At 47.2% G+C, this 144,179-nt stretch overlaps 1 protein-coding gene across 5 annotated transcripts; it reads right to left on the bottom strand.

Moving 5' to 3' along the window:
• Window positions 1–42,139: 42,139 nt before the first annotated feature.
• Window positions 42,140–118,088, bottom strand: LOC131405640 (core histone macro-H2A.1). Of its 5 annotated transcripts, none has more exons than XM_058540686.1 (9): window positions 117,987–118,088; window positions 107,097–107,301; window positions 84,294–84,400; window positions 83,662–83,859; window positions 69,855–69,962; window positions 60,434–60,524; window positions 55,539–55,628; window positions 52,787–52,961; window positions 42,140–42,904 (listed from the first exon to the last, which is right to left on the bottom strand). In XM_058540686.1, exons 2-9 carry the CDS (start codon window positions 107,266–107,268, stop codon window positions 42,739–42,741), a joined length of 1,107 nt encoding a protein of 368 aa, XP_058396669.1. In that variant the 5' UTR covers window positions 107,269–107,301; window positions 117,987–118,088; the 3' UTR covers window positions 42,140–42,738. The 5 variants fall into 5 exon arrangements, with proteins under 5 accessions (XP_058396669.1, XP_058396657.1, XP_058396660.1 ...); XM_058540674.1 differs by lacking the exon at window positions 60,434–60,524 and adding an exon at window positions 62,243–62,342; XM_058540677.1 differs by having other exon boundaries at window positions 69,855–69,965.
• Between the last annotated feature and the right edge of the window lie 26,091 nt (window positions 118,089–144,179).

Here is a 144,179-nt window from a genome sequence, read left to right on the forward strand (position 1 = left end):
TGCTCTCCACCTAGATGTGGAGTATTAAATGGCACATTCCTCATTGTGTAGGTGCCAGTCAACTTTCCCCAGCATTGGTGATGAGAATTAAAATGAGCCCCAAATAGGCTTGACTTAAAACAAAACTTCTCTGACCATCCCAGTTAGGCACTTACCTCCTGTTTATGTCCAGAAATGGGAGAGCACCAATACTGGACAGACACCCATTGGCAGCATTGCCGGTTGTAACTATTCCAGGCAGATCAGTTATATGTAAGAGATGAGGTTTTACTTAGAAAGATAGGCCTGGAATAAAATCAGAGATCGTTGGGGACAATGAGCTTTTTTTATCTCAAGACTGAAAGGTCATCCTTTGTTCACGCTTGTGGCTACTGTAGTGAAGAATAGATTACCTGCGTTCATTGATTTCTAGGTAATGGCAAAATTACAGTAAGTTAAAATAAGTTGTTGCTGTGTATACAGCAGTTTTTAAAGCACTTTCCTATCCATAGTCTCCTTTAATGCTCACAATATCCCTGGAAGGAGAAGGAGAAGAGAGAGAAGATGGAGAGGGAGAAGGAGCAGGAGGAGAGGAAAGATGGAGATGCTGATGGTGGTGGTGGTGATCCTAACAGCTGTCATTCATGGAGCACACACTATGTCCTAAGCACTTTACACACATTGTCTCATTTAATAGATGAGCAGGATCGAGATTACTATCTTAATTTTACTGCAGAGAAGACTGAGGCCTGGGCAATCAGTGGCTGGGGTAGGTTTAGATCCCAGGCCCAGCCCAGCACTCTCTCCACTGTTCCCTGAGTCTGCCCTGAGGGCAGTCCTATTAGTCTTTTGACTCTAGCCACCTCCCAGAGCACCCCCTCCGGGGACCCGCCAAGCCCTCCTCCCTCCTTCCCACCTCACCTCCCACTGTCTTGGGCACAGGCAGGTTCACAGCATGACCCCTCTGATGCACATGTTTCCTGGGTGGCGAGCTTGCCCCCAGTCCAGGAGCACGGGCTGTGGATTAGTGTTAACACCCAGGGAAGCGTTACGCTGGGCAATTTGACATGGCTGATTCAATCATGGCTGATTCAGCTTAAATGTTTGTTTTATTTCCTAATGTTGTGAATAAAGATGTCCTTGACTCTACTTCTGTCTCCTGTATATGAGGTTCTAGAATGGGGGAGGCTCTGGGGTGGGAGTGAGGAGGATGTGATTAAATTTTTAAAACCTTTTTTTCTTGGTGATGGGCAGACGTTAGGACTTGGCTGATTTCTTTTTGGATGCCATATCAAAAAGCCCCACATCCTTATGAGAGGCCACTCCTCACTGAGCATCCGAAAGGAAGGCCTGGGCGTCCAGGCACCGGTGGGAGCCAAGGCCAGGCTGGCCCCTGACCCACCAGAAAGGAGGGCTGCAGACCATCTGGACACTTGCTTTATCCCTCTTGCCCCAATCCGTCCTTATTCCCATCCCAGATCTCTGCCACCTCTCCCCCGTGGGCTTTCCCATGAGAGCACTGGGATGCGATGTGTGGACACAGACATGGCTCTTTTTTAAAACCGCTTCTTTGGTGTTTCAAGGTTTTGATTGCTCATCTTTGCTTTCCTCAGTGCATGCGCTGCATTAGTCAAAGCAGGCGCTCAAACTGGGAGGCTGTCTCAAGTCCCAGCTTTATTAGTGGGAGATGTTGTCTACTGAGAACGTGCAATTTCAAGGCAGGTGTGAAGGGTTTAGCCTGGCCTCTACCACTTAACTGATCAAGTTAACTTCTCTGAACCCTGGTGCTATGGATTGAATTGTGCTCCCTCCCCCCCAAATGCTGATGCCCTAACCTCTAATCTGATGGAATTTGGAGATGAGGCCTTTGGGAGACAATTAGGTTTAGATGAGGTCATTGTGGGGCCCTCATGATAGTGCCTTATAAGAAGAGACACCAGAGAGCTTCTCTCTCTCTCCTCCTCTCTCTCCCCCTCCCCCTCCCTCCCTTCCCTCCTCCCCCTCCTCCTCCCCCTTTCCCTCTCCCTCTCCCCCTCCCTCTCCCTCTCCTCCTTTCCCTCTCTCTCTCCTCCCCTCCCTCTCCCTCTTCCGCTAACCTCCCATGTGAGGACACAGTGATAAGGTGGCTGGCTGCAAGGCAAGAAGAAAGCTCTCACCAGAACCAAATTATGTCGGCACCCTGATCTTGGACTTTTCAGCCTCTAGAACTGTGAGGAAATAAATTTCTGTTGTTTAAGCACCCCAGTCTATGGTATTTTGTTATGGCAGCCTGAGCAGACTAAGACACTTGGTTTCCTCATCCGTAAAACAGAGGTTAGAATATCTACTTCGTAGACTTTAAAGAATTTGAACTAATTGTATATGTGACTAGTAGCTTGCATATACTAGGCATTTCTTTTCATTAAGATCATCACGATTGTCATCATGATAATTATAAACAACAGCAATTTTAGGGAAAGAGATGTTCCACTGAAGTGAATATCAAGATAATGCGAGTTTATTTTCTTAGGAAACAAACTCTAAAACAAAACACATTTCTAGACCAAGTCATCTATATCACATCTTTTCTGCCTCCTTAAAAAGTATCATGCGGGTCGCCCCAGTGGCACAGCAATTAAGCGCACACGCTCCACTTTGGCAGCCCGGGTTTGCTGGTTTGGATCCCGGACGCGCACCCCCACACCGCTAGTCAAGCCATGCTGTGGCGGCGTTCCATATAAAGTAGAGGAAGATGGGCACAGATGTTAGCCCAGGGCCAATCTTCCTCAGCAAAAAAGAGGAGGATTGGCATCAGATATTAGCTCAGGGCTAGTCTCCCTCACACACACACACACAAAAAGTATCATGAATACTTCATGGTGCATAACATTAGTAAGAGTATGGCTTTATCGAAGTTTTGTTTTGTGTATTTATATATGAAACATAGGAGTGTACTGGAATGTGAGTACTGAAATGTGTGGTAAACTGTATTTCTAATGATATAGGATGTTGAGCGTCTTTTCATCTTGCCATCTGTATATTTTCTTTGGGGTGGTGTCTGTTCAGATCTTTTATCGATTTTCTTTTTTCAAACTGTTCCTCTTTATTTTTATTTTTTTTTGTGAGGAAGATCAGCCCTGACCTAACATCCATGCCAATCCTCCTCTAAATAATTCTTCTTTAATTAATTTTGGGGGGCAGAAAATATTCTTTTTTTTTGCCAGTTTTATTGAGAAATAATTGACATACATCACTGTATGAGTTTAAGGTGTACAGCATGATGGTTTGATTTACATATATTGTGAAATGATTGCCACACTAGGTTTAGTTAACATCTATCATCTCAAATAGATACAATAAATAGAAAAGAGGGGCTGGCCCTGGGGCCTAATGGTTAAATTCAGCGTGCTCTGCTTCAGTGGCCCGGGCGCAGATCTACACCACTCATCAGCAGCCATGCTGTGGCGGCAACCCACATACAAAATAGAGGAAGATTGGCACAGATGTTAGCTCAGGGCAAATCTTCCTCAACAACAAAAAAAGAAAAATTTCTCCTTGTGATGAGAACTCTCAGAATCTATTCTCTTAACAACTTTCCTATATATCATACGGCAGTGTTAGCTGTAGTTATCATGCTGTACATTACATCCCTAGTACTTATTTGTCTTATAACAGGAAGTTTGTACCATTTGACCGTCTTCATCCAATTCCACCTTCCCCTACCCCTGCATCTGGTAACCACAAATCTGATCTCTTTTTCTATGAGTTTGGTTGGGGTTTTTTGTTTGTTTGTGTTTTACATTCCACATATAAATGAGATCATACAGTATTTGTCTTTCTCTGTCTGACTTATTTCACTTAGCATAATGCCCTCAAGGTCCATCCATGTTGTTGCAAATGGTAGGATTTCCTCACTTTTTTATGGCTGAATAATAATCCATTGTATATATATACCACAACTTCTTTATCCATCCTTCCATCAATGGACACTTAGGTTGTTGCCGTGTTTTGGCTACTGCAAATAATGCTGCTGTGAACACGGGGTGCACGTATCTTTTCAAGTTAGTGTTTTCATTTCCTTCGGATATATTCCCAGAAGTGGAATTGCTGGATCATATGGTAGTTCTATTTTTAATTTTTTGAGGAACCTCCATACTATTTTCCATAGTGGCTGTACCAATTTACAATCCCACCAGCAGTGCACAAGGGTTCCCTTTTCTCTGCATCATCACCAGGATTTGTTATCTCTTGTCTTTTTGATGATAGCCATTCTAACAGGTGGGAGGTGATATCTCGTGGTTTTAATTTGCGTTTCCCTAATGACTAGTGATGTTGAGCATCTTTTCATATACCTCTTGGCCATTCGTATATCTTCTTTGGAAAAATGTCTATTCAGATCTTCTGCCCATTTTTTAATTGGATTATTTATTTTTTTGCTATTGAGTTGTGTGAGTTCTTTATATATCTTTGATATTAACTCCATATCAGATAGATGGTTTGCAAATATTATTTCCCATTCTGTAGGTTATCTTTTCACTTTGTTGATGCAGATCTTTTACCCATTGTTTTCTTATTGTTGAGTTTTAAGTTGTTTGTATATTTTGGATACAAATCCTTAATCAGATATGTATTTAGCAAATATTGTCTCCCAGTCTGTGGCTTGTCTTGTTTTTCGGTGAGGAAGATTAGCCCTGAGCTAACATCTGTTGCCAATCCTCCTCTTTTTGCTGAGGAAGATTGGCTCTGGGCTAACATCCGTACCCATCTTCCTCTAATTTATATGTGAGATGCCTGCCACAGCATGGCTTGATAAGCGGTGCGTAGGTCCATGCCCAAGATCTGAACCTGTGAACCCCGGGCTGCCAAAGCAGAGCCTGCAAACGTAACCGCCACGCCACCGGGCTGGCCCCTGTGGCTTGTCTTTTTATTCTCTTAACAGTGTCTTTTGCAGAGCAGAAGTTTTAAATTTTAATCAAGTTCAACTTATCAAATTTTCCTTTCATGAATTGTGCTTCTGGTGATGCATCTAAAAACTTGTCAAACGTGAATGGCCCCATATGTGTCAAAGTAACTGAATTTATTTTCAAAAATCTCCACGTAAAGAAAACCCCAGGCTAGATGGTTTCATTGATGAATTCTCTCAAATGTTTAAAGTATAAATAATAAGAATATTATACTAACTCATTCAGAAAATAGAGGAAAAAGAAATACTTCTCAGTTCGTTTATGAGGACAGCGTTACCCTAATAACAAAACCTGACAAAGACGTAAGAAAACTGTGGATCAATATCTCTCATGAACACAAGAGTAATGAGGCACATTAAGGATACAAAAATCCTTAATATAACTTTATCAAATAAAATCCAGCTATGTAAAAAAGGATAACACATCATGACCAAGTAGTATTTAGTTTAGGAATGCCAAGTTAATATTTGAAAATCAATTAACGTAAGTCACGTTAACAGAATGAAGGAGGAAAACTCTATGATTATCTCAAAGACATAGAGATTTGGCATTTGCCAAAATTCAACACTCATCATCATAGTGAAAACTCTCAGCAAATTAGAGAAGGGACTTCCTCAACCTGATAGAGGACATCTACCAAAAACCTACAGCTTACCTCACACCTAATGGTGAAAACTAAGCACTTTCCTCCTAAGGTTAGAAACAAGATAATGTTGTCCACTCTCATCACTTCTATTCAGCATTGAACTGGAAATCCTAGCCAGTGCCAAAGTGAAGTAAAAGAAGTGAGGCATACAAATGGGGATGGAGAAATTAAGATTATCTTTATTTGTGAATAATATAGTAATAATGAATGAATAATGTAATAATAATTCATGTATGTTGAAAATCCTAAGAAATCTATGAAAAAGCGACCAGAACTAATAAATGAATTTAGCAAATTCAGAGGATACAATGTCATTTTACAAAAATCAATTTTTTCTATAGCAGCAAATAATTAGAAAATAAAATTCAAGAGACATTTTCATTCATAATAGCATAAAAACCATAAAATACATTAAGGGAAAATTTAACAGAATATATATAAGACCTCTACACTGAAAACCACAAAACATTTCTGAGAAAATTTAAAGAGGCTTAAATAAATTGAGAGATATGTCATGTTCATGAATTGGGACACTCCATATAGTGAAGATGTCAATTCTCCCCAAGCGATGCAATCCAAATCTGTCGCAGCACATCTTTTTTGTAGAAATTGACAAGTTGATTCTAAAATTTATATGGAAACACAAAGGTCCTAGAATATGCAAAGCAATCTTGAAGAAGAAAAAGTTGGAGAATTTAAACTACCTGATTTCAAAACTTACTATAAAGTACAGCAATCTCTAGTGTGGTCTTGATGTAAGGACAGACGTACAAATCAAAAGACCAGAGCAGGGAGTCCAGAAACAGACCTACATATATGGTTGATTAATTTTCAACCAATTTCCAAGGTAATTCAGTGGAGAATGGATATTCTCTTCAACAATTGGTGTTGGAACAACTGGATAGCTATATGGAAAACAGAAGGCGCCTTAACCCACTATCTTATACCATACACAAAAATTAACTCAGAACGGATCATGGACTTAAATGTAAAGGCTAAAATTAAAACCTTCTAGAAGGATAGGAGAAAATCTCCCCCACATTGGGATAGGCTAAGATTTCTTTGGATACAAAAAATCACTAATCATAAAAATTTATCAGTTGGGTTCAATAAAAATTAAAACCTCTTACTCATCAAAAGACACAGTTAATAAAATGGAAAGGCAAATAACAGACTGGGAGAAAATATTCACAATCCATATATCTGATGAAGGACTTTTAGCCAAAATATGTGAAGAACTTTACAACTCAATAAGACAAAAAAATCTAGTGTTGGACAGAGATTTTGAATAGACACTTTACACAAGAACATATAGTTCTTAGGTTCTATATGAACGGATGATAAGCACATGACTATACGTTCAGCATATTTATTTAGCGGGGAAATTCAATGAGATAACTCATCCACTAGAATGGCTACATTTTAATGATTGACAATGCCAAGTATAGGCAAAGATGTGGACCGACTAGGATGCTCACATATTGCTCTGTATGGGGATGCAGAAGGATACAGCTACTTTGGAAAAGAGTTGGGCTGTGTTTTTCCAAGTTAAACATATGCTTGCCATGTAGCCCAGCAATTAAATGCCTTGTTATTTACCCAAGAATAATGAAAACATGTGGCCAAAAATGACTTGTCCGTGAACATTGTTAGAAGCATTATTCATAATGGCCAAAAATGGGAAACAATCTAATGACCATCTACTGGTGAATGGGTAAACAAACCGTAATATATCCATACTACAGACTACTACTCGGTAATAAAAAGGAACAAAATATTTATACACCATCAAAATGGATGAATCTCAGAAAACATGAAGCTAAATGAATAGACTTCGCACTGTATGATTCCATTAGCAAGCAGTTCTGGGAAAGAGAAAACTATAGTTACAGAAAGCAGATCAGTGGTGGCTGAGGGGTCAGGGTTCAGGGCATAGGGATGGACTGCACAGGGGCTCAAGGGAACCTTTGGGTGACAGAAATGTTCCATATCTTGATTGTGGTTGTGGTTACATGACTATATACAATTACCAGAGTTAATCAAACTGTATCCTTAACATAGGTGAGTGTTATTGACTGTAATTTATACCTCAATAAATCTGTGAATAAGAAAACGTTTCAAATACATAAAAAAACAAGGCTGACATTTCCAAGTGCTGGTGAAGATGTGGAGTAACTGTAACTCTCATATATTATTGGTTGAAGTGTAAAATTGTACAGCCTCTCTGGGAAACGGGTTGGCAGTTTCTTTTAAAGTTAAATACACACTTTACTATATTCCATTCCTAGGTATTTATTCAAGAGAAATGGAAACATATGTCCGTCAAAAGACTTTTATATAAATATTAGTAGCAGTTGCATTCATAAGAGCCCCAAACTAGAAACAGCCTAAATGCTTACCAGTAAGTGACTAGATAAGCAAATTGTGGTACATTCACACAATGAAATACTACTCAGCATAAAAAACAAGTCTCTGACATACACAATGCCGTGGATGAATCTCAGAAACATTATGCTGAGGGAAAGAAGAGCACATCTTGCCTGATTCCATTTACATGAAGTTTTAAAACAAGACTATGTGATTGAAATCACAGTCATTGTGGGCTGGAGGTGAGGGGAATTGACAGCAAAGGGGTATGAGGTAAGTTTTGGGGGAGACGGAAATATTCTAGATCTCGACTGTGGTGGTGGTTACGTGTATATGTATGTGTATAGACATATATATATGTATATATGTATTTGTCAAAATTCAGCAACATGTACACTCAGAATGGGTGCATTTTACTTTATGTACATTGTACTTCAATAAAGTTGATAAAAAGGTGCCAACCAAGACCTTTGGCTGAAAGGAAGTTTTACCCAGGTTCCTAAAATCAGTGCCTAATTTAGATCTTCTGATTAAGATTCCCCCAGCCTGATTTTAGGCATTCTAGGTTAAAAACAGGAGAAAAAAAATTAAAAACCCTTCCTTTTTTTTAAAAGTGTAGTTGGAAGGTAAAGTTATACTCATTAGGCCTTTCATTACTACCATTTTAACATGAATTTTGTACCTTCCCAGGGGTTCCCTTTAATGTGGTTCCCTGCACCGAGCAATTATTGTGGGTCAGAGAATTGCATTTTTAGTTCTAAGTACTCATCTTGCTTTCTGCAGAGGCAACGTTGTCCTTCTGACTTCTGGAAATGTGACGGGGGCCTGGCTTTTCATGAGGAGCCACTAAGTCCCTCGTTTATCAGTCCATGTCTATTGCACACACAAGCAACTCAAGACCATTTAGATAATTTCCATGCGAAAAAAACCTTGTTGTTTCAATTATCTAGTGAACAGCATTTAAAAAATTATTTTGCTTTATCTAGATAATTGACCCACTGGCCCACTTTGGGGGTGGTGGTGTAGAAGTGCTATATGCGGAAGTGGACACTGTTGTTGAGGGAAGGGGACAAATATTTATGGAATGCCAGTGATGCTCCAGGCACAGGGCTCAGTACTTAATGAGCATCCTCTTATTTGCTTTACCCTCACAACAGGCGTTTCAGGCAGCTCCCATCATCTCCATCTTTCACCTGTGGCTGAGGGTCAGCTCAGGTAAGCAATGCGGCTTTTAAGTTGTGAAATAGAATTCAAACCTGGGATCTTACTCACCCCCAAACCCATGATCTTTCTGCTACTTCTCACTACAGAAAATAAATTATGATCCAAAGATAGCCAAGGAAACAGTCTCGCTTTTATTAGATCTGAAATGCCGTCTTGCCTGCATTTGCCGGCAGTAGTTGCCTGCATGTTCCCACGGCACGTGGGTGGCTGAGGACCACGCCATGGGCAGGCCACCACCACATCCCCATCCAACAGCAGCCAGCAGGACTTGTCTCTGAAGTCCTTGAGAGTCTGGGCTGATCTGGTTCCCCCCTAGTTTTGCAGAAGGTGTGCTTCCCAGCATCTCTGCCCACTTGGAAGATCCTGCAATTTTCTCGTGAAAAGACCAACCAAGAGTTCTCAGGGTTTCGAGAGCTTGTGTTACCCTCTGCTCTACCAAGCACATTTTACACTGGATTGAATTTCTCCTCTTTATGCAGGAACCCAGCCCTGTGCACAGTAATACCACAAGAGTCATGAATATTAAGAACAAATTTTTCTTTCATTTTTCTTCTGCTGTCCCTGCGGTGGTAACAGGCAGCAGAACCAGGCAGGTATGTAATTCTGCACGGGTCACCTTGGTTCCGTGGGCTCCTGTGGGTAGGGTGCGCTGGGCTGGGTGGTGCTTGCATTGCTGAGGCAGAAGAAATGCTTTTGTGCCTCTTTGGAGGCTGGGGGAAGGTTCATGGCCAGGTCATCGCCAGCATTCTTTCCTCGGCCACAGCGGCAGGCAGCGGTGGGCCCCACCGGGAGAAGCCCAGGCGGGCGGGGCTCGGGTCTTGGGAGGCAGAGCTGCAGCTGTTGTGTTTGGTTTCTCTTTGGTCCCAGGGATTTAGATAAAAGGGCTGCTTTTATTGATTGGGGAGATTGGGGCAGGGAGGGGCTCTAGAAGTCAGCCTTTGCCTTTTTGTTTTTCTAAGCAAACATTTATTGAGCATTTACTGTGTGCCAGGCATCTTGCTAAATTCTTTTCATGCATTATCAGGTTGAATCCACGTGACAGCCCTGCTGTTATAGTCTTCATTGACCAAGGAAGAGACTAAACTCAGAAAGGTTAAGTAATCTGCCCAAGGTCACACAGCTTATAAATGGTGAAGAGTGTGGGCCCTGGAGCCCTCTCTCACCTGGACTATTGCAATAGTCCCCTCACTGCTCTCCTCTTTCTGCCCATCCCCCCCAACCACCTGCTACTCAGCCACCAGAGGGGTCTTTCTAGAACTCAAGCCTGCTCTGCAGTCGTCAGTGGCTTCCCTTTTCCCAAGGTGCACAGGTCACACTGTGATCCGAGCTCTACTTATCCTTCCCCCAGGAGTCCCACTGAGCTGGGCCCTTTCCACCCTTGGCTCCCCTCCTTCACACCTTGCCATCCCCCAGAAGACCTGAGCCCAGGCCTCCTGGCTATCTCTCAAAGCAGCTCTCAGAGGCCCCTCCTGTAGGGAGTCCCCCCTTCCCTCCTAATCACAGCTTATCTGCCAGCTCCTTCCGGCCCCTGGCATGCTGGCCTTGGTCAGATGGGGCTACAGGAATAGGGGGTGTACGTTGTTTGTCTTTCCACCCCACTGCCTGCATGGGAACTGGCACATGGTGGGTGTTCTGCTAATGCTTGTTACCCTGACTCACATGGGAAAACCTACCTTTGTCCTTAGTGCCCAAGGTGATTCACAGGCTCAGGACTCTCTCAGACCACTCCCCCAAATGGCATGGGCCTCATCCCTAAGGGAGGGCTGGGCTAAGTGGCCATTCTCTGCCTGGTAATAAAGTCACAGGAAGAAATCGGCCAGTGATTTGAGATGAAGGCACTGCCCTCTGGATGGGTGGGCTGAGGCAGGTGGCAGAAAAAGATGACCAGAGGGGCCACCATCCAGAAGGTAGAATGAGGCCTGGTTCTGGGCTGAGTGTCTGGCTGGCTCTGGACAGACACAGGAGATGCTGTGATATGGGGATGGCCAGGGATGGACATCAGACCCAGAGAGGGGTGCAATGAGAGGGCAGGTGAGGGGGCTGCTGGGAGCACAGGTGTTACCTGGACGACAAGAAGCCAGAGGGGAAGGGATTATCCAATTTGAGATCAAGAGACAGAAGTGCATTGGATGCCATTTGCTGAAATGAATTAGGACTCCAGCTGGGTATTCAAGTTGCAAAAAAAACCCTCAAAGAGGTATTACTGGGGGATCAGTGTTACCCACTCTAGTTAATGAGCTGATGATGCTTCCACAGAACCTTTCCACTGACTCCAAAGGGGAAATAGCCCTGGGCCTCAGTTTCCTCATCTGGGGCATGAGGCCCCAGCACAGCAGCCCTCCTGCCACGCATGTGGAAGTGTCCAGGGGAGAGAGACTCTCCCACCCCTGGGCTGTGGGCAGTGATGAAGGGGCTGCCCGAAATGCATCATTCTTGAATCCTTAGCATCAGCAGTCACTCCGCAAGACACGATAGAACATCGCTACCCTGCCTCGTTGCTGTGAGACAGTAACATTTCATTATAGATTACATCAGTTCTGAGTATTAATGAGAGTTTCTGGGTGGGGGCAAGTCTCTTGCCATGCTTAATGTACGTGTAGGACATGGATTGGTTCATTTCATCCCTAACAACCACGGAGCAGGGCAGGGGTGGGTGTTGATATTCTTATTTGTAAAATGGAGCTGATGCGGCTCAGGGTAGGTGACTATCCCAAGGTCACACAGGTGAGTGGCAGAGGTAGGGTGGAAGTCAGACTTGGCTCACTTGAGTGCTTGTGCCCCGGAGTGCTCTGCTGGCTGGCCTTCTGCAGCAACAGAATAGACTTCACATGTGTGCGGCATGAGACATCGGGCTGTGGCTCGTCCATCCGTCCTCTCTCCCCAGCCCTCCCCAAGCACACAGAAGGCAGAATGTACCAACCACGTTTCTCTGCACCCACCTACTGGTGAGGACCGGCAGACTGTGGCTGGGATGGCTCTTCTGTTCTCGACCTGAGGGCCCTGTGTGTGACTGCCGGCCCTGCCCTCTGCACTTCGCACTCACTCTGGAAGGCTCTTGGTGAAGGCAGCTCGGGGCAGCATTGCTTTGTTTATAGTTAGTTCCCAAGCTTGATGCTTCAGATAAAAACAAAAACAATGACACCTTTGGTGATGACACTGGCAGATGTATGTTGCTGTTCACAGAGCACTTCCATACCCGTGGTTACATTGGAGAGGCCCACAGGCCTGACTTCTTCACTGAAGGACATTGGAAAGTCATCTGGAACAATGACTGGGGCCTGTGGCTTGCTGACCACAGCTGTGTGAGTGCCAAGGGGCAGGACTGGAGAGTGGGTAAGAGCTCGGGCCTCACTGTCAAACAGCCCGGAGCTGGCTTCTGACTCTGCTACCGCCTCCTGTGTGAGCCTGAGCCAGTTGCTGAGGCTCAGTGCCCCTACCTGTGAAATTGGAATGATGATGATGATGATGCTGATGCTGATGCTAATAGACACTCACAATGGGGGGGCACGTGAGCCCCAGCGGGGACCTTGGGTCTTGGACAGCAGCCCCTAAGTGCTGGAGGTGGTTGTGGGTTACTATTATGGCCCTGGTGGAAGTTGGTCCTCCCAGCCCCCTCCTCCATCAGGCTGGGAGGAGGCCAACTGGCCTGCTGACCCCACAGGACAGGTTCCTCCACAAGGCAGGCCCTGTGCCTGCCCAGAGCCCCTTCTGCATGGGAGAGGCATGGAGATCGTGTTAAGGCCCCCGGCGTCCGTCCATTGTTCAATCAATCAGGCTAATCTGCCTGCCCCTCGATAAGGACAGGGATCAAGTTTCAGGGAGATTTTCCCGGGATTACTTCTAGTAGCCGCTCAGTCTAGACAGGCCTCTCAGTTACAGGGGCGCAGACAAAGGCGAGGACTGGGAGTGCCCGGCCACGAGGCGGGCCCAGAGCCCTGCCGGACGGCCTCACCCTCCCTCTAGGCCCGGCTCTCTTCCTGGGGGACCAGGGCAGGGAAGAAGTCAGCTCACTGACGGGGGGGCATGGTCAATCCAAGCAAGGGTCTTGAGCCCCTGTCATGTGCCCAGGAGGGGCACCAAGGCACCATCATAATAGGAGTGGCCAGTGTGTGTAGAGCAGTCTCTCTGCGCCAGGCACTGTGAAGAGCATGGCTCATGCTTTATCTCGTTCAGTTCCTGCAGCGTCTCGTGAGGCGCCTCTCTCGTTGCGCCCATTTTAAAGATGAGGACAGTTAGGCAAAGGAAGCCCCACAGCTAGAAAGCAGTGGAGCTGGAACATGAATCGAGGCCTGTCATTGGGGTTACCCTGGGAACTTGGGGCAGGGATAGGTTGGTGAGAGAAGGGCTGTCCCAGGGCTGAGGAGACAGACAGGCAAGGAAGTCTATCTACATGGCTCACTCTGGGTGTCCAGCCTGGTTTTGCTATTTCCTTGCTCTAGGACCTGGGCAAGTCCCTTTTGGACATGAGTTTGCTCATCTGTAAAATGGGCATGATATCTACTTGGCCATAGGGGCATTGTGTGAGTCACCAGAGAATGTGTGGGAAATGGTTTTGGAAGTTGTAAAGTACATGCCAATGCTAGTCACTGATTCCTAGCATGCTGTCTGCCACAGAGCTGGCCGTGAATAAATGGATGAATGAATGAATGAATCTGAATAACTCTCCTTCTAAGATAGAATGGGTGAGTCTCACTTGTTCCTCTTCTCCACCTCCCTAACTCCCCCCAACCCTGGGAAATGTGGGGAGCAGCCCAGGGCCACAAGGGGCAGGGATCTGCAGGTACGGCCCCTCTCTCCAGTTTTCCTGGAAGATGAGTGGGATATATGTCCTGCCCTCACTGGCATCCTGGGAACATGCAGGCGTGACCCCTCCCACTCAGATATTACTATGTCTAGGTGGGGTGTGCCTGCCCTTCTTGGGCTTTTGTAACAAAGCCTGGGGAGGAGCCTTGAGGTAAACTTTAGTTGTGTGTGTGTGTGTGTGTGTGTGTGTGTGTGTGTGTGTGTGAGAGAGAGAGAGAGAGAGAGAGAGAGAGAGATGAGACAGATAGATAGACAGGCAAGCAGGTATACACGGCTCTTCATTTTCTGACTGCTCTACCTTGGGTTTGAAACAGGCTCTACATGACTTTCTGGCTCTCTACATCTTTCTCCCATGCCCTCCAACAAAGTTAAAGACTTGGGTCAAGAGGACAAGCGTCGCTCATTTAATGGATTAGCTTTTCCTAGAGCAGCAAAACCAAAAATCGAAACAGAATAAAGAATAACAACAATAACAGGAAAACACAAGTTCAGTGACACCCTCAGGCATTGTTCTTCTGTACCAATGGCTTCTACCTCCAAGTGTTCTTTGTATTTAGGGCCTCACATCAGAAATTGACCTTGTCCATGAAACTTGGAGGGCAGAGGCTGCCCAGAGATGGCCTCGGCAGGGCTGCCATGCACAGCCATTCCTCAGTATTGTACAATTTCCAGCCTGCACACTGTGTTCTTGGATTCAAGTCTGTATGATCAAGGGAGCATGGTGAGGTGGGAAGAGGAGGTCTCTATGACGAAAGACACTGAGGAGAGCCATGAGGAGCTCAGAGAGTTTTGAGTCTCAGTGACCTGAATTTGAGCCCTGGATCCACCATCTGCTAGCTGTTTGACTTAGGCAAGTCAGTTAACCTCTCTGAACCTCTGTTTTCTCTTCTGTGAAACGGGGAAATGATAGGTCTTAGGTTGTGAAGCTACTGGAGGATTTGTCTGAGATGGCGAGCATGAAAGGGCTGTGTGAGGAGAAAGACCTTCAGAAGGGTTTGCCTTGGGAGGATGAGTGTGGGAAGCCATTGGCAGGGCTGTGAATCCACTGGCAAGATCTTTGCTGTGGGCTTTGGGGGAGTTTGACTTGCCCTGTGTAATCGGCCTTGGGTGCCTCGACTCATTTCCATTTTCACAAATGCATTAAAAATGCCACTGGGCTCACAACAAACGCCAATTTAACTCTGTAATGGAGTCTTGAATCTCCACCAAGCGATGCATGGCTGCTCCCAGCAAGATGAGCAGAATTATAATGAAATCAGCATGCGTTCATGGACGTTGACTGTGTTATTAGCATCTCTGGATTTCATGAACCCTAATCTTTTCCACGGTCCAGGAGCGAACGATGTCAGTGAAAGAGAGGTGGGAACCATGCCCGTGGCAGGAAACCAGCGACATGCACTGCAGAAAAGGCAATGGCAGCAGCTTGGCCGCCTCCTCCGTGGGGAGACTGGAGGGAATCACGTGACAGATCTGGGCCTCAGTTTCCTTAATCTGTCAAATGTCTACCCACTGGGCTGTTTTAAAGACCATGTGAAAATCTGTCCTGCAAAGAAGTTAAACAGTATAGAATCTTGTACAAATGTGTAGAGTTGTTATTGATGGGAGAACATGGTGGTGTATGGATAATCACTGGAAACAGATGGTTTGTAAAATTTTATAGTTAAATTTTAGGTTTCTGAAATCTGAGTGACTTGGAAAACATGCCAACCAAGACGAGTGTTTACATTTCTAAGAACCCACACTTTGTGTATTTTACAGTTAATCACACATCCTTCTATCTTCTTAAATAGAGCAGAGCAGACAAAATTTAACCTTTTCTTGTTGACCCGACCATTATAAACATTATGAACAATGATAGCTATTAGAGGCCAAGCACTGAATACACACTTTCCCTCCATTATTTTATTTAATCCTCATCACAAACCTAGGTGGCAGATCTTATTATTTATTCTGTTTTAGTGAGGAAACTGAAGCTCAGAGGAGTGAGATATTGTGCCCCAAATCATACAGCCAATAAGAAGTGGGATAGGGGTGGGAGCCCCTGAAATCTATTGTCCTCTAGTATTGCCAATAAGTCAATTAAAAATACTTGACCTTTCCTCCCTTCCTCCCTCTTTCCCTCCTTCCTTCTTCAATAACTCAGTCACGAAGCCATTGGGTATTCGTATGGTGGAGTGAGAAGCTTGGCAAATCATCTCCCCAAATAAAACTGGACAAAATTGTTGAAAACAACCATTTCAGGGCTCTAGAAACTGACCAAAATCATACATTTCTGGTAAGAATGTAAAATGGTACAGCCACTTTAAAAACAGTTTGGCAGTTTCTTAAAAATGTTAAATAGAAACTTTCTATTCAACCCAATATCCACTTTTAAGTATCTGCCTGTATTGGTTTTCTATCATTGCTGTAACAAATTACCACAGACTTAGGGGCTGGAAACAACACAAATGTATTATCTTACAGTTTGGGAGGTTAGAGGTCCGACAAGGTCTCACTGGGCTAAAATCAAGGTGTCAGCAGGGCTGCGTTCCTCTCTGGAGGAGAAGCCGTCCAGCTTCTCTCCTCGGCTCATGGCCTCCTTCCCCCGTCTGCACAGCCAGCAACAGTGGGTTGGGTCCTTCTCGTGTCACATCACTCTGACTTCCTTTTCCACTTTTAAGGATCCTGTGAGTACCCTGGGCCTACCCAGATAATCCAGGATAATCTTGCTTTCTTAATGCCAGTTGATTGGCAACCTTAATTCTGTCTGGAATCTTAATTCCCCTTTGCCATGTAACATAACATATTCACAGGTTCTGGGGATTAGGACATGGACATAATCTGAAATAATCCAGGATAATCTTACTTTCTTAAAGTCAGCTGATTAGTAAGTTGGACATCTTTGGGAGCCATTATTTTGCCTATCACACTACCCAAGATAAATGAAAATATGTGTCCACACAAAGACTTGTACATGAATGTTCATGGCAGCATTATACAGAATAGCCCCAAACTGGTAACAATCCAAATGTCCATCGACTGGCTAATGGATAAAGTATGACCTATCTATAAAATGGAATATGATGCAGCAATAAAAAGGGACTACTGATAAATGTTACATCATGAATGAACTTCAAAAACATTATGCTAAGTGAAATAAGTCAGATGTAAAAGATATATAATTCCCTTTATCTGAAATTTTCAGAAGAGGCAAATTTACAGAGACAGAAAGCAGATCAGTGGTTGCCTGGGGATGGGGAATGGGGACTGGCTGCAAAAGGACACTGGGAAGTTTGTTGGAGTGACGTTAAGTGTTCCAAAACTGAATTGTGGTGATGGCTACATAATTCTATGAATTTGCTAAAAAATCATTGAATTGTATACTTTAGGTGTGTTAATTTTATGGTAAGTAATTTATAATTCACTAAAACTACTTGGGAAAAAAAAAAAAGAAAAGCATTTATGCAGGACCAGCGGGGAGTATGGCCCGGCAGAGATTGAAGGTCGTGTGAGGAAGGTGGCTGAGTGCAGTGGCAGCCTAGTGGATTCAAGAATTTTGTTATACGCAGGGGAATTGAGCAGATAAGTAAATAGACTGAGGATAATGGAGGCTGGTTTTCCCACTATTAGAGGAAGGAGTTACAGATAAGGCAAGGGGAAAGCGAGAATGAACCCAATGTTTTTGGATTGGAATTGGAGGTATCGGTGTAAACTTGTGGTTTTCCATATATATAAATATAGCTAGGTAGTGTGGCCGAGAGGTCTAAGGCGCTGGATCAGTATAGATAAATATAGAAATTAGCATATATGTAAATATATATATATATGCATATGTGTATATCTGCATATACAAAAATTGCTGAGTTCTTTCCACTAGGAGGGCCTAGAAGCAATGACACCTATGTAGCAAGTAGCACACCTAGTTGCTCAGGCAGTGGTTTCTAGTATTATTTTCCACTAATGGGGACCAGGACTCCTTGGAAAAATGCTGATTCCAGGGCTGGCGCAGAAAAGTACACGATGAGCTGGAAACATCTTCTGCCAGAGAGTAAGGAGGTGATCAAAGAATGATGCAGACATGGCAAAAGAACATGGAAGCCAGCTTCTCCCACTGGCACAATCTGGGACATTTGAGCATCAAAATATATAATGATAGTAATGGGTTAAAATCCATTAAACAGCAATCCATGAGTCCACACTGCTATAAATGGATAACCGTGGAAGAAGAGAGAACTCCTCTTCACAGTAGAATGCCAACTGATCAGTGTCGAAGGAGTCGTGGAGTTAGAAAAATCTCCATTCTGCAGTCATTATAATAATAACTAATTCAAGCAAAACTAATTAAAATTGTTTCAAATTAAAAAGTTAAAAAGATATATTTGCATGCGATAGTGTGCCAGGCCTTGTTCTGTGCTATAATTAGGAACCTACTTAGATACATGACACTGTTCGTCCTTGTCCTGAATAGTCACATGCTACTTTTTTGAAAGTTTATTTTCATCTGTTTTTATGGTTCTGCATTCTTTCTCTCAGTGTGTCTTTGCTGTTGGTTAGCAGCTATCACTTTTTGTTGTCACTAGTGTTCCACCTGCAGGTGGTCCTGCCTGATCTTCTCATTGGTGGCTCCTGCCGGTAATTTCCAGTCTGATGTGGCTAGGCTGCCATAGGAACAAGCTTGTTAGGGGCAGCATCACTGGCTCTGAGGGACTCGCTATGTGAGGAAAGGGTAGGGGCTTTCGTGCGTGGAAGTTGTGGCAACTCTTTTGGCTGTTCAAAGACCTTATGGTCTATCTCCTGGCTCCTAAAACATTCTGAAGTAAGATTGCCTGAGGATGGGTATAAGTCGTGGCCACCTTTGGTTTAGGTTTATGTCCAGTTTCTTTTCTTAAAGCAGTTCTTGACAGGCCAGTGTGAGAATGAGCACCCTCTGGTCACCACTGGAGCCCAGAGGTTGCCAAATGTTAATAGATTGGCCAAGGCCATCTGCACAGTGAATTGTCCATTCGCAGCCATTTGTGAGGTGACTCCAGGGGTGCCATCCAGGGAAACACCAGCCAGATGATTCTTTTAATGAAATCATCAAACCTTTGGTTTGATGGAGCCAAGTAATTGCCTCAGTCACCCCTCTAGGCCCAGATCCATCTTCTCAGAGACAAATGCTGTTTCTTCACTTGCCAGTCCACACATTCCAGAAGCCTCTTCATTTGCATGTTGGCTGGGCCATTGTGAACTGTGCAGCTGTGTCTGTCCTTCCCTCTCAGGGCCTGGGAGGGAGGTATTTGTAAGGGCAGATCCTCAAGACAACTGTCGTCTATGGAGACCGCATTGCCAGTGACACCTCCGGGCTTGGAGGCATGGGCAGGACAGATGGCCCTGAGCTCTGGGAAGCTGTCCCAGGAAGTTTGGTTTACCACCCACAAATAGACGTTCATCATCTTGGAGCTGAAAATTAGGTTTCTGAACTCATTTTTATGTGCTGTTTATGTTGGCCACTCTCCCCAGAACAACCTTGGCCAGCCGAGGACTGAGAGAAATCATGCCGTGTCCACTTGGAGAGGGTCATTCCAAAAGGTATGAGTTGGCTGGCCAGGGACTTTTCTGATAGGGTCCGGCATGCCATGCTTGGCAGGGCTTGGTTTTGATTTGGGCTGAGTGCTCTCTTGGGAATGGTAGTAGGGGTTTGCCATGCCAGGAGAGGCCCCAAAAGCCAGCCTGCACCATGTAGAAGGCAGTTTCTTCCACGGTACAGCCCTCATGAGCCAAGGAGGGTCTGCTTATGTGGCTCATGCATCAGAGCCTTCAGGAGCTCTCCTCGATTCTTCTAGGCCCTGTCACACGGATTTGAGAAGCAGCTGCTCTCTGTGTATCCCTGTTTACAAGGCCCAGGCACATTCAGCCCTCTGTGATAGGAAACACAGGCTGGGAGCTGGTGCTCCGGCCTCAAGTCTCAAGTCTGCCAAGAGAAGGAGACAACATATGCAGATATTTCCCCTCTCCTTTTGCAGCCCAGTGTTCTCATCTGTTATTGAGGGGGCCAGATTAGAGGCCCTGTAAGGTTCCTGCCGGATAACATAATACCTGCAAAGCCACCTGCCTGTGCAACTCTCCTTAATAAAGAGTGTAAGTATCTGTCCCCATAGTTAGACCCTAGGCGTGGAGCTCATGCAGGGCAGGCAACTTTTAAGATCTTTTCTTTGTCTTTGGGGTTGTATAGTTTCACTGCAGTGTGTCTAAGTGTGAATTTCTTTTTATCTATCCTACTTGGGATTCATTGGGTTTCCTAAATCTGAGGGTTAACACTTTTTACCAATTCTGGAAAAGCATCTGCCATTATCTCTTTATTTTCTCTCTCCCATTCTATTATCATCAGGAAATCTAATGAGATATATAATAAATAAATGTTCTCAGTGTATCTTCCGTTAAATTTTGCAGAGAAGTACTTAGAAACATTTACTTTTTGCTCACAGATTTGTGGGTTCGCTCTGGTGGCTCCACTCCATGCTGAGGGTTGGATCAGGTCTGATCCATATGGCTCTGATCCCAGGACCCAGGAAGAAGGGGCAGCAATTACCTGGGTGAATTCTTGGGCATGTGAGAGGCCAAAACAAACCACAGGAGCACATTTAACCTCGTCATATACCAGGTCCACTCACATTCTGTTGACCAAAGGAAGTCACGTGGCTAAGCCCCAAATAGTGGGTGGGAAGTCGACTTCACTCACACAGGGGGTTGAGGAAAGATGATTATTTGCTGAACAATAATTCACTCTACTGCAGTCTGTCCTCTTAGTCACAAATATTCATTTTAAGCTTCTAGCAAAATGCACTCCCTCCCTTCCCAAGACAGTCCACAGTCCAAAAATTTCACCCAATCATAGCATCAGGCTCAGAATCTTGTAATCTACATCTGTTCTCTTGACTCAGAGGCCTGTGAACTATAGACACAAGTACTTGTGTCCCCACCCCACAAAAAACCTTTACACTATATGCAGTTGAAGAGGGGGGACAAAGTAACCACATGTATCATTCCCATTTGAAAAGGGGAAGAATGGGAGGCACAAAGCAGTGGCATAGTAGATTCTTCCTTCTGGGAAAATATTGCGAGATCCTCTTATCATGGAGTTAGGCGGTATTCCTGGATTAGGTTACTGTTCTGCTCTCTTGGAGCAGCATCCAGATCCATTGTTCTCCGTGGCTCCTGGTTTCATCCTCTGAGAGTTCCTATCTTTTACATTATCTTCCTTGCCTACCTCCACAGAAAGTGCTAGAAAATATGCCCTCCTTCAAGTGGCTGAGTCACTTTCTCAGCCTGCTCCCTGCCTGTAGAAAGTTGGGGGGCCAAGGGCTTTTTTATAGCAATGCCTTGGGCAATATAGTGCTCTCAAAATCATGTTTAAAAATGTATTTGACTTTATTATATTTATTTATATTTAATATTTTATTATATACCTTTAAAAATGTTTTTGAGTCCTCATTCCATATACTAAAAGCCAGAGCCACAATTCTTTTGAGGCCTGACCCTCCCTCCCTCTACTCTCCCTCTCTCCCTCCATCTCTGCCTCTTCTCTCTCTCTCTCTTCCCTTAATTATAGGTATTTTGAGTTAATCAGGCTTCCATGGGAGGAAAGCTGGATTTTGTCCTTAATCTACCAGTTATGACCTTAATCCAATCAGGTTTCAATACATGCTGTGTGATAGCCTCATCTGTGATTTGATCTCTATTCTGAGACAGTGTCTTAAAGGCTGTGCCCTTGGTTTGGTCTTTGACCTAAGACTGCGTCTTAATGGCCACACCCTCAATTTGGTGAGAAAACAGTTCCATTTTGCAGCTCTGCAAGTCCAGGGACTTCAGGACCCTCTCAATTCTGCTTGCAAACTGGCCAGTTCCTCCCTGAGCTTATTTCTTTCTTGTAGCACCCTCTGAAATGCAGCTAGTAACACCAACTCCCACAAAGAGTCATCTTTTCTGCTGCTCGTTCACTGGAAGCCATAAATACATCAGGTACACTTTCAGCTCTCCAAGTCTCATGGGCAACAGTTTTACCACTACATGACCTGGGTGCCATTTTCCAGCCCCGTTTAGGTTTCCTGACCACCTGCTGCCCAGTCCCAAAGCCAATGCCACATATTTTATTTGTGATAGCACTCTGCTTCTAGGTGCCAATTTCTGTATTAGTTAGTTCTTACAGCAATAATACTTCCTAATAAACTCCAATCGCTTACAACAAAAATACGTTTTACTGCAGGGTCTGCAGGTCTTCTGTTCTGCTCCAGGCTGTGGGTCAGGTTCAAGTCTATTCAACTCATTGTCCATTCTGGGCTCCAGGCTGAAGGGCAACCGCTATCCTGGGCCTGCCCTTCTCGTGGCACAGCACAGAGGGTGGGCACTAGCTTATTTTAAAAAACATTCCTTTCATTTTTGCCCCCATCCCATTCTATCTCTGTGCCAGTTTCTGAATTGTTTCTTTAGATTTTTTCCAGTTAATTAATTCTCCTGTCACCTGTATTTAACTGTTCACTGGCCTTCTAATTTCATTTTTCATTTCTAGAAATTCTAGTTGATTCTTTTTCAAGTATGCCTGGTCAGTTGTGAAATTTTCTTTTTCCATTATGCTTAAGTTTGCAGGTCTTATTTCATATTTCATATCTGCAAATTTAATACCATTGTTTCTCCTGACTCTAACTCATGGTGGCTTCTTTCCTCGGGTACTTGGTAATTTTTCATGGTGAGTTCATATCTAGCTAATTGTAATCTGCAAAATTCCTGAGGCGCCTGGGTTGAGCATGCATGCCTCCAGAGAGATTTTGTGAATGCTTCTTCCAGGTGCCCAGAGATGTCACCTACCTGAAATTACTTTAAATCAACTTATCTGCTTGGAGTTTCCCAGTCTGAGAAGTTCTTGTGAATTCACACCCAAACCCAAGTGAAGGCAGGCTGGGGCTGTGAACTCCCATGGGACACCTCCTGGGTATTTCGCTTTCTGAGCCAAGGCTGGAGACAACAAAGTTTCCTGGTGATCTCTTTTTCCAGTGACTGGATTGGAGGAGATATATCTCTTCCAGAGTCCTGGTCTCGGTTAAGACCTCCTCCTTTTTGTGGGCCAAAGACTTGGCCTGTGTCTGGGATTGGCAGGTGCCCCCGGGGCAGCCCATGGCTTCAGTGCTCACATGGCTGTGGCCTCCTCAGCTAGAGCTTCTGGCACTGTGGATTTCTCACACCTGTTCCCTTGCTCCCTTCCTTCCTTTGCTTAGCCTTTGCATTTAAATTTATGTTTATTGTGTCTCTCCAGCATTTCTGGGTATTTATGGTGGGAGGTGGGAGGGCGCATTGCCAGGAGCAGGAGGTCTCCCTCCACAGTACACTCATCTCATTCCTCCCTGGGCACCAGCCAGCCCTGTTTCTCAAGAGGCCTCAGAGGCACAGCCCTGGACTCAGCCCAGGGGCCATCTAGAGGAAGGAAAAGACCCCACTTCTCTTTATGAGGTTTTTGTCAGAGACAGGACAGGGCATACAGACACAGGGAGGTGGAAGAAGAAGTCATGACCATGCATTTATTGAGCACCTACTGTGTGCAAGGTCCTGTGTCAGTGCTTTGCCTCTCTATTCATATCGTCTTTTAAAATTTTTTTAACTTTATTTTATTATTTTTTATTGCGGTCACGTTGGTTTATAACATTGTATAAATTTCAGGTGTACATCATTATACTTCTATTTCTGCATAGATTACATCATGTTCACCATTCAAATACTAATTACAGTCCATCACCACACATATGTGCCTAATCAGCCCTTTCACCCTCCTCCCTCCCCCCTTCCCCTCTGGTAACTACCAATCCAATCTCTGTCTCTATGTGTTTGTTTGTTGTTGTTATTATCTACTACTTAATGAGTGAGATCATACAGTATTTGACCTTCTCCCTCTGACTTATTTCACTTTGCGTAATACCCTCAGTGTCCATCCATGTTGTCACAAATGGCTGGATTTCATCATTTCTTACGGCTGAGTAGTATTCCATTGTGTATATATACCACATCTTCTTTATCCATTCGTCCCTTGATGGGCACTTAGGTTCCTTCCAAGTCTTGGCTATTGTGAATAACGCTGCAACGAACACAGGGGTGCATGTATCTTTGTGCATTGGTGTTTTCATGTTCTTTGGATAAATACCCAGCAGTGGAATAGCTGGATCGTTTGCTAGTTCTATCCTTAATTTTTTGAGGAATCTCCATACTGTTTTCCATAGTCACTGCCTCAGTTTGCACTCCCACCAGCAGTGTATGGGAGTTCCCTTCGCTCCACATCCTCTCCAACACTTGTTTCCTGTGTTGTTAACTATAGCCATTCTGATGGGCGTTAGGTGATATCTCATTGTAGTTTTGATTTTCATTTCCCTGATAGTTAATGATGTTGAACATCTTTTCACGTGCCTATTGGCCATCTGTATATCTTCTTTGGAGAAATGTCTGTTCAGGTCTTTTGCCCATTTTTTACTTGGGTTGTTAGTTTTTTTGTTGTTGAGATGCATGAGTTCTTTATATATTTTGGAGATTAACCCCTTATCAGATATATGGTTTGCAAATATCTTTTCCCAATTGCTAGGTTCTCTTTTCGTTTTGTTGATGGTTTCCTTTGCTGTGCAGAAGCATTTTAGTTTGATGTAGTCCCATTTGTTTATTTTTTCTATTGTTTCTCTTGCCCAGTCAGACATGGTACTTGAAAATATGTTGCTAAGACCGATGTCAAACAGCATACTGCCTATGTTTTCTTCTAGAAGTTTCATGGTTTCAGGTGTTACATTCAAGTCTTTAATCTATTTTGAGTGAATTTTTGTGTATGGTGTAAGATAATGGTCTACTTTCATTCTTTTGCATGTGGCTGTCCAGTTTTCCCAACACCATTTGTTGAAGGGACTTTCCTTTCTCCATTGCTTGTATGTCCTTGACTCTTTTGTCAAAAATTAGCTGTCCATAGATATGTGGGTTCATTTCTGGGCTCTCGATTCTATGCCATTGATCTGTGTGTCTGTTTTTGTGCCAGTACCATGCTGTTTGGTTACTATAGCTTTGTAGTATATTTTGAAATCAGGGAATGTGATACCTCCAGCTCTGTTCTTTTTTCTCAGGATTCCTTTGGCTATTCGAGGTCTTTTGTTGTTCTATATAAATTTTAGGGTTCTTTGTTCTATTTCTGTGAAAAATGTTGTTGGAACTTTGATAGGGATTGCACTGAATCTATAGATTGCACTGGGAAGTATGGACATCTTAAGTAAAGAAGTGGAAAGATATTCCGTGTTCATATTGTCTTATTTGATCCTCACAGGAACCTTCTGAAAAGCTCAGAAATGGGAAGTGAGGTATCCAAGGTCACACATCTAGTAGGTGGCTGGGTTGAGAAGCCAGGTCCACCCCCTTTTCGCTGTCTTGTGTTTCTTCAGAAAACAAGGCATGGGTGGGCCTGACTGGCTGGGTCAGGCTGTGTGGGAAGCAGCATGACCCTTCACGTAGCACTCTGCACAGCTGTGTCTCTGAGCATGTATGTGCAAGCTGATGGTGGGCATCAACGAGTGGCGGCTTTCCCTCTCTTCCCTTTTCAAGATGGTTGTAGAAATTCAAAAGGACCAGGCAAGTAAACTTTTTAAATAGGGCGTGGGGATGCTGCCCTGTATGTGAGGACAGAGGGCTGCGGTGCGGTTGGCGGGGCTGGTGGGGCCGCCAGGCATTGTCTTCTTTAAAGTCAGCATCTGGAGCCACTGGTGACTCGAGCACGGCTGCTTCAGGTTGAGAGAGAGGTGTGTGTGTGGCCGGGGGCTTGGCTATGAGGCTGTGCTGCAGACCTCTACAGAGGTACTAGTTGCTGTGTTGTTGAGTTGCTCCCAAAATGCTCACCAGCCAGGACTTACCAGGCCCAGGATCCTCGGGTGTGTTTTTTTTTTTTTTAAATCAAGATTCATTCCCAAGGATCACAACAATTTTGTCACACAAGTCTGGACTTAAATCTTCTCCCCAAACCCGGTAGTGTTTGTTTACACCTTTTCCATTGAGAAAGTCACATTTCCTCTCTTCTCCCTGGCACTGCCCCAGCCCCCATGCCGTCTGTTCCTCTGCATCAGGATGTCCCTGTCTCAGAGGTAGGGCTCTAGCAGATGTTAGTGGCAGAGTGGAAGGAAGCTGCTCCTCAGGGAAGACAGGGCCCTGCTCTGGGTTCACCTCCGCTCTCCCAGGCTGGCAGGGGCAGGATCCTCTGCAGGGGCAGGATGCTCTGCTCAGGCAGGGGAGTGGTCTGAGAGGGCTCAGCAGCTGTACGCAGTGCCTTGAGCTGGCTTTAGGTTCACAGAGGCGTCCTGGGCACAGCAGCCTGGAAGCTGGGGCCTCTGGGTGGAGTTCTGTGATGGGAGGGGAAACACCAGGGCGGGATGGGGAGCAGAGTGATTGAGAAAGCAGAGCCTGGAGTCAGACAGACTTGATTCAAGACTTTGCGACCTTGGGCAAGTTCCTTAACTTCTCAATGCCTCAGTTTCCCCAGCTGTGAGAACAAGAGTAATAATAGTACCTACCTCTATGTTGTTGCTGAAGGGCCTTTTGCACAGTGCCTGACACATGGTAAACAATCAGTAACTGCTACCTGTTGTTGTTGTCATCGTTGTTGATGTTGAAGGGACCCTGGAGTCCATGGAGCTGCATTCTGTTGGCTCTGGTCTGAGTGATGAGAGCAAAGCCCAGACAAAAGAGCCCAATAATTCCAAGTGTCAGTGTAGAAACTGAGTTGCCAGTGTTGGCAAGGTGATGGCCCTCCAGCTCTGGGAGGAGGGAGTCTGAAAGGCCAAGTGGGGTGAGCAGGTGGTTGAAGGGGGACGGGGAGGGGGAGGGAGAGGGAGAGGGCCCCTCCCCACATCTTCCTCGAGGAGCCTGGCAAGTGAGGCCCCTGCTCCCAACTCAGCTGGGCTAGTCTGCCCTGCCTCGCTCCGCTGCATCCTCCTGGGAGGCCGGGGAGGCTATGGTTATGCATCCATGCCTAAACATGACTTGGGTTTCCAAGGGCCTTTCCTAAAGGAGGCCTGTGGAGGAGATTGGGTTGCTGGAAATGGGAATCTGGAGAGAAAGCAGGAACTCTAGGACCTCAGAGAGAACTAGGAGAAAGCCACCAAGCCCAATGTTTGGAAAAAGATAGATATTCATTCTCTCGGCTGCACTGTGCCTGTGGCTGTGGCCGTGCTGGGTCCTGTGGGCTCAGCCAGCTGCAGAAGTTGCATCAAAGCTGGGTACATGGGTTCCAGAGCCCTGCTCTCAGCCAGCACACTGTGTACACCCCATGGGAGCTGCCATGTACAGCTGATACAGGGGCCTGCCCAGGGCCTGCTCCCTGGGCCCTCTGTGGCTCTGCATTGCCCATATTTCATGCCCCACCATGAATTGCAGGATCGAGAACTGACTCAAAAACCAAGTGGCCTGAGCCTACATCTGGAGCTTTATTGAGTGGTGTTATGAAAGGTCCGAGTGGGGCACACAGCCTAGTGTGAGAAGATTTGGGTTAAGTCATGGAGGGTCCAGGTCCTGATCACTATGAGGGTGAAGAGCATGCCTGACCCTGGGGCCCACCCAGCCACAGGAGAGGGGCCTTGCCCGCCCTGGGCCAGCAGATGCCCTCCCGGTCACGTTCACGGGTGACGCTGGGAGAAGGAGCACTTTGCAGGGAGAGCAGTGCCTCGTCTATCTAGTTTCCTTCCCTTGGTGACACACAGATCCCGCTAACACTTTCCCAATGGTGACAGTTCATCTTTCTGTTTCTCGTGGTGTTAGGAGCACTTATGCCCCGAGGGTCTATGAGGACCCTGTTGTAGATAGAATACTGCCCCCAAAGATGTCCACGTCCTAATCCCTAGAACCTATGAATATGTTCCCTTATACAGCACAAGGGACTTTGCAGTATGATGAAGTGAAAGATTTTGAGATGGGGAGATTATCCTGGATATCTGGTTGGGCCCAATGTAATCACAAGAGACCTTACAAGTGACAGAGGGAGGCAGGAGCGTCAGAGTCAGAAAAGGAGATGTGACAACATGAGCAGAGGTCAGAGAGAGGCAGAGAGAAGTTAGAAGATGCTCCACGGCTGGCTTGGCAGATGGAGGAAGGGGCATGAGCACAAGCAGGCAGCCTATAGAAGCTGGGAAAGGCAAGGAGACGGATCCTCCCCTCTAGCCTCCAGAAGGAACACCTGGTGACATCTTGATTTTTAGTAGAGTGAGACCCGTTTTGGACTTCTGACCTCCAGAACTGTAAGATAACTTGTGTTGTTTTAAGCCACTAAGTTTGTGGTAATTCATTACGGCAGCAATGGGAGACTAATTCAGACACCAAGACCTGAGGGTAGGCTGAATGAGATAATAAGCACAGGGCCTGTCCTAGAGCCAGCCCAGAGCCCAGAGCCCTACCTCCCTGCCTGTCCCCTGCTGTTGCACCTGAAGCAGGCCCCCTGTCACTCTTCTGTATAGGTTGCATGTCTCTTCCCTTGCCACTAGCTGACACTTTTGCTGATGCGTCTTCCTGAGCCTCCTCCATCCTCTCAGCATTCATTTCCCTCAGAGTTCCATCTAACAGCAGATTAGGAGTAAACAGAAGGGTTATCAGGCCGCCGAGGGACGGTCATGACTCACTGATGTGGAGCGGTGCCCGTTCTTTCCCGTGGAGTCACGGCGGGGAGCTTCGTGACAACAATTTCTCTTCATTCGGCTGCATTTCTTCAGCAACTTCTGGCTCTCTGTCTGTGCTCCACAGAGCAGAAGCTCCCAGAAGGCTGAGTGCAGCCAGCAGATGGGCTCTGAGTGCCGTCAGGGAGCCACAGGAGAATTCACTTCACTTTCGGGTCTGCGTGGAAAGTCGAGAGAGTGGCGAGGTCTGTGAGCTTTGTTCAGAAATTCCTTTGGCTTTGGTGTAGTCAGACAGCAAGCACTAAACCAACCTCCTCACCGCAGCTTAAAGAAGAGACCATGCGATGGGCGACCGGCTTTGTGGAGAGGAACCATGGGCTGTGCTGATGGACAAGGGGAGGGAGCGTGGGGCAGTCAGCTTCGGTGTTTTGCTTTTTTTAAGGCCTTAGAAATCTTCCATGAACAGCCAGCGTTTGCTCAGGGTGCCTCCTCTGAGAACCTGAGTGATCCTTCCATGCCCAGACCTTTTAACAACTTAGAAAAACACATCAGCTCTTCATCCAAAGAGGAATTGAGCGCAATTACCATGGGATTTGGGCATTTCAAGGCTGTTCCAAAGAAGGGTGAGGCAAAGGCAGAAAGTCAGACAGACTGAGACAATGATGCTCACCTTCCCAGCACTGACACAAGACTGGTAACTGGCTGTTGAGCAGGCCTTCTGCACCTGGGCCTCAGTTTCCCCATCTGCTACTCAGATGTGCCCCACGGGTCCATCTACTTCTGACTTGTCCCATTGGTTGATTCCAGGCTTGAACGTCACCCCAGGCCCATGCTTGACATGACTTTACACTGAGGAGTTCTTGATCTATTCAGAAAGAAGAAACTATTTCATGAACCATTCCAAAAAATTCTAGAAAATAAGAATTCCACAAAGGTGGCTGGCAGGCAGTCCTCAGAATTTGTGGAGATATCAGTTTTCCAGATAATTCCAGACCAGGATGTGGCAGAGAGATACCAGCTCTTTGAGGGGGATGCCAGCAGCCTAGACTCCTGCCTGCACTCCCTCCCCCACCCCCAAGTGTGCAGCCAGGGGACTTCTGTCGGCCTGGCCTCCAGGGCTGGGATGTGGCAGGGCCTGGCCTCTCAGGAGCCATGATTAGTTACCTGTCTGTGGAGTAAGGGTTTGATCTTCTGCAGCAGATAATAAACTGGGCCCATGCGCTAGATGGACTCTGAGCACTGAAAACATTGTAATACCACCTCCTCTCTGCCATCGCCAACTCGAACTAAGAAACAGCACTAAGCCATGATGCCGACATTAGAATAATGCCTTTGTAGATTTGCTGATTACAGAATTCTAGGTAAGTTTCTTGACAGCTTTCCTCACTTATTTAGGGGGCAGCTTTGCTCCCCAGCCTGGGGTGTTTGCACTATAGCGTTTATGGTGGTGGCCCTCGGAGTCTGAAAGAACTGGGATTTAAACCCACTTCTGTCTCTCCTGTGTGACCTTAGGTAAGTCATTTAACCTTCTCAATTCCCTTGTTCTTAAGAAGGGGAGAATGGGATCTTCCTCACAGAGTTGTTAGGGCTCTAAGCTACTGTTTATTGAGTACTTGCTGTATGCCGGGCATGCGTACCACGTCATTTAATCTTCACAGCAACCTCATGGTGGGGGTGTGTGTGTTCCTCTTTTATAGATAAGTTACAGACTCAGAGAAGCTAGGTGACTCACCTAATATCATAGCTAGTAAGTGGCACAGCTGGGACTCAAACCCAGAAATTAACCCAAATGTCCACTTTCTTAACCACTGAGATAGGGTCCACCAAGCACCTAGGAGGCCTTGCACACTGTATGGTCTCAATAAAAATGAGTGACAGAGCTGTGTGCAAAGGCTGCAAACCTGGCTCTGAGGAGCGTGTTGGGTCTCAGCCATGAAACCTTGATTCCCATGACCTTGGCCTGATGGCAGGCAGGCAGACGGCATCCTTGGGGATCATTCCAGGGCGAGGCTGGGCAGGAGAAGGTCTTCTGGGATGCCCGAGAAGTCTCTTCCTCTTTCTCCTGGGCAGGCAGGCATCTCTGGAGTTTGAGCCCAGATCCTGGAGGCGGGCACAGGGTTGCTTAGATTTAAGGGGTAAGTTCAAAGCAGAAAGGAAGCTCTCTTAAAAATGAAGGGCAGCATGAGTGTCGGGGCCAAAGGAGGGTGGTTGAGAATTTCTAGTAAAACTTTACAGCTTCCGTGTTTCCCCTCCTCTAAATCTTCCCATGAAAACCGAGTGTCTGGGGGGCCGTCTCGGCTGAGTGAGGGCAGGAGCCACCCAAGAGCCTAGCCAGGGAGGGCTTTCTGGCTTTGATAGTGCCTGTCCATGGCCCTGGTGGACAGCGGCCTGCTAGCTGGGGCCATGCTCCAGGCCCATGGGCGAAGAGAAGTGGCCACAGGTGCCCTCCGGAGGCAGGATGACACTGACGCTGCCCTCCAGACCTGCTGAACCACATCTGGGCAGAGGAAGCTCAGCTGTTGTCCCTTTTATGCGTATTGACTTAGTGGAGTGCAAACACGTTAAAAGTTCACTTTCTCCTTTATAGGAGTCTATAAAAAGGCTCTTAAACTGGAGTCCTAGGGCTTCAGCGAGACGAATGTAGGATCAGGCCTTGGGGAAGGCGTAGTCCATCCCTCTGCCTTCAGCACGGCGCTGTGAGCCCATTTAGGGTTTGCTTCACCTTGAAGCCTGGAAGCCCTGGCTTGGCGGGCACGGCTGCAGCCAACTCCTGCCAGTGGGCAGAGGGACAGGATGCAGGGGCTGCCCTGGGCCTGCAGGCTATTTCTGGTGAGTCCCTGGTGAAGACTGGCTGGCCTGCATGGCCCTCTGGGATGTGAAAGTGAGTGAGTTCCCCTGGCCCAGGAATACTTCCCTGGGCCCATGGAGGTGCCTGAGATCCCAGGGTCTCTAAACAAGCAGGTACCTGTAGGACAGGAAATGTCCCAAGTCCCCAGTATCTGGCTAAGTGACCTCCACAATAATCGTCCCTGGTGACCTGGGTCCTGGGATGGCCTGTGGGGGTGAGGGAGAGGATGGGAGTTCCCGGGAGGAAGCTGTACCTCTGGTGTCCTTGTTTGGCCTTTTGGGACCCAGGGCCCATAGCGTGCCTTGTCCACGCAAAATGTTCCTTTTAAAGAGTGACTTGGCCAGCAAGTGATGAGCCCTGTGGGCAAAACTTGGGAGGCAGTTTGAGGCTTTGGGAAACTGCATTTGCTTCTCAAGCCTCAGCTTCTCCATCTGTCAAGTTGGGGGGCTGTCCCTGCCCTGCCTGCCAGCCTCTCGGGGTTGTCATGAGGATACAGTGAAAGAGAAGGGGTTGGGGATGGCAGGAGAGGTGTTTTGTGGCCCAGAGGGGCCTGATCTGTTGAAGGTGACCTGGCACTGAGTCCAGTGCCTGGCATTCATTGGTTCAATGAATGGCTAATGGATGGAAGAGTGAAGGAAGGTGGTGGGGCTCACTCCAAGGGCTTGGCCATGGTCACTGTGTCCTGCTCTCTGCCTTCGTGTGTGCCGAGGCTATGGCTCTGAGCACAAACATGTGGGCTGCTTCTGCTTGCAGGCACGTACACTGGGAGGTCCACCTGACACCTGGTGTCCCTTTTAGCCCTGCTGGCCAGACCCCTGCAAGGGACCATGTGCTTCCTGAAAGGGCTGGGCAGCACAGCTGAGGCCTCCAACCATCGTCTCCCTCCATGGTGCCTGGCACTGGGTGGGCCCGGTGAACAGGTCCCTGTGGGAACTAGGGGTGGTTGGTGGGGCCACGGCAGCCCCTGTGGCCAGGAATGGTCTTCACAGGCCTATCCAGGGCATGGAATTCCACACAGCAGCCAGGGACTTGAGTGACCCTCTGCCCAGACTCCAATAAGTCTGAGCTTTCCTGAGAGGAGGAAGTGTTCAAAGCTGAGTGAAAGGCAGGAAGGGCACAGATCCCTTTTGGAAAGAATGCTCGTCCCTCCAGGTGTGCATCTAGTCAAAGCACCAGCTTCCCCTTATCTCCAACAAGGAGAAGGATAGGCCTGGTGCTGCACGCGAGCCAGAGGCTGGCTTTGAAGTCAGAGCTGGTTTTGCCACTCAACCTTGCTTGAGTTCCTTAGTCTCCTGGAGTCCACTTTTGTCATGAATAAAATGGAGCTATGTCACTAACTGTAGAGTATTTTGGGGGAGTTAAATGTAGCAATGACTGTGAGGCACCCAGCACAATGCCTAGAACATAGGAATGTTCACTACGTGGATACTGTTTCCACCATCGTGATTCTCGGTCACCATCATTATCACTATTGGTAGCATAGAACCATTTGCTGGTGGAAATGCCCTGGCCATGGTTTTTGCTCTGTACACTAAATTAAATGGTATCAAAAGCTTGGGGTGTTGCTCTGAAGGGCTCCTGGACTGATGTTCTAGAAAAGAGTTACCCAATATTGTAGCCACTAGCCACATGTGGCTACTGAGCACTTAAAATGTGGCTAGTGAAAATGAGGAACTAAATTCTTAATCTTATTTAATTAATTTAAATTTAAATAGCTACATGTGGTTAATGGCTATCATATTGGACAACACAGTTCTAGAAGGTTCCCTTCAAACTGGACGTTGCCCAGCTCCTCTCTGAGCTATGAGAGCACCAGATGGAGAAGGGCTTGTTGATGACTCCAGCACCCTCAGCCACATACAATAAAGGTTGGGTCAGAGTGGCACACGGTGTTGATAACCACCTGGCCAGATTCCCTTGAACTCGGCCCACATGGAGATGAGCTGGCTACTCTCAAACACTGACCGTAGCCAGTTTGGCTGTTAGCTGTGGCAGGTACATGGCTTCTAACCTTTATGGGAATCAGAGCAATAGAAAGAAATAGCTCACGTTTATTGAGCACTTGCCCCTGACACTGTGCTGCCAGGCTCTGTTTTACAGATGAGGAGACCATGTCCTCAAGAGGCGGGGTGACTTGCCCAGCTCTTCATCCCCTACCAGTTCCTCAGGCTACAAAAATAAAGGACCAGCCGGGTTTCCTTCTGACAGAATGCCAGAGTACAGAGGCTTCGGGTCATGGGCTGCAGAGCAGTGCTTTCCCTGCAGGGCAGGGAGTCGCTCCCCATTTTATAGCTGTGGGAATGGAGGCTCGGAGGGGTCAAGGGACCTGCCCCAGATCCCACGGGGAGTTGGTCAGTCCGCCAGGAGGCAGGACGGTGCTCAGAGCCTGTCTGTCTCTGAGGCCACTTCTCCCAGCACCCAAGTCCTCCCTGCCTTGCTTCGACTCCCTGCGGCCACTCTCAGAGCGGACAGGCCACACCCGTGGGGCACATCCACATGAACTGGAGGCTCGGCAGGCCCCAGAGTGGGGTGGTCCTGCCTCAGTGGGGCGGGGTGTACTGGTGGGGACCTGACAGCTGACAGCCTTAATAGGCACATTGTCCCCTTGCTGCCGAGAGCACCGCCCGGCCACTTCCTCACATGCCGAGCGCTGGATGAGCTCATGTCTGAGGCTGCGGGCGCGCGGGGCGGCCGGGCCTGGCTGCAGGGAGGCCCGGCGGCCGGTGAAGCCCGCGCGGGCTGGGGCTGGCGGAGTCGTGAAGCGGAACGTTGTAATGAGCGACGCCGGCTGGATTTATGGGGCCGTGCACGTGCGCCTGGCCTTCCTGCGAGGGCCTCCGCATGGGAACAAAAACAGTCCTGGCCCAAGAACGGCGCGACTGGGTCTTAACAAGAGCCCACTAATTACTGGAAGGCCCCGGCCAGGTCCCCAGGCTGTGGAGGAGGAGAGCTTGGGGTTGGTTCCTGTGTCAGTTTAGGCTTCACTGGATTCCTTGATCTCTACGTGGGAGGCCCAGGAGGAAGCCCAAGGCCTGCCACTTACCAGCTCTGTGGCATAGCATGAGGTGCTGATCCTCTCCTCACTTTTCCTCATCTGTAAAATGGGATAATATACTTTTTGGGAGGCAGCATACCTGAATGAATAAGAGTTGACTTCAGTTCTCCATTCTTGGCTTTGAATCCTGGCTCTGCCAGGTTCCTGCTGTGTGGCCTGGGCAAGGCACTTCACCTCTCTGATCCAAGCTCCCTCACCTAGAAAGTAAGGATAGTAACGTTCACTTTGCGGGGTCTTTAGGAGGATTCAATGAGAGAATGCATGCCGACTCCTTAGCGTACCTGGTACTCACCCCGCTGCCGCCTCTGAGTGCACGGTCACGTCTCTGGCTGTGTCGTTACTGTCGTTCTTCCTCCCAAGCATGGAGGTGGCAGATGGGGTCTCGAAGGCCCTGCGTTGTGATTCTGCCCCTGTGCTATGGAGGTCTGAGCGGCAGAAGGTTGGACACACATCCCATCAGGGGCATGTTGGAGACTCACAAGGGCCACTCTGCCTCTGCTCGTGATCACAGGCCTCTTCCCACTGGTGCAGGAGCCTGATGGGACCAGAACCCAGGCCTGGGACTGAGCTGGCAGCAGGACCTGGTCCTCCTGTCCCAGGGCTAGAGCTGTGAGAAGAAGCTTCCTGGCTCAGGCTTGTGTGATGGGTCACCAGGACATGCTGCTTGTAGCCCACCAAGGACACCTGCCTGTGGCCAGTGCCCTTGCCTGTAAAACGCGTGCACCCAGGCTCACCGACACGCAGACAGGGGCTCTCGGCGGCCATAACTACAGGGCTCTCTTGCAAACATTTTCCACTGTTTTCCTTGTTTATTGATACCACGGATTTAGCGTCTAGCCAGAAAGGTCCCATGTCTACTCCCATTTCAAATCAAGAGCCAGGGAAAGCAGAAGCACCAGATGCCATGAGATCCAGGCTCTGGTTAGCAGTGTGACAAGAGGGTGCTGAGCTGGGGCCTAGTGTCAACATTAGATGTCACTCTGAAGCCACCGTGTGCCCACATGAAGCGAGAGATCCAGCGGGATGTTACCCGCCTGACTTCTACAGGATTGGAGTGTCAGCAAGACCACGTTCTCCCCAGTCTTCCCACTGCCTTCTCGGAGTCAGGCACTCTGCCTAGTGATTGGCCTTTGAGGTCCTGGCAGGCTCGGCTTGACTAGTGATTCACACAACCACGGAGAGAGCCCCATCCTGCCCCCGGGCCCTCTGGGCGAGGCACTGAGGGTGCTGCAGAGTGCAAGGGCCATGGTCCCTGGCCTCGTGGAAGGCAGGGTCTCCTTTGCTTGCTTGCTGCTGTATGCCTAGAGCCTAGCACAGGACCTAGCCCACAGGGCTCGGGGAGTACATATGAATGAATGATGCTCACTTTCTCATGGGGAGGCAGCCACGTCAACACATGACAGCTGTCCAGGAGGCACAGTGCTGTGTGACTGGTGGGTGTGCAGGATGCACCAAGAGAGGGCACCTAGCCCAGACAGGAGGGTCAGGGAAGGCTTCCTGGAGGAGGCAGAAGGGAGGTCTAAGAGCAGAGACCTGGAGGTTGAGCAGGATTACAAATAAAAGCAGCAGTAGCGTGTTCCGGGCTGAGGAACTGGCATATATGCAAAGGCCTGAAAGCGAGACAAGAGTGGCCCAAAGCAGAGTCAGTACAGGTGGAAAGAAGGGCAGAGGAGGGAGGTGAGGCTGGAGAGGATGCCCAGCCTTCCTCGACTTCCAGCCCGCTGCCGACATCAGAAGGCAGCTTCTGGACTTCCGTGGGCCCCATTCCCTTATCCAGTTTATAAGCGGAGACACCCACACCATCATCCCAGGGCATTGTGAGGATTGAGCCAGCAGTGTGCATGCAAGTATCTTGCATGCTGTAGAGGGCTGAGAGGGGGATGATATGGTTTTGGGGTGCTGCCCTCTGAGAAGCCCTGGGGTGACTGGGGACACATGAGGCACAGGAGGGTTCAGGTGAGGGCCCCCTGGGGAGCGAGGTCCCTGGGGTGTCATCTCAATGGAAGTCATCAACATCCTCCCTGTTGTTTGGATTTGCCCATACTTAAATCCTGGAGGGGCTGTCAGTGGCTGTTGACAAGTATATCATGACCACTTTGGCTAAGTGAAAGTTTCTTCAAGTTGGCCTAGCCCTTGCCCAAGGTGGCATTTCCCTACAGAGGGTGTGCCGCAGGGCCAAATGCATTTCTCTCCTGGGGTTCAGAGGCTGCCTCAAGGTGGGAATCCATAGCCGGGACCTACATGGGACCTAATGAGGAGCTGCCGGGGTTCAATTATGTGCCTGACCCTAGCTCTGCGCTGTTTGACTGACAGCTCATTACCCCACTGCCATTTTGGGGCAGTGGAATTTAATCTCCCAGATGGGAAGCAAATCAATTTGCCCATCCGCTGCAGCTGAGCCTTTTTGAACTCTAATTTATTCTCCTAAGCTTAGGAAGCCTTGTTGTTTCAAGGTACAGGAATATCAGGTTTCCCAGTCGGCCTGGGCATGGAGTGCACAGGCGGACACGTTGAGAAGGTCGAGCCTGGGGCCCAACCTGGGCAAGTGGTGGTGGACAGCAGGGGATGTGCCATCAGCCCGGCTCAGAGGAAGCTGGTTTCTTGCCAGAGGCCGGGTTCATGGATGGGAAGGTTGTATGTTGGAATGGGGGGTGGAGTGACATCCCATGTTGTTGGGATCAAGGTCGTCTGCCCCAAGGGCTCAGAGCCAGAAGGGACTCCTGCCAGCAAGGCACATATGATCTCCTTACATGTGTACTAGGACTGGGTTCTTCTGTGCTGTGATGGTGGCTCTGGTTTCCAGGCTTTGGACACAAGATTTGGAGGTGTCATTCTGGGACTCTGAGCTTTGTGTCCTCCATAAAGTGTGGTCATAAACCCACAGCCAAGGCAGTCGCCTTTAACTTGTGACCCTGGGACAGATTTCTGGGCAATCTGAGGCCTCTTCCCCAGTGAGCGCATGGCCTGTGGCATGTGCTCTAGGGCACATTAGTGGCGCCCCCTCCCTGGTGGGTGCCAGGCCCCAGCAGACTCTGGAGGGGAGTCAGGGCGCCCCCTCTGGGCACTCTCCAGGGGCTGTTAGCAGAAGATCCACATTCATAGGGTGAAACAGGCCAAGGAGGGCCTCTCTGAGGAGAAATTTCTGCTGTTTTGTAGGAGACGTTCCAGGCTGATTCTGTTCAATTTGGAAGGATGCTTCTCTGCATGTCCCTCAGTTCTGCACTCTGCTGACACGGAGGGCTCTGAAGTCTCCTTAGGTGTACATGAGTGGGTGTCTGTATGAGCATGGGTGTGCATGCGTGTAGGAAGGGAGTGTGTGTATGCATGAGCATGGGTGTGCATGCATGTAGGAGCGTGTGTGTGTGCAGGAGCATGGGTATGCATGGGTGTGGGAGGGGTGTGTGTGTGTGTATGCATGAGCATGGGTATGCATGGGTGTGGGAGGGGTGTGTGTGTGTGTATGCATGAGCATGGGTGTGCACAGGTGTAGGAGGGGCGTCTGTGAGCATCGATGTGCATGGGTGTGGGGGGGTGTGTGTATGCATGAGCATGGGTGTGTGAAGGGTGTGGGAGGAATGGAGGTCGCTTTGGTGGGAGAAAGGGAGTGAGGAGGAAAGCGCCTTCTATGGAGAGCGTTTCTGAGACACTCTCCTCCGAGTTTGACAAAGCAGCCCCAGCTGGGTTGGTTTTTAGGGTCAGGGAAAGGCCAATCTATTTACACACCTTTGCTGAGGCGCATGGAGGGGCGGTGATGGGGCCGGGATTAATGAGCAGTTTTATTGCCTCGCCTGTCAGGAGGGTCATTTGATATTCTTTTGATATTGGGGGCCCCCAGAAGCAAACACAAGTCTAGGTTATAAATAGAAGAAAAGCCAAAGAAAAGGTGGCCTCGCCCCTTGCCATTGAGCATTTCCCTTTCTTCTCAGCCAGGGGTGGGCCAGGACCCCCCTCCCACCCCTGGTGCCTTCAGGAGATCGCTCGAAGGCAGGCGGCACCAAGGCCAGCTCCCAAGATAACGCTGGCTGGTGGCACCTGGCCGTGAAAATTAAACATCGCAGTCACTAATGAATAAATCGGCCACGCCATCCCCCAGCCACTGCTGCCTCTGATGAGAGCAGGCCCATTCAGGGTGACTGACGATGCAGCCTGAGGGACAAACAAGGAAAGGAGAGGATAGCCTGTCCACCCCCGCCCCCGCCACTGACTGGCCCAGTCCGATCTTCCACCCTCCCAAGAAAGGCTGACTGAAGAACAGAACAGCCCTAGGACCCCAGGATTGGAAGGGGCATGACTGGATGAGAGAGGGAAATCACTGCCCATTTCGGGTTTTTTTTTGTTTTTCTTCTTTGCCTTGGTGTAAGCCAGTTTCTCTGTCGGAGCTGAGGGTAGACACGACTGAACACGGCCACCTGATCCTGAACGAGAGGGAGGAATTCTGCCAGATAAACAAATCCACAGGTGGACGGTCCTGCCTGCTGGGGATGGGGTTGGAGTGGGGTGCACAAGTGGGCTGCAGACCTGGGCCCTCAGCAGAGGGGACACAGGTAGCTACCCCTACTGGGGCTGAGAGGCCTGTGTGCCATCTTGCCATTTATCACCTATCACCTTGCTCTCTTGGCCTAGAAGATTCCAGCCTTTCCTACAAAGTCCAGCTTTAGGTTATCTGCTCCAAGAAACCCTCCCTGAACCAGTGAGCACAACGCTCTCCTCTAAGCTCCTGCCCGTTGAGCAGGCCCTTCTCGGGTCCTCCACTCTGCTGGACAGAGGTCATGTCTCACCTCCCTTTGCAAGAGGCACCCATCTGAGGCCTCATACACAGTAGGTACCCAGTAAATCCTTCTTGGCCACTGGGTTGCTTTAGAAACACATTTCTATTCGCCTACATCCAACAGGTTCTGTTTACACCACCACTGCTGGCCACACAGGACCTGTCAGTGAATAGGCGAGAATGCCTATAACTGGAGCTGACTTTGGGGGTGCATCCCAAAGGAGAGGCCAGCTCCGAGGGTCGGGGAGTGGGGACAGCTGTGGCAACTGGGTTCAAATCCCAGCCCCACCATTGATAGCTGTGTGATCTTAGGGAATACGCTTTACTTCTGTGTTGTAGTTTTCCCATCTGTAAAGCAGAGATAGTATTACCGACCTCCTAGGGTTACCATGAGAAGCAGATGAAGTGACGGATGTAGAGGACCGGTGTGTGTGCATGCATACACACACAGTAGTTACCATTGTCAGTTTAGTCGCAGTTGGAGCCACGGCGCTGTGTTAGATTGCAGATGTCATTTACAGGGGCTCACGGAGGAGTGCTGAGGAATCATCTGGATTTTTCAGGGCAGAGCCCAGCTGTCAGGGGCAAGGATTGCTCCTCAGAAACAAGTGGGGGGAGGGGTGTCGTTGTCTGCCTAGTGCCACGTCAGATGTGTCACATGGCCCCGAGGTCGGGTTTAGGGGGCTCAGGCACAGTGACAATGTGACAGCTCTGCTCCACAGCATTCACCCTAAGTCTGCCTCTGACACAGCTTACAGCAAAGGGGAGGGCTGGGGACAACCATTACTCTCTATAAACCGAGTCTCTCCCCTCACAGAATAATTTCATTTTTGGTAAATTTTACTAACTGCAAACTTGTCTTTTGAATACAGGCATGTGTGCATTTCCAGTGGTTCCTTGCAGTTACACCAATTTTTTTAAAGTAATGAGCTGTTTTCTTTTTCCCCTGTAAACATCAGGCTGACATCAGAGGCCAATTTCTGATCCCAGTTTTAAAAACTAACTGGGTGGTTTAGAGATGATGGGAATCCCAGGCGGCTGGTTGGCTCTCTCTCCCTTGGTTTCATTGAAAAGAATTTCTTCAGTGAGCTCACATCTCAGGGGCACGATGCACTTTGGATTATTGAAAGTTTAGGAACATTTAGGTGATTATGGTGAATAATTCACGCAAATCCTGACAAATGCAATTTATTCTTTTGTGCAAGCACAAGGAAGAGCAGACACCAGCTGGCTTTCCTATTGACTTCCCAATCCTTTTAGCGACATCTAGTGGAGGATCTCTGCTAAATGCAGGATTTGTCCTGTGGTGTTCCAAGTTAAGGAAAAGCAATTCACCAACAAGCCATTTAAACCTCATTTCCACCTGTGTTTCAGTCTCCGCGTTAGAAATACCACCAAGGCCACATGGACTCTCCCTTGTTGCTGATGGGAGTGTGCCATCAGGGGCCCTGTATCACAGTGGTCAGCACCTCTACGTTTGAATCTGATTGTCACTTGTTAGCAGTGTGATAACAAGCAAGTTAGTTAACTTCTCCCAGCCTCAGTCTTCTCAACTGTAAAATGGCTCTAATAACAGGACCTGCCCTCTAGGGTTCTCACAAGGATGAACTGAAATGATGCCCATAAGGGACTCAACAGGGCCTGGCACAAGTCAGTAATCAGTATTACCAGCTAACAAGAGCACTGTTTATTTCTTGCACCCTACACACCGCAGATCCCACCTGCAGAAACAACACTCGGGTGAATGGCTGCACAGTATGGTCTGTCCAAGCAAATAGTGTGCAAATATTATTTATAAAGTGGTATCATTTTAAGATGCATCTCCTTGCAAAGACAATGATCAACTTTCTCTCTCTATTTTTGCCAAACTCTAATCAAAAAGTAGGAATATGTAACCCAGACCCAGTAAAGATCTTGGAAAAAATATAAAAGTCTTAACACCTTACATTTTAGGAGAAACTTGGAAAAATCATCTTTCAAGTTTGACTTATAAGTAGTTGGCCGTTCATTGAAAAGATTGGTTGTGTGATGGCTTAGAACATGTATTTTGATTTCATTAGGCACAGTGTGGAAAGGAAAAATGATCCGGTACATTCATTCATTATGTGCACTGTGCTGTATATTTCCTCCTGGTTAAAGTCGGCTTTAGAAGCAGGCACGTGTCTTTTTAAAGAGATAGAGCAGTCTTCTGTGCATTTTAGGGAAATTCAGATTAAGGTGAAAGAACATTTTGAAGCAAATAGTGTCTGTGTTTTGCTCAGTTTAGGTAACAAGAGTTTAGCTACTCTGGTCCAGCTGGGATCTTTCTAAATAATCCACATCCCTAAACACCTACAGCTGCGAGAAGGCATGTACAAGTTGGAAGCACATCTTGGGGACCTTGGCAGTGGCACCTTGCCCTTGGAAAGCTCCTGTCATCAGCGACCTCATTCTGTAGGAATGACAGGCCCAACACAGCCCTGGCAGAAGGCTTGAGGCTTCTGCAGCTCCATGCGGCAAGTGGCCCAGAGGCACTGGGCCCAGCCATGAGCCAGAGAGAAGGCCAGGAGGGGGCAGATGGCAAGAGAGAGCTGGGCTCAGGGTCTGAAGACCTGGGCTTGAGTATCGGCCCGCCACTTGCCACCCGCATGGCTTTCAGTGTATCTGCTTCCTCTTCCATGAGATGGGGTAACACCCTTGCCCAAGTGTCACAAGGATGAAAGGAGAGACATCACATGAACTCCCTCTACCAGCCACTGGGGCCTGAGGATGCCCCTCCCCCTAGGCTGCAGCGGCCACCTGGGTGCTTCCTGGGAGTGGGCTGCTCCACCCCGGGCCCTCATTCCTGTGACAAGGGCAGCCGATTTAGGGCTCAGGGCAACTTGAAACATGCCAGTCACAACAACATTTTAACATTTTACTAAATCAATTCACACAAATTCCAAATTGCAAATATAATTAAGGACAACAGATTCTGTTCTGCCTTTTAAATCTTTCATTTTCAAATCCATCATTAAGACAAAAAGTAAACAAAAATTAAGTCTGCTGCAAATTCATGATCTTTCTTCTTGAGAAAAAAAAAGGAACATTATAGTAAAAAGAACGCCACTGAGTGTACGATAAAGCACCACAACACACGGTTACAAAATGGGCTTCCTGGATTCTGCCACATGTAGAGGACACTGCTCTCCCCGCTGCTCTGCGTCAAGCGGGATTTCATTAAAATAAAACTATAAAATCTCCTAGGTTACACTAAAGTCAGACACGGTCTGGAACACAGTGCTTAACAACAGTAATGCCAACTATCAGTGCTAACGTAAAAACATTTTAGAAGGTCAAAAACAATTAAACTGGAAACCAAAACCTTATTTTCCCTAGATGAGCAAAATTGAAAATGAAAGGGTTCCCGCCTCCCAAGAGGAGTGAAGGGGATTTTTTTTTTTTTCTTTCTTTCAGCTGGAGGCGGGGGACACGGTGCGGGCTGGTTCTGTAGTTCCTCCGCCTAGTTGGCATCCAGCTTGGCCATTTCCTGCACGTAGATGCCTATACTCTCGCTGTCAAAAAGCACAAAATATACTGTTTTGATGGAAGAGGACATTGTTGACACAAAGTAACTAGAGATGGCCTTCAGAATCAGCTGAGCCGCCGTCTGCTTCGGAAAACCGTTCCTGCAGGAGGGAGAACAGGGCTCAGTGACTAGGGAGGGCACAGCCGCCAGGGCACCTGCACCTCCCACCCACCCCCTCCCTCCAGGAGGCCCTCAAGGCCATTTGTGCCGCAGCTCGCCGCATGTCCGGTCAGTGTACATTAGCGGTGTGAGGCCCTGTGGCTGCTCATACACAAGAGTGAGAAAGCCCAGTGCCCACCAGGCAGGGGAAGGGTGAATGGGCAGAGAACTGTGACCCACAGGAGAATGTTCCATGTGCTCTCAGAGAAAGGAGGCAGGCCAGGAAGTTTCTGAAAGGCAACCAGCAAGCAGACAGGATCTGGGTTTCGAGGCAAGTGGTGTGTGTTAGTCTCCCAAGGGCAGCGTGACCTCCTCTGTTTCTTTTCCCAACATCACTGTGACCAGCACGGGCCTTGGGACACAGCCCTGCTCTCAAAGGCCCCCGTGCGTTGGCTGGAGCTTCTCCAGGAAGGCAGTGGCCTCCGTCCGCTAAGCAGAGGGTTAAGCCCTTCACACAGGCCTTTAGATTTCGTGGGTGCGGGGCCGCTGGCCAGGAATGCAGCCCCCAGCACACATCAGAGTGTACCACACCAAAGGCCAGGACGTTGGGGAGATGTGGGTGCACAGAACAACTCCAGGACAAGTGGGCCCTTCATCTCAAGGGATGGCATCCAAGTCTCCAAGCCAAACTGGTGTGAATTCACACACATTTCCATTTAAAGTAAATGTCACGTGGCAACTTTGGAGGTAGGAGCTCAGAACGTAAGCAAGAATCTGCAATCAGGCTAGAAAGACTGGCACGCCTTGCTCCACGTGTGTCCGAGGCTATTCCTGGGCAGCACTGCAGGTGCAGGACCCAGGTGGCCCAAGACAACAGTGGCAGTAACGGGGCAACTTGCCTAGTCTGGCGGGTGGAGATAATGTGGGCTGTGGAGCCAGTGGCCCTGGATTCAAACCCCTACTGACCCCAGTTTACAGTTAAGGAACTGAGGGTGAGCGTTTGGGGCCAGTTTTCATGGGAATTTCTCGTGCATTGGCAGAGCTACAGTCTTCAATCTGCCCTGAGCCTGTGGACCCGTTGGTATCCAAAGTGCTGGGCCAACCTCCCAGTTTCAGCTGGGACTCTCTTTCAGATGGAGTACTGCCGCCAGGTGAGAGGTTTTCCAATGTGTAAGGTGTGGGATTTCTTAGAACACTCCTAGTCGCACTCACTAAGTGCCTATGAGTTTTGAATGACCAGGCTGGTTCCCCTGGAAAGCCACACCTGTTCTAGTGTCTTCAGTGCCCGGAGCATTTCAGAGCCACAGGAGAAAACCATTCTTGTGACTTGCTTTTGGTCAAATAGGGTTTCATCTGGCTTAATGACAGACCCTTAGTAACTTCTGGATGCTTCAGAAGTGAAGTTCATTCTTGGCAGACAAGGGTTGTCACCCCAGGACATGTTCCCAGCCTGTGCAGAGGAGCCTGTGGGCAATAGTGGGGTGTGACTGCTCCCTCACACACAGGCAGCTCCTCCTCGGCCATATGGCACCCCTGCCAGGCAGCCAGCACACACAGGCCAATGAGGAACACGATTCAGAGACTGAATGAAGAGCTTCAGAGGTGTTCCAGCCAGGACAGTGCTCAGACAGGCACAGCTTCCTCCTGGGGAGATCCTGAGGCTCTGTCTACCACCAGAGTTGGGAGGGCAACCAATAGGTGGCCTGGCATGGAGGGTAGTTGGGACAGAGCAGGAAGAAGGGCTTTGGGGAAAGGTGGGGTCATTCCCCTCACACCCTTGCCCTCTCAGCTCTGCAAGCTCAGTCTGAGAAGAAGCTGTTCTCACCACACCTGACACAGCTGCATTGACCATTGTCACGAGAGTCGAGGAGCACAGAAGATAGATAGGCTGTCCAGAACAAGACACATGATGGGAAGTGCTCGAGGAAGTAAACTCGACCTTCCATTTTCGGGAGGGGCATCTCCCTGGTGAGTGTGTTCTCAGGGGAATGAGTGCGAGTGTGGTGGGGAGCCCAACTCACACCCCCTGTGGGGTGTGTGGGGGTGTAGGGGCTGTCCTTCCTCCACCCGGCCCCACTCCTGAGAGAGGGACTAGGGCCAGCTTTTGGGGAGGGGTGTGCAGGCACAGGGTCATAGGGCCACTAGAATAACGGCCCATTTTAAGTGTCTCACCAAGAGCAAATGTTTATTTTCCTGCTGTATATACAGCTGCTGCCCAACGGACTCATCAGATTACAACCATTAACTTCATCCCTGGTGACAAAAGCCTGAGGAGGAGGCACCCAGCAGCCAGACATGCAGGAGTGGGAACCTTCCAGAAGCTGCAGCAGGACAGGCAGCTCAGCCGGCTGGAAGCAGCCTGCACTGGGGCCAAGGGAACCCTGAGGGCTTCTGGACCAGGTAGAGCTGGATCTGTGGACAGGACCTGGCTGGGGGGGCAGCTGAGCGGAGCTGCTTTCTGCATTGGAAGCCCCAGACCATGCTCCCCAGTGAGGGTGCCCTCCTGCCTGCCCATCTCTGCCTTGTACCTGCACAGGGGAGCAGGGCTGAGGTGAGGGCCTGTGGAACCTCCCTGAAGTCTGCTGTGTGGCCCGATGGTCCCAGCCCACCTCCTCCTGTGTTGGTGAAGCCTGAGCTGCCCTGAGCAGGGCTTCATTAGCTGCCCCCACCCTCCCTGTGGCTGGTCTGCCCAAGCCCAGTGAGATATGGTGCGATGCAAACACCCTGGGCCCTCTGCCCCTGCTGACCCAAGGGCCTCCCTGGAGCCCCCCAAACATGCCAGTCCCTCCTACCTGAGCCCAGCACTTTCTGACACAGACCTTCTCCCACAGCTTTCCAGTCCCCTGCCTCAGACCCTTGAAAGGGGTGTGTGACTTCCAGTGAGGGAATGTTCTTTCCTGTTCCTCTACATCAAGAGGTCCCAGTTTTAACCTGTATCAGGACCATGGAGGGCTTGTGGAAAAGCAGGTTGCTTTTTCCCGGGGCTCCACCCCGGGAGTCTGATTCAGCAGGTCTGGGGACCACCCTTTGAGAATCACTGTTCTACATGGAGCCAGCACGGACTTGATAATTTGAGCTTGCAGGGGGAGCCCAAAGGTTAAGAACCTGCAAGTGGGGGACAAAGGTGGGGTCAAAGGTTTTAGACCTGCACGGCCCACACCTGCATGCTCTACTGTTAGTGGAGCACGGGCTCGTCTGGACTTGTCCTTCGAGGTTGCTGTTGGGTGAATGTGAATCTGACTGTTTCCAGGAAATCCTCTTGTGGACAAACCCCTCCCTCTGTCCTAGGCAGCCACAGCCTAAAGAAGAAACCCAGCCATGGGACTGTGGCTGCTCTGCAGGCTGCCAGGAAGGACTGGCGAAGGTAACAGGTTTCCTAATGTCTTCAGGTGGGGCTCCAAAACGTTTTCTAGTAGCCACAGTTGGAAGTGTATGTAATAAAAGAGAATGTATAAGGAGATGCTCTCACAAGAGTGCTTTACATGTAGAGCCCTGCACCCTCAAGACAGGGGCAGCTGTGGTGCATGCAGTGGCCAGGCAGCCCCTGCCCTCTCCAGGGCAGAGCAGCAGAGGGGTGAGGAGCACAGGCCCTAAAGCTGCACAGGACTGGAGTCTGGGCCCTGTCGCTGTGCCTTGCTTCCCCTTCTGGGGAAATGGGGTAGGTAATCAAAGTACCTATTACTTGGGGAGGCTGTGGGTACTGAACAAGATAATGCCCGGAGTCCTCAATCAACAGTGTTCTCTATAAAGTAGGTGGTCTCGAAGGGTCTTTCTAAAGGTTCACAGTAGAAACCTGCCCCCCTTCAAGGCCCCGTGACAGCTGGGACTGGGAGACTGCTGTTGTCACTGCAGTTATCCTGCGCTGACGAAGTCAGCATCAGGCCCCCAGAAAGCTGTGTCTGGGTCTGCAGCCCAGTCCTCTTGGAGGCTGACAGCTTGAAGTGTTGGCATGCCGTGGTGTGGCAGGGCGACGGAGGGGTTCCCTGGCGCAGCGCTGACCAGCTCGGAGAGCCACTTGCCTACAGTGTCTCACTCATCTTTTGGCTTCTTGGGTGGTTGGGTTCCCTTGTTGGTTGCATAACCACAGCCCCTCTGAACAACTATCCCTGCTCTGGCAGGTCTGTGTGCCTTCCTCCTCCATCTCAGACCTACTGCCTCTGTGACAGTAACTCTGTCCTACAGCTGCACCGTGTCTGACTTCTAGACAAGACTAGATCCTACCTCTGCTAAGATGCAACAGACCAAGAAGGGATAAGGGCTTCTGCTCTAGAGTCAAAATTCAGGTTTGAATCCCAGCTGCCCTTGGGCAGGGCCATCAACTTCTCTAAACATTAGTTTCCTCGACTGGAAAATAGGTACCTCGACAGGACACACGGTGACAACAACAATGGTGGTGATGCCAGGGATGCTGCTGCCCCCAAAAGGTGAGTGTCCCTCATATTCCCTCAGCCCCTGACCTAGTCTGCTGTGGGCTATAGTTACAGCATATGCCTTAAGTTCCCCTGCAGCCAAGTGGCTTAGACTTTGACATTTTTGTGAGGAAGATCAGCCCTGAGCTAACATCCATGCCAATCCTCCTCTTTTTGCCGAGGAAGACTGGCCCTGAGCTAACAACCGTGCCCATCTTCCTCCAATTTTATGTGGGATGCTGCCACAGCATGGCCTGACAAGTGGTGCACACCTGGGATCCGAACCCGGGCCGCCAGCACTGGGCACTTAACTGCTATGCCACGGGGCCGGCCCTGACTTTGACTTTTTTTTTTTTTTTACCTTGCCATAAACAGACTAAGAGATGTCTGAGCTTCCCCTGAAGTCACTCCAGTTGTGTCTGGATTGGCCTCAGTTTCTGTAGCCTGGTACAAGGGGACACTATGGGCTATCTATCTCCATCTGGCGCCCTCTTGGGTCAGCCTGCTCAGTGATGGCTGGAGGCCATACACATGGGTTCCCACCTGGATGGCAGGGATTCTGGGTCCACAAGGGCCACACCACAGAAAAGGTTTTAGTTTCCCCAGCCCTGCTGAGCTCACCCTCCAGGGCCGGGCAAGGCAGGCACCCAGAAATCCAGGCCCAGAGCTGTGTTGAGCAGGCCGATCAGGGACCGTGGAGATTCCTGTGGGAGAGGCTGCATCCTGAGGGTTGGGAAAGTCCAGGGGGACTTTCTGGAGGAGACAGACTAGGAGCTCACCTTGGAAGGCTGGGTAGGAGTAAAGGTGGATTCTAGATGGACTCTGGTTTTCTTGCTGGGCCAGTCCTCCTGTCTGTCTTGGCTTTTTGGGAGATGGATAGGGCTGGTTGTCGTGGAGGCTTGGGTGATATGGGGAGAATGTCCATCAGCCCGTGTGGACACCCTTCTGCTAGGATTAGGTCTCCCTCACACTGTGCTCCTGAGCCTCTCCCTTTCTCCGTGTTCTGTTTGGCTTTGAGTCTGAAGCTGCCCTACCAGAGGCCACTCCATTGACAGGTAAAGACCAGGCTCTCGGGGTCCTGAGCTGAGAGCCGTGGGCTACGAGAGGGGGCAGCTAAAATTCAGAAGGGGGTGATGATGGGCCCAGTGCCCCCCTATAGCTGGAGAGGGGCCGGGCAGCATGACCCCGAAGTGGCCTCGGACCTTCTCTCCCTCCAGGGCTCACGTGTTTTGGTTAATAAGTAATTTTCCCCAGTTCAATTTGTTTCTGTCCTTGAACACCTTTTTTTTTCTTTTTTTGTGAGGAAGATCAGCCCTGAGCTAACATCCATGCTAATCCTCCTCTTTTTGCTGAGGAAGACCACCTCTGAGCTAATATCTATTGCCAATCCTCCTCCTTTTTTTCCCCCTAAGCCCCAGTAGATAGTTGTATGTCACAGCTGCACATCCTTCTAGTTGCTGTATGTGGGACGCCACCTCAGCATGGCCGGAGAAGCGGTGCGTTGGTGCGCGCCCGGGATCCGAACCCAGGCTGCCAGTAGCGGAGCACGCCCACCTAACAGCTAAGCCACAGGGCCGGCCCTGTTTCTGTCCTTTATTGTCCTCTTCTAAGGCCTATGCCGAGGGGGCAGAAAGCCTGCGGCTGATGGCTGAGCAGGTCAGGAATTCCAGGGTGGTCTTTCCAAGGGTCCCTACAATCTGCCCACGTAGAGTGTGCGAGGGCAATGGGGCAACCCTCCAGCAGGATGAGGGGGTGGGTGTGCTGACCACAGGGTCAGGAGGCAGCAGGTCCACGAGCACTGAAGCCAAGTGCCTCTGATCAAACTCTGGCTCTGCCAAGTACAAGCTGTGTGACCTCAGGTGAGTGACTCAACCCCTTTAAGCTTCTGTCTCTTCGCCTTTGAGTGGAATTAACAACAGTGCCCATCTCGTGGGGTTGTTGTGAGATGATGCAGATAAAGGGTTTAACACAGTGCCTGGGACTCATAAATACCCATAAATGGTAGCTTGAAAAAAACAAACTGGCTTTTCTTTTAAGCTCATAAATCTAAGGGAAGTTTAATCAAAGCCCCAACCTAGCTATTCCCTATGTGCTGCCCCTCCAGAGAGGGGTCGCTCCCTAATGTCAAACAGAGCTGAGGGAGTGGGGGTATCCATAAATACTGCAACCAGAATGCCCAGGGACACGATGACCAGATGCCAGAGGTGGTTTCCCAAGGCTGGGGTTACACCCTGGGGTCCCATTTGCCTCCAGTGGGCTCTAAGACTGGCCCGGGGGCCGATGGACTGGAGGGAGGAGTGTAGGGTTGTGGTCGTCCTCCACGTGCCAGAGATGCTGGGCTTCGGCCGAGAGAAAGTGATCCCACAGCTCTTGACCAACATGTTTGCATTTATATAGTTTTAATTCCAACATGACTTTTATGCCAGAGACACTGGATGCCGCAAACAAGCTGTTTTATTTCCTTTCCTAAAACCCGCTGTGATTTACTGGCCGGCTCTGGTGTAATCCCATTCTTTTGTCATGAAAGAGAGGGCAGTTGTTTACACGGCTCTGTGGGGCAAGGTCTGCCTGACAGATGTGGGCCGGGTGGCTGTGCACATGTGCTTGCCTTTGGCATTCCGCCCTCTTAAAAGCTTTCAATTGATTATTTCTTAAAACTTTTTACTCCATGAAAAATGTAAATAAGTTTGTAATAACAGATGCTCTTTTATGAGAATTACTTTTATACTTCATTTAAAAATATCCCAATAGCCATATGAAAGAGTGCGAAATTATTACCTCCAATAAAGGCTCCTATCACTGCTCTCTTCGGAAGCACCTTTCATCAGAGTAGATCAAAGTGCATCCGAAGCACTAATTAACTGAGCCTCAGAACCGTCTCTGAGGAAGGGCAGTCCCCACAGCCTCATTAGCTGATAAGGCAGGCCAGGGACAGAGAGGGTGAATCATTTACCAAAGGTCACACAGCAGCACAGTGCCACAGAACAGACCTTCTATGGGAGGTGGGGGGATGGGAAGGTAGGAGAAGCAGGAAGCTGGCTACTTAGGCTCTGATCCAAAAGCACTTTGGAAAAAGTGGTCTTAAATAGACTCTGGGACTGGCCCTGGCACCTGTTACATATCTCTGTAGTTCTGGGGAAAGTTCAATCTACTGGGTGGTTACTGAACACCTTATGAAGGATGCTTGTCTTTGCCAGGTGCTCTGAGAGCCAACTGAAAGGGCTTTTAGATGCTCTACCTCTGTTAGCTTTTCTTTTAAGATGCATTTAAATAGTGTTTTAAAATGATGTTCAACATATGCTCTTGGCAAAAGAGAACAGAATGAAGTATAGTGATTGGAAGTGTAGACGGCACTCCAGAACAGTGTGTGTGATCGCGTCAGCTCTGGACGTCCCTGCACTGGGCAGTGAAGGGGGTGCAGAGGACAGGGCAGCATGCATGTGGGCATGCGTGAGGGTGGGGCACCAGCAATGAGGTCTCACTTGTCTTCTTCTCAGAGTGCCTCCCCACACACACCGCGGGATGTGGATGTGGATGTGGATGTGGCCGTTTTGGTATTCCAGCTTCTTTTTGCTAGTAAGCCCAAGGAGCGAGCCTGCTCTAACAGCACAGGGCTGAGGGGCTTGCACTCAAAGGAGCACCTGGTGTAGGAGCCATGGCTGCCCAGACCTGCAGGGTCGGGGAGGGAGGGGGGGCCACCCACAGCCCTGAGGGACTGCTGGGGAATGCTCATTCTGCTATTGACGGAGGTAGGCAGTGACAGAGGCTCCAGGGGAAGACCTTTTCCCATATTGGGTCCTCTGGTGGGTCCTGTCAGTCGTGCGTGACCTCCGTGGCGCAGAGAAAGCCCTGGGGCACGGTGGCAGTGGCCAGCTGTGGGCAAGGCCATCTAGGTACAACGTCTGAGCTCTGCTTGAGGATACATCCCAGGGCAATGTGACAGGAAGCTCACCCAGGGCTAGCTCTGCCACTGTCACTTGAGACGTGGGACCTCAGTAATGGCAGCGTTCAGGGAGGCAGAATTATGGGGCCTACCAGGATGAAAATCTACTCTCTCTCCCACTCGTGGGTTTGGAAGGAAAGTGCTTTAAAAAGAGTAGCTTTCTATAAATACAAGGAATGTTTCTGAGGACTGTTACTGAGGCTGGCCCAGGAGGACGGTGCAGCCTGTGGTCATGCACAGTTGGTGTCCTGGGAAGCCGTGCTGCCCTTGCAGAGCCCTGCCTTCCTTGGGTACTGGGAGGGATCGAAGGCAGAGACCCAAGGAGGCTCACAATCTGGATGGGAAGCCCCAGGTGCAGCCACCTGCCAATCCAGAGCCCTGGGGTGTGGCCCCTCTTGGGCCCAAGATGCCCACAGCTGCAGCCTCTGAAGGCCATTTTCCTTTGCCTCAGAGCTCAATCCAGACCCTTGGCAGGGAGGACCCTAGTGATGGGACACGACCTCAGAGGCAGTGCTGATCCACCAGGCCTTCACATCTTCATCATGGCATAGAGTTCTGAAAGCCCTCTCCCTTCTAAGAGCTCCTTTAATTTTCAGAGAAAACCCAAGATGTCATGTGGGGGGATTATTAGGCCCATTTTACAGAGTAGGGGTTTGGGCTCAGGGTGGGGTTAATTTACATGCCATCACTCAGCTGGGTAGTGGCCTGACCCGGTGCCAGAGCTCAGTGCTGCTCTGACAGGCAGGACCCAATGGACTACATGCTGGCATCTAGGGGTGCACAGCCAGGGAAGTGGGGTGGGGTTGTTGCTGAGTCCTGCCTACCCCAGCAGCTGTTCAAGGACTACACTCTCCCGTGGCGTCCCTCTTAGGGGGGGTCGTGCAGCTCCTCAGGGCCTCGGCGAGTCTACATGGGGATATTTCAGGGCTGCCTGGTGGGGGAGGCCCAGCCCTGTGTCACTGACACATAATTCCCCATTCAGCCCACCAGGTCCTGTCACCTCATTAGAGGGCAGTGAGACAGAGGGAAAGCAAGCAGGTTCTGGAGAGGTGAGGATGCTCGGGGAATACAAAGGTAAGAGACAGAGGGCTTTGCCCCAAGAACGCTGTGGTTTGGGGACAGAACTGTAACAGCTCCAGGCTGGTTCTGGGAGGGGCGCCCTCTTCATTAGTACCCCTGCATTCACACCTCCCTGTCCTCCCCACCCTCTCAGTCTTAGTGTCCTTCAAGACTCACGCTTGGAGCCACCATCTCTGATGGTCCCTGGATACCTGAAGTCTCCTTCTGTGATGACATCTGCTGTCATAACTGAAGTTTTAAATTGTCCTCGGGCTTCCTGTCTCACTGCATCTCTTCAACTGTCCCCACCATGGCTAATGTTTGCATTCTTCCCTATTTTGTGCAAAATTTCAGTGCACTTGCCTGAAAGCAGCCTCAGTCGACCTTGCACAGGCAGAGCTCCACAACCATGGGCCAAATATGTGGAGAAATACATCCCCAGCTGATGTGGTAACAAGCCATGAGCCCTTACCTGCCGCTGCCAATGGATGGAAATGCGATGGACTTCAGCTTCTTATCATCTGCCAGGGCCAAGCAGTTTTTCACTGTTTTTTCCAGAAGTTCCTCACACTTGTCAGCACCCCAGACTGGACTGTTACAGTGGATCACAAACTTGGCGGGCAGGCCATGGCCTGCACTGACAGCGGCTGGAGGGGATGAGACGGGAACAGTTAGTTCTGTCCTCCTGCAAAGCACATGGCACAAGATGCCAACCACAGACCCACTCTCCAGCCACAGCGCGTCTTCCTGGGCCCTCCGATGGCCTGTGTCCAGGGAGGGCCACAGCTGCCCGCCGTGTTGTGATTCCAACGTAAGCTCAGGCTGGAAACTGCTCATCAGTCTTCTCACTCTGGGGGACGCCAAGCCAAGACACACCCCTGGAAAGTTGGCCTCAGGATGCATCACCACCAGGAATTTTAGCCCTGATTATAGCAAGCCCTCTCTCTACCCTCCCAGAAAGCAGAGCCTTAACCATCGAACTTGATCGAATGCGTCAGAATGTTTGTGGCCTCAAATTAATTGCCTCTTGGGGTCGTCAAGCCCCTTTCCTCAAGTGGATTCACGTGCATATAATTATAATGTAGCTGTAAATCTCCCAGACATAGGTCACGATAAACCTATTAGGAAAACTGGACTAACATCTTTGTTGCCCTCCTCTTCTCCCTGACTGACTGATCTTGTTTCGTTTTAACAGAATTAATTAGACTGTCTTTTAAGGATGGAACTATTTTCTCTTCCTGGAAGAGGAGACTTTTTCCAGCTACACATCTCCACAGCAGACCTACTTCCCAAGGTCACTCTCAATCTTGACCTCTTGTCAGATCTAAAGACACTGGCCTTGGGTCTGCTACCCACCAGGAAATGTAACAGGCCAGCCTGGTGTCTCCCAGAGCATGTTCCAGGATTCCTGTCCCCAAAGAGGCAGCGCAAAGAAGGGGGTTCTGAGTACAATGGCTTTGGTGAGTGTGCTGGCTGTACTTCCACATAGGAGCACACTGAAGTCTCCATCCACTCCACTAATACAGTAAGACACCCAAACTTGTTTGTTTGCTCAAGTGTTTCCTAAACCCATTTTGTGAGGGACACCCATCCTCACTATCCAAGGGGTATGAGTTGTTAAGGTCGTGTCACTAGTACAAAAAGAGTGACTGGTGGATAGAGTCTCAAGGTGCGGTAGAAACAGCTTTGAACCAAGAGTCATGGGTCTGAGTTTGAGTCTTGTCTCTGCTCACTGACTGCTTCAAGAACTCTGTGAAGCATTGACCTACAGAAACCTGACACTGGGGGGTTTAATTCACTGGTCTGTCCGCATGAGAAGTCACTGCTAAACTATGCCTGGGAAAAGGCTAGAAAGAAACATGTTAACAGTGATTATCTTTGGACAGTGGAACAGCATTATGTTTTATTATCTTCTTTATACTTTTTAAAACATTGTCTAAAATTGATCTTAAAATCAAGAACAGAATGTGTCTTTGTTATTAAAACAACTAAACATATCTTTAGCCATGCAAAATCTAATGGGTTTGCACGAGCTGTGGCTGAGTTTGCATCAGCTGAGTCTGGTGCATGGCAGCACATCACACCACATGACCCAGGGTCACCAATGGGCTTGAACTGGAGCACCGATGGGAAGATCTCTGGGCTGGCACAGGGAGGTGCTGGGAAGGAGCTGAGGAAAGGCGAGGAGCCCCCAGCTGGGTAGCGTGTGCTCTCCCTTGTTCAATGGAGACTTTGGTGGAACTACCTGGAAAAGCCTGATAATTGTATCCCCCCAACCCCCCAATGCCATGCCCTCTGCAGGAAAAACAGAACTGGCAGAGCAGAGGTCAAAGGCACAGATCAGTAAAGAGAATACCACCCTCTTAGCCCCACCAGGCCCTGTGACTAGCCCAGGCTGGGAGGTCATGTGTAGTCCCTGGGGAAAGAGGGTCACTGGTGTACCCTCAGGGAGGGCTTGTGTGGATATCACAGGGTAATTGGTGATGCCCACATTAAATAAGATTCAGAAAGACAGAATGGGCATTGGGAACCATCTAGTGAGAAGAGAAAACTGGAGACCAAAGAGAGGATGGGAATGGCCTGTCCTCACACAGCTGGTGGGGTGAGCTGGGCCTTACCCCACTGCTCGGACTACCCGGCCCTCGGGTAGCCCTCCTGCACATCCTCCTGACCACCTAAAATGCCAAAATACAGGCTGGCAGCAGTAAGAAGTACCTTGCCTCTGGTTCTTAGCAATAATTTGCCCCACATGAGATTCCAAGTCATTTTCTTACCCCTAGTTCAGGAAAGGTATAATTGGCAAAGGAGAAATATGTATTTATATTTTTCCCATTAAGAACACAGATGGCTGAATGAAAATGATTAATTTGCATCTTTCACCAGCAGTTTTGCAGATGGCTCAGTATCACTGTCTAAAATTCTCTTAGATTTGCCAAACTCGGCTTCTGTAATTCCTTAAAATTTGAGGTCTAGACATCAAACATTCAGAAGCTATTTTAAGTAATAAACAAAAAAAATTGGAAAGGCAATTTTCACAATAAGCTCCCCTGACAATCTGCACGTCATAAAAGTCTAGTTGTAAAGCTAACAGGCTTTCCTCTGCCTCCATCTGAGACATATGTCTGCAGTGCCATGTACCTCTGAATTCTAAGTTGTCTCATAAACTGGTTTCCCTAATACTGCATGTGCCACGCCCAGATAAGCACAGTGCTTCCGCATCTCACCTCCAGCTACTTCCAAGGGCCCGTTCTTTTTCCGGAGTTCCTGAACAGCTTCCACAAACTCCTTGCCACCTTTCTTCTCCAGCGTGTTTCCTAGACAAGGACAGGGCGAGGTCAGATTGCCATTTTTGTGTCTCAGGGCACACACAGACACTTAGCATGTCAGGTGATTGCATACTTTAAATGATCTGACCAGCTAAATTTCCATAAGGCTGCAAAACAGGAACTAAGCCTTGATGGAGTCAGAAAAGTGAAATTTAGAAGGGATTCACCATTGGCCAGTTACCACTCCAGCACTGCTGCTTCATCAAGCTGCCTCTGCTGCCCCTTATTTGGGAGTGCCACAGGGTGACCCTGGACGTGCCAGAAATGCGAGGGAGATGGGAGACGGCTGTTCTGCATGCTTTTCATCGGCATGAGAAACCAGATAGTGCCGGCTTCCAAGGCTGATGCCTCCCCTGGATTTTCTTCTCTATCTCTGGGGAGAACCCCCAAATAAGGAGGTTTTAGAAGCATACCATGCTCCCATCAGGCAGCTAGCTCTCCTCTTGGCAGCAGGCCCAGGAGAAAGCATTCAGATTTGGCCACCTTTGGACCAGCATTATGACCATGCTTAGTTCCTATTTTGCAGCTTTGGTATCATATGTGAATACAAAAAAAAAAAAAATGGCCTCAGACAGTATTTCCTTAATCACACTAATGGTTCAGAATCATTTTAGGTAAAGGGGAGCAACATCAGAAGCAGAGCTTAAAGATGAACTTGTATTACATAAAAGCTTGGAGAGAAGGATGACTGTTTGGGAACAGATTTAAAAAAAAAAAAAAATCCAATGGAGGTAGGGAGCACGTTTTCTTGAATTAGGGAACTTCCTAAGTAATTAATTCCTGCTACAAAAGCCAAGTCCCCAAACAAGATTACCCATACCTATATAAGGTCTGTGGGTTAAGTGTCTCCTGTGGGACAGTGAGCAGAAATCAACGAGGGACAATAGCCAGAATGGGGTCTCAGTCTTCCTTAAGCCCTGATTCCTCAGTTTTGCATATTTTAAAGTACTTTTCCTCACAAGAGGATAAAATACTCCCCTTAAGATTCACCATTTGTCTTGGAAAATTCAAGGTGCACCTGGCACATTCTGGTATGGGTCAGTCAGGGTGCACTGGAATGCACCAGCCCAAATTCTCTTGGGATTCACCCTGTAATGACTAGGTCTGATTATCTTAGAGAAACCTGCCTCATTTGCATGCTTGTTCTGGAGGGGTGTACTAACTCCAGGAAGTGTCTGCAAGGAAAAGCAGACAGCCTGGGCACTGTCACAAATAAGAGCGCCAGGGCTAATGGCAGGCACTGACCAGTAAGCTGCCCCACTGTAGGAAGTCTAGGGTGTACGAATGAACATGACCAGCAGGCTATCACCCACAAGGAGGTCTCAGCCACCTAAGAGAAGGCCTGGCTTTCAGAGAGAGATTAACTTGGGATCCTTGAAGTGGGACCCAGTGTCCCTCATTAACCCAGACTGCCCTCATGCCTTCACCCGTCTTGGAAAGCAGTGAAGTAGGCTATAAGTGGCAGAGGTGTCAGGAGGCAAAACACGTCCTCTCCAGAGACCTTTATCTGCTGCGGCACCAGTGGCGGCTGCTGCGTGTTTCTGACAAAGTTCAGCATCAGAGACAGCAGCTGAATCGGCTTGAGGGAGCAGGTTCGGGCCTCCTGGCTCAACTCCACCCACCAGACAGTGGGGACTTTGAGGATGTAACCCAGGTGAGTGAGGCCCGATTACAGGTTCACCCAAATATCCATGCAACTGAGAACAATAAATCTGAAGTTGAATCCGTGGGATCCCAGATGCTGCTGCCCAGCTGTGCCTGGTCTAGCCTTCCCTCCTAAGCCATTCTCAAGCTGGAGGGAGGGAAACATATGTTCTTTGCGGACCCAAAATATTCCTGCCTTCTCTATCATATCTTCTTTTTTGGGGAGAACTGGGAAATTTGGAAGGTACAATAAAATCAGCACTGTATTAATTGATACTACCAACTCCTTTCTAAAATATAAAATACTAAGAAAACGGGCTGATTTATAATTAAAGGTGTTTTATCTTAGGAAGAGTGTTTAAAATTTTTACTTATAATTAAATCTTGCTTAAATTAGAAGTGAAATTTGCAAGTTACAATACACTCAATACATTTCCCAAACTTAAAAATTGAACCCTAGATTGCAGGCAATCAACCCAGTCAGGACTTGACTCCTACACACACATATGTATGCACATGTTCATGTAGACACACATGTACTTTTTAACAAGAAACAGGCCCATTTCAACTGTATTGTCAACACTCTGAATGTAAGACTCTTGCTTTTTAGGCTTAACTTCAGGGTTAATCATAAAAGCAATTGGCTTATTTGCCCCCAAGCATAAACATGTGTTACTCCCAGGAGAACAAGAACATTATTTCATGCTTAGAAAGCAGGCATAAGTATTCAGTGTTCAAAACGGCCTAAGCGAAAATTTAGGCTTGGACAAATGTCAGGCTAAGCCTGTGGTCTATTTCACTGTTAGAAAGAACTTTGATGGGTAAAGTTAATCACTGGGGCTAGGCATTCCTGCACTCGCATTCCTTCTTCCAGCAGTCTCGGGACTCGGGAATTCACACCAAATGTGAGAAACGGGGTCATTACCTCCTAGCTTCCTCTTTTCCCCTCTCGCACATCAAAGTGGGAGCTGGAACCAATTGAGATTGTGTATGAATCGGGTTGATCATTGTTTTGGTATTGTAAAAGATATCTGGGTTCAGTACTGGTTTGGACTGGTTCACTGAGAAAAAGCACTGAGGTGTGGGCTTTGAAGACCTGGGTTCTGGTCCTGGCAGTCTTTCCTCCTTGGCCAGTCAGGCTGTCTAGACTTGCTGAGGTTTTTCCCAGCTATGACAAGGAGTGAGGTACGATGCAACCTTGGGCAAGCTCTTGGACCCAGGTTACTTACATGTCACGGAGGCTAACTGTGCCTAACCTGTGCCTATCAGCGGGTTGAGGGCAAGCACATCAGAGGGAAAATCATTAGCACTGCCATTATTCCAAGAAGACCAGTTCTGTTCACAGCTCAGGAAGGACTTCTGAGGGGGCATAGTTGGCTCTGCCTATTACCCCCCAATTGGCTCCTGACTGGTCTCTCCAACTCTCCCTCCTGGTGTGGCTAATCCCACTGAATCTGCGGCAGGTCAGCCAACTTTCTCCTCTCCCTGGGCCTGGGCGAGATACTTTTGCCCAGGAAGTTTCATCATTTCCATTTCACCAAAAGTCCTGGATGGCAGGATGAACCCAGGCCTTAGTCACTCCTGGCTGAAAGATAAGCCCTTAGCTGTTCGTTTATTTATTTTCCTCCAAATAGGTACTTCCCTCCCATCAAGTTTTCATTTGGTTAAGAAAGGAAGTATCTTTCTCTTAAGCTGCCTGACTCAGGAGCTAGTAAACTCCTCCAAAATCTTGTGAAAGGGGAGTTTATTTTAATTGCCTACAGCCTGATTTCATTTGATTTTGGCCTGGCAGATTTGGCAAATCCTGACTTTCCATGCAGTTTGTCTTTCCGTCCATGTCCGAAATCCAAAATACTCCAGAGAGCAATTAGCCCAAATCACGGTGGCCACAGCTGACTGTGAACAGCAGGCTTTGTTAGTGACACTAAACAGAGCTGGACAGCCACAGATTGCCAAGCTGTTGCCCTTCAGTGTCTGGGACACTCACGAAAATCCTGAGGGCCTCATCCTTCAAGACTTCACTTTTGCCCTTATTGGAAATGTACCCATTCTCTTTGGAAGCTGGTGTTGGAATCTACACTCAGAATGCTGCCCTCGGGACCAGCACAACTGTAAAATCATATACACACGAGAGTGAGACCATACAGTAAGCACCAATCACGAGCCAAGCACAAAACAAGGTGCTTTGCTTACATCTTTTAATGTAATTCTCATTATTACCACTATTTTACAGATAGGGAAACCAAGGCATCGAGAAGTTAAGTGACTTGCCCAGGCCCCATTATCAGTAAATGGTAAGGTCAGGATTCGAGCTCCTTCTACCTAGCTCCAGGTGGACTTTTTTGCCAGCACACCTGGATGCCTCCTCATCCTATTAGCGCCTCAGCGTATTTTTAAAGCAGGGCACCATCTGATGATGCTAGTGCAGCAAGTCTGCAGCTGCAGCGCTCGGCACCAGGCACCCCCAGTGCTCTCTCTGCCTTACCCCACCCTCAGCATTTAGCGCCAGAAGCAAACTGACGATCATGCATGTCAGCTGCCCGGGGGAAGAAGGAGCTTTCTAGGTCTAGGAGAGTGTTTCTGAAGCGTGGTCTAGGGACACCACATCAGAATGAGGTGACTTTCATGCACGTAAGGTCTGAGAGCCCTTGAGTGTGGGAGAGCATTCTGAAAGTACCCCCGTGTGCACCTAAGGCTTTAAGGCCATTTTCTGGAGTGAGCGTGCTTCTGACACAGAGAGAGACGTGTGTGGGGCAGAGACCCGTGCACAGGCATTCCTGTGTGTCTGGGGCACAGAAGTGGTCTTGGATGCCACTCGGCCGATCTGGCTGCATCCCCCTTGCAGCTGAGATCATGTGTGAACCCAGTCTCCAACAAAGCTGTGCCTCGTGAAGCCAATGAAGAAACGACGTTGCTGAACCAGTTTCCAAACCAGAAGTGTGCCCATTTGTGAGCTGCATGATGTACCCTGGCTGACAGCTAGCTGTATTTCTCGAGTTCACAACCCAGGGACGGAAGACCTTGGGAAGGTCAGGACAGCTGGAAGTGTGAAATGAATGCAGCCCTGCGTAGCTGTCAAAGGATCAAGCTGTCTGCAGCGGCCGACTGACCATGCACACACACACTCGGCAGCACCCGCTAGGCATTACCTACTTCACCACCGGTGTAGAAGTCAGTGTTTGTCGGGTGAACGACAGCGTCACTGTCGATGGAGGCAATGTCAGCCTGTACAACTTGCAACTATAACAGGTAAACAGATGGACATCAACTGTGCTGGACCGGGACCGCGCACAGGCACATTCACTAACGCCCCGAGGGCAGGGCCGCCTACCTGGTCGATTCCAACCCACGAGCCAAAGGGGCAATCAGTCCACCAAGTGTGCGCACACGTGGACGGGGGTGAGGAGAGGAGGAGGAGGAACATCAAATGTGACATGTTTAAATTAAACATTTGAACGACAAGTCCAAAAAAAGAGAAACACACACATGAGATCATTTCCAAAGGTTAAAAGAAATAAAACAACAAATGCCCCATTTCACTTGGCAAAGCCTATAAAACTGGCACCCACTGAGAAGGCTACTAAAACATGGCATCTGTTTAAAAGAAAATGTAGACTACCAGGCCACCCAAAACAACAAGTTTCTCCATTTTGTTGGCAGCAGTCAACTTTTGGGGTTTGATTTTTATTCTTGTAACACTGATCATTTTGTCTAAGGGACAGCTCTTGAAAACGGAGAAAACAGTAGAGGTATGTGTAGAGGATTGCCTTTATTTTTCCCCCTCAAGGTATAAATATATTTTTCCAGGCTTTCCTCTTATTCTAGTCAATCTTATTTTTATGTATTTTACATATAAAATGTACTTTGGATAGGATCCTTGCTTTTTCTAGCTTGTGATTTTTTTTTAGGGTAGAAGGCAGTTGGAAAACAATTGTGAGGGGGGCATTCTTGAGTCCCAGTTCCCATGTCTTCAGCCCACCCTCGGACCCAGTTTGTGTGGGTCGGGCCTGGGCTCCGGAATGAGCATGTCTCCCAGGAAATCTGCCCCCTTACAAAGGGAGCTGAAAGTGGGAGCTAAAGGCACACAAAACATACCTACATCAGCACCAGGCATGAGGCTGCCTTGGAGGGCATCTGCTAGCCTACTGCCCCTGGCAAGGCTCAGAGCTAAGAGGAACAGGAGCTTTTATTGTACTCCTGAGCTGACAGGTCCTCTATGCAAAGATGAAGCCACAGAGTGGGACACCTGAGGGGTACCTCTCAGCTCACCCCAAACCGTCCACCCTCCTGAGCTGGGTGACACCATGGCTCTGGGGCAGAGTTTTCCTCCGTAAGAACTCACTCAGAAAGAGATACTGCCCTTCTTAATATGATCCTCTATCCAAATAATTTATGAAGGTGACACTCAGTCATATACTGTTTTCAGTTGTAGAAAAAGTTAAAGAAGTGACAGTGTGTGGTAAATTTGGGGGAAACCAATTTGCTGGTGGATTAAAGACAGCTTAATGGTATACTGACACAGCTTAATTCTCTCCCGTTTTAAATGCTTTCAAGCTTCGTTTGAGTGTCACTTCTAATTAAGGCTTAAATGGAGAAACCAGCATTTTGTAGTTACCTGAGATTTTTCAGTTCTAAAAAAAAAAAATACATACACATTTTTTAAAAATCCCCCCCAAGTAACCAGCAGTCAGTGTGATCATCATGGAAGAGAATTTAGATGGCAATATATTTACAATCAAGGGGAAAGTAGCCAATTGCACTTAATGAAACATTATCAGATCGTTTCCACTTGGAATGGCTTCGAGTAAGCAGACATTCAATGTCTACTCTCAAACGTTAATCTCGGATTTGGGAATTTGACTTGACCATCTGAAGTTTGAGAAGATGAAGACCCTAAATTCTGGGTTCCACAACTTTTCACCTGACAGCTGGCGGTGCCAAACCCCATTCCCAATTACCTAGGTCATCTTTAAGGTCAATGTCAGCATTGGTAGGATTGATTATGGCCTCCACCTCAAAGCCGGCTAAATTACTGATTTCACTGTGAATAAGGTTCAGCTGAAAAGAAAAGCATGAGGTGGGAAATAACAGGACAGCCGGGAGTCACAGAGAAGGGAGCCTTGGGATACAGATGAAGGGCAGTGGACACTCCAAGTGCACTGGGCACAAAAGGGAATAGGGAGTTGCTGGCTAAAATGAATCCATTTCAAACAAAAGACTCAAATGCTGCGGGATGCTGAAAGGAAGCAAGCTGGGCTGAGGGTCCAGAACCTGTTGAGTGATGCTTGGGGCAACAGGAAGGCATACACCAGACTGGACTAGTGGATCCACTTCCCTTTAAAGGAACTTGTGATCTGGGGGCCAAAATAAAGCAGCCGTCAGGACCCAGATTCAGTGTACTCATTGCTGGGTGGGTGGTGGTGGTCTATGTGACTGTCCTCTTCTTTGAGCCCTGGAATGGTGCAGAAGCCCTAGCTGGGTTTTGGGCAAACCCTTAGTAGTTCTGCCATTCTCCTCCAAGTGGCCATGGGTCTTTAAGGCTGTCCCCATCACCGGGACCACTGGCTAGCTGGCTCCCCTGCCCTGCTCAGGGATGGCAAGGAGCAAGAATGGTCTGTTGCTTAGTAACATCTAATTTTACATGCCTATTGGTCATGTAATGCTGAAGTTCTGGTGAAACCCAGGAACAGAAACAGCAGTTCTCTAGCAAGACAATGTGTCTTTTAAACTGTTTTCCCCTTCTTGGGGCCCAATGGGTCAAGCATTTTCCCTGAGTGAGTCTGATGAGTACCAACCAACTGGCTCTTTCTGAAGAGACACTGAATGTCCTCCCTCCCCACTGTTATTCTGTTGCCATAGCAACCCTCAGTATGAGATGAATCCTAAATTCTAGATTCAGCAGTCAGAGGGTCAGGGGGAATTAGCTGGCCCAGGACTACCGTCCTGGGTCCATCCTGTTCTTATGTACAAGTGCCTGCAGCAAAGCACTCACACACACTCTCTCAATGAAGATGCTCCTTCTTCAGTGACATAAATTCCTAACAGCTGCAGCAAAGAGCAATGCCTAAGGAGCCCCGAGAGGAGCTGGTGCCCAAGACCAACTGCGATCCAGGCTGGAAGAGTTGACTGCAGCCTCTAGGCCCAGCAGGGCAGGAGCCTTTGTCCAGGTGCTCACTCCAAGGAGAGGGCCGCATGCAGACACTTGGCGGGGAGGCTCTTGGCAACTGAGCTCCAAGTCACCGGATTTCTGGGGCCAAACATTTTGTTGAAAACAAAACCAAACAAAAAACCTGACACTCTATAAGCATCAGAAATATAAACTCGCATTTCTGATTCCCAGAAGCAGTCAGTAGATTCTCAAAAGAGGGCCCTGCTTAGACTAAAAGTCATCCTTTGCGAGAAAACAGTTGTGGAAATAAATTTGGTCAGATGGCCAGGGAAGGGCTCTGGCTAGGCCCTGCCAGAGGGTAGTGAGCCTCCTTTTTGGTTAGGACTCAGAGAGGAGGAACAAGCTTTCCTCACTTGGACTTTCCAGAGTATGGTTCCCAGCACTGCAGGGTGATTTAGGGGCCACCCACATCCCTGAATCTGAAGGAAGCCCATTGGGGTGATCTCACAGCGAAGCTCTCAGAAGCACAGGGCCCTAGTGCCAGGACAGACGCACAGAAAAGAGACAAGCATCAGGGCCAGGGTGCTCACTGCTGTGCTGGGGGAGAAGCGGTGTCAGTGGGCACAGATGGGGGGCCTCAGGGTAAAGCAAGTGAATGTTCAGGATTCAAGACAAGGTAAAGGGTTTGATCATGACATCATATAAGTACTGCATTTTACTTCAAGAAAATGCTATTCATAAAAACTCAGGTTAAGCCAGTACTCCCTGCTCCCACCAAAAAAAACCCACAACAACCCATACTGTGGGAAGAGGCAGGAGGTTGTTGGGGGAGGAAGGAAAAGGAGAAAAAAGGGAAATGCTTGGTATGGTATGGATGAATATACTTTTAAGACATCTGAGATTCCTTTTTTGTTTGTTTAAAAACCATACATGTTCAAATCCTTACAACTCACGCTATTCTTTTCCAATTGTATAGATGCTTCTGGATTTGTACTCAGAAATGCCTCATTGGAAAATCAGCTATTTCCATGGGCTTCGATTCAACTAGCAGGGGAAACCCCAGTAGCCTGTCTCTGCCTCTGCCTGGTGAGAACCACCCCTCTGTCTAGAACGGGCTCTCTGGGGAAACCGTGGGGCTTCACAGCTTTGCTGAAGCGAGGGAGTGGGTGCAAACAGAACTCAAGTTCCTCGGAGAATTCCCAGTCACTCTGGACTCGTCACCTTCCCTCTGAGCAGAGGCAGCCCTGCTCTTGAAAGCACATAAGTCTGCACCTCAGGGAGCCACCACCACCAGCACTGAGAATTCCCAGCTAACCAAGGGCTGGTTCCCTCTCACCCACAGCTGAGCCTTGATTTTCCAACTATGCTCTGCTGTGCACCAGGCTCAGCACAAGTCCTCAGCATGAGGGGCTGAGCCACAAAACAGTTTTGCTGCTACTAAAAATGTACAAATGTATGTTTAAAAAAAATCCTCTGGACTATAAAGCGTGTGCATGTTTGTCTGGGAGACCGGGGTGGGGCGGTGGGGGTGTGTGGCACGGAGGACAAATTGCTTCAGGCACTTTGGAAAGACAAATGGGTAATCACCTTGGCTTCGGCAGGCTGAACCAGTGGGCAGAAGCTAACAGAGAGAGGGTCATGAACAAAGATGGTAGCTCCCCTGGACAGGAGAAGAAAACCCACGAGCATAGGGTGCAAATGGGCCATGTATGCTCATGTCTGAAAAGGATCCTGCTGTCCAGTGGACACACGAATAGGCCTGGTAGGGCCAGGATGATGCCCAATTCTAGGAGGTCCCAGGGTCCCCCCACCACCACCCAGGGTCAAATCCAACTGGGCCTCTCAGCCGAAGGGCAGTGGTTGTCTGAAGCACATGGCAGAGCAGGGATACTTGTGGGTGGGGAAATCAGATTTTTGGGGAACTGTGAAAATTCCCAAGTTTAGTCTGATTTTCTGGGAGGGAGGGGGGTCATTAATGATTTCAGAATTTGAATAAGGTGACTACTTCTTTGTCTCATCATTGAGAAAGATGGAAAACTAAGTTTTGAACCACAGCATAGGGAATTTAAAATATCTGTGAAGACTGCTGGCCACTGGAGAGTGACCAACGGGTACTGCCAGTGATAGAGCAGAAGGGGGTCCCGCTGGGCCACGGAGCTAGGAGAAGGGGACTTTGCCAAGTGTCCTCCAAGATCCCTTTTCCAACCGGGACCTGATTACCCTAATCCCAGCTGGCTCTTCTGTAGCTCTGATGTCCATAGTCCTCCCTCTAGTAGTTCTAACCCTTGTTCTCTACTCATGATGGAACTCCTTAGAGGAGAAGCTCCTCGAAGGCAGAGAGTAGGTTGCCTCCTAGCCCTGAGTGCCACACAATGCCTACAATAGTGCTCGGATTTCTGCTGCCACACAGAGTAGGAACTGAAGGTCAAACATTCTGACACATCTCAGAGATGAAATGAACATCCCCCTTCCCTTAAAGCAGGGCTGATGGAAACATGAGAGCTCAGGAACAGAGCCCTCGGCCTGACTTGGACCCAAGGTGGCTCAGAGCCAGCCTGGCCATCCTGGAAGGGAGGTGGCACCCACCATTTAGGGCAGGTCAGGAGGTGGCCTGCCAATGATAGGGAAGGAGCCAGTGGCTTGGAGCTACTGGATGGACATCTGGCTGCCCTGACATGACCTACTTGGTGACAGGAAATAGTACAATCCTATTTTTTTACATAATATGATCAGAAATTCAATTTTAGGGAATGAAAGTGCTTGTTAAAGGATTATCTGAGTGACATGTCAAGTCTAGCCTCTAATTGTCAAATTTTGGTGTCTCTCATTCCCTCATAATTGACAAGGAAGGAAGAAGACTGGCCCATCTTATTTCCCTGTGTTAGCCACATAAAATGCAACTCTTTTCCTGTCCCCAAAGTGCATTTCAACTAAGAAGTATGGAAAGGGCGATGTCTTCCACAGAATAGTTTCTAAATTCCTCATGGAGAACCACGTTTTCTCTGTGGCCCAGTCTAGGGCCCACTCCTGCCCTTGCCTCTGGGATGAAAGGACTCCTTCACCTGTGCTATGCTGCCCACCCTGCGTGCATCCCCTGCCTCAAGCCTGGTGGTGGCATCTGGTGGGTTTCAGGCTAGAATGTGTCACACAAAGATAAGGACACGTGTGCACTACTGGAGGCCCAGGAGTCGAGTCACCACTCTTCACGGCTTTGCCAGTTTCCTAAACTGTCTCAGAAGCCAAACTGAGGGGTAACGGCCCCTTCCTCCTCATTGCTGCTTCAAGAGCTCCCTCTCTCCTTACAGTTTTCCAGCCTCCGGGAAGGGAGTAGGGTGTTTGGATCTGAGGGAGAAAACCCACAGTACTCCACCCCTGCCTTTAGTGGCCCACAGGTCTGCGGCTGTGATCTAAATAGTTTGGGAAGGTGTAGACCCACTCATACCCTCCTTACACTGCCTTTGCAACTGTTTCAAATAATACTGACCCTACCGAGGAAGCCTAAACCATTTACTACCACTGACACAGATTTAGAGAAATACACACTGGAAGTATTTTTTGGGAAATAAAACCATCAGGTTTTTAAATCTCTGAAAAAAGGCTTGCGAACCACAAAGCAAAAACATTTAGTCGATTCAGACTCACAGCACTGTTTTCTTTTGAAAAACGAAAGAAAACATTTCTTTTGTAATGAGGGCAATGACTCCTGAGACTTCAGCATGTGAAATACATCATCAACAACAATTAGATCCCGGGCTCCTGAACCAGAGGCCAGCTTCTCCTGTGAGCAGCCTAGCAACTGTGCCTTGCCAGACTGGAGCGAGCACAGTATCACCTTTCTCCACCTCAGCTTGCTTGCAATATACAAGCATTGGTGTCACTGTCACAGATGGAAAAATAAGATTCGTAGAACGCAGGGTACCATATAGTCATCGTTCTAAAGTACCCTTTTTGAAATATTTCCTAAAATCCCAGTGAAAATTAATGTCTCTAATCACATTTTAACACGTGCTTTGTGTCAACATTCGTATGTGTCAGTTTTATGACTCTTGCCCCTTTTGCTCTCTATGCCATGACTTTCACCTGACAGTAACGGCCAATAAAGGGCCAGAAAGTACTGCTTCAAAATAATGCTCCAAACTATAGCACTCATCCCATCTTACACTGCAGGGGCGCAAGGTTCCACAAAGGGGTGCCAGCACCTAGTTTCTATTCTCGTGCCCAGGCTGACTTGAGATGCTGCTTTATTCTGTGACACCACATTTGGGGAGACGCAGTTTACTCTGCTAAGGAGTGTCTGCAGTGTTGGATTTGGGGGTCCCTCATCCTGGATGTGTGAGTCTTGGGTCATTAAGCTGGAAGCACATTTAACTAGAAGGGCAGTCTCATGGGAGCTTGGTGTTTGTTCTCACCACTAAAACTTAACTGTGTGACATGGCAAAGAGGGCGAGTGGTCTGTCTGGTTCTGCACCCAGCCCTTTCTCTTAAAGTTGACCATTTTACACTGGGTTCCAACTCAACCAATCCTTTCAGATTCTCCCTCCAAAAGTCCAGATACCAAACAGATTACATTAGTTTCATTGTCAAGTCCACTTCTTCCAGCTTCCTCTATTTCTATTTAACATTAGATGACATGTCTGTAAATTCTCACAGAGCATCAATACTTCCCTATAGCTTTTTGGACTCCTCCTCCCCAACTCTGGGTGGGGTACAGTCAGTATTAGCAGAATTTGTACTTTCTGGTACTTTTATGCCTGTGGCACCTGGTCCTGAGGCCTGGGACCAGTGTACCCAAAATGGAGAAGATGGCCCTGCTTGGTTGCAGAGGAGCTAGCAAGGCACCTGCAGCCTTTGCCGCCTCCCTTCCAGGGCTCACGTGCAGGAGAACCCAGACGAAGCCCCGATCAAAGACCAGGAAGTGCAAGAAGAGCGTCTCCACTTGCACATGGACATTTGCATGGCTGAGCACCGCTATTTCAGAAATATCTCAGTTCATCCAGGAAGTGGCTGTGAGGAGTTCTGATGTGAGGTTGGCTTTGGGGTAGCCGGCAGGAAGTAGCAAGAACAGAGGGAAGGGAGAGGCCAGGGTCAGGGCACCCAAGGCCTGGGAGGAGGAAGGAGGGAGGCAGAGGATGGCCCCAGGGGCTGAACTATTCTACCTGTTGAACAGGCTGCCAAGTCCTGACTAATCATCTGCGTTAGGGATCTATAGCACACTGGAGCTAGTCCTCAACAGCAGTGGGTTTTCACACTTTAGTTCAAACCAAAGCAATGTGGATGACAGGTCACATTAACTTTCAATATATTACCCAAAGGACACATTAAAGGGTGTGAAAGTAGACCCAGGTGGTTGCCTTCACTGTTGAGTTGAAATTTTTTAAATAAATAAAAAATATTTTAAACAAAAACTTTTAAACGCCCCAGACCTTAAGATGACAACTAGTGCTGCTTATTTTTTCCTTTGAAAAATGCATACAGAATACAGAATACAGATAATGGTTATAAAACGTAAACTGTAATGGTTATTTGCTGGAACACAGAGTCCACCACAGGAATTGCATCATGAGATCCTGAGTGCAATGAGTGACAGGAGGGTGGGGGGGAAGGAGTGCTTGCAGTGATGTGAGCAGGACGGTGTCACTGAGATGCAAAGAAAAATTGACAGTGAGGTTTTAAAAATGATGCAGCTTCAGAACCAAGTTGTTAACCACATTCAAACCAGACATAATTGACATGGAAGGTCAAATTCATGCCTTTCATTTTTTTTTTAATGTAGGATAAAAATGTTAAGAAAAGGTTAATTCCCTCTCTCTCCACCCTTTTGTTTTGGCATTAATAGAGAAATATTAATCAATTCTCATACTCAGCTCTGAAAGGCCTTTGCATCATTTTTATTTTCAACAAAAGTGAATCATCTTTTACAAAACCATGGCATCCTGGCAAAGCTGCATCACTGGGGCAGCTGAAAATGTATTGCCCACGGTTAAAACAAACCAACGACTGGCTTGAGGAGTCCTCAGGCGGCTCTGCACCCGTTGTGGAAATCTAGAAACAATCCCGCCCCCTGATCAGGGGCTCTACCTTCAGTGCCCACCAGAAGAAGTGGGCTGCCTGCTTGACCCTTCCTTTTCCATAACCCAGTTTGGACTTCTGGCTGTTTTTCTGGCCAGTGCTATATGATGATCAAGTTATCCCACATAGGCAGCTCCTGCCTCAGACCAAGCCCCGGGGTGTCCCAACCGCCCAAGGGAGCCACTTTCCCTCTTCTTTATCATCATCTCGTCTTCCCGCCTGCCCGTCTCCCCAGAGCTTCTCCCTCCATGGCCCTCCCTAAGGCCACTCCTAAAGCCCTGGCTGCCCACTTTCTCCACTCACACCCATGAGGCCTTCCTGCTAGCAGGACAGGTCCTGCCCCCCATCTGTCCCGGGGCCCGCGAGCAGACCAAGTCTGCGCATCTGCCTACCTTCTGGCCGAGGAAGAGGCTCTTGGTGGAGAGGACCGTGAAGCCGTCGGCGGGCGTGCCCTCGGTCGTGCTGTCGGCGCTGGCTGCCTTGCTGACTTCCCCCTGCTTCTTCTTGCACAAGTGGAAAAGTCAGTGCAAAGCCCGCACAGGCAGACCACAGGAATCGGGGCTTTCTAACAGGAAGGCGACTCACAGGCCTTGCCCATAATACTCAAGAGAAAACCGAAAACTAAACCACAACCAGTTCTCAGCATTTCTCAAAGTGGGGGCTGAAGGCTTATTTTGAAGTCCAAGAGTTCTATGAAAAGTGTTAAATTGTATTTTCATCACTTTTTATCTCAAAAAATAGCTACTTAAAGGCAAACCTTATAGTGATAATTTAGAACAGAACAATTTTCATAAATTTAGACCAAGTACATGTCTCCTAATTAAGGGTCTCTACTTCCTAGATGTCTGTACGCTACTCAGATTTGAGGGAAAAAATAAACTGTTCTAGGTCATTAGCTCTCAAAGAGCCAAAACGCAGACCAAAGACCATACCCTCCATCCCTCCCCAGCCCAGGAAGTAAGACCCCCCACTCTCCTTCATTAAAACCAGCCTTGGAGAAGGACCCACACGGTGGCAGCTGGTGAGCCCATTTGTCCCCTTGGGGACTCTCACGGCCTGTAGGGGCAGGGATCTGGACATGCTCTTGAGCCTCTAGCCAGCATCACTCAGACTGAAGTGTGCAGACCCTGGGGTTCCCAAGAGCGTTCCAAGGAGTATGTTGTGTAGAGAGGTTTAATTAATTTCCAGATCCCCCACTTCCTCATGTACTTTTTCCTAAAACTCATCTGTCCTAAGAGTGACCTACACCTGTGGTCACGGTTTCATGCTGGGTCTTCTTGCACAACCACCCTTCTCCCAACTGCCAGAGTGAATATTAGTGTGGTGCACCACCCCGGAAGCATGGATGCACGTCTTTCCTAGTCTTTTATATAATTCTGTTAAGGACAAGGCTTGTATTAGAAATGGATATTTTGCCTCATTTGGGGATTTTCTGCATTCAGATATACTGTAGAGTGAATAGTGGGACCAATGGCAATTTTTGTTTAGACACTTCACCTTTTCCCTTCCCCCAATTATTATCAAAAATTACATCACTCCTGAGGGATGGTTCAGTGGGAGCAAATCAAGAAAGTAGGGGGTGAGAAATATTACAGATGCCATGTCTTCCTGCAGGACGAATCTGGACAATAAACTCGGGGCAGGGCCCATGCCCTATCCATATGCCCATTTAGGATTCAAATTCATTAACACAGTAATATTTTTACTTACAATGAAAAATAAGGTCTAATTTTGCTGAGTACTTTAAAAATAAGGACCGCTTTGGCATTTAGGTTATATGGCTAACCTGGAACATTTTCCATAAATTAAGTGAGCTAAATCTGAAGCTCCAAAGTGTTGATAAAATGATAAGACAAAAAGCATTTTATCAAGAAAATATGGTATTAGCAAAGATACAATAAAATTATAACTATTTTGGTTTTCCTAATACTTCATATCAGATTTGACAAGTGAAAGAGCAACAGGTATAATCAACAATTACATGGTAAGTCTTAGTAAAGCCTCTCTTGATATACTTTCCAGGAAACAAAAGAGGGAAAGAAGGGCTGCATGACAAATCCTTTTGAAAGTCAGATGTTTCTAATTCTGTGCTTTCAACAGAACTGTAGAAATACGAAACTGAGTTAACAGCTGATAGATCATTAAAGAACAGACTGACGGAGTTTAGTTAATAGTAACGTACCAATGCTGGTTTCTTAGTTGCGACAATATACCAGGGTTATGGAAGATATTAACAACGGGGAAACTGGGTGAGGGATAGTTAGGAACTTGCTGTACTGTCTTTGTAACTTTTCTGTAAACCTAAAAAGATTCTAAAATAAAACATTTATTTCAAAAAATTGATGACAGATTACTATGTGATTGTTGGCACATAACTCAGAAAGAGTTCAGAGGATTGAGCAATGTTGCTGTAACAAAATCCTTTCCATTCCCATTTAATTATTTTTGTGAACAAGATTTTCCAGGCACTTATACCTATAAATATAAAAATATAGGATGTTGAACTTGGTCTCATTTTATCAATAAGTAACATTCATCTTAGGATACTTGAGTTAATTGGAAAAACCCTATCTTCATCCATCTCATTACCAGACACAGTTCCAAAAAATTTTACATTTTCCTTAATAGTTATTAAAATTTGTAACCTATTCATCAGTTTGATCAATTGTGTACTATTAATAAATGTGATAACTATCCAATTCTGTAGAATCCATAACATTTAGTGCTTTTATGACCACAAGAAATTTTTTCAAAATAAATTTAAATTTATATACATTATTTTTGTTGTGGAGATCAATAAAATACTACAAGCATAAAAATGTGTTACATTAGGATAAAATTTTGTGGGGCAAGTGAAAGAGAAATAAGGGCTCAAGGAGAAAAATAATGTAAATGTTCCAACTTAAAAAAGAGCCTGTTTGTGTATTTTTTAAATGATGATGGTAGATCAAATCATCACAGTATTTAGATTTCTTTGGATATGTTTAAATGAGCAACGAAACAGTTTTCTTCTTAAATGTCAATATTTATTAGATACCAAAAATTATAGCCTTTGCAGATATTTAAATTTATTATGAAAAGTTTAGCTGTCAAATTTTAAATGTGTGAGATACAAAGATTTTCAAAATTGTTTTAGGAGGTATGCAAGCAAACAACTTTGAACACCACTGCTCTACCCAGTGAACACCACACATACAGGACATGCTTGGTAAATGCTCAGGAATGGGATGCAGTTGATAAGTAGACAAGGATTTAGTGCTTCTGCCCAAGGATGCTTGGATTTTAAGAGGCAAGAAAGCCCTAACCAATAAAATTTCAGGCATCTGGGAGTAGGAGCTGGTTTTATTGGAAGAGGAGTCGTGAGAGCTTCCCTATGCCCCTGATACAACAAGTCAGCAGCCGCCTATGCAGCCAGGTTATAAGGATTAACCTGCGATTAATGAATACTGTGATAATGAATATTTTTCTCCTTGAGCCCTTATCTTTTTCACTTGCCCCATTCTCATATTATTCTCATAATATTCAGCCATGATTCATTTGCTTGTGTCCTCCTCCATTAAAGCTGTTGCCCCACATCATAAATTGGCACAGCTACTACGGAAAACAGCATGGAGGTTCCTTGAAAAATTAAAAATAGAACTACCATATAATCCAGAAATTCCATTTCTCGGAATATATCCAAAGGAAATGAAAATACTATGTTGAAGAAATATCTGCACTCCCATGCTCATAGCAGCATTATTTACAATAGCCAAGACATGGAAACAACCTAAGTGTCCATTGACAGATGAATGGATAAAGAACTTGTGGTATATATATATGCAATGGAATATTATTCAGCCATAAAAAGGAAAGAAATCCTGCCAGGAAGCCCAGAGAGTTCCAAATAAGATGAACCCAAAGAGATCCACACCAAGACACGTTATAATTAAAAAGTCAAAAGTTAAAGACAAGGAGAGAATCTTAAAAGCAACAGGAGAAAAACAACTTGTTACATGCAAAGGAACCCCCATAAGACTATCAGCAGAAACTCTGCAGGCCAGAAAGGACTAACACAACATAGTCAAAGTGCTGGATGTCAAAAACTTCCAACCAAAAATATTCTACCTGGTAAAGTTGCCCTTCAGAATTGAAGGAGAAATAGAGTTTTCCAGACAAGCAAAAGCTAAAGGAGTTCATCACCACTAAACCAGCCTTACAAGAAATGTTAAAGGGACTTTAAGCTGAAAAGAAAAGGTGCTAATTAGTAATAGGAAAACATATGAAAGTATAAATCTCACTGGTAAAGGTAAATATGTAGTAAAGGTGGTGGATTAATCACTTATAAAGCTAGTATGAAGGGTAAAAGACATAAACAGTAAAAATAACTATAACTACAAGAATTAGTTAAGGAATACACAAGATAAAAAGATGTAAAATGTGACATCAAAAACATAAAACTGCAGCGGGGGGGGGAGAGTAAAATGTAGCTCTTTAGAATGTGTTCAAACTTAAAACACACTGTTAGAAATATAAGTTGTTATATGTAAGCCTCATGGTAACCACAAAGCAAAAGCCTATAGTAAATAAACAAAAGACAAAGAGAAAGAAATCCAAGCATACCACTAAAGAAAATCATCAAATCATGAAGGAAGAGAGCAAGAGAAGAACGGAACAAAGGAACTACAAAACAGAAAATAATTGAAAAATGGCAAAAAGTACATACCTATCAAAAAGTACATTAAATGTAAATGGACTAAATTCTCCAATCAAAAGAAATAAAGTGGCTGAACGGATAAAAACACAAGACCCATCTATATGCTGCCTACAAGAGAGACATTTCAGATCTAAGAACACATACAGACTGAAAGTGAAGGGATGGAAAAAGATTTTCCATGAAATGGAAACCAAAAGAAAGCTGGCATAGCTATACTTATATAAGAAAATAGATTTTAAAACAAAAACTGCAATAACAGACAATGAAGGGCATTACATAATGATAAAGTGGTCAATCCAACAAGAGGATATAACATTTGTAAATATTTATGCACCCAACATAGGAGCACATAACTATATAAAGCAAATATTAACAAACCTAAAGGGAGAAATAGACAACAATATAATAATAGTAGGGAACTTTTAATACACCACTTACATCAATGGATAAGTCATCCAGACAGAAAATCAATAAAAAAACATTGGCCTTAAATGACACGTCAGATAGATTTAACAGATATATACAGAACATTACATCCAAAAGCAGCAGAATACACATTCCTCTCAGGTACACATGGAACATTCTCCAAGATAGATCATATGTTAGGCCACAAAACAAGTCTTAATAAATTTAAGAAAAATGAAATCATATCAAGCATCTTTTCCAACCACGATGGTATGAAATTAGAAATCAATTACAAGAAGAAAACTGGAAAATTCACAAGCATGTGGAAATTAAACAATACGCTACTGAACAACCAATGGGTCAAAGAAGAAATCAAAAAATACCTTGAGACAAATGGAAATATAACATTATTTATAATAAATTATAAATACAACAAAACTTATGAGACTTGCCAAAAGCAACTCTATGAGGAAAGTTTATAGTGATAAATGCCTACATCAAGAAACAAGAACTATCCCAAATAAACAACCTAACTTCACAACCCAGGGAACTAGAAAAATAAGAACGAAGCCCAAATTAGTAGAAGGAAGGAAATAAAGATCAGAGCAGAAATAAATGAAATAAAGACTAAAAAGGCAATAGAAAAGATAAATGAAACTAAGAGCTGGTTCTTTGAAAAGATAAACAAAATTGACAAATCTTTAGCTAGATTCACCAAGAAAAAAAGAGAGAAGACTCAAATAAATAAAAGCAGAAATGAAAGAGGAGACATTACAATGGATACCACAGAAACAAAGGATCATAAGAGACTACTATGAACCATTATATGCCAAAAAATTGGAACACCTAGAAGAAATGGATAAATTTATAGAAACAAACCTACCAAGACTGAATCATGAAGAAACAGAAAATCTGAACAGACTGATTACTAGTAAAGAGATTGAATCAGTAATCAAAAACCTTCCAATGAACAAAAGTCCAGGACCACATGGCCTCACTGATGGACTCTACCAAACATTTAAAGAAGAATTAATACCAATCCTTCTCAAACTCTTCCAAAATATAGAAGAGATGAGAATGCTTCTAAACTCATTTTATGAGGCCAGCATTACCCTAATACCAAAACCAAAGACACCACAAGAAAAGGAAATTATAGGCAACATCTCTGATGAACATAGATTCAAAATCCTCAATACTATATCAGCAAATCAAATTCAACAATACTTTGAAAGGATCATATACCACAATCAAGTGGAATTTATTCCAGGGATGCAAGGATGGTTCAAAATCCGCAAATCAATCAATGTGATACACCACATTAACAGAATGAAGGATAAAAATCATATGATCATCTCAATAGATGCCGAAAAGGCATTTGACAAAATTCAACATCCATTTATGATAAAAACTCTCCACAAAATGGGTACAGGGGGAACATACCTCAACATAATAAAGGTCATGTATGCCAAGTCCACAGCTAACATCATACTCAACAGTGAAAAGCTGAAAGCTTTTCCTCTAAGATCAGGAATGAGACAGGATGCCCACTCTTGCCACTTTTATTCAACATATTATTGGCAGTCCTAGCCAGAGTAATTAGGCAAGAAAAAGAAATAAAAGGCATCCAAATAAGGAGGAAGCAAAACTCACTATTTGCAGATGACATGTTATTACATATAGAAAACCCTAAAGAGTTCACCAAAAAACTGTTAGAACTAATAAACAAATTCAGTAAAGCTGTAGGATACAAAATCAATATACAAAAATCTGTTGAATTTCTATACGCTAACAACAAACCATCAGAAAGAGAAATCAGGAAAACAATCCCATTTACAACTGCATCAAAAAGAATAAACTACCTAGAAATAGATTTACCCAAGGAGGTAAAAGACCTATAAGAAGAAGAAGAAGAGAGAAATAAATGGAAAGATACTCCATTCTCATGGATTAGAAGGATCAATATCATTAAAATGTCCATAATACCAAAAGCAATTTACACGTTCAATGCAATCCCTATCAAAATTCCAATGGCATTTTTCACAGAAATAGAACAAACAATCCTAAAATTTCTATGGAACAACAAAAGACTCCAAACAGCCAAACCAATCTTGAGAAAGAAGAACAAAGCTGGAGGCATCATGCTCCCTGATTTCAAACTATATTACAAAGCTATAGTAATTAAAACAGTATGGTATTGGCATAAAACAGACATATAGACCAATGGAACAGAATAGAGAACCCAGAAATAAGCCCACACATATATGATCAATTAATTTACCACAAAGGAGCCAAGAATATACAATGGGAAAGGACAGTCGCTTCAACAAATGGTGTTGGGAAAACTGGACAGTCACATGCAAAAGAATGAAACTGGACTACTATTTTATACCATACACAAAACTTAGCTCAAAATGGACTGAAGACATGAATGTAAGATCTGAAACCATAAAACACCTAGAAGAAAACAGACGGTAAGTTCCTTGATATTGGTCTTGGTGATGATTTTTTGGATTTGACACCAAAGCAAAGGCAACAAAAGCAAAAATAAACAAGTGGGACTACATCAAACTAAAAAGCTTCTGCACAGAAAAGGAAACCATCAACAAAATGAAAAGGCAACCTACAGAATGGGAGAAAACATTTGCAAATAATATATCTGATAAGGAGTTAATATCCAAAATATATAAAGAACTCATACAACCTAATAGCAAAAAGACAATCTGATTGAAAAATGGCAGAGGATCTAAATAGGCATTTTTCCAAAGAAGACATACACATGGCCAACAGGTACATGAAAATGTGTTCAACATCATTAATCATCAGGGAAATGCAAATCAAAACCACAATGAGATATCACTTCACATCTGTTAGAATGGCTATTATCAAAAAGACAACAAATAACAAGTGTTGGTGAGGATGTGGAGAAAAGGGAACCCTGGTACACTGTTGGTGGGAACGTAAATTGGTGTAGCCACTATGGAAAACAGTATGGAGGTTCCTCAAAAAATTAAAAATAGAACTACCATATGATCCAGCAATTCCACTTCTGTATATTTATCTGAAGAAAATGAAAACATTAACTCAAAAAGATATATGTACCCCCATGTTCACAGCAGGATTATTTACAATAGCCAAGACATGGAAACTACCTAAGTGTCCATCGGTGGATGAATGCATAAAGAAAACGTAATATATACATAATATATATAATGGAATATTATTCAACCATAAAAAAAGGACATCTTGCCATTTGCGACAACATGGATGGACCTTGAGGGCATTATGCTAAGTGAAATAAGTCAGACAGAGAAAGACAAACACTGTATGATCTCACTTGTATGTGGAATCTTAAAAAAAGAATAACAAAAACCAAAACTCATATTAAAAAGAAATCAGACTTGTGGTTACCAGAGGCTGGGGCATTGGGGAAGGGGGAACTGGATGAAGGCAGTCAAAAGGTACACACTTCCAGTTATAAGATAAATAAGTTCTAGGGATGTAATGTACAACATGATGACTATGGTTAACACTACTGTATGGTATATAGGAAAGTCGTTAAGAGGGAAGATCCTAAGAGTTCTTATCACAAGGAAAAAAGATTTTTTTCCTTTTCTTTTTCTTTGTATGTATATGAGATGATGGATGTTAACTAAACTTATTGTGATAATCATTTCACAGTGTATGTATGCCAAATCATTATGCTGTACAACTTAAATGTATACAGTGCTGTATGTCAATTATATCAATAAAACTGAAAAAAGAGAAGGCTGTAGAGGGTGAGGTGGAAATTGTAAACAAAATATATATTATGAACACACAAATAAATTTAATGAGATGCCAGAATGTGATATTAAAAAAATTTTCTTAAGCTGTTGCCCCACTCACCCTGCAGTGGGCGGCATTGCAGCCCTCCACCATCAGGACAGAGGGGCTTCTGCCACATGAAGTGGTCCATGGCCACAGGACATACAAGTGACACTATGTTTGAACTCTGAAGTTCTGTATTTCATCCCTGGTTCTACCAGCTGCATAACCTTGGGCAAATTGCTCACCTTCCCTAAGCCTTAGATTCCTTGTCGGGAAAAGGAGACTAAGGTGGGAGACTCCTGATTAAACGAGTGGCCAAGAGAGAAAGCGCTCCAATCCTGTGCAAGACAAGCCATTCCTACTTCGTTCTCTCCAGTCCCTCTACTCGCAGATAATGCCTGCCTGTTCCCTGCAAGATTCCCAGCCCATGACGGGGGAGCTTTAGGTCTGCACAGTTGTCTTGTGAGATGTCACTACATTCAAGTCATAATAACTGTGCCCTAAATTTTTCATAAAGCCTGCAGTCTGGGATTATGTCCCTTCCTAATGTTTTGGTATTAAAATGCCCTTTCTTTCATGAAATGGTGATAGTAGGTGGTAGATTCTTTTCATCTCCTGGCTTGGGGGGAAAAAAAGAAGCCAGCAAGCAATAGTCTTTGTCAGTCTCCAACATAATTGACTTTATAGAATTTTATATTGTTCTATAAATCCAAAAGCTCCCATGTATTGTACGCACACTCAGCTTTGTTTTGAGCAGCAGAAAACCTGTAAGGTCAGAGTCAATAGGAGACACATCTGTAGAACTAAGTGTCCAATAAGACTTATGTGAAATCATCAACCCAAGATTATCTACACCTAGTCTCTTTCACTCTGATGTTTGAACTGCTGCAAATTTCATTAAAAAACCAGCAAAATTTTGCAAGGATGGCAGCTTCTCAAAAGAACCAATCCCTTTCTTTGGCATCCCTTACCAGAACATTAATCACTCAATTTGCAGTTTAAATATTTATTTCTCAAAAAACAAGGCACGCTACCAAAATCATCTTGGGCTTTCTGCCAGGCAGTGAGGAACAGGCGTATCTTCATAATGTAGGATGGTGGTTTTCATATGGGGGTGGAGTTCAGTTGGGGTGGTAGTGGGGGTTTATATTTGAAAAATCCTAGGTGAGATAATTTTTTATCCAAATTTTTGGCAAAAACTATCTTCTTGGAGATCCCCTAAAGATTAGCCTATGGCTCTTAATAAACATTCTGACAAGGGGTCTTAACCTGGGGGATTTAGGCATAAATGGTTTCCTTTGAATCTTCGGTATTTTATGCATTTGAAAACCTCATCTTGAGAAGGGTCCCCAGGCTTCTTCGACTGCCAAAGGCGTCCATGTTATGGACATGTTAGGGACCCCACATGCAAGTCCTATCAAGTTCTTTCTGGGAAGAGCCAGGCATGCTCCCACCTCAGGGTCCCCACCTGCTGTTCCTCTGCCAAGCGCTCTCTTCTCCTAGTCACTTGAATGCCCAGATACCTTACTCCTTAGGTCTCTATTCAAGTGTCACCTTACCAGAGAAGCCTCACCCAACCACTCACATAAAATAACACTGCCCACACCATCACTCCACTTTACTTTGTCACAGCACCTAGTCCCCCATCTTCTGTTAACGACTCTCCTCCCCTCACTAGACCAAAGCTCATGGAGCATGGAGGGAGGGCAGGCGCCCTTGGGTCACTGCTGTACCCAAACTACCAAGAACAGTAACGAGCACATGTACACTCGGTAAATATTAATGGAATGAATGCATCTTCTTTAAACAACTTGGTGTTAAATGTTAAAAGAATGAGGCAATTTTTGAAATTTCTTAATGAGATGAAATGCTCTATATGTGAGCAACAGCCACCAAACCTGGAAATACACCATCTACCACAGCAAGTGCACCTTGAGGACTTTATCCTATAGAGACACTCGCACCTGAGCACAGAGACCCACACACAACGATGGTTACTGTGGCAATGTCTGTCAGAGGGAATGCTAGAAGCAATTGGAAGTCCACTCGGGGAGAACTGGTTATGTTGGTTTTGCATACATAAGTAACCAAAGTCACACCATGAAATATCAAAGCAGCTCTGCACGCAGAGATACGGGAGAACTGCCAAGGTAGTAACAGCAGCAGCTAACACTTGAGCCACTGTGATAAGCACTTTACATGAATTCTCTTTTAAACCTCCCAACCACTCTGTGTTATAGCTCTATTTTACAGATGAGGAAACTGAGACACCAGAGAAGTTAAGTAACTTTCCAAGGTCACACAGCCAGGAAACGGCAGAACTGGAACACAAAGCCAGGTGAGCTGGCACCCTTAACCACCATACCACATCGCCAAAACAGTGGGTAACCCGATTTACATGTATGCATTTACATATATTACACACAAAGGCAGGTAGGATGGGGGAGGCTTTATGTGTCTGTCTGCTTTTACATGCACAGACTTTCTGAAAGGATACATAAAAACTCATTAGAGACACTACTCTGGGGAAAAGTGGGGGGACTGTGGCGGGAGTGAGGTTTTTTCACCACATACTCTTTTGTACTGTCCAAACTCTCCCATGTATCACCTAGTCAAAAACACATTATGCAAATATTCATAGAGTCATTGAACTGAAAGGCTGGAGTGGACTCCGATCATTTTCTGAGGGGGGGTAAACTGAGGCACAGATTGTCTGAGGCCACCCAGGGAGGAAGGAGGAGCCCTAAGGCATTGCCAGGTGCCCAGACTCCAGCTCCCCGTGGGTTTTGTTGCCTTCTCTCACCGTCTCCACTATAGCTGACTCAGCTGTCACAACTGGAGACTTTCAAAACCTTCCAATTACATAGAATTGGGGGAAAAATTATGATTTGGAATTCAAGTGTTGACACTTGAAAAATACCAACTCCCTTTCACTACAAGTGCTTTAGCATGTTTCTCTGCATGTCTCTGGAAAGGTTATTTTCAGAACATTCCACTTAAACCTGGAGATGCAGAGTTCTCCACTGTTTCTGGGAGCTGACACCACAATTTACATTAAACAAATGTTTTGAAAATTAGCTGTTCACGGTTCCAATTACAGCTTCCCCCAGGGTTTAATGTTAGCCAAATACTGGTACAGTAAGCAGACAATATGTTTTATTGTGTGGAAGAAAAACAGACCACCATAACAGACTTCCTGCTTTTGTAATCAAGGGAAAAGTTGAGTGTTCGAGTGATTATTGGCATATGGTTATTAGAAACACTGAGTTCCAAATATAGCTACTAGGAGCTAAAGACACACACACACCCCTCTATATTTCAAGTCCAAAAATAAAGAAAAAGCGTTCCTAGTGTTTGGTAAATTGGGAAGTTCAGAAAGTCATGGGGCAAAAGCCACAAGGAGAAGAACAGGGTGACAGAGAGCAAGGTTCAGCCCAGGGTTGCTGGAGGAGCTGCTCAAACACCAGCTGGCAGTGGGCCGGCATGAGCAAGGGCCATGGCTCTGGCCACGGCCAGAGGGAGGCTCAGCCGAGGGACACAGTTCCACCCCCACTGGCCCCCAACGCCGAGCACCAAGGGCCCTGCTAGGTGGGTAGCCAGCTCCCTGGGGCCCGCTACCAGATGAGGATGGATTTGGCATCTTCATTTTCTTTTTTAACATTTAAAAAGGGTTGCACAGGCACTTTCCCCCTGTCTTCTCCGTCCTGCTCCTCCCCTTGACTGTCAATGTTGAAAGGGCAAAAAGAAACAGTTCAATCTGCTAATTTTATAGTTAGCAGGAATGAGTAATGGAGCATTCTGTGAAATTCCTGCCTGGCCCCAAGCCTCCTCCAGCACTTGTGAGCTAGGTGCAGTGCAAGTGTCTGGAAATAACTTACGGGACACTCTTCAATATCGGGTTTCTCTCTAAAAGAGCTGGAGGTGATTCTGAGCCCGGTGGGGTGGGGCGGTGGCCCGTCGGCAAGAGGAATTTAGATTTTGTTGTTTCAAGGTGTCTGCACCCAGAAGGTATACAAAAAATACAGCCTCTTCTAGCTCAACTAAAGAAGGTCTACAAAGAGTGTGGATGGGAGGTTAGAGGTCATCTATGTGGTGAAGACCCGTCTGTCTGAGGCACAGACAGGCAGGGGGCCTCATCTGTGGACTGGCTTAGAGGAGGGAACCCACTGGGAGGGTGGGCAGGAGCATATAGTCAGTGCTCCTGGACTCCATCCTGGGAAGGTGTCCTTACCAGCTCACCCCAGTGAGAGGGTTTGGGCTCTGGTAGGAAGAACATCCTGAAACTGCATCATTAAACCCCACAAGGTGTTTCTAAGGAGTTATTATTGAGGGTCTTACACAAAATAGGGAGGTCACTTTCTGCCAGAGGTAATTTCCTCTAGTCTGGCTGGAGGCCAGAAGGACAACTCCAGAGGGGGCGCCTCAGAGCAGGGCAGGGCAGGGCAGCCTTAAGGTTCCATTTTATTAAAGACAGAGCTTTAACTGCACTGTCCTTAGTTTGCTGGCCCTGGAGGCTGTGACAACAGCTGAGGTGCAGGGCCCAGCAAGGAAGGAACACAGACGTGTTCCAGATGCCTTGGAGTCTCTGTCAATGCTCAGACAGGTGAGTGTAACCACCCACAGGCCCGGAGCTCCCGGGGGTGGGCTGCCGCTCCCCTGCACTATGAGGATCACGGCTTGGGATTGGTTGGGTTGCCCCACCTGAGAAGACATTAGGTCACACTAATGAGATGGTTTGGCTCACCACAAAAAGAGTAGCACCTAGGACTTCGTCTCAGTCCAAGTCGGGTCTGGCAGGAAGCACCTGAATAATGCATCTGTTTTCCTCCTTAGCAAGACAATCATTCTCAAGAGCAAACCATCTGAACCGTCCCTGCTGGAACATGCTCAGAGGAGGATATGCAGCCCTGGCAACCCAAGGACAGTTCTGAGTGTCAGGGGCAAGCGGTCAGCCGGTACCTCCGGGCAGGACTCAATGGTAGCTGTCCCTAGCACAGGGAAACTCCTACGCACACAGGTCCCCTCCCACAGGCGTGGGCAACTCCCTGGAAGGCCAGGCATGGGGGGCCCCTCCCCACATCCCTCTTGCCTGCAGGAATCCAGTCCCCCAATCGTGTCTAGACTCTGGCCACTTGAGCTAGACTAGCCCCTCTGTAACCAACTCCCATATGCTCCTCCCGTAGTTCCTGTCCCATCAGTGGCATGAGCCCTCAGCAGGAAGGGGATCCCTCATGACCCCACCTACCTGTACCCACCCTGCCCCACGCCACACACCCTGCCAAATCACATACCTTGGATTTCCGGGCCCCTTTCTTGCCTCCTGCTTTCTTAGACACGGGCTTCTTCTGAGATGGAGACTTGGCCTTTTTGGCTGGGGGTGGCGTGATGATGGCTTCCAACTTCCCTTTGGATCCTCGTTTCTTCGCTAGCAACTCGGGGTGGATGTTTGGTAACACACCCCCACTGGCTATGGTGACTCCTTTTAGCAGCTTGCAGGAAAACCAAAGCAGCAGATGGTGAGCCAGACCACCTGTCCCTCACCTTCAGCAAGTCAGCCCTGCCAAGCCACACTCCTGCTTTCAGTTGGTCTGGCTCCTTCCTGCATGGCATCTACAAGGATGCTGAAGGGACCCAGTCTCACCACACAGGGAGCAAGTCCTCAGAGTCCCTCACTCGGTTGGAATTTTGATAATATCTTTCCTCCAGGGAGAGATAAATACCTCGTTTCATTCACCACCTCCCCCTCAAAAGCCTTGAGGAAAAACTGCCAGGGGCAGGGATGCTGCTAATAGTCCAAAACGTAGTCTACACCTTTGCTAGCCAGCCATCACCAACCTCCCTCTGGACAGACAGCTCTCTCTCTCGGGCAGCACGACAGCCTGCTCAAGTGTTTGGGGTGGGGAGGCATAGGAGAGCCCCATACCTGATTTAGCTCTTCGTCATTGGCCACGGCCAGCAGGATGTGCCGGGGCGTGACCCGTCCCTTCTTGTTGTCTCTCGCCGCGTTGCCAGCCAGCTCCAGAATCTCCGCTGTGGGGAGCAGAGGGGAAGAGCATATGGTCATGCTAGGGCATCAGAAGATCGTGTGTCCTCCCAGTCCCCCTGGTCCCCCTGTTCACAGTGCCAGGAATGGTGCAGACAGTGGCTTCACGAAGCAGCTACCCTCAGGTACGAAGCTGCAGGTGGTCTGCCTGGCAACACTTTGAGCCGAGTCACAGAGATGTTGAGGGGCAAAGCTGAGTGGGACTAGGAGGCCGCCTGGTCCAGTGCTTTGTCTTGGAGATGAAGACACTGAAGCTTAGAGAGGAGATGGGACCAGCTGAAGGTCCCTCGGTAAGACGTGGCAGAGCTGAGATTTGTCCTGTTTCCCAGAACAGGGCTGCCTGCATTTGGCACTTCACACATCGTCAGGACCAACCCTGTGGAGCCAGCAGTGTGGCCTGTGACAGTGAACTGTGCATCTTGAACAACAGGTCAAGCACGGGTTTACAGGACTTCAGAGGAGGTGGCATATGACAGGTGCTTCGTAAATCTCTGTTGATGGAATCAACGCTGAACGCTTGCACATTCAGATTCAAAACTAGAAGGATATGACTAGACTCTTCACAAAGTCAATGTCATAAAAATAAAACCAAAAAAAGAGGTGGGGTGCAGTAGATTAAAAGAGGTCAAAGAGACAAATGAAACCAGAATCAAGATGAACACACAACCCACCAGCTGGGAGAAAATATTTGCAAAACATATATCTGACAAGGGGTTAATCTCCATAATATATAAAGAACTCACACAACTGAACAACAACAAAACAAACAAGCTGATCAAAAAATGGGCAGAGGAAATGAACAGACACTTCTCCAAAGAAGATATACGGATGGCCAATAGGCACATGAAAAGATGTTCAACACCACTAATCATCAGGGAAATGCAAATCAAAACAACACTAAGATATCACCTCACACCCGTTAGAATGGCTGTAATCACCAAGACAAAAAACAAGAAATGTTGGAGAGGATGTGGAGAAACTGGAACACCCATACACAGCTGGTGGGAATGCAAACTGGTGCAGCCTCTATGGAAAATGGTATGGAGATTCCCCAAAGAATTAAAAATAGAAATACCCTATGATCCAGCTATCCCACTACTGGGAATCTATCCAACAAACCTGAAATCAACAATCTAAAGAGGCTTATGCACCCCTATGTTCATTGCAGCATTATTCACTATAGCCAAGAAGTGGAAGCAACCTAAGTGTCCCTCGACTGATGATTGGATCAAGAAGATGTGGTGTGTGTATATATATATATATATATATATGTGTGTATATATATATACACAATGGAATACGACTCAGCCATAAAAAAAGACAAAATTGTCCCATTTGCAACAACATGGATGGGCCTGGAGGGTATTATGTTAAGTGAAATAAGCCAGAAAGAGACAGACAAACACTGTATGATCTCACTCATATGTGGAATATAAACCAACACATGGACAGAGAAAACTGTATTGTGGTTACCAGGGGCAATGGGGGTAGGGGGTGGGCACAAGGGGTGAAGGGAGACATATATATGGTGATAGACAAACAAAAACGTACAACCCAAAATTTCACAATGTTATAAACTATTAAAACATCAATTAAAAAAAAAAGAGACATAACAGCCAAATACAATGTGTCAATCCTCAATGAAATCCTGATTACATTAAAAAAGCTATAAAAGTCAGACTGGAAACAACTGAGGAGATTTGAATGTAGACTGGGTATCAGATACCAGGGAGTTATTAACTGTCTTGAGTGTGGTAAAGGTATTACACTCTGTAGGTAACATCTTGATTTTAGGAGATACAGGCTGAAGTATTCAGTGGCGAAGTGTCCTGATGTCTGCACTTTACTTTCAAATAATTCTGAGACAGTCTACAGAGCAAAGCAAATATGGTGAAATGTCAACAGTTGTTAATCTAGGTGTACAATGTAAGAGTGTTCCTCTTTCAGCATTCTGTATGTTTGACATGTTTCAAAATAAAAAAAACTAGACAGATATGAGCCTCATCCACAGTTGGTGCTGAGTTAGAGTTAATTTACCTTCCTTTGGGAAGACAAGATCTTCCATAGCACTGAAGATGGGGGAAATGAGAAAGTGCCATTGGGCAAGAGACTTTTTTCTCCTTGGTGGCACAGTTCTCTTCATAACTGTCAACCTCATCACCATTGCCTCATTTTCTTAATGAGAAACGAGACTGTCCCAAAATGTGTCTTTCGCCCCTACTTGTGCAATCCTGCCCATGCCATGGCCCTGCCTGTGATGTCCTTCTAGCCCACCCTTCTGGGCCAAACTCAAATCTGACCTCTTCCTGGGACTAAAGGATTTCTAATATTGTAGGTTATGTTGTCAATGCTGGACATCACCAAATAATTATAAAATAACTAGGGAATAAATTCTAGTACATGAAAATCACATATTTAAAATTTACAATATTACATGGTATACATTGTTAAGAGGTACTAACAGCTGAACCCAATGCAAAAAGTGCTGTGGGTGCGAAGCTGGAAAGGTGATTAGCAACTCACGTCAACCCTCATATTGGCAGAGGTCAAAGATCAGTCACACCTGGAACAGCAGCCTCCCCTCTAAGTCCAAGGCAGGAATTCATTTACTCAATAATCACGGCACTATGATACACAGGGAGCAGAGGCACCATCAGGGCCCTGCCTGCTTGATGCTTCCAGGCCACAGAGTTCCTCGCCTTGAATTTCACACGGAGAGTCACTAGTCTGAGGCCTGGGGAGGAAGGGGAGACGATCAGAACATTTCCCACCCTCACCCATTAGTCTCAACAGGACTGTTTGCCATACAGCCGAGCAAGGGTGGAGGAGATGGCCCACCTAGCACTTTCACTGAAGTTTCCCCATAAGTGATCGTGGCACTGTATCCCAATGCCCAGTGGAGATGGACCTATCTTGGCCAAATAGAAAACGGTGCTTGGGATCCCAAGTGACCATAGGCCCCTGGTGCCATGAATGCAGAAAGGTCTGCCTGGCCAGCCCAGCTTGGCTTTCATTCTACCTTCGTGGAGAAGGCAGCACATATGCAATGCTACTGTCCTGCACAAGGCCTGTGAGGAAGCCAAAGCAGGAGTCTGACCCGACATGAGCACAGACCCTGGGAATAAGGGCACAGGAAGGAAAGCCAGCCACAGCTTCGCTGGGCTGCAGCCCACACGGCAGGAAGGCCAGAGGGGGCAGCTGGCACCACAGAGCTATAACCCACTTGGCTGGCTTCCTGGCCTCCACCATCCCCTTACCTCCCCAGCCTTCCCTGACTTTCTGAGGCCACAGGGAAACATGGGGCCATCAGTATCTGTAGAGCCAGAATATACAGAAGGAGGCTGGTGGATTACAACCTTTTTCCCATAATGTGCTAAGATGCTTTACCTGGCCCTCAGTAGAAAGAGAGAGAGAGAGAGATCCACAGTGGTGCCCTAAGCCCATCCCTTTGGCAAGAAGATCGTTTGCAATTACAGTTTCTCAGGAAAGAAGAGGTGGCCTGTTTCCTCTTCCTGCTGGAGTGTTGGTGGAAGGCTCTCCCCAAGAGAAGGCACAGTGGCCGTTGGTGGGGGGAGGAGGGCAGGAGAGGAGGGATGTGGTCTTTCTATTTTTGGCAGTGCTGCTTTAACTTTTTTCGTGCAGTGAAGACGGTGATGAGGGATGCAAAGACCTGGAGGGTGGGGAGGGGGTCACCAGAACTCTGTGTTTGGGCCCCTGATTTGGGTGGGGGACAGGCAGTATGTAAGCCCAGGAAATAAAGCAATGGAGTGACCTGTAAGCAGCACCCATAGCTGAGAAATCTGAAGACCAATTTTCCAGGAATTCCCAACTTCCACAGCTTGTTTTTTTTTCCCCTGCTCTCTTATTTTGTGGCTGAAACTTTCAACAGCCTGAGTCTCTCCACTTGGGAAATTTCAAGGACTGTGCTCACTTACTGCTAATTCAGCCTGGATTCAGGAATGCCAGATGGATCCACCTAGGAGTGACAGAGATGGATGGAGGGAGGGGCTGGGGGAGGTGCGTGGAGTGGAATGAGGTGTTTCAGCTCTTCGGAAAGAGCTGGGCAGGAGTGTCATTCCTCTGCCTTCTTCACCAAGGAGCCAGAAAATCCAGGACTCCTTCCTTTTTGCAAAACCCCAGCTCACCTTTGATCTGCGCAGGCTAAGGTAACTAGCCCTCCTGCCCCCACCCAAAGAAGGGACCCTCAGCCCTGTGGAGAGGGAGGGGAGCTGTGTCAAGTGGGGATAACAAAGAGGGGCATAGATTCACACTCCACCGAGTTGAGCAAGAGCTTTATCTTCTGTTTACTCCTGCATGTTTTCCAGAAGGATAGTTACCATAGCAACTCCTCCGTCAAGGGACACACAAGACGGAGCACCTCAGAGACACCTTTTATAAGAAGTGTGTTCCACGCCCCGCCCCTCCCCTGCACTGCAGCAGACAGAGGGCTGGGGCAGTTTACAACAGCCAAGAAAGATGGAGGATGCACTCTGACTGCTAACAAAAGCAGGAACCCAGAGCACAAACCCACCCCTTGCCAAGAATTCAGTAATACCCACCCTTTCATCCTCAGTCCAGCTTTAGAGACGGCAATCGTAAAAGGCTTTCCTGGCTAAGAGAGGGCTGCCTGCCGCACAGGGAGAGGAGAAGTGCAAAATGCCAGCAACTCGACAGGATGGAACAGTTCCCATCTGCTCTCCAGGGCATGTTTGAGAGAGGGCTAGAGGGAGCTGACTGCTGTGGAATTGGGGCAGAGCACACGCCGCCAAAGGAGATTTCCTGATTAAGTTTCCTTCCTAGTAAGTGATCCTCGGCTTTGCAAATGATAACAAGGGCAAAGTCATGGAAGCCCCAGGCTCAGGGCTGTGCATTGGTTCCTGCCACTGCACCCCATGCCCACCGGGATGGACCCCACACCTCCACCAGCAACTGGGACCGCCTCCTGGGTTAGGCCAGAGCCAGCCTCAGCTCTGCCTCAACTTGAATGGAACCCATGCCTTCCTACAAGGGAGTGTTTCCTGCGTTTGATTCATCTTGTATTTTGGAAGGTTTTGTGCATCTCCAAATTTTTTTGCCTCTGGCTGGTTTAAGAGAAAAGGGACTCTGAGAAAGAGAACCAGGAAAGCACCAGATCTACAGACACAAATCCTTTTCTCCACAGTTTCCAGAGCTCAGTGCTTAGATCCTCCCTTGGAGGGAGTTTTCAGGAGCCACAGCCTGGGGGCTGTAACCAAAACAAATAGAATCCATAAGAAACCACGGAGGAAACTGGGGAAGAGCAGTTAGGAGGAGAAGAAACAGACCTCTTCCCGGGTTCTCCACCCCCTCAAGCCAAGTATTCCTGACCATCACAGGCTAGTTCTGTTACCAATGACCAGCACTGGACTGGTTTGGGGCCCAAAACACTTGGGGTCTTCTCTAGAGAGGAGGATCCCCAACTATAAACACAGCAAAGGAAACAAGTTGAATGACAAGCAACATTGGGCAGCTCATGAGTTTGTCTTTTTTTTTTAAGACCTTTTTGTTTGTTTGAGTTCTAATTTGCAAAACAGTCAAGCGTCTCTGGCTCCCACTCCTGACCACTGCCAGTTTCTGGCAAGTAGTGAGCCGCTGGCTCCATCATCTACAGTGGCCTGGACCAGCCATGCGCCCTTATTCTCTCCTCAGAGCAGCAAGAGCTGCAGAGGCACCCCTGGGCCCAACGTTTTCCAGCCTCATTGAACGTGATCATTTTAAGGCCACTTGACGAAATTCCCACAGCCTTGAATAACGGCATTATTTGGCAGCCTTTTCAGCTACAGACCAGCTGTCTGAACGTGAATACCTTTGACAGGTCTACTTTCCAAGTTCACCCAGAGACCAAAGGCTTAGAGTCTTTCCCCCCCGCCCCAAACGTCTTGAACTGAACCATATCTGTTGTATTGAAGCATTCTGTCTATCTTCCTTCAGGGAGATGAAGTCATGGTTTGCAGAATTAGCCTTCTAACAGCTAACAGGTGACCATGTGGAGGCTGCGCCAAACTCTAAACACAAACCTTGCAAAGGAAAACGTCCGGGGCCTCTATAGAGCTGTTTGAAGCGTCTCCTCAAAAAAAAGAAATATTGAAAATAACAACCAGAAATCAAAGAAAAGCAAATGTTCACGTAATCCCAAGGAGAAAACAGATATTTGCTACAACGCCAAAAACATGACAAGCAATCTGTTTATTGTAGTTCTTTCAATTCATCAGGCTTCCAACAGCAGATCATTGAGTTCAGAACTGTTGTACACCATTCCGGAAGGCCTTAACCCAATCAACCCCATCGGAGAGTGATTGCTAAGAGTTTCCTGCGTCCTGACTGCACCACAATTTCCTCCAATTCCCTCAGCGGCCCAGAATCCACCAGCCCACATCCCACCTTTTCAGGAGATGAGTGGCAGGGTCTGAAGCCTGCCGAGCCGTTGTCCCAGAGCTCCGGGCCTCACTCACGCAGAGCTCTCCAGTCTGCCTGTCCAAGGGCCTCAAAGGAGCTGGGACTCCACAGAGAAATAAACCTACACCAGTAATTGAAAGGTATTTTCTGTGCAGAATACAAGGTATTTTGTAAGAATGAGCCATTCTGTTGCTTTGCTGCAGATTTTCCAAGTCAGACACAAATTCGTCCATTGCTGCTAAGCCCACATTACAGACCCCTCCTAAGGGCCCATGAGCCAGGGGTCCAGGAGGCAGCATCTGGTCCAGTCTCCCACCTTCCCCACAAAATCTCCCAATAAGACAGAAACGTAGCTTAATTTAGAAGTTTCTAAAGTTAATTGTTTTTCATATTTCAAAGTAAAAAATAAGTAATTTTGCATTATACACATCAGCAAAAAGGAGATATTATGATTCTTGGCTAACGTCATCTTCATCTAATCTGCCAACCCTGCCCAGTGTGTGAACACCTTCCCTTTCAGGAAAGCCTTCCTCTGCCTTCCCAGTATCTCCAGCGCTTCTGTGTAAGCTCACCTCCTTGGTCTGTCTTCAGCGGAGGGCAGCAGCCACGAAAGGCACCGTGGGCAGAGCTGGGGGTCTGCTGTCAGACAGCCTGGATGTGAATCTCAGCTCCTGCATTTAGCTGGGAGACTTGTCAAGACACCTGAGCCTCGGTTTCCCATTCTATAAAAGGGGAATGATACCTGAGGTCACCTCGAGGCTTGTGAGTATTAATGAGTTACCAAGTTACATGTTTAGAACACTTAGTAAATGTAAGCTACTATTATCGAGGCTACAACCACACACTTTATCTTTCAAAAAGTATAACAGGTTTGATTTCTAGGGGAAGAAAACTATACTTCCTTTTCCTCAGTTTTCTCTATCAAAATAAGTGGCTGGCTGGATAGGGGGGATAGATGGATGTGCGTGACAGCCAAGAGGAGGAGGAGAAAAGCAATACAGAAAATCTGGTGTTTCCTCCCCCCCCGCTAGTTTACTCTTTGCTGTTACACTTAACAGTTTACATATGTTTGAAAAATGCACTTGAACCCGATTAACCTTGGGGCTGCCAGACTTGCCTTGAGAGAACGCAGCACCCAGGACGGCCCCACAGGCAGTCTCTGCCTTGGGACAGGGTCTGGGGCTTTTGGCTGACCTCAGCAGGGTTTGCCAGGGCGGGGCAGGACCAAAGCCATCTGCTGAGGCAGCACAAGTCAAGGCACCAGGAAGGAGGGCAGAGGCACAAGGTGCCTGGGGAAGGCCCACAGAAACCTGCTCTAACCCAGGGCCGGCCGACAACTGAGCAGAGCCCTCTGCCCCCACAGTCACTTGCTTCCAAGGACTCTAAATTAACTTACTAGGAAATGGTTAATATGTATGTTTGTTTTGATATGGAAAATCACAGCCATTTGTTCTTAATTCATCTCAGGAAGGGGTGAGCAATAGAGACGTCAGCTGAAATGAAAAGATTTGAAGAGAGTAAAAGGAAACTCATTTAAAGATCCTGACTGGTGCCATTTCCCAGACGGACTTTTCAAGGGGAGAACAAGGAGCAGACCAGCGCGCGTGGTGGGCTGCCATCATGCGGGGAGCGAAGGCAATGGCTGTCGCCTGCGCTGACACACGCATTCATGGAGACGTCGTGCGGCTCTGCCTCCTGGGAGTGGAATCAGGGACTAGATCAGAGGGAGACATTGTGCTCCACCCTCTTTTGTGCTGTTTGAGTTTATCTTGTGCACAATTGATCTTTTCAAAATGTAACAAGTGAAAATGCAGCACAAGCGAGAAGAGGCAACTATGCTCTACGCCACCCCACTGGCCAACACAAGCCCGTGTCACAAGCACCCTCCTGCCCTGACATCTGCCCCAGCCTGCTGATCCTGCTTCTCGCAAAAAGGTTCTGAGCATACGAAGACATCTCAGGTGCTTTCCACGATTGTTTTTAGGGCAATGTGAGTGTGTCACAGTAGGGGAGGCCCCCAAGAGGGACTGCCACTCCTGAGGTCATCTTTCACAGCCTGGCCCTGTCTGCCCAAGTGGATTCCTGATGCTGAGAGCCACCTGTCTAAGGAGTTGCCTAAGCTCTGTCACCTAGGATTCTAACTCCCCTTCACTAAGGGGACAATGAAGGAACATCAGGCAAAAACCTTCAGGCCCCCCAGTCCACCCTCAGTGCCGCTGAGCTACAACCTCCCCACACCCGATTGGGCACTGCCGTCCCTCTCTGAGGACTTGGGCTCCTCACGGCAGCCCTCAGGCCACCTCTGGCCATCTGAGTGCTCTTCCCCAGGACCTCGCTTGCCCTGCTGCTGCTACAGCCAGCACCTCTGACACTGACCAGACTGCCCCTTTCCTACGGTCCAGCACACATCACTCCAACGGCCATGACCCCTCTTGTGCTCACACCCATCTCCTTCCTGCAAGCCTTTGACTTTCCTCCTTCCTGTCAATGACTCCTTGTCCTTCCAGGCCCAACCCTGCAGGACCCCTGTCCTCTTTGGCCAAGCCAGGACAGGACTGTCTCCAGCCTTTGCAGACCCATACCACACGCCCTTTGGCAATCACCTGTGACTGCTCAGGGCCCGGCCCTCTCAGGAGTTCACGTCTGCCTCCTCAGCCAGGACAGGAGCCAGCCTTGGAGGACCGGGCATATACCATCCTCCTGAGATGTCTTCCACTGAGGACAAAGGGGACGCCAAGTGGAGTGAGTAATCCTGAGTCCCAATTCTCTCTTAATTGCTAAGGTTTCAGCTCCAGTGGAGAGCCTGCAGGAAACGCTCTGCTAGAGATGCGTTACTGTGCTGAGTGACCTCGGAGAGGTCAACTTCCTCCTAAGCAAAAGAGGTAGTTTCAGGATTCAATGAGTTACCAAATGTAAAGCACTTAGCCAGTGACTGGCCCATAGTAAGAGCTCAACCTATGGCTGATATTTCATTATTGAAACTGCCCCGCCTCTGCCCAGCACTCACAGCTCTAACTAACATTACAACAAACCACAGTCTGGGTCTGGAACAGAGACTGCCAGGGCCTGGGGTGGAGGTGGGAGGGCAAAAAAAACAATGCTGCTCAAGTTAAGTACCCTCATTTTCTGAATGAACAGCTGATATTGACTATCAGCAGTCAATATCCAGATTGTGAGGCAACAGATAAATGTTAGCCAAAGACAACCTCAGTTACCAGTGACCACAAGGAGCATCAATCAGGGTATCGATGGTAAGGGAAGCCAAAAGATTAGCTTTTTCCACAGGCCCTGGATTTCCAAGTGGTTCCCAAAGTTCTGCAGGCAAGACATGTGAGCTCTGGCAGGAATGAGTCTCCTTCCATAAGGAGGACATTTATAAATGTCTCCTCGAAAGGCCATTTTACAAATGTCTCCTGTAGCCATATGGGGGTGATATCAATCCCACGAGAGGACACCTCAGCATCAGGTGCCATTGAGGTCTCTGAAGTACCAGGGAACACACGCTTTCTGGCAGTTAGATGGAAGGTGCTTGCATAAAAATGAAGAAGGCAGGGTGGAAAATGAAGGAAGAAAGAGAGAGAGGGAAGGTGGGAAGGTGGGAGCCGGGGTCAAAGCTGCAGGCTGGCTGAGCAGGCTGGCACATCCAGGAAAGTTGGTGTCATCTTCTTGGCAACCAGAACTGCAGGGGGCGGTGGGAAGAGGCAGACAGGGAGATGGAGAGAGGCTGACTGTAGTTAATACCCTTTGGGTTTGTCTTCTTGCTAGACCTTATTTATAGCTCTGAGGAGCGGCTTTTTGCTTTCATGATATTTTATTCTGGGTTGACTAGACATAGAAGCCCTCAGGCAGGGAAAGAAAGCAAAAGGACTATAAATATGTTTTATTAGTTGCTGATATTTTAACAGGAAGATATTGAGAGAGAAGATATCTGTAGAATTCTTACCCACTTCCTTCTCCTCACAGTAAGTAAGCAGTTCTTTTAAGCCATTCTTGATGGTCATCCACAGAGGGACCATGGGGTACCTCTAGCACCCCTCCTGGGATGCCGTTATCTTAATCAATGGCCAGCTCCTGGCTTCCTCTGCTTTTCAAGGCATAGCTGAGACATCCTCAGTGTTTTTTGTGGCAGAAGTGAGAGATCAGCCCCTGAAACACTTCCTATGCCTCCTGTTTGCCACCAACAGCTGCCCTGCCACTTGCCTCTCCTCAGGCAGGTCTGGCCCACTATGCCCTGGTGTTAATCCTAATTATGCTTCATTAAAAATCCAGGGCTCTAGTTCAGCTCTCATCCTCATCAATTTCCTGGTAGCATCTGACATTACCAACATTCCCTCCTCCTGAAACTCATCATTCCTCCAACTGGTCTTCTCATCCTTCAGTAGAAAACTATTTATTGAGCAGCTACAGACATTACCAACATTCCCTCCTCCTGAAACTCATCATTCCTCCAACTGGTCTTCTCATCCTTCAGTAGAAAACTATTTATTGAGCAGCTCCAGTCCTCATGCTAGGAGCTGAGTGCGCAATGATGAGGGAGGGGTGGTGAAGGCACAGTCCCGGCCCTGGGGTCAGTAATATGGCCTCTGATATGCCTGGCCCATCAGAGACACTCAACACAAATCTGTTGAAATCAGCAATGATTCTTTCAATTCCCAGCACCCAGCTCGTCACCTTGCGCCTGGTCAGAGCTTGGTAACTCTTTCACAAATAGGTCATCACAGATGAATTACTAAATAGGTGAAGCAAGCATTGCAGCATTCAGGCAGTGATGAAGGATGGAAGTGCAGGGACATTCTCCAAGGCACTGGCCTGGTTTCACATATTAGAACAAACACTCAGGATCCATGGCACGCAATGTGAACTACAAAGCTGTCATCCCAGGGGGAAGCAGCCCCAGGATCCGGGAAGGTCTCACCTCACAGTCTCAAGTCAGGACTCAAGGTTGGCTGAGGGGACCGGGGGTGTTGGGGGAGGTTAGGGGCAGATAAACGATTCTCCCAACCCAGATTTTGGCTCAAATATAAATGTCAGTTTCTGCGTATCACATGTACCCATTATCCTGATTCACTACTTTTTGGCATTTCATTTTCTAGATTTATTTTGAAATAAAAAGGGAGAAGAATATCTTTAAAAAGATATGTAACAAATATACGCAACTAATAACATTGATTGTCTCCTAGGAGGGGAACTGGGTGTGCAAAAGAGCAGGGAAGGAAATGCATATCTCACTGTATGTTCTTCGGGAACATGTGAATTTTACCATCAGTACGTATTATTTATAAGAGAAAATAATTACTTGGGGCTGGACCCGTGGCATAGCGGGTAAGTGCGCGCGCTCTGCTGCTGGCGGCCCAGGTTTGGATCCCAGGCGTGCACCGAGGCACGGCTTGTCAGGCCATGCTGTGGCGGCGTCCCATATAAAGTGGAGGACAATGGGCACAGATGTTAGCCCAGGGCCAGTCTTCCTCAGCAAAAAGAGGAGGATTGGCATGGATGTTAGCTCAGGGCTGATCTTCCTCACAAAAAAAAAAAAAGAAAAGAAAATAATTACTTTCCACAAAAGTAAAAAGACAAAGACCTACCAGATATGAGAAACATGTTATGAAGTATATAACTAGACAGACAGACCAATGAAACAGAAAAGCAAGTCCAGAAATAGCCCTAATTATATCTAGAAATTTCATGTATGGTAAAGGTAGCATCTCCAATCACCATGGAAAAGAGGGAATATTCAATTAATCATGTTGAGATAACTGGGTAACTATCTGGAACAAAATTAACTTGATCCCTATCTCACACATGTACATTAGGATAAATTCCAAATGGATCAAAGTAAAAATGTAAAAAATTAAACCATAAAAATACTAAGCAAAATCATGAGGGAATTCCTTTGTAACCTTAGAGAGAGGGAGGCTTTCTGAACAATCACTCAAAATCCAGCAGAAATAGGCTCATAAAGACTTCGGATACTAGGATTTTTCAGATAAACTTGGTAATCATTTCACAACCTATATGTATACCAAATCATCACACTGTACACTTTAAATATGCACTTTAAATTATATTTGTCAATTATTCTTTAATAAAGGGAAAAAAGAATTATTCAGATAAATATATAACTATCAGTAATATATTTAAAGAAAACTTTGAAAATGAAAAGAAAACAAGAGATGATAAAGAATGACCAGGGAGATTCAAAAATGAACCAAACAGAACTTCTAGAAATAAAAAGTATCAAAACTGAAATTAAAAATTCAGTGATGGAATTAAATAGCAGATGAGATACAGCTGAAGAGAGAATTAGTCAACTGGGAGATAGTTCTAGAAGATGGATCAGAAACAATTATCCAGAAAGTAGTACAGAGAGGGGCCGGCCCCGTGGCCTAGTGGTTAAGTGCGTGCGCTACGCTGCTGGCGGCCCGGGTTCGGATCCCGGGCGTGCACCAACACACTGCTTCTCCGGCCATGCTGAGGCCATGTCCCACATACAGCAACTAGAAGGATGTGCAGCTATGACATACAACTATCTACTGGGGCTTTGGGGGATAAATAAATAAATAAAATTATAAAAAAAAAAAAATTAAAAAAAAAAATAGTACAGAGAGACAGAAATGAAAAATATGAATGAGATGAACAGATATGAAAGAAAGAGTGAAACAGTGACATATGTTTAATTTGTGTTCCATAAGGAGAAAGGGACTAGAATAGAGACACTGAAGAAATAACGGCTAAAACTTTATGGATGAGATAAAGACATGTTCAAAAACAGAGCCTGAGAACGTTTATCACCAAAAGACCTCAGTAAATGAAATTCTAAAGGCTATACTTCAGTCAGAAGTAAAATGATCCCAGATGGAAGGTCTGAGACGAAAAAGCCACACTTAGTTTTGGTCACACCTTTTCCCTTGCCTGAATCCAGAAACAGGTTTTGTAGTGCTGTGTGCTTTTCCATTGGCCCAAGCAAAAACAGAACGCTTGATACGGAACTCATCTATGCATCTGCAGACCCCAATGGCAGAAATGAATGTCGCATGTTACCCTTCAAAGGGAACTCATCAAGCAACAGTGTGACTCCTTGACCACTGAGGATTCCTAGGCAACGTGGCTTATCTTCCAGAGAGCAGAGAGATTTTCAACAAATGGTACTGGAACAACTGGACATCCGCATGCAGAAAAGTGAATCTAGACACAGACTTGACACCTTTCACAAAAATTAACTCAAAATGGATCATAGACCTAAATGTAAAATGCAAAACTATAAAACTCCTAGAAGATAACAGAGGAGAAAATCTAGACGACCTTGGGTTTGGTGATGACTTTTTTAGATATAGCACCAAAGGCACAAAACATGAAAGAAAGAATTGGTAAGTTGGACTTCATTAAAATTAAAACCTTCTGCTCTGTGAAAGACACTGCTAAGAGAATAAGAAGACATGTCACAGACTGGTAGAAAATACTTGCAAAAGAAAGCAATGAGGCCTTTCTTTTCTCTGATCTAAGTGAGGTAGTCCAACCCCTGGCCCTGGGAGACAGGAGGATATGAGGCCATAGTTTGGGCATCAGGTCACATTTACACTCTCCTGGATTCTCTAGAAGGATCAGATGAAGGACTAGATAAAAACTCAGGGTTTGAGCTCCACAGGGGATTCACGTGACCCTGGGAGAGGTGTGTCCTCAAGCAGTGCTGCTACTTCCACATCTTGGGTGAGCTAGCGAAGTACTGGGGAAGTCCCCCACTTGGTGGTTTACATGCTCTAGCCTCAAGCCGTGAGGTCTGACTCACCTGGGTCTGCTAACTCGCTGGCCATCTGTTGCCACATCACCAGGGAAATGTCAAAGGCCCACAGTGCTAAATTGCTGCTTTTCCAAGCACTCCCTGAATGCTCATCCACTATGGAATCATCTCTCTCCCCGGTGAGAACTAAGGAGAGTTGACAATGCAGCATATGCACTTCCTTAATTACTCCATTATTTGTTTTGTAAGATTATGTATAGTGATGATTTTCTGTGATTGGCTATCACTGAAGATCATCAATAGCAGATATTAATCAAAACAAATAATTAGACTAAAATCTAACTCTCTTTCATGCATGTACACATACACACAGAAGGCATTCCATGTCAGCTGCTATCTCTGGGCAGTGAAATTACGAGTGAGTTTTAGCTTCTTAAATATTCAGACACAAATTACTCACATAATCAGAAAATGGAAGATGCATTTATATAGTCTGCACGCACTGGATTCCCAGCACACTAGAGTTTCAACTTCAGTATTTCCAACTTGTTTCTAGTTGCAACCCCCTGGGTCATTAAAATCCTTAGTCCTTCCTTTCCTGTGTGTGTGTGGTTTTTTTTAAAGGAAAATAAAGCTGGTGAAGGGCTTTGCAGAACAGTGAGCACTGTGGGGTGCTGAGAGCCCCACGGCAGCATGAATGCCCAAGAAGGTGCTAGCAAGAGTTAACTGGGTCCTGGACTGAAGTGTTAGTCTAAGGTAGGGGTGGTCATGTAAACAAGCAAGAGACGTACGAATTCAGAGGGCCTTAGAGCATCAAGGAGCCAGCCTGACTGTCCTCTTCTTTCTGCCCTATTTTTAGCTGAGTTCAGGACACACTTGGGTGTCCCGGATAGGAAAATGATAAAGAGGCCAGGTAAGTGACTGAGCCAACTGCAGGCTCTGCCCATCCCAATCTTCCAAGCTTGTCGGATCCTTTCTCTCTCAGGCCAGAAATGCCAAGTGTGATGGATGTTTGCTGAAATGAGTATCTGTGTAACAGTACGTGCTGCTGACAGGAGAGGGCTCTCCCTACTGCACTCACAGGAGATGGGGGCGGGGATGGAGTGTGGCCCAACGTCTAACACCAAAGGGATACGCAACATCTGACGCGAGTTACAGATCAGAAATCAAACAAGCTGAAACTTGGGATGAGGATGATCATTTTATTAGCCAAAACCCAGGCAGCAAGGTGTATTTTTAACAACCATCCCTTTTCCTTGGGGTTTTATTGCAGGATGCAGTCAGGCACCAGGCCTGGGCCTCATCAAGGCTGTAAAGTGGCCATAAGGTCACCCAGGGGACCCTGCTTGTTCCTCGGTCAGTTGCTGGCCCTGTAACTTCACCACAGTTAGCAAAGTATCGCAGGCAGCTTCAGACTGTAGCGCCTACTGGGAGAAGACACTAGGTCTATTAGCAGAGTGTGGCGGTCTGTCACTGACAAGAGACAGGAGAGGGAAGACCAAGGTCCAAAACATGGGGGACGGGGAGGGGCAGGGCTTAGGAAAACGGAGGAGTGGGGATTAAGAATATGCAAGTGCAGACGTCTCCGTCATTTTGTAGATTAGATCCAAAGAAGACAGAAAAAAAAATTCTAACCACAGCCTTATCCTGTGAGAGGTGGAAATGCAATATTATGACACCAGGTTTTTAAACAGACTCGAGCTTAGCTATCCAGATCTCACAGTGGGCACCTTGGGAGGGTCTATACTTATTACAGGGTGTCAACAATCAGTCTTGAGAGCTGGTAGCCAGGGCTTTCCAGCCCCCTTAATGTCCAGAAATCCTCTGAGAGTGGATTTGATTTTTGCAAACAGGTTTAAGTCCTAGGAGGTAAGGAGGTAGAATGAAGTGTGTGATCAGGCTATGTAACAGGGTTTCTGGACCAGAAAAAGATGTCGTCACACATCTTTTTGGATTTGATGAACAGAAACCAGGCCTGTTCTCTCAGGGGTTAGGTAAAATGGCTCCAAAGGACTTCCTTCCAGGCTAAGTTCCTTTTGGTGGGGACTTCTGTCTTATATCTCAGTGTGTAGCACAGGCCTGGAGAGTGGTGGGCCTTCCCCAAGCCAGCGCCTGAGCAACTCAGCTTAGCAGAGGAAATGCACGGCTTCCCAGAGTCACCACCTCACTTAGCAAATGTTGAAGCACCTACTAAGTGTTGGGCCCTGTATGGAGGAGGAAGACCTAGGCCCTTATCTATTAGTGCCTCAATGCCACCACAAGCCAACTAAAGTTCATTCTTTTGTTGTTGTTGTTGTGAGGAAGACTAGCCCTGAGCTAACATCCGTTGCAATCCTCCTCTTTTTGCTGAGGAAGATTGGCCCTGGGCTAACATCCGTGTCCGTCTTCCTCTACTTTATATGCGGGATGCCTGCCACAGCATGGCTTGATAAGCAGTGCATAGGTCCACACCCGGGATCCGAACCTGCGAACCCCGGGCTGCTGAAGCAGAGTGTGCGAACTTAACCACTACGCCAGCCAGGCCAGCCCCCCAAAGTTTATTCTTTATAGTGAACTTTTGATTTTGTATCTTCATTTACCACTCCTCATAGTGCCATTTTTCATGGGTTCAACCCACAACAGTGCCGTCTACACTGTGTTGTGCAAGGTGTTTATAGGTGTTCCTTGAAAGGCTTTTGTGATAGAAGTTTGAGAACCACTACATACTACAGGGAGTCACAGTGACACCAGTATGTTAAAGGCTCTGAAAAGTCCTGCAGTAAAGAAATCTGTTTCTTGGTGGTTCCCAAACTAAAACAAGTTCCTTTACTGAGGAACTCATCAGAGTTATTCATATATCCATCTCAAAAGAGGGAATGTGAATCTAGCCATCCCCTAATGTGAGCCACAGAGCCCTACTTTTTTGGTGGATTACCTCTTAAATTTCGCCAAACAACTCTGTTCTGCTGAACACAGTTTGAGCGATGCTGACCCAGAGTGCCCTGGATCCGTGACCTGCGGCCACCAGATCACAAGTGTGCTTGCTCTTTGCCCTTCCACATACTTCTCACTACCCCCTTACCGCGGGACTCAGGTACTTTTAACCTATCCCTTAGCTCTGCCCTATTCCGTTACTGGTCTGTGGGCTTGTGTGTCCCCAACACCAATGGAAATTCCACTGGGGCAAAAGCCATGTCACGTGTTTCTTATCTCACACCTCCTACACCTTCCAGCACTGTGCAGTGCTATGTAGGCACAGGGGAGAGACTCCACAGTGGCCTTCTGAGCTGAACTAAAGGCAAGTTCCCTTTCAATATCACTTAAGAGAAAAGTACCACAGTACTACAGGGGCAAAGATGATGCCACAAAGAAACTGCCTCAGTTTCCCATGACAATACCTATCTTTATCTATCACTTATTGAGTGTTTACGATGAATGCTGGCTACATTCATGAGATGCAGTATCAATCCTCACAGCCCCCCAAGAGGCAGGGCTACTATAATCCCCTAGGCTGGAAGGTCAAGGGCCAAGTAGAGAATAGAGAAGGGCAGAGAGTCCTGTGGCACTGAGAAGACACGCAGACAGTGTCACATTCCTCAGGAAGAGGTCCAGCAGAGCTGCAGAGCCAGGCGCACAGAGATTTGGGGAAGGAGCTGTCTGGTCGCCAGACTCAAGCTTATTCCAGATGTGCCTTTTCCTTTTAAGTTCAGCAGATGATTAGGCTCTGCACCCAAGAGGAGAAACAGATGCCAGTGTCAAGTTTCAGAGCAAGATGCAAGGTCACTACCTCCTCCCCACATCCACCCAACCTTGAGCAGACCCTAAGGAGGAGTACTTGCGTGGTGCTTCACTCCTGAAAACAGGCTCTTCAAAGAGCAGCATGTCACTGGGCTCTGGTAGCCCCTGGCCTGCAGGGCTGCTGCCTGTTCAAACACTCTTGTGCTCGTCTGGCCTCAGCTCTGGCCTAACGCAGACCCAGGGCTGGGCATGCTCAGCTCCTGGCTAACTGGGAAATTCTTCAAGGTTTCGAAGAGTGTGCCAGGAGCTCAGGACAGAAGTGGCCTTCAACACCACACAGAAGAGTTTGGTAACAAGGCATCTTGGTATTGAGGGTGATACAGGCTTTAGGAGGAAGAGTTAAGTAGCATCTTGAAACAAACCAGGGGGAGTAGGCCTGAAGCTGCCAAGACATTCTGCGGGTGCCTGGTGAGGCCCAGTGCATTTTGACCAGTTGGAAGGATAACACGCATGAGTGGGCAGTGACAGCTCCTGTCACCATCCCTAAGGGAAGTGGGCAATACCCCATCAGCTCAGCAGCCAGAGCAGGATGACTGGGGACTCCTTCCTCTCTTTGCCTTAACCCTAACATTAACAGTTAGCATTGGGCACTTACACTGTGCAGGCACGGGAAAGCACTTCACACACATCCTCTCATTTCAGCCTCGTAACAACCCTATGAGACAGTTACTATTATCCCCATTTTATAGATAATGAAACCACAGCTTGGAGGTGTAAGTGACTTGCCTAAGGCCACAATTAAGAAATGGCAGCTGTGACACCAAGGTCCACACTCTTAACCACCCAGCTCTACTGCCTCTACCTGATTTCCACTGAAAATGGCACCCCAAGTGGTCCCCAGGGCTGGCTGCCAAGGAGATATCAGCTCCCTGCTCCAGAGTCACCTAGTCCTAGGTGGGCCCCACAGCTCAGCAGTCCTATTAGCAACCCTTGAGCATCCAGACCCCTTCTCATCTCTCCACTGGGGCCTTCTGAAGGCGGAGGCCTGACCCAGCCATTTGAAAAGGACATCATGTGGCACACCCCCATCACCACGCCTGAAATTTTGTATGCCACCTGTAAGAGGCTGGGCCTCACAGAGAGGAAAACAATCCCTCCATAGAGCCCTTCAAGTGATAAGTAGACGAGCAAGGCAGCTCTGGTTAACTGGTTAACAAGCATCCTCCAGAAAACATTTTCTGACACCTCCTCGCAGTACATGTGGTCCTGCATCATCACTGCCTTTTTCTTGCCTGTATCCAACTTTGGACAGAAAGCTCTTTGGGGTGGGGCTAGGTCTTGTTCTGACTTGTATCCCAGTGCCAGAGACACTGGAGCTCTCAGTGAGGACCTGCTGACTGGGTGGTACTTGCCTCAGATGCCTTGAGTTAGAGCATGATGTCTGGGCCAGATCCTTGACTAGGCCCTAAGCTGCTTGAGGGCTGATACCCTGGCTTCTCGCTCTTTCCATATCTTCCCCAAGCTCTGGGAAGAGGCTGGCACCCAGTGGTGCATTGAGCACAGATGAGTGGATGGCAGTTCTCGCAGGGCGGATTGACACCCTCTGCTTCTCCAGGTCTCAGCTGATGTCTCCTCCTCAAAGAAGTCTTCCCGAGCCAGTTCATCTCCAGGGACCCAGTGGCCGAGGCCCCCTTTGGCCTGTTTACATCCTCCTCCACAGCACTTATCACCGTCAGTAACCATCTGGATTGGCTGGTTCCTTCTCCCAGACTAGACCGTGAGCTCCACAGAGCAGAGACCATTTCTGACCTAATCACTCCTGTGCTCTCAGACAGAGCCTAGCATGGTGCCTGGCACACAGCAGGTGCTCAATAAGTTTGTGGAATGAATGGGAAAGGATCTTCAGTGAAACAAAAGCAAAGGGCAGAGCAGAAAGCGAGTGTGTCCACCTTTCCTTCTCACTCAGAGGCCAAAACCAACGTTCTGAGTGAGCAGATGCCCAGGACTTCCAAACATCCACCTGCTCCCACATCCTAGCCCAAGGGGCTCAGGGCAGGTCACCCTCTAAGAGCAGTCAGTGTGGGTGCGTGGCACTGTTCTGAGGGGCAGAATGGAGCAGTGTTTTCACTGGACACGGCCCAGAGCTCAGCTCCTATCCCATCAGGCAGGACACAAGTGACCACAGCAGTGACTGAGCACAGCACTAACGGCTCAGAACGTCCCCCGAGTTGCCCATCACGCAGGTCAGGCGCCATGATGGGGGCAGGCTTTGGGCAACGGTCATGCCAATGACTCAGCGCTGTGTGTAGGCAGAGGAAATGGCTCGGATTCAGCTAATTATAGCTCTGCTGGAAGGACTTGGTAACATTTAAAAATATATATTATTCTTTAATATATAGGGGGTCAATGTGGCTAATGCCAGAGTAAGGATTTTCCTTGAGCTACTTTTCCAGCTCTAGTGATGGGCTGCCCTGACCATTCCCACTCCCTTTGTGACATTACCACACATCCATGACAGCTGAGGACAGTCACGATGGGTGTGGGTGCCAACAGAGTCAAGGCCCCTGGCCCCCATGAGAACAGAGCCACTGACCTCGATGTCATGAGCACTGTGCTCAGTTTCAGGGCCAGCCAGGCACAGACAAGGAAAACGTACACATTTGCTGTGTGGCAAAGACAATAGTTGCCTCAGATGTGATAGAGCAATGGCATCCCCCTCCCCATGCCCTGCAAACTGAAAAGAGGAAGCCTGATGCAAGAAATGAAACTGATGTTGTACCTGACCTAATGACAGTGTCTGTGAACACCCCAGTGACAGGGGCATCATGGTGTTCGGGAACCAGGAAACACAGGCCGCATGGGTTTACACATCACGTCAGCTTTCCCATTTTTCTCAAACAAAGCCCCTTTGGCTCTCACAGCAGCCTGGAGTTGGTGGAGCAGGAACTGTTGTCTCCATCTTAGTTGTAAGGAAATTAGGGTCCAGGGAGGTTAAGTGACTCACTCTAGGTCACACAGCATGTAAACTGCAAGGCCAGAACTAGAAAATGTCCTCTGATTCCTACCTAGTGACTTCTTCCCTACTCTCCCTGGCTGACTGCCAATGTTACACATGGCTTTTCTGGGTGTGTCACAAATTCTGAGCCTCAGTTTCCTCATCTATATAGTGAGAAGAATCATGCCTAGCTCATGCTACCACGCATGCCACCTATAAGAGTCTCTGACAAGCAGAGGGTCAAAAGTCCCAGAATATGTGCAAACGCCTTGCAACTTTAACACACCAGTTACTTTTCGTGCCTAGATGCTTTCAACAGAACACACAAACTTTATACCCCTCGTGACTGTGCTCTTTGTGGAGAACCCTTGGTCTTGCCTTACTGAGAGACCTGAGAGAGCAAGAAGACCTGGGAGAGACCAGCTCTTCTGCTGCCTGACTCTATCACTTTGAAGAGGCACCCTGTCTTGCTGAGTCTCCCCTTTCTGGCTCTAGGAGAGGCGGCTACAAGAATCAAGGGTGCCCCTCCTGTCACCTGCCCTGATCGTGTACAGAGCAATAAGTGGTAAAAGCATTACAATAGGACAGCAGGATGTGGGTCACTTCTCAAGTCCCTATTGGTTTTATGTAATTCCAGGCAAATCCTTTTATGTTTTGAGGCTGGTTTTCTCATTACTAAAAATGGGGGTGGTATCCCTGCCCAGCTGTCCTCCCATAATTGCTGGGGAGCCACCAATAAGACCAATCAAATTATATCTGTGAAAAGGACCAAGGACCCCCTGGAGAGAGGGATGATTCCAAGCCTGGGGCAGGAAAGTTCAGGGTAAGACTAGAATATCTCACTATGTCAGAAAGCAAGGATGTGTACAGAAACCGATGGTGACATGGCAAAAGGTCATAAGAACCAGCTTAAAGGTCAAACTTGAGACAATTTGAGCATCATAATGAGTAATGACATGATAATGTATAATCCACTAAATTTAAAAAATCCATAAACCAACATTGATAGTACAAAAAGCAAAAAGAAGGGAAGGGCAGAAGGAAAGCTCTTCTTGACAGAAGAATGCCAACTAACAGATGTAGAAGAAATGACAGAAACAGAAAAATCACTATTTTATAACCACCACAGTAATAACAGAGTCGAGTAAGATCATCAAGGAATGCTAAAGCCACTAGGTGAAAGACTGTGACTCAGGATGTGCAGAAATCCGCAGACACCACTTTAATCGAATGGCCAAACTGAACATCACCAATGACAGGACAAACCCACACCAGGTGCCTTGTGACATGATACATCACTTATGCAATTCTCCTACAAAGATGTGTAACCTGAATCCAAGCAGGATAGCAAACCAGACTGAAAGACATCTTGCAAAACAACTGGGGATGCATCCTGCAAAAAAAAAAGCTGGGGAAGTGTTTTAGAGTAAATAATACTAAAGAAACCTAACAGCCAAATGCAATGTATGATCCTGAAATGGATCCTGGATCAGAGAAGAAAACCAAACAAACGTTATTGGGACAATTGAGGAAATTTCAAAATGGACTGTATAATATATAATAGATGAAAATAAATGTACACACGCGTGTGCACACAGACACACACACACGAGGTGGGGGGAGATTCAGCAGATGGGGCAAAATGTTAACAACTGGTGAATCTAGGTGAAAATGTTCATTGTACTATGCTTGTAACTTTTCTGTAGGTTTGAAAAGTTTCCAAAATAAAAGAAACCAAAATGGTCATATCAGTCCTTGGAAAGCTGTCAGAACAGCCACAGTCTGAGCCGGTGGTGTCCACGGTTGACGGGGGCAGACTCACCTGTCAGGTACTCCAGGACGGCGGCCATGTACACGGGTGCCCCCACTCCAATCCTGTACTTGGGGTGGCCTTTCTTGATGTACCGCAGCATCCGCCCCACAGGGAAAATGACTCCTGCCTTGGCGGACCGGGAGGTTTTGGTGGACTTCTTCTTCCCACCCCGGCTCGACATGGCGGTGGCCCTGGAGGTGGTTCAGTAAGCACACTGTGGAGGCAAGAGGCACACCTGTCAGGATCACTGGGGACAGCGCATCCTCACTTTCTCCATACACTCTGGCCCCTGGCAGAAACAGGTCCTACCAGCAGATGCCACTGCCTGTAGCCGCTGAGCCCTTCAAGCCCATTTATGCACTCCACTGGAGCGCTCTGGCCCTAGAAAAAAGAATGGCCTAGCTTTTCAAATTTTATACCATGACATCAATTTTATCAGCCACTTCCATTTAAGTGTTACTCTGACAATGACTGCTGTTAAGTGCCTTGCCTTTATGCCACATGATGTAAAAGATAATGGGATTTCTTGGCTATATTCTATATACTTGTTTAATAATTGCATTTTCATACACTTGAGACCACGCTGAAGCCTTCATAAAAGAAAAGAAAACGATGTCACCTGCCCCTAGAATGAAGATGTAAAGCCAGATAACTAAGTTCTTTGATGAAAGGAGCATCTCTACTGTATGATCCTTTATCTGTGAGAGGCGACAACAGCTCACAGGAGGTCAGTGGATAGCGAGGTTGGAATAGGAGGCCCTCTGAACACTTCCAGTCTGCTAGATGGGCCTGTCTTTAGACAAGAGGGAGAAGTGTTTCTCCTTCCCTACTCCTCCTCCCAATCCCCATCCAAAATGCCACTCAGTCCAGAGGATGCCTCCCTCTTAAACACCTCTTGTGGGGTCCTCTCCTCTCAACCCCGACTGTGACTGGATCCAGGTCATCACTATCTTAACCAAAGGATCAGAAACGTCTCCTCACCGCGGGCCCCACTCTCCTCTAATCCACCTGCCCTCCACAGGCAGGGCTATCTTAGTACACGTGAATCTGAATACGCCATAGTCCTGGTCTTAAAGGTTTCGCTGGCTGCCACAACTCCCAGATAAAATCAGGACCTTGGCCTGTCATGTAATGTCCTAGAAATCTAGGCCTGGCACACCCATCCTTGTGCCTCTTGTGGGCTAAACTCAGACACAGGGAGTCACAGGCAGTTCCCCCCAAATGCCCTCTTCTGCGGTGGCTATACCCCTTTGGCAGGGCCCCCTTTATCCCTCACACTTGCTTTCTGCCCTCTGCCAACTCTTCCCTGAGTGCTCAGATCTGGCTGCTCCACCCTCTGGGCTCCCATGTGCTTCACACCACAGCAGTGATGTGCACATACCCCTGTCTCTCACATCATGCTGCAAGCTCTCGGAGGGCTCCCCCTGACTGCATCCTTAGTGTAGCACCACATAGTGAGGTCTCAAATGCTTGCTAGCAGCATTCAAGGCATTCATGCATTCACTTCAAAACTAAGGTGGGGAATGGAGACAGCAGTGCACAGAGAGATATGGTCCCTGTTCTCCTGGAACTGGTGGGAAAGAGAGACAATGAATAACCTTACAGACACTTAAATGACAAACACGAAAGGCCAGTGCAGGGTGCCGGGAAAGGGGCTGTGAAGAGGCCTCAGCCTGCTCCGGGCACCAGGCAAGTCTTCCCTAGAGGACATTTATGCTCAGACCATTGAACCAAATGGGCAGATCTCCCATTAACTGGTAAACTGAGGTCAGGCTCCGTGGTGTGTGGGCCCCTCCCACTCCAACAGTCCATGCCTCTATGACTGCAGAGGCTACAGACTTAGGAGTCCTTGTTACTCTGACGCCCAATCCTATATTGAGGACATGCCATGGTCCACGCCTAACATCAATGTGACCCCCAAGATCATCTCAAATCGTCTGCCTGACAAAACAGCAGAGAGCAGAATATCTGGACACCTTGGGGCAGCCGTGCTGACAGGCAGTGGCTCAAGCCCTGGTTCTCGATAGATGTTAGAGGGAGCCAAAGGCCTCTGAGACAAGAACCCTATATTCCACCCTATCAAAGGGGCACCGAGTCTTAACTGATCACTGAGTGCTAAAGAGAGTCCCAGAAGGGTCTGAGTTTTTCTGAAACAATTAGTTGGCTCCATTTCTTGCTGTGATGAGCTCCATTTTAAAACATTCCCTGCAAACAGGTGCCTATACTCACTCTGAGCAGGAAGTGGTATGTCTACATGTGTGTGCAAGTATGTTTGCAGGGAAAGCTGTCAGTGGGTTTCCAAACCATCTTTTGCTTCACAACAAATATGTTTCACAGACCAACCCAATGCCTTTGGACTAAGAGCTTTTAGATCTGAATGCTTCCCTTCTTCCAGCAGGAGAGGCCTGTGGTCAGTGATGATTAATGCAGCTCAGCCCCATTCTTATTGGAGCACAGACTTCAGCTCTGTCTCCAGGTGGACCTGTCTGGGTATGTATGTTTGGGGCTGCCTCTGTGGGAATCGGTCAACATTCTGCCCCAGAGATGAGCCATTAGGATGCAGGGACCTGATGGGTCCTAGACACACTTATTTCTTTTTTTTTTTTGGTGAGGAAGATTAGCCCTGAGCTAACATCTGCCAATCCTCCTCTTTTTGCTGAGGAAGACTGGCCCTGAGCTAACATCTGTGCCCATCTTCCTCCACTTTATGTGGGACCCCGCCATGGCATGGCCTGACAAGCGGTGCATCGGTGCGCGCCCGGGATCCGAACCTGCAAACCCCGGGACACTGAAGCTGAGCGCGTGCACTTAACTGCTGCACCACCAGGCTGGCCCCTAGACACACTTATTTCTTAAATTGCTCTCTTCAAATGCTTAAGATGCTCCTGGTGCTTCCCTCTGACTCTAGCCAAAAGTCTTGACATCAACATGCTGGTGACTCCCACGTCTCTAACCCAGTGCACACTCAGCTGCTGAGCCCCAGAGCTCTGTTAAACTGCCAGCGGCAAGGGCCCACTTGTAAGTCCCATGGGCACCATGAACTCCTCTGGGTTTCTCAGCCCCATCAGTGACAACACCATGCATCAAGCTACCAAGCAGGAGTCAACTCGGCCTCTACTTCTCTGCCCACCTCCACAGCCCTCAATCATTAGCCAAGCTCTGTTGAACTCACCTCCATAACTTCTCAAGCCTCTTCCTTTCTCTTCACCGCACCCTCACCTTGGTTCAGCTCTCTCTACTTCCCACCTGTTCTCTCCAGCATCAGTCTCTCTCCATGGACACCACAGGATCTTTGCCTCCTTTGCTGGTTCCCCAGGACCCTGAGCCAGCCACAAACAGGATCCTTCAACTACTTCCGCAGCACTGCTTCCTGCCACCCCTGTCCAAGCTCAGATGTCCCAGGCCGCCCCTGACTTTCTGACCTGTAATGCTGTGTCCAGAAGATTGTTATACATGCTGTTTATCCTGCCTGTCCTCTTGCCAACCTGCTTTACTGATGCTCACACAACCCCTCTTCTCAGATTTGATCACAGACTGGAATTGCTCATGTTCCGTGTTCCCATAGCATACATCCAAGCACATATCTGTGTGCCTGCCTCCCCAACTTGAATAGACTGCAAGCTACTTGATGCCAGGCACTGCAGTCAACTCCTCCCTAGGTCCCCAGGTCCCACAGAAGATCTTAAACATCATGGATCCTCAAGTGCCACTCTACTGATAGAACATCCTCACATCTCATTTTGAGTCAGGCTCCTCTCTGATAAAGCAGCACCAAGTCTTTATCCCCTCCCCAAGGGGGTTGTCCTGCAGAGATTCTGTTCCTTGTCCTTCCCCATGTTCTTTCTGCACTTCTAACTATAGATCTCTATGCTGCAGCCACAGCTACAAAAGAATTCTGACTAAGCCATGCAGCCCCATGACGTCCAGTAACAGGTGGTGATTTTGAAAATATCATTTGGAAAATAACCTTGTAGCTGTGCAGTCTCCAGATAAACCCATGAATGCGCCAGGCCCATCCAGCTCTTCAGAGGTCTGCAGGGATGTGGGCCGCTATAGGCAGCCACCAATGGGGAGAAAGAGTGGCTGTGATGGAAGTGGCTGTGGAGCATTGTGGTTAATAACTCAAATTCCAAAGTCAGACTGACCTGATTCAAGTCACGACTCTGCCACTTATTGTCTATGTGTCCTTGGGCACATGATCTAATCCCCCTGAGCCTATTTTCTCCTCTGTCAAGTGGCGAAGATGACAGAATGGACCTCAAAGAGTAGGTGGAAGTGAATAAAAGCATGAATATAAGGGCCCTGACACTCACTCACTGAGTGAGCACTCAGTAACGTCAATAAAAATGACAACAATGGGTATAAGATGAAAAAAGGCCAGCTTCTTGAAGAACTGATATGGGATATTTGTATTGGTGAGAGTAGCACTTGCTGCTGTAACAAATAAGTCCCTACAGCTTATTTCTCACTCGCAAAAAGTCCAAAGAGGGTTTCCATAATTGGCTGGTGCTTCTCTGCAGGATGATTCATGGATCCAGACTCCTCCCATCCTTCAATGCATAGTTCCCAGGGTTACCACGGAGGGGAAAAGGCCATGGAGGATATGACGTGGAGGTTTTCAGGAGCCTGGAAGCAGGGCACACTATTTCTCACCATGATCCATCGACTAGAACTCGGTCACACGGCCACACCTAACTGCAAGACAGGTTGAGAAATGTCCTCTATTTGCTCAGAAGAAAAGAGAAACAGTCAGTCTCTGCCACATGACAAACCAACTTGAAAGCTGACCGTGAAGCCAGGGTCTGAGTGACCAGCCAAAGCTTGCTGGGCCCTGTTTGACCCATGTCCTGCATCAGGCCTCTTAGGAGAGATGGACAGTCCTATAGCTTGGAAAAACTGGCTTCTTACACAATCAGGCCCTCTTCAGGGCACTGACGGTGCTCACAGGAGAAACAGCTATACAGTAGTTCCCCCTTATCCGTGGTTTTGCTTTCTGTGGTTTCAGTTACCCGTGGTCAACCGCAGTCCAAAAATATTAAGTGGAAAATTCCAGAAATAAACAATTCATAAGTTTTAAATTGTGCGCCTTTCTGAGCAGAGTGACGAAATCTTGCGCCATCTCACCCAGAATGTGAATCGTCCCTTTGTCCAGTGTATTCACGCTGTACATGCTACCCGCCTGTTAAGTTACTTAGTAGCCATCTGGGTTATCAGATTGACTGTTGCAGTATCTCAGTGCTTGTGTTCAAATAACCCTTATTTTACTTAATAATGGCCCCAAAGCATAAGAGTAGTGCTACTGGCAACTTGGATATGCCAAAGAGAAGTTACTGTTGTTAATCTCTTAACTGTGCCTAATTTATAATTAAACTTTATCATAGGTATGTATGTATAGGAAAAAACATAGCATATATAGGGCTTGGTACTATCCACAGTTTCAGGCATCCACTGGGGGTCCACTATGGGGGGACTACCGTACTATCTTGTTAAACTGACAAAGTCGTGTCCTTCCTTCCTGGACTCATTGCCCAGAAGGGCACCCCATTCAGTAAACCCAGAAGCTCTCACCCCTATAGAGGGCCCCACATGCTTTGAAGACAGTGATAGATCTTCAGGCAACCCTGGCATCCGTTCATCACTGTACACTAGCTTGGCTGCCTTTTTGACTGTTATCAGGCCAGGAAATGAAGATTCTGTGGTTGATCCAGATGGGATCTCGGTGGTCTTTATCTCTGCAACTCCTCCAACTATAAATCAGTCACAGCAGACATGAACCTTCTTTGCAGAAACCCAAAGCTTACCCAGAGACACGCTGTTGGAGAGAGGCTGTACAGAGAGATGAGCCAGGTTTGAGTAAGAAGCATGTCTCTGACCACAGGCCCCTCAACAACCGAGACGTGACTGGAACAATGGGATCTGCCCTCATACCACGGGACTAAGTAGAAGCCTGGCTGTGAGGATCCTGTGAATAAAAATGGACATGAAAACGACAAGCCCTCTACTACTAGGAGGGGCAAGAGGTGAAGAGGGCAAAGGGCCATCCTACTTACCTATCACACTATTCTACTTCTCCCCAACAGGGCACCCTAACAGGCTCCTCACTGCAAACTGCCTTCATTCCCACCTCCACCCTTTGGCACATGCCACTCTCTCAGTCTGGAACACTCTCTCCAGCCCTCTCTCTAGGACAATCCTACCTAGTAGTCCCAATGCCTTCTCTGGTGATGCAGATCTATCAAGGAGCTCCCTCCTCTGCATTCCTGCTGTAGCTGTGCCTTGTGGTGCCCAGTCACAGTCCAGTTTGGGGCAGCCCCATGCCTAGACTCCAACCTTGCACACAAGGCCCCGCTGACCTCCAGCCCATCTCTCCCTGTTTCCTGCAACCAAGGCTCCACCAGGCTGAACTGCTCCCAGTTTCCTCAGTGGACATTCCTGCTGTGGCCCGAGCCCAGCTAAAAATCTGTTATAATGTAGCCTAGCCTGCCACCATTCTTTAATATGTTCAATTGCTTTTCTCAATCTTATGTAAAGTGCTCTAGCTCTTAAGTCCAACCTCATTGCCTCTCTAGATCCAATTTATGTAAACGTTCTAAAGCCAACTTCCCCATCCTTGGCACCCATCATCACTGCCTATTTCCTTGTCTGTCCTGATGGGATGGACCAGCCGGCTCTGCTCACCACTGTATCTCCAAGAACCCATCACCTGCCTGGTGACTGGCGGGCTCTCAGATGCTGGCTGGCTGGTGACTGATTAGTTGGCATTTACAGTGGATGGGGTTCTCTTGACAAAGATGAGGGCAGCATTTCCAAAGGCCACAGGACTCAGAGATGTGGCAAGTGGGACATCAGTCAGGAACCTTCTCTGGCACCATACATGGACATACACCTGGCCAATCCCTGTGGGAGCCCAGACCCTAAAAATTCAGGAAGCTTGTGGAGCTGCCTTGGGGATTCCCACGAAGGGAACAGTGCAATTGCCCTGATAGCTGAGGTGGCAGCAGCCATGCAGAGGCCTCTGACTCGCTGATAATTCTATGGCTCCAGCAACTTCTCTGCTTGCCACAAGACTGGCTCAGTAACTCATACCAGAGGAAAAGACTTACCTTCCTCACATCTGTAAGAGACTGCAGGGCACTCACAAAACCACTGGAATGATCAATTGTGAAGTTTTTTATTATCTAAGCAATGAATGTGTGCATATCTATCCTGAATGAAATATTGATCACAGCTGCCAGGGAAGTGCCAGCCCTGTCTCCAGCACTCCAGGGTGGAGGAATCTGAGCTATCAGTGCTCAAGTCACCATTGCTGAGGGAGGGCTGCCCCATCCCCTCCCCGCAGCTGGATAAATGCCCATGTGTCCACATGCATTTGTCACCTTCCCATCAACTCCAATCATGAAGGCCAACCTGAGACACTTAATTCTGAAGCGTAGGACACTAATCCTGTTTACGGCATTCTCTTCCGTTTACTCCGACCATACCAAATGATTAATGGTGTCACTGCTGTCATGTCCCAGAAGCATGTGGATATACTACAAACTATCACTCACAGAGCTGGGGTTCACAAGCTGTACTCTGATTGGCTCAGAACAGAGGCCGGCTCTGGTACTCTAGCCAATCAGGAAAAACATCTCTCTCCATTCATAAAACACTGTACCACAAAGAGAGCCAGATGATTAAGGAACTTACAGTCCACCCTCAGTGAACCAAGGAATTGCAAACAGGGAGAGAAGGATAAATTGAGGTAGAAAATAAATCCTAAACTGCACATTTTGTTCCAGCAGACATATCATGTGTTAGGTTTTCAGTGGCGGGAAAAAACAACACCCAAACACCAGTGTTATTCACCACAAGAGGAAACAGTTTGCAGGAAGCTGGTCTAGGATTAAAATTTCACCTCTGCAAACCCACTCCGTGGTGTGCTTCCTGAACTGCACTAAAGGAACCAGCACTATATCTCAATAGTAAGGCATTGTCTGTCTGCTTCACAAGAAAACTTTCCTTCACACCTCCTCTATTAAAGGCTGTGCCAAACTCTGAGATAACCACTCCAACAGAAGACCATCAAAGGAAAAGATAAAATGCGAGCTTCAGAAGGGCAGGACCCTGGTAGGGCTTGGTATCTAGAAGCCATTCAATATTCGTTGAATAGATGAAGACTTCCCAATAAGAATAAAGAACATCTGACCATGTGTCTCCCCGGCTCAGAGCCTTCAACGGCTTCTGACTGCTCTCAGGATGAAGTCTAAATTCCTCAGTGTTGCTGACCAGCATCCTCTGAGATTCGGCCTGTTTGACCCTCTAGCTTCACTTGACCCCCCTCTAGGATCCAGCCATCCTGAGCCTTTGGCAGTTCTCACCTCTATCCTCATTTTCTAAGACTCTGCACATGTGGTTCCCCAGGCCTCAAATACTTGTCCCCACCTGCCCTCCTTTGCCCAGCTGACTCCTACGTGGCCTTTCAGTGCCTGGTAAAGGCTTGCTCCTGGCCAGGTTACTGTCCCAGGGGCTACTATGGGAGCTACTCTGACCTCCTGCACTGACCTTGCAACGGATGCTTGCCTATTTCTCCTTCTCACATCAGCTTCCCAAGGACAAGGACTGGGCATTTCTTGATCATGGTCCTGTCCCCAGTGCCTGACCCAGAGTTGATTCTCAGGAAATATTTATCAAAAGACTGCAAGACACCCATCTGGCAGGCTTGATCCAAGCAAACAAGCTATACGACTCTTTGGAATGAAGAGTTGACCCACGTGAGCTCACTCTTGAGAGCTGAGGTGGGGCCCAATGTACTCCTAAACCTACAGAACCCAGGGAGGACCAAGGACAAGTACGGGCCCCACTCACCCCTGCTCCTTCCCAGCCTATGTACCAACAACGGGGCTGTCAAAAACCCAAGACACACTCAAATGAGACCAAGAGGCTGCTGCAATTCTGACGAACACCACATACAGATTCTTGTTGGGTTTTGTCAGCTTGGGGTTTTCAGTTTGTGTTTTTGTTTATTTGAGTCTCCTTTAAATGACTTGGGGCAGCATTAGCTCTGAAGGTATTAGAGGCAGTCCCAGAATACACGTACTCCAAGCCTCTGCGTGCGGAAGGGATGAGGGCTCTCCCGGAGTTCTGCCGTCTCCAGGGCCGGAAGAAATGGCAGACTGAGGTGCACCACTCCCTGACCCTGGCACATTTGGTGTAGACCAAGCCAGTGACTTACGGTCGTGTATTAGAGTCTCATGTGTGATGTCCCCGACAACTCTTCAAATTTATCCAAATGCGAGCCATCCCTTGCTCATTCTAAACAATTTTCACTTACTTTAACCCCTTCCCTCCTCCTTAATGCCTTTATCTAAGGATTAGCATTAACAGTGGTAACATTAAAACAAAATAACAGACTGGAGAAATTTCCTACTTTCCTCTTAAAACTAGAGGGGGGAAACTTTTAAAGTCTTGAGGGTTTAAACAAAAAAGATTTTAAAACACATCTATCCTTATTGGAGAGCCTCTCGTGCAAGACTGAGATGTCGCGGCCCAACCCTGGTTAGTTGTGTACAAGGGGTATTAATTTCAGTGCAGGCATGAGGTGTCCATTTCAGAGCTAACAACTCCTAATAGCAGACAAGTACCCTAAAGGCGGCCTGCAGTAGGTGGACTCCACCTAATTTGCAACTACAGTCTCCCACTCAAACCTACAGCTGTTCAAAAATCTCCCAGTTCCTGGAGCAGGGAGCCTTGGAACAAAGCACTTTCCCTCCTCTTCGACGGTAAAACCTCAAACCACAAAGGTGGAAGAAAAAGAGAAGCCAGCAGGAGTGCCCCTCTAATTGTCTATTCTTATACGCTGTTTATTGGATCATTAAAACCTTACCAGGACTTCCTGGTAACTGTAACTGTTGAATTCAAGGTTTGTCTCAGCTATTTGCACAGAAATCTCGCACTTTCAAACTCAAGAATATTTTCCCTAACATCTCGTCTAAAAGGACTTTCCAAGCAATCTATTGACAAGACCCTTGAGTGATTCGTGGTCTCTGCAGGAGTGGAGGTGGGGCGCGCCACCCTGCACACCTGTTGTCAGGTGACACGGCCAGCAGCATCCTGCACACTCACCTCCCCACTCCTCCCCACCCCCAGCGAGTCTCTTCCCTCCTGGCCTCCTCCACCCAGGAGCCTACAGCCTTCCGGAGTTACCTTAAAAAAAAAACTCCCAACCACAAAGCAAACAAAAGGCCGATCAGGAGAGGAGCGAGAGCAGCGGGGGTTCCCGTGGTCCCTCTCCAGCCAGTCCCTGGATAGCCCCCTGCCCGCCCCTGCCTGGCTTCAGTCCGGCGAGTATCCCCCAGTCCCCCACCCTACGCTCCCGGCAGATGCCGAGCCAGACTTCTACACCACGGCCACCTGGGGCTCGGGCCCGACTTATTGTGCCGGGGCCGGCAACTCGCGGGCCGGCGGCCGCCTCACCAAGTACAACTCTGGGCACAGCAGCTCCTGGACGCCCAGGCCCAGGCTGGCCAGCCAGCGCCGCGGGGCCTCCTCCGGCCTCCGGCCCGGCCCGCACGGACCGGGAAGGGACGCCGGGGGAGGGGCCAGAACTGTCTCCTTCCCACAAAAGCGCCCAGGCGCGGGCAGGGGGACGCGGTTCCAGGAGAAGTTGGCTTCCGGGTTTGCTTTTTGAACAAAACCAAAGGGAATCCCGCGCGGCCCGGGCGGGGCCTTGGGAGGGCGCCGTGCGCGCGCGAGGCCCCGGCGTCGGCCGCACCGAGCGCTGCAGCCCGAGCCCGGCCGAGCGCCGCCCGGTGCGCGCCAGGCCCGGCCGCTCCCAGGCACCCGCGGCCGGAAGAGCGCGGCGGCCGGACCCGGGCGGCGGGGACGGGGCGCGCGGCGAGGGGCCCGCGCGGCACTTACGGGGCGGCTCGGCGACGGCGGCGGCAGCAGCAAGGTGTCCGGCCCGTGCCCTCTCGGCCGCTCGCGCCTTTTCTCTCCGCGCTCCTCGCTGGCCCGCCCGCGCTCCCGCCCGCCCGCCTCCTCGCTTCCCGCCCGCGCCGCGCGCTCGCCCCCTCCGCCCGGCTCCGCTGCTGAGTGAACTGGAACCAGTCGCCGCGGCCCCGGGATTCCCACAATGCACAGCGCGCCGCTCGTCACATCCCATCCCGTCCCCGCGCGTCCGGCCACCCCTCCCGCGCCACCCGGGCGCCCCGGCCTTGACCCCAGCCCGCGGTTGCGCGCGCGGCGGCCCTCGGCGCTCCGCCGCCTGGACGTCGGTCAGTCTGTCCCCTGGCTGCCCTGAGGCCCTGGCGTCTGGCCCTCCGCCCTCAGGCACGCCGCCTGGACGTGGACGCCGGACACAGGGTCCGGCCCTGAGCCTGGGGCGCGTCCTGAGCTAAGTCCTTGGAAAGGGTCGGGCCCCAGGCAGAGGCGCTCCTCCAGAACGCGTCCCAGCCTGTGTGTCTCGAGTGACACTGATTAAGCGCCTACGTGTGCCTGGCCCTCAGCACGGGCCTTTCGCTGCCTTATCCCTAGAAGTCTTCCCATTGATCCAGGGAGGGAGGCACAGTTGCTGTTACCAGCAAGCACTTTTCCCTCCCCAGCCAATGCAAACCTCCCGCGCTCCTCAGAGCCTCCCGCGGTCTCTAAATACTAACCCCATCACACTTGACCCCACGGCCAGCTGCTGCACATCCGGCTCCCCTCGGGCTCTTCATAGTGACCCTCAGAAGGCTGCACCTGCTTTGCGCATGGAAGCGTTAGCTACTTCGATTCAGCAAACGTTCTCTATTGGACCCAAGTGGGGATTTATTAATATAAACAGTGATTCTTTATCATCACACACTTTTTTTGAAACTGCGGACAAGCAGAAAGAGGAAGGGCCACCTCAAAGCCGGTCTTTGTATTGCTAAATTGTTTTCTCTCCCGAAGGCGTTAGCGGACCCTTCGGAGTACTTAAATAGGAGCCTTCCCTCTACTCTCCTCCTCTCCATCTGCCAAAAGCGTGGAAGGGGAAGCCACCTCAGCACCCAGCTGTGACCAAATTTAGATAACAATACACGCCCAGCAGAGTTGATGTGAGGTTTAGTGTACCGCTGCTGGAGGTGTTGGGGGGACGATTATGGAAGTCCTCAAAGACCCCTCCCAGCCCTCAGGCTGCCCCCTACAGCAGCGGTGGTAACCTCTTCTCCTCCAGATGATGATTTACACCCACCAAACTGTAACAGTTTGCAAAGCAGTGTCCAATGCATGCCATTCATGCATTCATTTCAATTAAGTACTGAGGTCTTACTTTGTGCCATGCATCAATTTGGGTGATAAAGATGAAGCAGTGAACCGAACAGGTAAAAATGCCCGCCCACCTGGGGTTTGCAGTCGAGTAGGGAAAGAAAGACAATAGGCAAAAGAGATGATGTGTCAGATGGTGTAAACACTGTGAAAAATAATAAGGCAGAGAAGGAGGATAGGGAGGGTGAGATGGGTTGGGGTTTCAAATTTTAGAGGCCTCCCTGAGAAGGTGACATTTAAGCAAAGACATGAAGGAATTGAGGGAGCAAACCACGTGGATATCTGGGGGAGAGTGTTCTAAGCATGAGGAACAGCAAGTGCAAAGGCCCTGAGGCAGGAATTGGACATTCCAAAATTGTCAAGGAATAATGAGTGTGCTCTTACCACAAAAAAGAAATGATATTTGTCTTTCATCTTTCTTTAGGGCTGAGTAGTATTCCTTTGTGTGTGTGTGTGTGTGTGTGTGTGTGTGTATATGTACACCACATCTTCTGTATCCATTCATCTGCTGATGAGTACTAAAGTGGTAAAGGGGCACATTTGTACAGTGACAGATGATAAATAGACTTTTAGTGGGGAGCACAATGTAGTCTATACAGAAAGCAAAATATAATGATGTACACCTGAAATTTTTACAATGTTATAAACCAATGTTTCCCCAATAAGAAAGAAAATTAAATTTAAAAAAAAGAAAATTATGTGATGTAAGTGTTAACTAACAGTAAGGTGGTAATCGTATTGCAATATATAAATGTATCAAATCAACACGTTGTACACCTTAAACTTACACAATGTTACGTGTCTAATATCTCAATTAAAAAAAAAGGAATAGTGAGTGTGAGGTTGGAGTGGAAGGAGCAAAGGGGAGAGAGTTACAGGAGGTGAGGCTGGAGAAATGATGATTCTTTGAGTCCCAAAACAAAGTATTTTGGCTGCATAAGGATCCCCCAGGGAAGCTGCAGAGGGGTGTCAGGGAAGGTGCAGAGACTACCTCATGTCATTGCTCTGCCCCTCCCTGGGTCCTTGGGCAAGTCTCAGCTCCGCAGGGGCCAGCCACCACGCAAGGTTTCTGTGGGCCATGGCAAGTCTGGAGGATGCCAGACTCCATTTATTCACTCAACAAACACTTGCTGTGCACCTGCTGTGTGCCAGGGTCGTGCCAGGCTCCTTCCCAGAGAGGAAAACTTTCTAGGTGTGTTACCACACTGTCCAGGCCCTGGTGCAAAACATAAGCAGTACTCCTGGAAACTTGAACGAGAGAGAACTGCTGGGCTGCGGGGAAGGCCAGGCTGTGTGGAGAGGGGGAGATGCTTGCAGCCTGCTGATGCCCTGGTAGTGGTCAGACCTGAGGCTGCTTCTTCCCCAGGTCCTGAGTGATGACCAAGGCCAGATGCAGAGGATGATTGTCCAATAGATCCCAATCTGCAACTCTAGGAAGCCAAGAAGTAACTCCCTCACCTCCAGCCCAGCATTGGTTTCTGACTCAGTTGATTTGCCTGGTGACTGGGAAGCGGGTAAAAGGCCGTTTCTTGCTCTCCATCTTATTGCACTCTCACCATCTGCCAGATCACGTATATCCCATCATTTCCTCCTCACAACAGCTCTGCAGACAGGCTGTTTCTGGGACGTTTCTATCCCCTTTGTACAGATGAGGACACTGTAGATTCAAGAAGCCAGGAAAAATGCCTGAGATCTCAGAGAAAGTAGGCTGGCACTGGGGTTCAAACCCACGTTCATCTGGGACCAGAGCTTTCATGTTCAGGCCTGAAAAGAGCCCCTCTGGGGGCTTCATTTCCTCTCCACCCAGCATCCGTCCTCCCCACACCTCCCAATTCAGAGTGGATCTTTTTGTCCCCACTCGGTCATGCACCACTGTCCTTGGGTTAGAGTCTGCACTCCTCCAAAAGCTGATCTTGGTGCCAACTCCACCCCCTACACCCCTCCACAGCGTGCCATTCTCATAGAACTCACTAGAAATATTGTCCCCTGGCGTTGTTCAAGGCAGAGGCCCTGTCTCCAGCTCGCTCCAGAAGGCTCCACCCTCTTTCTCTCCAGCAATTTGCATGCCCTGTTCTTCCATCTGCGTGACCTGTCCCCTTCCCCAATCTGGCTCAGGGGGCTTCCTCAGCTTCTTTTTTTTTTTTTTTTTTGGTGAGGAAGATTGGCCCTGAGCTAACATCTGTGGCAGTCTTCCTCTATTTTGTATGTGGGACGTCGCTATAGCATGGCTTGGTGAGTGGTGTGTAGGTCCGCATCCAGGATCCGAACCTGCAAATCCCGGGCCACCGAAGCAGAGTGCGCAAACTTAACCACTATGCCGCCAGGCTAGCCCTCAGGTTTTTTTTCCAATTGCAAAATAAATGCATGTTCACCACGTAAAACTTGGAAAATAAAAATGTGCCAAAAATAAAAATCACCCTAAGTACACCACTAGAAGAGAACCACTGTTCGCCTTCCAGCCTTTGCAACCATATCTACTTAATATTGAACATATTCAGGTTCCTACTGCGTTTAGTGCTTATCACGTGCTTTTTAAACTTAATGGTCCTTTATGAACATTTAACCAGGTAGTTATTCTACAACAGCAGTTCTCAAACTATTTGGGTTCAGACCCCCTTTATCCTCTTAAATTATTGAGGACTGCAAAGAGCTTTTGTTTGTGTGAGTTACAGCTATCAACAATTGCTCTATTAGAAATTAAAACATAAATTTTAAATATTTATTAATTTATTCATTTTTATTCATAAATAAGATACTTTGTGTGTGTGTGTGTGAGGAGATGAGCCCTGTGCTAACATCTGCCAATCCTCCTCTTTTTTTTGCTGAGGAAGACTGGCCCGGGGCTAACATCTGTGCCCGTCTTCCTCCATTTTATATGGGACGCCGCCACAGCATGTCTTGCCAAGCAGTGCGTGGGTGCGTGCCCGGGATCCGAACCGGTGAACCCCGGGCCGCCGCAGCAGAGCGCACGCACTTAACTGCTTGTGCCACTGGGCCGGCCCCCAATAAGATACATTTTAAAAATGGAAAGTTACATGTTAACATAAATAACATATTTGTTTAAAAAATAATTATATTCTCCAAACAACAAAAAAATTTAGTGAAAAGAGTGGCATTGTTTTGCAATTTTACACATTTCTTTAATGTCTGGTTTCATAGAAGCTAGCTAAATTCTCATGTCTCCTGTATTCAATCAGTTGCTATGTGTTGTTTTGTTTGAAGTATGTGAAAAAAAATCCAGCCTTACACAGATATGTATTTGGGAAAAATAGATGATTTTAATAGCCTTTTCAGATAATTTTGGGTGTTCGTCTTTGACACTACATCAAAATTCAAAAAGTAGTAGTTTCTCACATCTTAACTACAATGTAGAATCTGAGACCAATCAATACACTTTTGAACTTGGTAATATAAAAATCCATTAATCTGTCTTATATCTTGAATGGATTTTTCAGCCATGCATGATTTGGTAAAATCATACATTGGTTATTTGGAAAATAGTGGTTCACTGAGTTATATAGATCTTCCAAAGGTGAACACCTTTCATTGCACGATATCAGAAAATCACATTCCTTAATATCACTACTGATAGCATCAGAAGATTTTTAAGTATTGGGGAATTGTCAAGCTCATGATGGCAGATACAAGTTTCCCAATATTGTAATTTTTGCTCTCAAGGTCATATTTATCGTTGGCGACATAATGTCACAGTTATTTTCCTTGAAGTGACAGGTTCATTTCATTCATTTTCAATAAAATAGCTACCATATACACAGGGCTGCCTCATGACTCTCCTGGACCTTACACATTTCTGCCTTCGTGGCCCTCTTCCTCCATAAAAAACCAAAAACCAAAAAACACTACATTGGTATAAAGACAAATATATTAACACAGTGTATTAAAACTGTGCCTTATGGAAAATTCAGCCCTGCACACACCCAAGTCTGAACAAGCATAGTTTGTCTGTCAGCCAGCCCCGACCTCTCCATCAGGAATAGTGCTGAGGCCCACTTGACTTTATGGGCCCGTGAAAATGTTTTAATTTCCTTTAAAATTAGAAGAAGAAAATGAAGGTTAATTCTTCTAGATCAAATAAAATATTTTAACATATAACGCTAGTATTTGTCTTTATGCCAACACAGTCATGAAATATAATTTTATATCTTTTTATAGAAGAAGGGGCCCATAAAGGTGAAAATGCCTAGGGCCCACGAAAGTATTAATGTAGCCCTGCCATCCATCATCGTTGCAAGTCAAAATGGTGTTCTGTGAAAACAGCAGCTAGTTCAGCTCACGACTCAGTCACACAAATGCTTTTCCTCAAGGCAACCACACTGGTGTGTCATACAGCAGCAGCGCTTCATGCATACTCCCCACGTAGTCACACAATATTTAAAAAGGTGTCCTGAAAGGTCGAGAGTCAATAAAATTAATCCTTTTGACTGCTTCATCAAGGACATTCTTAAGTGAAATTGTTGAGGTTTTTCTGCAAGTGCTTGGCAATAATGAATAAAATGATCATTAGTACAGTTTGTTGCCATTGCTGATCTGTGATAACTCACCAGCAGTTTTACCCACTATTGTTTTTGCACCATTGGTGCAAAGATCAAGACAGTGAGAAAGCTCAATAATGTCTTAGCATTACTCTGAAAAGTTTGGACCTTGTGGACCCCTGGAAAGGGCTTCAGTAACCTTCAGGGGGTCTGTAGACCCCACTTTGGGAATCACTATTCCAAACATCCTAGGGCTGTACCATCGTTCATTTAACCAGTTCCTTATTGTTGCTGTTTTTCTTTCAGGCTGTTTCCAACTCTATTATAAAGATTTGATGAATATCCTTAGAGATGCATCTTTGTGCACATCTGACTGTCGAGGATAAGTTCTTAGAAATGGAGCTGCTGGATCAAAGATCCACAGTTTAAAAGTTTTAACACGAGTAGCCAAATGGCCCTCCAGAGAAGTTGGGACAGGGTACGGCCAACGGGCAGCACTGAGCATTCCTGCGTTTCCCCAGCACCTCCTTGCCCCCCGCCTCGAGTGTTCTCCAAGATCTTTGATGATCTGAGATCAAACAGTGGGGTGTCACCATTTCCCTCGGTTTAGTTTGACCTTGTTTGTGGAAGGGCAGGGAGTGGGTCTCCAGTTGGTTCCTAAACTTTTGATCAACGCACATCAAGCCTAGGGGAGTGGTGTGTGCCCAAGGAACTGGGGGGATCCCAGGAAAGAAAGCCTCTGGTAAACCTTTCCCCCACATCCTCTGCCCCCACAAACAAACAGATGTGCTCTTTTCCTCGAAATAGACGGAATAGACGCAGTCGTCAGCCTTTCTTCCTTACTTGATTACTTCAGAGATCAATTCTCTCTCTTTGATCTGCAATTGGCGGCAACATCTGACCCTTTGCTTTGTTTTCAACAACCCCCACCCCTCCCGACTTCCTTAAGCAGTTAATGCCCTTCTCTAAGAGAACTACAGGTGAATATTTACTCTTAATGAGGAATAACAAGGAGCCAAAGAAAACCATCCTAGAGTGTCTGTCAGAGGGAGGAAGATATTTATTACCTCTTTCCAGGCCTAGAGGGATCTCTAGATTTAAATACTTGTTTTCCTGAGGTTAGAGCTACATTGGAAACACTGTTTGAAGGATTTAGGCTACCTGTAGAGCAGCAGTATTCAAAGTGTGGTCCACAGACCACTGCGGGGTCCCTAGACCCTCTCATGGGGTCTGTGGGTCAAAATTACTTTCATAATAATCCTAAGGCCTTATTTGCCTTTTTCACTGTGTTGCCATTTGCACTGCTGGTACAAAAGCACTGGTGGGTAAAACTCTTCATGCCTTAGTGTAAAAGTGGCCCTAAACTGCTAGCAGTTGTGGGATTTTTCACCACCCATACACGTACACACACGCACACACACACAACTCGTTTCACTTGACAATTAAAAGTGTCTTTAATGAAGCAGATTTTAAAATTTTTGAAAGCTGGTATCTGCCACCATGAGCTTGACAGCTTTCCAAGACTTAAAAACTTTTCTGATGAGATTGGTGATGGTATTAACTAATACGATTCTTTGATGTTGTATAATAAAATAGGTTAACATTTGGAAAGATCTTATATATCTTCATGATACACGAGATAGAGTAACTTAGTGAACCAATATTTTCCAAACGACTACTGTATGATGCTACAACATCATGCATAGGTTAAAAAAATCCTCTCAAAGTGCAAGATAAAGCAGTGGATTTAATTTCACAAAGTATAAAAAGTTCAGTGATATGTTTTAGTATTCTCCATCACTACTAACTCTTAAGAAACTACCACTTGTCAAGTTGTGGTGTAGAATCAGAGAACAACAGCCACAATTATCTGAAAAGGTTATTGCGATACTCCTCCCTTGACTGTGTTAAAAACAAAATAAAACTTTTGCATGGGGGCAAAAAAAATACCACAAGAAAATCACAAGACAAATGACAAACTGGAAGAAAATACTGGCAAAATATAACACAGATAAAAGCTATTGTCCCTGTCTTAATATGCTTAATAACAAAATACCATTGACTGGGTGGCTTAAACCAGAGAATTTTCTCACAGTTTTGCAGGCTGGAAAGTCCAAGATCAAGGTTTGGCATAGTCCAGTTTCTGGTGAAAGCTCTCTTCCAGTGCACACGGACACTTGTCCTCACATGACCTTTCCTCTGTGCCTGTGTACGAGGAGAAAGAGAGAAGGGAGGGAGAGAAAGAGAGCTCTCTGGTGTCTCTTTTTATAAGGACACTAATCCTATTGGGTTAGGGCCCCATCCCTATCACCTCATGTAATCTTAATTACCTCCTAAAGGTGCTGTCTCCAAATACAGTCACATTGGAGGTTAGGGCTTCAATATGAATTTTGGGGGGACATAATTCAGTCCGTAGCAGTCATAAATATATATATATCCTGAAAATTGAGGGGGGAAAATTAAAAATCCTATTGAAAAAATGCTCAGAAGATATAAACAGTTAACTGAAAGATATAAAAACGGCACTTAAAAAATGAAAAGATGTTCAACTTCACTCACAATAAAAGTGCAAATAAAACTACACCTAGGTATCGTTTCTCACTTATCAGACTGACAAAAGTTCGAAAGGTTGAAACTACACTCTGCTGCAAAGCTGTAGGAGACAGGCTCTCATACATCACTGGTAGGAATACGAACTGCTATGGCTCTCAGGAGAGGAATTCACGATATTTAATACAACTATCTCTGCATTTACCCTTAACCAAGCAATTTCGCTTTAGAATTTACTCTGAAGATGTACCCAATGGTATGAAAATACACATCCACAAGATTATTCATTGCTTCATTATTTGTGATTGCAAAATATTGGCAAATACTTAAATATCCAAGCATAGGAGATTGGTTGTATCAACTATGGTACAAAAAGTACTATATGCTGTAAAAATGAATGATGAAGATCTCTATGAACTGATTATGAGTGATTTCCAGGAGATATTGTTAAGTGAAAAAAGTGAAGTGCAAATATGCTACATTTTGTGTAAGAAAGAAGTGAGAATAAGAAAATATATGTATATCTCTACAAATAGAAACACACGCGGGATAACCAGAAAACAATGAAGATAGTTACCTACAAAGAGTGAGGCGCAGAAAAAAGGGGAGACAGTGACATTTCTCTGAGTATATTTTTTTGCATACTTTTGGCTTTTTGGAAGCAAGTTAATGTTCTATATATTCAAAAACAAAGTCTCTCAACGTTTCATTCTTCTCATGAATCTTCTACATATATTTTAAACTCCATGACGTTACTAGGATGATTCTGTACAGTTATATTAATTCATGTTTACCCACATATTTTACCTTTTCTGGAGCTCTTCATTCTCCCTTGCATATTTATGTTTCCATGTAGAGCATTTCTATTTTTCCTGAAAAAACTACCATTAGTGCTTCTTTTAATATAGACTTGCTGACAACTAATTCTCTGTTTTTTCTTCTTTAAAGAAGTATCAAAGCTTCTTTATTTCACTTTCATTAACAAGAAATTCTGTTATGGAGAAATTCAAACTTTTACCAAGTAAAGAAGAGAGTATAATTAACTTCCACATATTCCTCACCTAGCTACAACAATTATCAAATTCTGCCATTCTTGCATCGTCTATACTCCCAACAACTCCACAACTTGATGATGGTGATGATTTTTAACTGTTCTTTTATTTTAAGGTAAAATGTACATACACGGAAGTACACACTTTTTAGCTGTGCAGTTTTGACAAATGGATATACCACTTAATTGCTTCCTTTATCACCATACAGAACATTTTCATCACCTTAGAAAGCTCCCTTCAGTCCCTTCCTAGTTCATCTCATTTGTTTAACCTACTTGTTTACTCTTTCTTTTAAAAATAAAATTTTATTTTAGAAGAGTTTTAGACTTACAGAAAGGTTGCAAAGATAACACAGAGAGTTCCCTATACCTTGCACTGGCTTTTCCCTATTGGTAACAGTTTATATTACTATGGTTCATTTGTAACAACTAAGGGGCCAACCTTGGTACATAACTATTAACTAAACTCCATACTCTGGATTTCATTAATTTTTCCCAAATGCTCTTTTTCTGTTCTGGGATCCCACTTCATATTTAGTCATCATGTCTCATCCGCCTCTGGTCCGTGATAGTATCAGATTTTCCTTGTTTCTGATGACCTTGAGGGTTTTGAGGAGACTGGTATTTTGTAGAGCTCAGTATACCCTCCCTTACACACGTTCTGCCTCCAGCTCTGCTCATTGCCCTTTCTTCCTCATACCAGCTTCCCTGAGAGTGTAAAGGGTCAGCATACGAGCTTCTGCCTTTGGCTCTGTCTTCTAGGAAATCTGGTTGAAGACTCTCTTACTCTAGGTTGTAAATTTTTGAGATCCTAGCTGAAAACCTGAGCTACTCATCACATCCTCTCCTGATTGGCAGGTCTCAGACTCCAATTTTTGTTCCTACAACCTGAGAAGAGGCTGTCAAAAGTCTGCTCAGCTTCTCAGCTGCCACTTTCTGATCAGCTTTTCAACCAAAAAGTCTGAATTGGCAAATATCTCAAGAAGAAAACGGATGCTAAATATTGGGCTCAGAATCCTGGGTTCCCTTTCTCTCTGAGATCTTGCTTCTAGAAATTCTTGGTTGCTTTTTAATGCCATAAAACAGTTTAAAAGATATATATTTCTGTCTTTTCTAGTTATTTTTGTCTAGAAGCTTGGGCTGGATAAAAGCTAGCTCCCCATTCCAGGAAGCAGAACTCACAACCCTGGGTTTTAATAGGAAACCACAGGGTATTGCTAGAGAAACTGCTGTTTCCTTATAGACTTTTGCAGGCCCCAGGCCCAACAGGAAACAAAATGAGGTTCTGTCCCCTCACATGCCTCTCTTTTTATTTGTTTTTTTCCTCTCAATGTCCTTGTTTTCTAACAGCTCAAAACATCTGGATGTTTTGGTGGAAGGTAGCTTTAGCACAATTTTTTCTTGCCTCAAGCAGCTGGATCTTTCAGCTGGAGAATTTTTATACATGCAGAAAAAATACAGACCGAGTTAGTCATTGGAACAATTGCAAGGGAGACGGAGGTGGGGGCATGCATCTTAGAAACACTTTCCTCACTGTCCCCCATCCCATCAGCCAGGGACCTTTCCACAATCCCGGTGTCTGCCTCCTGCCTTTTTCCACAAACGTTGCCTCCATTTCTCCCTTTCGTGATGATTCCAGGTTATCCTGATGTGCATCAAGTATTATATAGTATTGCCCTCTGGTGGTACAGAACTGTTAGCCCTTGTATTGAACGGGTCCAGAATGCGGCTTTTCTGAACTCTTGGTCAACAGAGGAGAAGACAGAGCAGTTTTTTTTTTTAAAAAGAATGCCAATTCTCACATCTTATAACAATGAGTCTTTCACCTTTGATCTCTTGCCCTAACTTACCTGGGACTGGCGAAGTGTACCTGTTACAACGGTTTCTGAATTGAGTCAATAAGTAACAGGCAAGAGGCCACTTTCACTTCTCACATTTTTATAATTTTTATTTATTTATTTTTTCCCCCAAAGCCCTGGTAGATAGTTGTATATCATAGCTGCACATCCTTCTAGTTGCTGTATGTGGGACTCAGCCTCAGCACGGCCAGAGAAGCGGTGCGTCGGTGCGCACCTGGGATCCGAACCTGGGCCGCCAGCAGCGGAGCGCGCGCACTTAACTGCTAAGCCACAGGGCCAGCCCATCACATTTTTAAAAATACTTTTGAGCTGGCTCTAGGTTGAGAAGACTTTGGAGACTAGGATTTGCCTAATTTCAAAATGATTCTTATATTATCCAGGATGGGTTAACTGCTATAACAAATAAGCTACATGTTTCAATACTCTGCACAATAAAGTTTATTTCTTGCTTGTGCAATGTCCCAGCATAGGTTTTCCTGGTCAGGTGACTCTCCTACATGGCTCTCCTCCACGTGATGTCACAGGGGCTCAGGCTCCTTCCATCTTATGTGACAGAAGGAGCCTGAGGCTCCTAGTTCTAGGAGGCTCAGTTCTAGAAGGCTCCCTAGTTCTCTTCTAGGGCCTCAGAGAACTCTCCAATTAACCAGCAGATAGGAAAAGGTAATAAAGGGTTGTACCTGGGAGGGTTTATGGGCTAGACTTGGAATTTGCATCCATCACTTCTACCTACTTTGGGCATTCCATTGGCCAGAATCCAGTCAAATGGCTGCACCTACCTGCAAGGGAGGCTGGGAAGTGTAGCCTATTTACCTATTCCTCCTGGAATAGATAAATAGTTTATGAACAGCTATCAAGTCTCTGCCACAAGTCTCATTTATATGTGTGTGCGTGTGTCTGCCTTCTGAAGGGAAAGAAAAGGGAATGTCTTGGCTTTTGCAAAAGAGCCCCCAAACCTTCTTGGCTCTTTCATCTCCTCAGTTTACTCAAACCCTGAATTGACAGCAGCACTGGATATAGTTTTTTCAGCCTCTTAAGACTAGAACGAAGATACTTTTTAACTAAAATATGGAGTATTTGCCTGGTCCTGGGAGAGGTCCCATCAGCCAACAATTATTTTTAAGTAAGCTTTTTATAGAAGTTTGACATAATATAGAAAAATGCAAAAAAAAACCCCACAAAAGCCCATAAGTAATCAGCTCAATGAATTTTCACAAGGTCAATACAGCCATGTGACTATCACCCAGATCAAGAAACAAAACATTACCACCATCTCAGACACCAGCAGGTAAGTGTGGGTTGGGGAGTTCTTGGTGGTGACGGAGGGTATTCTAGGGACTCTGAGTTGCTGGTACCCCATTTGGGCTACTATGCCTCCTTCAAATGTTAGCTCCAAAGTTGAGGAGAAGATGATGCAGCCTTCCCTTGATTCTAGCCATCTGAATGACTTTTGGCAGGTTACTTCCTCTCTTAGAATCACTGTTTCTCTGTGTGTACAATGGGAGGCTTGGACTAGCAAGTCACTAAGGTTTCTCAAGCTGGAACAACATGGTTTTAGGACTTGCCCCAAATGCCACAGGATGGGGTGTGGTGGTGGGGATGTGTGATGGGCCTGGAAGGCATCCCTAGTGTAGGGAAACGCCCTGGTCCCAAGTTGTCCCCACACCTGCTGGAGCCATCTCCACTGAGTCCTCCAGACTGGGGTACTGAAAGTCGGTCAGCAGGGCTGTGCCACAAGCAGTGTCTACCCAACTGGTATTCAGTATTTTTGGCCTAATCCAATTCTGTGTGTGCTGTGAGGGTCTGCCAGACCTTGTAGGGTCAGGGAGGTCTATGCAAAGCCAGGGGCTAAGGATTTCAGAATGTGGACTTGGACAGACTTGGGTGCCAACTCTGACTTTGTAACAGGCTGGTTGTATGAACTTGGGTGAGTCATTTAACCTCTCTGAGCCTCAGTCTCCTTATCTGTGAAGTTCAGAGGAAAGAGCCACCTACCGCACAAATTGCTGTACAGGTGAAATGAGTGAAACCTGGTCATGTGCTTGGTGTCTAAGTGCCGGTAAGTGTTAGTTGTGAGTGTTGCTCTTCCCCGCTAACCCTTCAACAGCGGTGCCGTGAAGCTCTCCAGGCAGGAGTCAAGAACCTGTAGCCTGGAATGGGGATCCAGGAGGAAACAGGTTTGCTCTGCAGCGAAGTCCAGACTGGTCACCCTTACATTCTTTCACAGCTCCCTTCTTTACTCTCTCTCCCCTAATACCGGAACAATTCATTTCTCACAATTGCCAGAGTCATTATCTCTGTAGAATTCAGAGTAATCTCTTGGCAATTTAATCTGAGGTCTAATAATAGCCACCAATGTGATTATAATTAATAGGAATGCTTAGACTATGTAAAGTGCTTTTTCTCCTAAATTCCTCAGAAAGCAATGGGTAAGAACAGGCTTCAGTGTCCTGCAAACTTGGGCTTAAGTAATGGCTCCACTACCCATAGCTGTGTGACCTTGTACAAGTGACTTAACCTCTCTGGGTGCAACTGAAAAATGGGGACACAAGGCACACTTATTCTCAATTCCACCCTCCTCCCTCGAGGAGCCTAGAAGACTCCCCAGATTCCCTTGCAGCTGGAGTTCTAGATAGCAAGGAAGTTTCACTAGTTGATGGTTCTTATGGGAGGTTTGGAAGATGGGGGTGAGGAAGGCCTTCTTCCTCCCACTGAGGTTGCTGGCAAGCTTGGTTGTGGTGAGTTGTCACCCCCTTGCACATACTCCTCCAGCCCTTACCATAATCTTGTAAGCATTTGATTCCCAATACAAAAATCCTCTTTTGCTCAAAATACCTAGAATGACTTGTGCTTCTTGCACTGAACCTAATTGACACAGGATGATGAGACTGCTAATTTTTCAAGGATTAGGCAAACTATTAAATATAAAATGCCTGTCGGAGAAGAAGCACTCAGTCGATGATAGTCACTAATGATTGCAATAAGACTAACTGTGTAGCTGTTAAAATTTGGGGGAAAGCAGTTCTGTAAATTGCATCTTGCCGCCCACCAGTGTTAGCAGGATTGTTTTCCCACTTTGGTTTTTCCAAGCAGTCAGCAGGCATCTATAACAAGACGAAAATGATCCTTGGCTAATGTTGCTTTCCCCTCATGTTCTCGCCAACAATTCATGTTGCCTTAAGAGATTAGGCCTTTTTATTGCTTGCCTCATTGCCCTGCTGTCTGCACCAAAGTTACGTCTTGGCTGGCTGGGCGTGTCCTTCTGATGGAGTCCAGGCTTGTTGCACAGAGAGCGCGGGGGTTGGTTATTTGATCTCTTGACTGTGACTCTTACAAGTCCCATTGAGAGTGCGCTTACCCACAGAGCTCTGCTATGCTAATTGGCCTGGTGTAGCTGAAGAAGCAAAATTCCATCTAAAGCAGTGAGCGTTTCCTCTGGCAGGATCTGGGATTTGGGAGAGGGCAGCCTCTACAGGTCAGCTCTGGGTCCCGCCTAACCCTTTCCAGACACTCAGAACCCCCACAGCTAATGGGCACCGGTTTCTTGATCAGGGTGATGGAGGGGTATGAGGGGCATTCCCAGCCTCCAGAGAGATTTTCACTCAGCCTGGACTCAAGTCCTGGCATACAAGAAAACCCCTCTGATTGGACGCGTCAAGATGGCCCCGAAACCTGATATCTTGCCCACTGAGTTCTGTTCTGCAGACACTGTTGATGAGAAGGCAGATAAGTTGGTCTCCCCACCCCTGAGTCACATGGTTTTTTACTAAAAGCTGCATGGCACTTTTCGCACCATGCATTCTCTTTACAGCTCTTCCTAAAAGGCAAAGTTGTCCTACGAAGCCAACTCATAATATCCTTAGACCTTGGAGAGAGGTTCGGACTCAATCCCTTCCACTGACAAAAGCCTAATGAGAGACGACTCTCAACTGTAGGCTTCCCAGCTTCATTGTCACCAACCCTGTGCCTTTGCCACCAGCTCAGTCACACTCACCTTCCCAGAGTTCTCAGACCTCAGCTGGCCCTTGCAACTCCCAAACTCTTCAAGTTTGCTTCAGCACTATGAGGTGCTCTCGATAGGCCACTGAGCTCAGCACTAGGAAACAGTGTTTGTTTCCAAAAAAAAAAAAAAAAAGAAGAAGAAAATTCACTCTGTGAAAAATGGCAAAAATCTCCTTCCCTTTACTCTGTGTTCCTATCTCTCTCTATCGAGTGTTCTGTCTCCTTTATGTACTGCAGAGTTCTCCAACTTTACTGTGCATGAGAATTACCTGAAGAAAACCACAATGAGATAGCACCTCATAGCTACTGGGATGGTTATAATCAAAAACATGGAAAATAACAAGTGTTGGTAAGGATGGGGATGGAACCCTTGTGCATTCATTGCTGGTGGGAATGTAAAATGGTGCAGCTGCTATGGAAAGTAGTTTGGTATTCCCCAAAAAGTTAAACATAGAAATATCATATGACCCAGTAATCCCACTCCTAGGTATGTACACCAAAAAATTGAACAGAAGAATGGGAGACAACAGTGTGGTGTATCCATACAATGGACTATCATTCAGCCATAAGAAGGAATGACGTTCTGACACATGCTACAACATGGACGAACCTTGAAAACATTCATGCTAAGTGAAATAAGCCAGACACAAAAGGACATATTGTATGATTCCACTTATGTGAACTATCCAGAACAGGCAAATTCATAGAGACAGAGAGTGGATTAGAGGCTACCAGAGGCTAGGAGAAATGGGGAATTATTGCTTAATGGGTATAGAGCTCCTGTTGGGGTGATGGAAAAGTTTTGGAAACAGATAGTGGTGGGGATTCTACAACAGTGTTGATGTGCTTAATGCCTGCCACTAAATTGTACATTTAAGAATAGTTAAAACGGCATATTTTATGTTATTCATATATTTTACCACAATTAAAAAAAAAAAAAGAATTTCCGGAAGAGCTTGCTGAAATGCAGATCCCTGGGACCTGCTCCCAAACTTGTTGAGTCAGTAAGTCCAGGATGGGGCCCCTGATGTGCCTTTTGAACAGGCTTCCCAGGTGTCTCTGATGTGGGTAACACAGGGCCTACTTTAGAAATGCAGATACACGTAGGCTATGCCAGCTGCCTTCCTTGTGTGAAACACAAGGAAACAAAAGAGGAGTGCTTGCTGCTCCTCAGAGCTTATCCCGAAGGCAGGACACTCACACTTTACACATCGGGATGAGGGAAGGGAGGCCACTCCATGCACTGGCCCAGATGGGCACACCGGTCTACACAGGCTGCATGTGAATGTGTACTCTTGGGATCAGAGGACTAGCAGGGACACTACCTCCAACTCTGTGGCCCTGAGATCCAGCACCTTGTGTGGCTCTATCCATCTCTAAGTCGGCATTTGGAGCCCCGTCCTTCCTCCTTCTCCAGCTTGCACTTCCCCAGCCAGGCGTTTCTGCCGGGTCCAGCAAAGGCCAGAGGCAAGAGGGGATTTTGGGTTCTGAGCACTTCTTGGAGTCAGTCATGCTATCTTCTTTCTCGCTGATATTCCCAGTGCCAGGGCAGGTGGTGCTTCTTTCATCAGTGGTACATGATCCCACTTCTGGTGTCTCCTTCCAGTGATGGACACAATTTATTATATTTATTGAATAAGTCTTTCCTTGCATGTAGCAAGCGAATTACTAGTAAGGAGAATGACCCTGAGCAATTACAAAACATCTTGGGGCTTATATTTGAGAACTTGTGCTCCTGTCCTTTTGTTGCCTGGCAACTCAGGTATTTCTTTGAGATTAGTTTACACTTCCACTCTGTGTCCCTAAGATGCATTTTCAGAAACTGTTGTAATAATGCCCCAACCAGAGAAAAGCATAGAAAAAAGCTCAGCCTGGAAACTCAAATGTAAGTATTGCTCATCTTCAGAAGGGAAAGAGGAGGAAGGAAGGAGAGTCACTCTTTCATCCAGCTGATTTTTATTGAATCCCCACCAGGTGCGGGTCTACACCAGTCCCTTGGGAAGTGGGAGTGAACGAGACCCGGCTGGTGCCCGCAGGGAGCTCAGTCCTGGGTGGATGAGGGTGATGGGGGTAGAGAACAAATGAGAACTGTCAACTACAAAATAGTTGATCAGCGGGTAGGGCAGGGGCTTGGCTTGAGGGGTCAGAGATGGGAGGATTCAGGGAAGAGTTCAGAAATGAGAGGACACTGTGAAGAGACTCTTGAAAGATGAGTAAGTTTTTGTAGGCAGAGAGGGCAGGGTTAGGCTCCCTGCTCTCCAAGCAAAGTGAAGACGATTGTTTGTGGATGTGGGGGGAGATGAGGCTGGAGAGTGGAGAGTGGCCTGGCCCCCAGCGGTGGTATGAACACATTTACAGGTTCAGACTGGATCCTCTAGACAGTAGGGAAGACCAGAATATCCTGAGCAGGAGAGCAATGTGGTCAGATTTATAGGGTTTTTTGAATGGATGAAAAATTTCATAAAAAGTAGAGAGAAGAGTATAATGAGCCTCCATGAATCCATACTTAAATTGAGCAATTATTAATGTTTTTCCAAATTTGCTTAATGTATTTCTTCTTTGATAAAATATTTTAATACACTCTAGACACCCTAACCATTCCTCTCTAAAAACTTTAGTGTGCATCCTTTACAAACAAGGATTTTTTTTTTACACAACTACATTACCATTATCACATCTCACATAATTAATAGTAGTTTCTTAATATCTAATACTAAGTTCATATTCAAACTTCCCAGATTGTCCCCAAGGTGTTTTTGTTTCAAGGTTGACTTGTATGAACCAGGATTCATATCAAGTCTACATATTGCATTTATGATTTTTGTTTTAGAAAGATCACCCAGAAAAGGTGAAATATGAAAGGCTGCAGTCTCCTGGCTTGGGAGAGAGGCCACGTTGAGTTGTTTCAGTTGGAAACATGAGTCTGGAGTTCAGGAGGGCAGGATGGGCTGGAATTGTCTCTATGCTCCCAGGTGAGAAAAGAGTGGGGTCCAAGACTTGGGGAAGACCAGGCCTGAGGAGTGGTGGGCATGGGAGTCTGTGGCAACCTTTTGAGAGAGACAGGGGAGGCTTGCCTGTGGCAGATGTAGCTGAGAGTCAGGTCGACTGAACCTTGACATTTGGTTCAAGGGGGACCCATAGTAGGTCTGGGGGCAGTCTCAGTGGAGGGCGAGGGCGGCAGTCCTTCTGCAGTAGCCTGAGTGCTGGACGGGGAGAAGGGTCAGGGAGAGGGGTGTGGACAGCTCTTTCAGGAAGGTCTGCTGAGAAAGCACGAGAGGATGGGCCATCTGAGAGAGGGAGTCTGGAGAAAGAAGGATATCTTTAGGGATGGGCCATCCACGAGCCTCTAAAAGGCTGAGGAGTCAGAGCTTGCCACTAGAAAAGGAGGGGCCAGGGCCGGGGGTTGAGAGGGTAAACCGAGACCACTTTCTGGAAGACTGTCTAGCAGTATGAGTCAAGCTTTTTTTGTGTGTGTGTGTGTGAGAGAGAGACCAGCCCTGAGCTAACATCAAATGCCAACCCTCCTCTTTTTTGCTGAGGAAGACTGGCTCTGGGCTAACATCCGTGCTCATCTTCCTCTACTTTACATGGGACGCCGCCACAGCATGGCTTGCCAAGCGGTGAGTCGGTGTGCGCCCGGGATCCGAACCGGCAAACCCCGGGCCACTGCAGCGGAGCGCGCGCACTTAACTGCTTGTGCCACCGGGCCAGCTCCAGAGTCAAGCTTTTAAAGCGGCCATAACATTGAGCTCTCCCACAGAAACTGCTGCTAAGGAGATAATCGGAGATGCACTGAATAATTCATCTAGGAGGTTTGTTGTTGCTTTATTAATAATAGGAAAAGCTGGAGGTAGCCTGCATGTGTACCAATGAGGATATGATTGTACAGGGATTCTCAGCCTCAGCACCATTGACGTTTGAGGTCAGATAGTTGTTTGGTGCGGGGGCTGTCCCGAGCACTGTAGGATGTTGAGCAGCATCTCTGGCCTCCAACCACTAGATGCCAGCAGCCACCACCACCCTCCCCAAGTTGTGACAACCAAAAATGTCTCCAGACATTGCAAAATGCCCCCTGACGGAGGGGCAAAATCGACCCCAGCTGGGAACCACTAGGTTCAAGCATGACGTGCCCATGTGGTGGCATGTTACAGAGTCATGAGGATAGTTTTCAGGAGTCCTTAAGGATGTGTGCAAAAATCCTTACAATATAATATTAAGAAAAAAAGTCGTACATATAAATTTACATACAAGAATATACTAAATGCATAAAATAAGCACACATCATACATGGGAAAAGGTGGGAAGGAAAAATACTAAAACATCAGAGGAATTCATTCTGGATGTGGGAGGAGTAACCTGTTTCCAATTTTCTACTTTAAAAAAAAAACACCGCATTTTCTACACTGAACATGAATGTTTTATATTTATTTATTTGGACACACGCTGTTGCCATGGACCCGATAATTTATTTTAAGGAAATATGTTATTGACTATAACATACATACAGAAAACTATACAAATTGTAAGTGTAGGCTCAGTGGATTTTCACTGTGATCATACTGTGTAACCAGCACCCAGACCAAGAAACAGAACGTCACCAGCCCTCCTAGAAGTTCCCCTTGTGTCCCATTCCAGTCACTACCTCTCACAAAGATGACCCATTTCCTGTTTTAAACACCATAGATTCTATCTGCTTGTTTTAAAACTTTCTATAGACGGAATCATGCAGTGTGAACTCTTTCGTGTCTCGCTTCTTTTGCCCCACGTTGTTGGTGAGATTCATTCATGTTGTGGAGTGTGGTTGTAAAATATTATGTTATATATATATATTTATATATAAAATAGATAAAATATATTATATTATAATGAGCATATATTATTTTTAAAATCATAAAGCTATTTTAAACAGATGGCAGCTATTAAAAACCTGGACACTTTCCACTTGCTGATGAGTGTTCTACAGTCCTTCTGCTAGGGAGCTCATCATGGCCTCCGGGCCCTGGCCCGCTGCCCTGAAGGTCGTCCCTCCCAGTTGCTTCTTCAGGTCTAGGAAGGATTTGTCTTGATCCCACCTTCCTCTGGCTCGCCTGTTGTCACCAACGACGCATATTTGTGTTTGAGCCCCTCGATGAGGAGACCAATAAGACAGGGTGAGGAGGAAGGCAGGTGTGTATTGCACAAGGTTGAACAGGAAATGGGGCTGTCGGTGTCCAGGATGGGCTCAGGTCCTCCTGAAAGGAGTGTCTTCGCCTCTGTTCCCGTGGTGACTGTGGCTGACATGCCACTGGCAGAGAAACAGAAGTTTCCCCAAAAGGTTGCCTCATCTGGTCCCCTGGCTTGTCACATCTCTCAGCATAAAGCACCTCACGGACACTCGTTTATTCCCCATGACAACCTTATAAAGGAGGGGCTATCATGATTTCCCATTTTAGGCACCAGGAGACTGAGGCTGGGAGAAGTTGACTTGCATAAGGGCATAAGTGGGGCTTTGAGCCCAGGTCTGTGTGACCCCAAGCCCGAGTCCTTAGCCCCAGTATCACTTCTCCAGGCCACTTCGCTGCCCCTCCCATCACTGGCTGAGATGAGGAGATGGGGGTCGTGACTCAGTCTCCAGTGATGGACTCAGTCTGGTGGCCGGGTCCCAGCCAGCTGTGTGGTCAGGCAAGTCATTATCTCAGACGATGCTTCCATTGGTTTGACCATAAAACTGGCAGCTCAATACCTCCCTTCTTTCTCCAAGCCCCACCTCCTCTAGCCGGCAGGAATCTCTGGAAAAATGTTCTGGAAAAACGGAGGTATTTTTATGACTCTCTCCTCACCTAAACCTGCTGGGCCAGGACAGAGCACAGACCCTCGGGCTCTGACCATTATCCTACACTTTGGACCCCGGCCGCCCCCGGCTTTGATGTTGTCTTGGTAAATGTCCCCAAGTCACCGGTGGGCTCTGATCTCTCCAGCACCTCATAATTCAAGCAGCCTGGGGTAGTGAGCAGCTAATCAGCTGGCAGCCCTTGCAGCTGCACAATGAGGTTGAGGGGAAAAGGAGTCCCTTTCATTTTTAGGGTCTCATTCCATGACCTGATGGCCAAGGCAGATGCCACTGTCTGCTGGCCCGGAGGGGGAGGTTAATTTCTGCAAGGACCCGGGTGGGCACCTGCCTGGCCGAGGTGGCCGGTTGCACGATGTGAATCATGGCTGTCCTGGCCAGACCATCGGGTGGGAATTAAAATTTAATTTAGAAAGTCCTGTCTCTGCGGCCCTGGTGGCCGTCATCTGGGTGATTGACTGGCTGGTTTCTTTCACCTTTGCACGCCTTGGGTTTTTACTGGCAGAGGAAATGAAGGCTGAACTGGGGCAGGAAATTCCATGTACACAGGTGTTTCTGGTTAGCCCCGTGCACCTCGCCCAGGGGCACAACTAGGGGCCAGGGATGCCTGTGTGAGCCCGGGGGCCTCTCTGGCCCAGCAGCTGTGGTGGCTTTGCATCTAGGGAAGGCTGGGCAGGGCACTTGGGCTGCCGCAGGGCAGACAGAGGTACCATGGAATGGTCCCCTGCCTGGCCCTGGGAGCACAACGACTGCCCGCCACTGACACAAGACCACATAGGCAACTTGGCGAAAGCCACCCCAACCCCTGTGCCTGCAGTGGGAGGCTGGTGGCACCAGGGCCTGACCTGGGAGATTAGCAGCGCCCTGAGGTGGTGTTTACACGTTGTAGCCAGCACTTCATGTGGCTGACCTGCCCCCATTTTCACATCTTCTGAAGGGCTTAGAGATCCAAAAAACATGCCCTCCCTTGCTTAAAGGGTCTCTGGAGGGGTTGGGGAGGGCAGCCTTAGGCTTGGTCTGAGATGGCCATCTGCAGGGCTTGTTTCAGAGGCTGAAGAAGAAGCTTTCTTCATCCCATAAAATCCCTTTGCTGCTAGTGGGGCATTTCCACCATTAGTCATTCACTGCCCTGGGTACAGGCACTCGGTCTCCTGGTAAATCCAGAGTGTACCTGGAGGGAGGGGGCATGCTGAGAAATGGCACAGGGAGACACACAAGGTAGCTCTGGGCAAATGTCCACCCTACTCCACCCACCTCGGTTTTCTCATCTGTAAAATGGGAATCATAGGAATGAACTCTGCTGGGTTGGCACACGGATGCATGAGATACCATCCATAAAACATCAGGCCCATGGTCCGTGATCTGCACACAGAGATTGTTCACGCAGCTCTCAACTGGGCATCCAGCTTCTGAGAACATCCCCAAGGGAATCACTCAAAAGAAAAGTTATTTTATGAATGGTTTAGGGTATTACTTTAAACACAGCAAAAAAAAATTGTAACTAATGAAAATGCCCATCAATTGGTTATAGGCTGAGGTGTGTCATTGATGCAATAGTGAGTAGCCAATAAGATCAATATGACAAGTATGAAGCCATATAAAATGCCCAGGAAATAACTGGAGAAAATGAGTTTATGCACCCTGATTACAACTGTGGGAAAAAGTGCACCCTGAAGAAGACAGGAGGGAGATGTAAGTAACTGTTTATTTAAATATATTTAAGGGGCCGGCCCAGTGACGTAGAGGTTAAGTTTCACTCTCTGCTTTGGCGGCCCGGGGTTCGCAGGTTCCGATCCCGGGCACAGACCAAGGCACCGCTTATCAAGCCATGCTGTGGTGGCATCCCATATAAAGTAGAGGAAGATGGGCACAGATGTTAGCCCAAGGCCAATCTTCCTCAAACATGCACTATATATATATATATATATATATATATATATATATATATATGTCATTCAATATTTAAATACATAATAAAAAATGAAAATTAAATATGAACAGAGATAGATATGAATGTGTCTAAGTTATCAAGTTCTTACTAGGATGAGACCCCATGTCATCAGTCCAGGATAAGATGTATGTGGTCCCAAAGGCTGGAGAAAAGCCTGCAGCTGGGGGCCTGCCCCTGCAGGAGACATAGAAGCAAGGTCATCAGAATAAGTGTGGCCACCACATAAGGTTCTGGGGTTGGGTAGGGTGTCCTGGGCATCCTCGAGGGAAATGGGGCTGAGTCCCCGTCACAGTCAGTCTCCTTTATCAGACCAGGACCGCATGTACTCCCCTGCCCCAGTACCCTGGAGAGGGACCTGGGCGCCTGAGAAGGGGTAGGAGTGTCCTCAGGGCTCTGACCGGCACATGGCTGCCCCTAGTTGTAGGCTGAGAGAAATGTATTTTCACTGCTGTCAAGAGTTCCAAGTCTGGGCACCTGAGCAGCACTGTAGAAAGGACCTCTTGTTCTGAGTGAAGCACAAATGAATGGCTGCCATGTGTGGCTGTGTAGGTTGAGAAGTGGAGGGGGCCTAAATTGAGACCCCTGAGAGCAGGCTGCCTTGTCCTCAGACCCCTGCCTGGTGAGCAGCAAGGCACAGAGGGTGGGCGTCTCTCTTGCTTAACAGGCTTCCCATTGTTCAAGGTGCAGCTTCATCCTCCTGCTACCAGAAGCCTCTCCTGACCAGTCCTGCCCTTGCCCTTCTGAGCTCAGAGCCCTTCTAGAACCTGGATGTGGTCCTGAGGCCCTGGAGGGCAGGGGCCAGGCCTCGCCCTTTCTCTGCTGCCCCTCCTCCTCTCCCTAGACTTTCAGAATGGATCTCAGTAAGTTCTGATGGAATTGCCATGGATACAAAATAACGGTTGGAATAGCAGCAATGATTTGTGAATTTCAATTCCTCTTCTGAAACCACTTGCAGATATTTCTGCTGCTTTCCCTCCCTCCCCCCCCCACCTCTTCCTTCCCCCTAGACAGAAATTATGATATGGTCACTCACATCCTCTCCCTTTGCATCTCCTGCTCCTCTTGTAGTTGTCAGTATGGTTACATCAGAGGGTAAGCCTGGCCCAACCCATCTCCCAGCATCCCAGTTCCAACAAGTGCCATCAGATAGGGGACTTGTCATCTTAGAGGGAAGGGCAAAGAAAGATCCCTTCTGAACACTGAGCCCTTGCTGTAGGTCAAGCATCGTGCTAAACGCTGCACGGCTTCATCCCATTTCATCCTCCCAAGCACCCTCTGAGACAGGCGACAGACCTGCTTTACAGGTGGAAGAAACTGAGGCTGAGAGAGGTCACTCTCTTGCCCAAGGTCACGGAGCTAGTAAGTGGTAAAGCCAGAATCCAGACTTTGGCTGTCTGACTCCGAAGTCCGGGCTTTTCTTTGCTCTAAATCCATCCACTCCACCTTCTCTTTTGTCTGTGGAATTCTAGGAAGTGTTGGTTCTGTTTCTCATCAGCAGGGCCTCATGCTCCCCGTGGAGCAGTCTCTGGGCACTTGTACATCATCCCTGGAGGCAAACCTTGGGTGTGCAGAGCCTTGTCTCAGGGTCCAGGATGTCCAGAACCAGCTGGAATCAGAGGCATTCTGGCCCCTTTCCCCGCCACATGGAAATGTCATCTGCAGTCAGCCGGCTGTAGTTGGAGAGCTGCCTTTTAGGTGTAGTGAGTCAAAGGACCACATGGAAACACTTTAGCCTGAGCCGGCACTGGAGAAGCTCTGGCTCAGAGCCATGGATGGCGGCAGGTCCAATAACGCTGAGCTCCAGGCACGCATGTTGCCAAGAAGTGAGAGGGTTTGGAGACTGACCAGCTCCTCCAGCTCACGCAAAGGCCCTGCACGGTGCTGGGCGTGTGGGTGCTCAGTAACGTAGGTTCCTGTTCTCTGTAAAAGAAGGGCCTTGGTCCCGTGGGCTGAGTGTCTTGGTGATGAAATGCTCTGTGGTCTGACTATCTTGGGGGGAGGGGTCTAAATGAGAGGACCATGGGCCACTGAGGTTGTATGCAAGTTTATGCATGTTCCTGTGTGCAAAGAGGAGCCATAGCTTTCTCTGCATTTTCAGGGGTATCCAAGATGCACAAAAGGCCAAAGACCCCACTATCCAAGAGGCTACGGCAGGAGCCAGGGGATTAAGCCAGTCAACATGTCCAGACATACACGATCACCCCCGGGACTGCTGGTGGGGGAGATGTGCCAAGCGGGTGCAAGAATGTGAGGATGGGGAAGGGGTACCCAGGTCATGTTGGCTCTCTGAGCGCAGTGAAGCTCCTCCTGACTCCCTTCCCACCCTGACCACACAGGCTGCAGAGAGCAGGCCCCCACAGGCCGTCGGGAAGATGGCCTCCCCCAACATCATCTGTGAACCTCATCTCCATGCTTAGAGCTTCCGCCCCAGGTGGGGTTGCCCCTCTCTGAGCTCCAATTTCCCCATCAGCCTGGGGCCGTATATCTTCTCCTCCTTTCTCCTGGCTGCTTTATAGCTTTCTGGGAACACCTTCCTTTAGCACTTCGAAATGTATCACTTGAAAGCATCTTAACGTTAACCAATGTGATTCTTTTTTAATTTGAAGGGGCTTATTTCTCCGAATGGCTTTCCTGATCATATAGGAGGGCATGCTCCCTAATATTAAACTTTTTCTTTAAAAAGAGCAAAAAATGACTCACATCTGTTTGATATTTAATTCAAATTGAATGGCAGGACAGGAACGAAATTACACTGCAAAAGGCCATAAAACGTGATGTTTAAAAGAGCCAAGTATACCAAACCTACATGCCAGAAAATTTGAAATGACACAGGATTGAGGGCACATGGGCTGGGCAATAGGCTGTCTCCTACCCAGGAGCCAGAGGGGTAGTAGCCAAGCTTGGAGAATGTGGGAACTGGGAAAGGGGCTCACTTTGCATTGGAAGATTTTGTAGGGATGGGTTTCCAGCCACATGTGAGTTTGGGGTCAGGGATCCACGCCTCAAGCAGGGTCCTGATCCTGTCTGGAATCCAGTGCCCGTCACTCTGGATGGAGAATGGTCGGTCTGGGCCTCCCAAAGCGCTGCTGGGTATT

This window comes from Diceros bicornis, chromosome 1 (assembly GCF_020826845.1).
Source record: "Diceros bicornis minor isolate mBicDic1 chromosome 1, mDicBic1.mat.cur, whole genome shotgun sequence".
NCBI lineage: Eukaryota > Metazoa > Chordata > Mammalia > Perissodactyla > Rhinocerotidae > Diceros > Diceros bicornis.

Coding starts and splice junctions, on each gene's coding strand:
- LOC131405640 (XM_058540659.1), bottom strand. CDS start 107,268: ATGTCGAGCCGGGGTGGGAAGAAGAAGTCCACCAAAACCTCCCGGTCC. Junction 84,401..107,096: donor CGTCCTGGAGTACCTGACAG/GTGAGTCTGCCC, acceptor TGCTCCCCACAG/CGGAGATTCTGGAGCTGGCT. Junction 83,860..84,293: donor ATGACGAAGAGCTAAATCAG/GTATGGGGCTCT, acceptor TTTTCCTGCAAG/CTGCTAAAAGGAGTCACCAT.